The 105,760-nt window shown below is 37.9% G+C and overlaps 5 protein-coding genes and 1 long non-coding RNA gene across 7 annotated transcripts; 3 read left to right on the top strand and 3 right to left on the bottom strand.

Annotated features, from left to right (window-relative positions):
- Window positions 1-10,970: 10,970 nt before the first annotated feature.
- LOC105441123 lies at window positions 10,971-13,137 on the bottom strand. The gene is made up of 2 exons (XM_011671983.2): window positions 12,802-13,137; window positions 10,971-11,785 (listed from the first exon to the last, which is right to left on the bottom strand). The coding sequence occupies exons 1-2, from the start codon at window positions 13,095-13,097 to the stop codon at window positions 11,116-11,118; spliced, it is 966 nt and encodes a 321-aa protein (XP_011670285.1). The 5' UTR covers window positions 13,098-13,137; the 3' UTR covers window positions 10,971-11,115.
- Window positions 13,138-29,644: 16,507 nt separating this feature from the next.
- On the top strand, window positions 29,645-33,656 carry LOC115928135. Its single transcript, XM_030994914.1, has 2 exons — window positions 29,645-29,901; window positions 30,547-33,656. The coding sequence occupies exon 2, from the start codon at window positions 30,553-30,555 to the stop codon at window positions 32,596-32,598; it is 2,046 nt and encodes a 681-aa protein (XP_030850774.1). The 5' UTR covers window positions 29,645-29,901; window positions 30,547-30,552; the 3' UTR covers window positions 32,599-33,656.
- A 1,116-nt stretch (window positions 33,657-34,772) lies between these two features.
- On the bottom strand, window positions 34,773-56,175 carry LOC115928263 (cysteine and histidine-rich domain-containing protein 1-like). Its single transcript, XM_030995330.1, has 10 exons — window positions 55,964-56,175; window positions 45,327-45,433; window positions 44,565-44,651; window positions 43,906-43,967; window positions 42,273-42,367; window positions 40,340-40,404; window positions 39,824-39,894; window positions 37,968-38,099; window positions 36,842-37,004; window positions 34,773-35,840 (listed from the first exon to the last, which is right to left on the bottom strand). Exons 1-10 carry the CDS (start codon window positions 56,043-56,045, stop codon window positions 35,736-35,738), a joined length of 969 nt encoding a protein of 322 aa, XP_030851190.1. The 5' UTR covers window positions 56,046-56,175; the 3' UTR covers window positions 34,773-35,735.
- Window positions 56,176-56,418: 243 nt separating this feature from the next.
- LOC591918 (chromatin assembly factor 1 subunit B) lies at window positions 56,419-72,731 on the top strand. Of its 2 annotated transcripts, XM_030995328.1 has the most exons (13): window positions 56,419-56,517; window positions 57,934-58,056; window positions 58,687-58,819; window positions 59,497-59,605; window positions 60,544-60,647; window positions 61,144-61,240; window positions 62,351-62,438; window positions 63,105-63,274; window positions 64,499-64,659; window positions 67,958-68,123; window positions 68,553-68,678; window positions 69,562-69,942; window positions 70,850-72,731. In XM_030995328.1, the coding sequence occupies exons 2-13, from the start codon at window positions 57,934-57,936 to the stop codon at window positions 71,328-71,330; spliced, it is 2,139 nt and encodes a 712-aa protein (XP_030851188.1). In that variant the 5' UTR covers window positions 56,419-56,517; the 3' UTR covers window positions 71,331-72,731. The 2 variants fall into 2 exon arrangements, with proteins under 2 accessions (XP_030851188.1, XP_030851189.1); XM_030995329.1 differs by lacking the exons at window positions 56,419-56,517; window positions 57,934-58,056; window positions 58,687-58,819; window positions 59,497-59,605; window positions 60,544-60,647 and adding an exon at window positions 60,666-60,769.
- Window positions 72,732-73,062: 331 nt separating this feature from the next.
- LOC115918946 (spermatogenesis-associated serine-rich protein 1-like) lies at window positions 73,063-79,194 on the bottom strand. The gene is made up of 7 exons (XM_030995327.1): window positions 78,694-79,194; window positions 77,840-77,978; window positions 77,115-77,221; window positions 76,472-76,639; window positions 75,652-75,778; window positions 75,160-75,222; window positions 73,063-74,709 (listed from the first exon to the last, which is right to left on the bottom strand). The coding sequence occupies exons 1-7, from the start codon at window positions 78,737-78,739 to the stop codon at window positions 74,598-74,600; spliced, it is 762 nt and encodes a 253-aa protein (XP_030851187.1). The 5' UTR covers window positions 78,740-79,194; the 3' UTR covers window positions 73,063-74,597.
- Window positions 79,195-84,842: 5,648 nt separating this feature from the next.
- Window positions 84,843-87,288, top strand: LOC115928308. Its single transcript, XR_004066010.1, has 3 exons — window positions 84,843-84,892; window positions 86,336-86,460; window positions 86,978-87,288. It is a non-coding gene; the product is annotated as an uncharacterized LOC115928308 (long non-coding RNA).
- Window positions 87,289-105,760: the final 18,472 nt, after the last annotated feature.

Below are 105,760 nucleotides of genomic sequence, written 5' to 3'. Positions count from 1 at the left end.
TGGCGCTCGCGTAGCAACACACGTTTTCATTTCCACCTCGAAGAATCTTGTATTATTAAGCTGCATTGACGGACTTTCATTAAAAAAAAAGGCAAGACACTCCTAGCAAATTACAAGGAAATCCCAAAAAGAAACTTTATAAGACGGATAAAGCAACAGAAGAAGTTTCGGAGATGGAGAAGATGAACAGTAGTAGCACTAGCAGCGCCATCGAGGGCAACCTGCTAAAATGGCTGTCTGACTTTGAAGATAGAATGCAGACTGTATGGGAGGTACGTGAATCGTTTCAGTTTCATGAGAAAGAATGTGCAGAGAAAGTGCAGAAATTAGAGAACGAACTTGACAAATGTTATGACAAACTTGATGACCTGGAAAACAGGTCTAGGAGGAAGAATTTAATCTTCTTCGGGATTTCAGAAGGAGAAGAGAAAGGAGAGGGCGTCAATAATATGATAAATTTCATGCATCGCTTCCTGTCACAATTCGAGCCCGGCGGGCTTCAGCTCGCAGACATAGAACGTGCCCATCGCACCCCCACCAGCCCTCCACCACAGCCAGTGAATGGGAAGGTGAAAGTGAGACCCATACATGTTGCATTTTGGTCCTATCAAACGAAGGAGGCATCACGCAAGTCATGCATCAAGGAGTTCAAGGCTGGCAGACCAGAAGGGAAAAAATATATGTGGATGAAGATTTGAGCCAGCGTCTTCGGATGCAGAGGAAGAAACTACTCCCACACCTGCATAGCTTGAGGAAGTCTGGGAAAAGGCTTTCTTTGTCTACCCATCTACAATAAAGTACTACGAAGGTGAAAGATTAATCACTTTCAAGTCAAAGGAGTGACCAGATTCAATAGCCCTATCATAATGAAGGATCTTTCTGATATTCCAGTTTTTATCAGTATCCTGTCTTGGGATGTGAGACCAATCTGGAGGATTAACCAACAATTTTGTGACAAACGGTGATTGTGAGGAATTTTGAGATCCATACATATTAATTTCAGTGAGAAAGAAAAAGGAAGAAACAAATCTGAAACGTTGTATTTCATTGTATTCATTTTTCCCCTTTAAGGAATGTCACCTGTTGATCTTACTATGTTGAATGAAAGGAACAATTAGATCAAAACAGTTTTCGTACACCATCAGTGAACTTCTCAATTTATCCAGAAGAGAATAACTATTATGTTCAAAATGGGTTTTTTTTTATTTTTACTTTTAATGTTACATACTTTGAAAATACATGTGGTTAGAAACATTAAGTTTTTCAAACATTTTGATCTTTGTTATTACAACAAAGGGGATGAGGAACCTTGAAAGTAGTTTGGATGTATTACTCATGTTGAAAATTTGTTTTTTATTAGTCTTTAAAATTGGATTTGCATTATGCAATGTTATGCATTAAAGGCCCACTGCACTACTTGTAGCTACTTGCGCCCTCTATATAACAAACAATGCCTAATCGGTGACCATTGGTCCCCCATGATCCTCTTTTTCTTATGTTAACTGAGAGCTGAGTTGATGAGATAACCACCTGTCCAGTGATCTTGCAGGGCGGTCTAATCCCTCCTGTGATTTTGTGATTTGTGATTTGATTATTTTTTTTAGTACATTGATACGGTCCTTAAAGATGCAAAATGAAGGGGTGGGGCATGTTGGTGCCCTTCTGGCCCCTAGAACAGGTATATACTCTTTATCATTTGCCTTGTAAGTATTATGCACCATAGGAATGCCATCATTGCACTATGCAGTAGTAATTGCTTTTTAATTTTTTTAATTTTTTTTTTTTGGGGGGGGGAGGTGGATTTGAGTCTAAAGTTTTAGTTTGACTTCACTTCAAATCGGTACTACGTTTTCTACGTTGTTTGTACTATTGACCAAGGCTGTGATTGATTTAAAGCCTTTGGTTTAGTTTAATCTTTGTGCCTTTGCACATTTTCGTTGTTTTGTTCTCTTTAATGATTTTTTTTTTTCTTCTCTTTTTTGTGACAAGATTAGCTTAGGATTGGATTTGAAAATATTTGTTTGCTTGTTTGTTGATCAAAGCACTATATTCTATGTACATGTACTTGTAGGCTGTTTAGAAAGGTATTTTTGCGTGTAAGTTCTAGAAATACAACAACCATGTTAGTAAAACTGAGCTCTTTTAATTGTCGGGGATTGCATGACTATGTCAAAAGAAGGAAGATTTTCCAATATATGAGAAATATTGAAAATGATATCATATTTTTGCAAGAAACACATTCTGATAAAAAAGACGAGATTTTTTGGAAGTCGCAATGGGGTGAATCTGCCTGATTCGCTAGTTTTTCTTCCAATAGTGGAGGTGTAGCCATACTTATTAGAAACTCAAGGTGATTTCAGCATTTTATGACCCCAATGGTAGATTTTTAATATTAAATTATAAGTTAAACGATGTGCTAGTGACCCTGGTGAATATTTATGCCCCAAATACTGATGACCCTGATTTTCTATTGGAAGTTTTCGCTGAAATAGATAAATTTGACTATTCCTCTCTGATTATTGGTGGAGATTTTAATGCAGTATAAACTGGCCCCTTAGATTATCAAGGTACTACACAACAACATTATAATAGTAAGGTCAGCGACATGCTATCAATCATCATTGATGACTATAATTTAGTCGATGTTTGGAGACACTATCATCCAACATTAAGACAGTATACAAGACATCAAAAAACACCTCGGGTACTATCAAGGTTGGATTACGTTTTGGTTTCGAGTAATTTTGTAAACAATATCAAAAATTCTTCCAGGCATCCAATCAGATCATTTAGTTGTTTTTATCCAGTTCAATGTAATGAACCTTTTAGAGGTAGAAGTTATTGGAAACTTAACTGTTCTTATTTACATCATGACACTGATTTTATTAAAATGATAAAAGATCAAATAAAAGAATTCAAACAAATTCATAAAGATTCAGAATGTAATCCAAACACATTATGGGACTCACTGAAATGTACATGTACCTTAAAGGTAATACAAAGTTTTGGTATGGGGTCATGAATTTGGTTAAAATGAACATATTGGAAGCATATGCGATCCTACAATATTCAGTGATTGTTGTCGCGCTTGAAACCGAAATTGTAAATAATAAACTCTGTATGATATATAGCTCCCTCTCAAGGTCACGATATTAATTAAGCTATAATTAATTAAACTAGGCGTTGTGGCGTGCGCCTGTAATCCAGCTAACAGTGGAAGTTACAAACTGATTCAGCCGAGAACGCAGGTTCGAAACTGAGTCACGTCTTTCGGATGGTGACGTTAAAAGTCGGTCCCCAGACGTAAATAATCATATCTGATTGATACACGTCTGTAAAAACCCAAATACACACACACACACACAATATAAAACGATGTTTCTTGACTAAAATCGACCGGTTGGCTATTCCCGTTTGGAAATTATATATCACAACTACAATTTCTGAGATTTTCATGGTCGCAGCTACCATTGTTCGGCCGAATGCGCTATTTGAAATTTATCACAATTTACCGGGAGCACCGGTAAATTTTTATATTCAATTTTTCTCGAAAACACAAGTGTTTGAGGGGCTAAATTTTCTGGTGCTTATAATACATCCACAGGGGCATCCAAATATATCAAAATTTTAAAGAATCACTATCCACCCAATTTCCAAAATTTCCCAAAACTTTGTATTACCTTTAACTGGAATTAGTTTTGAGTATTCTACAAGGAAGAAAAAGGAGAGAAAGAAAGAAAAAAGATCAGCTCATGTATGATATAGATATAATTAAATCACAGTTAGGTAATAGTACATCCAATGATGATTCTCAATTGTTGAAACTCGAAGAATTGGAAGATTTTATGATTTTGAAACAAAAGGATTAAAAATAAGATCAAGGGTAAGATGGCTAGAAGAAGGATAAAAATGTTCATTTTTTTTTTTGTAATTTAGAAAATAGATCCTGGCAAAAGAAAACCATTAGTAGAGTCCAAGATGTACAAGGCAATATAATTTCAGACCCAGATAAAAAATTTAAAGAAATACAATTATTTTATTCTAACCTATATTCTAATTTTGGTAGAGATATACAAAATGAAGATCTTAATGAAGAACTGTTTGATAATTTAGATATCCCCAAACTATCTGAAGATGAAAAACAAATTCTAGAGGAACCCTTTTGATGGGTTTCCATTTGAATTCTACATAGTATTTTGGCCTGATATTTGCGATATGTTCATTGATTCATTCAATTATTCCTTACAAAACGGTTTGTTGTCTATGTCTCACATGGTGTACGGCATTTAAAAAAGATTCATACTGAAGTACACTGAATATTTCCTTCTAGGTAAAATGTTATAATTTCATTTATCCTTGACTGGTGCTCTGATATTCAATCCGGTCACGGTTGATCCTGGTTTTATGTTATCAAAGATAAAGGGTAAGGGATACGGTAGTCCAGCCTCTGTACCGTTTCCGTTTAGCGCACCCAATCAGCTGATAAAATAACACACCCTCAACGTTGAAAGTGGACCTAGCCATTCCTCTAAATCTGGACCTCGATTGCGCGATCAGTGGAGAAACCGCACTGTGTGTACATAGATGCATGTGATAGAAGAATAAAAATAAAGAACGGCCTGAATCTGAACTAGGGTTACGGTGCAATGGGGTTCAGATTCGGTTCGGGGTGCTGGGTATGGTTTAGGTGATGTTCGGAAATTAGTTGGTGGCAGCGCTCAAAATACAAGGGGGCGGTGGGCGATTCGCCCTCGTGAGCTACATAATCGCCCCCGTCAGGTTGTTCACGCGGGCGATTGCAAAATTAAAAATCGCCCCCGTGGAATTATAGAATAAAGATTATCTTTTCTGTTATAACTTTAACACAATATTTAGTTTCAGTTTTCAAACCTTAAACCAATGAAACGGAACTTAGATTAGCGTGCAAGATTTCCCGTTCTATGAGTAGGCCTATTAATTATTACCGATTCAGCTTGCAGTGCAGTGCCTACTGCGCCGTTAGTAACGGTACGTGTGCCCGCTGCCGCGCCATGTCTGCTGGAGCTGGAGGCGATCGCGCAAGGGCAGAAACATGGTCATGGAGAAGTTTTTCGTTGTGAAAGCGTAAACCCGCTAAAATCTGGTAATTTTAAATGACCAGCAAATAATGAACCACGACCAGTAAATCAATATTAGGGACTTTTAGATTTGCACGATGAGAACGTGGACTGCAACGTGTGACCTCCTTTTAAAGGGACACTGCCATACTTGTAGCTACTTGCTCCCTCTATATAGAAAACTTCCCCAATCGGTGCCTGTTGGTCCCCCATGATCCTCTTTTTCTTGTGTTAAATGAGAGCTGAGTTAATGAGATAGCCACCTGTCACAGTGACCTCGATGGCTCTCTGTGTGGTCTAATCCCTTCTGGCCCAGTAGTGGTGACGGTCTTTAAGGCACTGCCAGTGCTTAAAAGGACGTCACATGTGAGGGGGCTGGATAAATGCACATATATATATATTTTTTTTTTTTTTTGGGGGGGTCCAGTTTTTTTTAATATTAAAGCGGGGAGATGCTGGAGAGGAGGACTACTAATCTATTTTATTTTTTTCAAGGGGGGGGGGGAAGTGAAGCGCCGTTTTAGCATGACTTTCTTTTTAACTCTTACTTTCACCTATACAGATAACCTTAAGTTTTTGGTTGCTGCTTTAGTTGATAATGCATGATTAAAATAAAGAGAGAGAGAGAGAGAGAGGGAGAGAGAGAGAGAGAGAGAGAGAGAGAGGGAACCACCATCATTTTGCAATGGTTCAGGGTTTGTGTAATATACATTTGAAACCATTTCTTAGCGTCTCAACCCTAAAAAAATAGCAAAACTATTTTTGAGGAAAATCATTATACTGAACTGAATAAAGAATAATAGCTTTATATTGGCTCATACTAATACTGATACGAGCTTAAGTATTTGTATAGAGGTATTCCAAAATGACATTCTGATAATCAATATTTTGTTCTGGTATCATATGTATATACGCATAAGACAACTGATCTCTATGATTTCTTAACGTGACATAGCTTCTTCTCCCCCTGCAAACAAAAAAGAAAACAAGGTTATTTAATAAAAGGATCATACGAAAAATAATCATTGTGATTCAAATTGTTGTAAGGATTTTTTTGAATAAGCAATGCTTTTCACCAGAATCTTCTTTGAAAAAACGACTTTTACAAATCACAGCCATGCAAATCTGCCACTGTGTTGTAAGATCACTAGGAGAAATGTATTCTTTAATGAGTATTTTACATTGAATGGAACGTCTCAACTTATTTGTCGCTTAATCTCTTTTAATGACCTTGTTTTCTTTCTCGTTTGAAAGGGGAGAAGAAGATAGGCCACGTTAAAGACATCATAAAGATCAGTGTTGTATGCGTATATATTATATACACAGGCCCCGCGGAACGTTTATCAAAATGGGGGTCTAAAGTATTTACGATCAGGTAGAGGGTAGCGAGCGTAAATTGGTGGGGGGGGGGGGGGGTTCAGAGGTTTTAGGAATTTAATTACGGTCAGAGAAGCACAAATATTTTGATGCCGCATTTGTGTCACTGGCAGGTCAGGGGGGGGGGGGCGTTTTCTATTTTATTTCTTAAGGTAAAATGTACGTTACCATCCTATTGTTTACCGGTTTGTGAGGCTAGTGGGGGGGGGGGGCGGGCCGGTAGAATCGGCCCGTGGATCCGCGCCTGTCCAAAATAGCACACACACAAAATCGCCTCGCCGCTACGCGGCTCAGTAAAGAAAGAATGTAAAGGTTGCTCCGAATAATGAGGAGGGAATAATGTGCAGAACGGGAAAAAACCGAGAGAATGTCACCAGGGGATGAAAGTAAGTAACAGCTATGTAGCTTGTATGGATCTTTGTATAAACAAGAGCCCCCGTCAGTACTAAAAGAGCCCCTGTGAGAAGGCTCACGGGGGCTCTTTTTGGGGGGAAGAGCCCCCGTGGACAAAAAATTAATTTGAGCCCTGATCCACACATTTGAATATGTTGGTAAACTGGTCTATTGTGTAGCTGGAGCATGTCTCGTACAACCCTCCTTAAAAATGAATTCTAAATTCCGTAGGAAACCTTAGTTTAAAAAAGAAATTGGTGCAGTGACTCAACATTATGGATAGCATAATTATTTGTATAGGTCATCTCAAAGGATAGACCCTCGTAAGACATACATTTTGAAAAATTGTTATTTTAGACATTGTTGAGTTGAAACATCCCAGAAGATTGTCTCCTACTACATCTGGGTGACTCTAACGATTCAGCCCATTTAAGGTGCCAATACGTAGAGTGATTTCAACTTTCAGAGATTCATAATTTCCTATTTTTGGTCTGATAAGGTCTGATAACATTCACTAGCCTGCTTCTCTGATTGCTCTTCTTTCTTTTAGAGTATTATTTTGTCTATTAAGGTAGGATTGTCCTTTATCAACGGCCAACGACTGCAAGGATAGCAAAACATACAATATACTAACAAAGGTCGTCTTTCAGATTATCCTTAATTCATCTAGCATTGAAGTCACTACATTAGCACCATTTTCTCTTACCTGAACAATGTTGCCATGTAACAATTACACTTAGTATTTTAAACATCAGAAATTATGAAGAAAAAATACAATTAAGTCAATCACAAGCACCTTATCATAAAAACGAATCATCAGAGGTAGATTGAGTGAACGAGCGAGGGAGAGGGGGGAAAGAGAGGGAGAGAGAGAGAGAGAGAGAGAGAGAAAGAAAGACAATAACAATTAGAATGTATGGGGGCAGTGGCGTAATGAGCAAAAACGTTTGGGGGGGCTGACAAAAAAAAAAATCCGAATCACCCCACTCTAACATGCAGGCCCCGCTGAACGTTTCTCAAAGAGGGGTCTAGGGGCAAAGCCCCCGAAGCTCAAGGGGTATGGGCATCAGTGACGGATCCGGGAATTTCTTACCGGGGGGGGGGGGGCAAAAATGGCAAGGGGTGAAATATATGTAAAACGATGAAGCGACAGAACGAGGCTTCAACGGCGAGGGAGCGGAGCGACCAAGCAGGGGATGGGTCTGGGAGGGGGTTCTGGCCCCCTCCCAGAGTAAGAAGCATTTGTAATTTTAGAACCAAATTAGACGTATTTTCAGGCACTTCCTGGAGTAATATGACGTAAAATTGCTTTTTCCTACCCCTTCCAAGAGTAGGGATCTTTTGCAATTTGAGAACCATATTTGGCCCATTAATGTCCACCGGCACTTCATGGAAAAAAGAGGCCTTCTGATTGGTTAGAAATTAGAGAAAAGTGATTTGTCGCGTCGTGAGACGTTGTATAAATTATGCTTTGATGCTGCACAATGCACAAAGACGGTGGTCCGGTACTTCACCAGTAGTACTTGCAAAAATTATCTCGAGTGTATAAACTGTGTCGTTATTAGGGGCGTCGCTAGATCTTTGTCAATGGGGAGGGGGGGGGGGGTGTGAAGCGGCCGCCGATTACCGACAAAACGAGCCACCAATATTATCACCGACAAATATAAAAATGCCAATGTCCAGATGTCGACAAATTTAACCCTATAATCCCTGGGCCAAGAACTAAGTTATTTTTCAGTTTTTTCCCCTCCCGCGCAAAGCGCAGAAGCTTTGACACTTCATTAAATTAATAGAGAAAGAAGACGATCCGTTGTACTGTTCTCAACTCTTAAAGCTTGTTTCGCCCCTTCCGCGCAAAGCGCGGAAGCTATGACGTTTCATTTAATTATTAGAGAAAGAAGACGATTTATTGTACCGGTCCCGACTCTTAATCCTTATCTGAATTCAGTTTCCCCTCCGCCGCCCGCACGAAATGTGGAAGCTTTTACGTTTCAATAAATTATTACTCTTAAACCTTGTCTAAATTCACTTTCGCCCACCCTGCGCGAAGCGCGGAAGCGTTCACGTTTCATTAAATTTATAGAGAAAGAAGACGATTCATTGTACCGTTGAATCGTTCTTGACTCTTAATCCTTGTCTGGATTCCGTCCTCCCCCCCCCCCCTCCCCCCCCCCCCCCCTGGCGCAAAGCGCGGAAGCGTTGCTTTTCAATAAATTATTACTATTAATCCTTGTCTGAATTCATTTTCGCCCATCCCGCGCGAAAATCGGAAGCTTTCAAGTTTCATTAAATTATTAGAGAAAGAAGACGAATTGTTTTATTGTTTCTTTGTCTGAATTCAGTTCCCCCCCCCTCCCACGCGAAGCGCGGAAGCTTTGTCGTTTCATGTAATTATTACTCTTAATCCTTGTCTGAAATCATTTTCGCGTTTCATTAATTATTAGAGAAAGATTCAGACGATTCGTTGGATCGTTCTCGACTCTTAATCCTAGTCTGAAATTTTTTCTTTCTTTCCCCCCCCCCCCTCCCGCGCGAAGCGCGGAAGCTTTGCCGTTTCATTAGATTATTAGAGAAAGAAGACGATTCGTTGTACCGTTCTCTACTCTTAATCTTTTCTGAATTCAATTCCCCCCACTGGGTGCTTAACGGCAGTGTTACTCCCAGAGTAAGAAGCATTTGTAATTTTAGAACCAAATTAGACGCATTTTCAGGCACTTCCTGGAGTAATATGACGCTTAACGGCAGTGTTACATGATGTAAGTATGGAACGCTCGTTCGCAAATCTGTGCATGCTCAGCCCGAGTGGTGGGTAGCATGTTATCTCCCGGCAGTGCTTTGCACAGTAGCTTCTGGAAAGGAATTAGTGTTACTGTTAGTGGCCACTATAAGGCCCTTAGTGACTATAAAAAAACATATGCTCTTCCTGGCTATTTAGGAATGGGTCAGTTTGCAAACAAAAATGGAGAAACTAGCATTTTGTTGAAAATCATGTGATATCACGAACATTTATACATTACTTGTGAAAATAAGTCATGGTTCAATTTTATTTGGGGAGGCGGCGCCCCCAAGACCCCCCCCCCCTCAACCAGTACGCCAGTGGGGGGGGGGGGGATACCATCGATCGCCTTTACAAAGTTTGAAAGCCGAGTTTCTTTTCTGGTTAACTGAGATAGATGATTGAACAGCCGAGATGCGAAATAAAGAGTAATGCTTCTAAGAAAAATTTGTGTTCGATTTAACTATGCATTATTAAATATGACATTATTCCATTCTATCAGTATCAGGGTGATAATTAATTATTCAAAACTGTCAGAAATTTATCGACAACTTAGATTTTTCATTTTCAGATGTCCATAATGTAAGATTTGAGACTTGTCATCTTTGGCATTAAAGAGCAATGTAAAACATCAAGCACCAGCCGCCGTTTTTACAATGTAAAGTGATTTGACCCCCATAATTTCAAAAGCTTTACCAGAATATTGATTTCTATTTGAAAATTAATCGGCTAACGTAATAATGACTGTAGCCTGTCTAAAAATCTTACGTAAGATAGTTGATAATAGAGCCACTGATGACTATACATGATAAAAGAAATACAATACTGTATAACCCAGGGAAATATTACCCTATTATACAACACCTACGTGGATCCTTGTCATTTGATTGGACGATTGTTGGTCACATGATATTCAATAGATGGTATATTGCACGGTCGTGCATTTTTGGTTATATGCGCCGTGCATTTTTGGTTATATGCAGACTGCGTACCTCTCAGTCGTGCGCGCGCGTATTCCTGCGTGTATCTGACGCGAAGGCAATCTCAATGTAATCGAGAAGGCTTGACTCCAACTTTAATTTATTTTTAATATAAGGAGTAAAGCATAATTTGTTGATTAACGTTCTATTAGATCTTCTTCGATGTTGTATAAAACAAATAATGAATGTTTTTCATTCGTTCAATAGTGCAAATATTTTCATTCGTTGAAAGATTAACGTTAATTCTATTCAACTCGGCTGACGCCTCGTTGAATAGAATGTTAATCTTTCAACTCATGAAAATATTTGCACTATTGAACTCATAACCATTCATTATTTGTATATTACTCTACAAAGTACAAGCTATAATGATGAAAGTTCTCTAGATTTGTTCAAAAGTAAAAAGAAATACAAGCACTATTCGGTCCTTTACACAAAGCCCATTTTTCTCGACACGATCTGAGATTTAGAGTGACATTACTGTAAAGTTTAATCACGGCTTATATCGAAGCTCATACATCTCATCATAATACTCTGTCCCGTCTGCAACTGCTCTCTGTACGTCTTTAGTCGCAGAGGAAAGCGGTGGCTTCTCCTTCTTACTGAAATGAAAGCAAGAGCTATTGATAGCCGTTTGATGGAAATACCCAAGACTATTTGCCAGCATCTTGGGTACCCCTCCAGGATTCTTCCAAGTCTTGATGATATCGGTAGATGCATCCCACTTTAAAAGGCCATCGTGGAACTCCAGCCCTCCAACCTGGCAAATCTTCTGCAGAAATGGCTTCGGGTTGGCCATGAAGTCCTCGCAGTCTACAATCAAGGGATCTGGGTCCAGGTTCTCTCGCACGTGCTTCCACGCCGCGTGTAAGTTGTAGTAGTGGCCTCCCGATGAGTAGTAATATGGATCATCTACTCGGAGATCAAATTCCTCTTCTGGTTTGCCAGTGGTGTACCCGGGCATGGTGAGGGAGGTCTGCAGGGAGGCTCTTCTGTAAGACGACATAGCGAGCTGAGGGTCGCGGATAATAAAGACATACTTGAAGCCGCTGTCACGAGAAGGGAGGTACCGCTTTCGAGGACCACAGAATGAGCTGCCCATGTCCTTCACGGCGACCTGGGGGCTATCAAGATTGTCAATGGATCGTTTGACTTCCGAAAACCTGCCGACAAAGATTATTTGAAAATAATATCAGTTAATTGTATTATACCATTCGATGTTATCCGCTCTAAATCATTTATTTCTAAATCAAGAATACTGAAAAGAATGAGAAACCTATATATTACTTGCTAATTTCTCGAAATATCACAGGCTTAAGAATAAAAATCATGACGCACTTCAAATTTGTACAAAAGTGAAATATTAGGTATTAATTCAAGATTGTTGAGATGCTTTTCTTCTTCCGTTACTGGTTACTATAATTCGATTAGATCAAATACTGTAAACGATTCTCAACTGTCAGGTTTCTATTACCTCGACAATGGAAGCCATAATTTCTTCTTCTTCTTTTCTCTAAATGTTAAATCATTTTTTATTGGGGGTTGGTTGGTTGTATGTTGGGAGAAAACAAGTCAGCAAAGATTTAGCAAATGAATGGAGAGGGTCCGTGCAATTACAACTTAATCGTCCATCTGTTCATAGTGCAAACTCTCTCTCTCTCTCTCTCCCTCTCTCTCTCAATGTGTATAATATTTATATATATTTATATATTTCTCTCTCTCTTTCTTTTCTTGGAAGCTCTTTCAGCAGCATTGATAAAAAAAAAAATGTGGATCTTACTGAATCAAGTTCTGAAAATGCACATGGGCGGATGAGGAATGGAGCTTGGGGGCTTCGACCCCCCCCCCCCCCCCAGAGAATTCAGAAATGACCAATGTTCTGAAGCCCGCCACTTCGTGTTCGGGCATTGAAGTGGTCTGCTTTATAAATGTTATCTTTATCATGTTATTTCATCGCCAGCAGGAAGATGTAAGAGAATCTTCATAAAAGTTGGCCACTTTTTGTAATAACTTCAAAGTGTACAGGTTGTTTCTTTCTATTATAGATTGAATTATTAAAGAATAAACAAAAATCATGGCCATGCAAAAATGTACCTTTGACATCGGACCACAGAATGTTAACACCCCCCCCCCCCCCCCCCCCCCCACAGAAAACAGATTTTTCGGTTGGTCTACTTACGCGAAATTCTTTCCTTCTACCAGAGGTAATTTGTTCATATTATGAATAAGCTGAGCAGCTTTGTCGAACTCTGCACGGTGTTCTTCATTCCAATCTGTCGGCAGGTCCTTCCCAGTGTGTGCCTTATACTCGTGGATGGCGATCTTGGCGATGATGTACGGCTCGAACCAAGCCTCGAGCCCGTCGATGAAGCTAAAACATTTCAGGAGTGACGTCGAACCAGACCTGGGAGTGCAGATGAAGAATAGTCGAGATCGTTTGACACCCGCCATCCCTACCGCCGTTGTATCCGACATTGCGAACTCGACAATGTCCAGTCGTATAGTCAAAGGTGCGATGAGAAAGATAACAAAGACTTGATATAACCTGCCGTCGTCCAGGGAGCTAGCTATATCCACAGCGATTCATGTGACAGGATAGTATTAAATGGTGAGCGAGTTCGTGTATACGTAGTATATATCAGCAAGAATGAATAAATCGTACGCTCTACGTATAAATTTCACTAAATTGTGAAATTATAGTTGTTTGAACGTACTTCGAACGTTTTGTTTGCTTACACGTCTTCCCGTAGTGCTCGCGGTATGTTAGGAATACTGTGGATAGTTTACGCATTAAACTACTACGAAATAGGTCCATGGTTTACGCATAATATACATATGTATTGCAACACTTTTCATCACTGTACTTTACTATCATTGTAATACATGTGTTTGGGTAGCGAACCGTGCCAAGAAATTTGAACTTCGTCCTCTTTTTTAAATAAGAGAGGGAGAGGTAGGGAGGGGAAGAGAGAGAGAGGGAGGGAAAGAAAGAGAGGGGAGAGGAGAGAAAGAGACTGGAGGAGGGAGGGAGGGATATCTAGAGGGAGAGGAAAGGGATTGTTAAAGGGATTTAAGTATATTTATAGAGGGAATGTTTAATTAGGGGATAAACATATTTGTATCCATGCAGAGCAGTTAGAGGGGACATTCTAATTGTAAGATATATATTATATTGAGCTTGCAGACTATAGCCTCATTTCGTTATGGTTTAAATAATGTTGATTTACTTGATGCCAGGCTATCAGTTCATGCATGTATGCCTAGCCAACATGACTTCCTGAAGATCTTTTTTTTTTGTAGTATTGTTTTATTGTATTCATTCAGTACAAAATACAGCTTCATTGATTTACATATATCAAAATATAAAGAAAATTGTACATCTCTCAAAAAATACTTAAGATAGTTTAATACACAGTACATAATGTTTACATTTAATTATACTGAACGAATATTATAAATCAAAGAGTTACCTACAGACAGACAGACACACCACACACGCTCACATACTCAGATACACATACAAACTGACATATCCCCCTCCCCCTTCATTCCAAAGGTCAACGAATCCCCCCTCCCTTCCCGAGCATTCACATCTACATATTTGTTGGAAATCCTGTCTCTTCCTTTTCCTTAAAGGTATTACAAAGTTTTGGTATGGGGTCATGAATTTAGTTCAAATTAACATATTGGAAGCATATGCTTTCCTACAATATTCATTGATCGTTGTCGCGGTTGAAATCGAGTCTAAAGTTATGAAATTATAAATAAAAAACTCTTTATGTTGTATAGCTCCCTCTCAAGGTCAAGATATCAATTTAGCTATGAAACAATGTTTCTTGACTAAAATCGACCGATTAGCTATTCCCGTTTGGAAATTATATATCACAACTACATATTCTGAGATTTTCATGGTCGCAGCTACCATTGTACGGCCATAGACGCTATTTGAAATTTATCAAAATTTACCGGGAGCACCGGTAAATGTTTATATCCAATTTTTCTCGAAAACAGAAGTGTTTTAGGGGCTAATTTTTTTAGTGCTTATTATACATCCACAGGGGAATCCAAATATATCAAAATTGTAAAGATTCACTATCCACCCAATTTTCAAAATTTCCCAAAACTTTGTATTACCTTTAAGACCAAATTATATATTTAAAAAAAAATTCTGAGTCTGAGAAAGAAGTTTTTGCCTCGCCGTCCTTAACTGTGGAAGTTGTCCCATTTTCTGAAGTGAAGTGTTGAAGTGCCTCTCTCCCCCGCTAATTCCTTTTCTTCTTGCCTATTTTCTATAATTCTTTTTTTTTTTTTTTTTCTTGAGGAATTGGGGGTCTATATCTAGTTGAACTATACTTAAAAATCATATGTTTTGTTAAAAGAATAATGTGATTTAACAGTTGTTCTTCTCCCGCTTTTTATCCCGATATGGATTTCTTGCCAATGTAGGTTTTTTAATGCTGATAAAGCAAAAAAGGTCACCGCAGTCTTTCCAAATATTTGCTACCTTTTCACAGGTAAAAACAGATGCTCATAGGTTTTTTCGTGTTTATTGCAAAAGGAGCAAAGATTGCTCACTGCATGTTTGAAAGTGTATAGATGCTTATTTGTATAAATTAAATTATATATGATATGATCAAAAGTAAGAGATCAAAAATCTGATCGGAGTTTTCATCTGGCTTCATACTCACTTTATCTCTTGTAAATATTGATAACGTAACTATAAAAAAAATAAAAATAATAATAACAAAAGAGAGAGGGAGACAGAGAGAGCTAGGGGACAGACCATAGAAACATAAGAGATATTTGCATGTTCCGCTATCGTAGAGAAGCTGGTGTTCAAAGGCCAAGGACTTGTGTTTATCTAACAAACTTTTCACGTAAAAGAGTCGTTCATATATTACAGTATCTCTATCAAATCGAACATGGCTGAAAAGGGTGTTATTTCTGCACGTTCCCGCGTATTTCTAGCTTGTGTGCCGCGCTCGGTTTCCACATCGCTTACGAAGTGTCTCAGCGCACTCGACGATGACCATGTGGTTTGGTTTGAACCTTACATATCGTGCAATTTTGCACTCATCGAGTACGAACTACGGATGGGGAAGAAGCTCCCACTCGACTACGAGGGCAACACGGAAGAATACCTGAAAGCTGCTACCTTCATTGAACACCAAGGAGTTGATATTGATGTCAATGATTTGTCTAATCTCCCCAAACCGTCGAGTGAACCAAGACTGATGTCGTAAGTAATGTTTGACCATTTAGGTAGAGGGGTGTTCAGGGGGGTTACATTGGCCAAGGGGAGCCTGCATTGGAGTGGTTCTTTCACTAAGGGCCCGGGTTACTGAGTGTACAAATGCATGCCCACAAATCCCAAAGACCTCGGGGTCTTTTTCCTCCAACTTCATTGACAAGCGATGGAAAAATGAATTTTTTTTTTCCATTGTTCATCGCACAATTTGGGGTGTCCTAAATATGACATAAAAGGAATTTCCAGCACCCTGCCCCTCCATATATCCTCTATAGCACCACATCACCCCGCTCTGGCCATTGTCCATGTTTAAATGATTTTTCAAGATCTATATTTCTAGATAGTTGGACAGTGTTGGTTTGCGGATTGATATTTATGGCGGCATTTTTAGATACACGTTCAACTACATGTTTTTTAAAGATATATAGACCGGTAGTGGTAAAATTGCGGTTCAATGGTTTTGGGTGCAAAATATCCATTCAATATTGTTCAAATATTGCCTTCAGAGGTCAAAATGGCAATCCTTAACCTAAATTCGCAAAAAAGCAGAAATATATACCCAAATGTTCAATGGTGAAGTGCATTAGCGATCTATTCAGGACGGATATAATATGATAATGTACCAAATATATCAATTAGTAGGCGGTTTCCCGCCAAAATTTGTATCATCACGTATTAGTCAAAACATATTCTTTCACATGATTGTTAATAAGAGCTTCCATTTCATTTTTGAGAGGGGGCGTTTCACAAACTGGAATATACCTTTAATGTGAAAAAAGAAATCCGAATGAATTGCGTGAATTCCTATTTAGCGACAAATCTAAAACGTAGAGATATATGTTAGGCTGATCGGACTTCTCGGGTTACTTGTCGCGGAGTTGTGGAGGGGTATGTGAACAGGTGAAATTGAAATGGGCAATTATGCATTTACCATATCATATGGTTGTGTTTTTAGGGGGTGGGGTATACAGTTTCGCACCCTTGGTGTCACGTGAACTCACCCTTATTAAACTGTTGCCCATAAAGTTGGAATAATGTTTCGTTGCCTCTTTCATGTAATGATTGTGACAATATGATTTATTTTGGACAAAGAACTTTTTTATCTTCCCAGAGCTTTAGTGATCAATCTCCATGACTCGTCAGAATGATCAATAAAGTTCAGAGAAGATATAAAACTATGTCAAGAATATAACATAATTTTTATTGTCTCAATCTTTTAATGACAAGAGGTAAAGCAAATGTTTTCTAACTGTATGGGCAAAAGTGTATAAATCAATTAAGACACAGACACAAATATTTCTGAGTTGTCTTATGATATAAAGTGAAATTCAAATGTTTATTATGGGTTTTTAATCTTTATATGAAGTAACAAGGTAGAACAAATCGTTCACTTTGGCATTAAATGACAATCAAAGTACACCATGACCCTAAGGCTTAAGATAAAATAATAATTGTCCTAATTATGCTAAGACATCCCTTCCGGAAAATAACAAAAACATCCCGCTTTTAAAAAGAGGAAGTAAAACAATGCACTCTAGTCTAGTAGAGTGCATTTATGTCTCACTTCTCTGATTTATGACTTCCTATTTTGACAATCCATGCTAGAACCAAAGAGATACCAGCACGGAGATGTAGAAAGTAGAAAATGGTGAGAATCAATCTCTCGGGGGGGGGGGGGGGGGGTAAATAGGGCCCGAGTATATAGCAAGAGGAAATATACAGTTATTCATTAAGTTCACTAAAATCATGAATATCAAATGTGAACAAATCTGCGAACATTGTATTTTTCAAAATATGTGAAGTAAACGCATTTAAATACATTATTGATATCAATTTTACATAAATATTAATATTTCCATTATTACCATAATTATTATTGTAACAATTTTCACAATATTGTTATTAATATTCTTATTTTTCTTTTCTTTTTATTATTATTTTGATTATTATGATTGTGATTACTATTATCATTATTATAATCATTATTATTAGATAGGGTCCATGAGAAAGATACGGAAGAGAGGGTAAAAAGTAAGACAGAAAACGAGAGAGATAGATCAAGATCAAGAGAGACAGAGAGAGGGGGATGGAGAGACGTACATAGAGACATATAGAAAGAGACAGAGAGAGGCAGAGAGAGCGGGGGAGGGGGGAGGGGGGTAACGGAGAGAGGTCAGTGATCGGGCATGATCCGAATCTCTAAGAACTGTCGTGCTCATGGAAAACCAGTTACCAGGAAATTGATATATTGACAACAATGATTTGTCGAAACTTCCAGGGTCGTCAATTCAGTGACCCAAGACAACTGTCGTAAGCAGGGCTCAAATTAAATTTTTGTCCACGGGGGCTCTTCCAACAAAAAAGAGCCCCGTGAGCCTTCTCACGGGGGCTCTTTTAGTGCTGACGGGGGCTCTTATTTTAATACAAATTTTCATTGGATTGGTACCCATGAAACTCCTAAATTCCTTGGTATTTTATGATCATTATTATAGTCGGCAATTTTCCCATAGCTGTATACTTTTATCCCCATGATTAGTGGCGGATCCAGGGGGGGGGGGGGGGCGGGGGCGGGGGACCGCCCCCCCCCCCCCCTGGGAAAAAGAATGGGGACAAAAGGGGGAAAGATTTTCTTGTTTTTGTTGAAAAAAAGATGTTCCTTTCCTACTTGTATCATAGAGAAACAACAGTTTAAGTTAAGTCTAACGTTAACGTTAATTTGTTATTAAAATGTAGAGCACAGCCCTTGGCCTTAGGCCTAATTTAGGTCGTAACTGTTAGTGTTTAAAAATCTAAAGTAAAATTAGACGGTTTCATGGTTAGACCAAGTAATTGAGAAAAAAAAAATTACCCGTCACTGAGACCAGGTCAATCAATCTTATATCTCCATTATAAGGGTTTAACGTAAGTAGATACAAGGTAGATGCGGGCGCGGATCCAGCGGGGATGAGCGGGCCTTACCCCCCCCCCCCCCCTTCCGCAAAAGGGGGAAGAAGGAGATCGGGGGGGGGGGGCGAAAGGGCCTTACCTCCCAGGTTAATGCCTCCTCACAACAACAAATAATAAGAGAGAAGGAAGGAAGGAAATGGAAAGAAAAAAGGAAAAGAGGAGATATAGAATAAAGAAGCCTGAAATGACCTTCTGTTCGTAACCGACAAGTCACCGCATTAAAATTAAATTGCAAATAGTGTTCAACAACACGATGGTGGATGAAACTTTCTAATATTCAAAGATATATGACCTTCAGACCATATTGTTTCATTATTTTTTATTCAATCAATCAACGTCAAAGAATTGATTAATCATCGCTCTTCAATTTATTATTTCACCTTTTAATGTACTTTCATTCGTATGCATCACGAAAGAACACTGAATTGGATTAGTCAATGTTTGTTTTGATTAATTTCCTCCCCTTTCCTTCTCCCTGTTTAATACTGATAAAATTTTCTATTTTTCTTAATCAAGGCAATATATTATTTTCATATTTTCTTTATGCAAGACAGGGAGGGAGAGAGAGAGAGAGAGAGAGAGAGAGGATATGTTAAGTGAGAATTATCGAGTAAAACTATGAATTGCATCCTTTTCAATATTATTCAATTCGCTGAAAATATTCAGAATATGAATATGATAAATCCACACAATACACCAACGCTGTTCAACACATCCAACGCTCCAACCATAGCCCATATGCCAATGCACCATATTTATCAAATATGAAAAGATTTTTAAATGAAATTTGAAGAAAAATCAAATTTACAATGCACTGACAGGCATTCTGTTGAAATCATGAATTCTCTGTGACTGGCTTAGCACTAGTTTCTGAGGGACCAGTCACTGAAGAGGTGATGAAGGAAGTAAAATTGAGGAAGAAGTAAAGAAAAGAAGGGGGATATCAGTTGCAATTTTCCCGCCAACCAGTTGCGGATCGAGATGGGGTGGGGCAAAAGGTCTTTCCCCCCCCCCCCGCCCCCGCTAAAAAAAAGAGAGAAGGAAGGAAAAGGAAAAAAGGAGAGCTAAAAGGGACCAAAAAAGAGGAAGAAGAAAAAAAAAGGATGAAAAGAAGGGGAGATAGATCAGTTGTGATTAATCCCGCCAGCAACGTGTGGAGAAGGTTGGGGGCCGCCCCCCCCCCCCCCGGGAAAAAAAAGGGTAAAGATTTTCTTGTTTTTGTTGAAAAAAAGGTGTTCCTTTCCTACTTGTATCATAGAGAAACAACAGTTTAAGTTAAGTCTAACGTTAACGTTAATTTGTTATTAAAATGTAGAGCACAGCCCTTGGCCTTAGGCCTAATTTAGGTCGTAACTGTTAGTGTTTAAAAATCTAAAGTAAAATTAGACGGTTTCATGGTTAGACCAAGTAATTGAGAAAAAAAAATTACCCGTCACTGAGACAAGGTCAATCAATCTTCTAGATCCATTATAAGGGTTTAACGTAAGTAGATACAAGGTAGATGCGGGCGCGGATCCAGCGGGGATGAGCGGGCCTTACCCCCACCCCCCCCCCCCCCTTCCGCAAAAGGGGGAAGAAGGAGATCGGGGGGGGGGGGCGAAAGGGCCTTACCTCCCAGGCTAATGCCTCCTCACAACAACAAATAATAAGAGAGAAGGAAGGAAGGAAATGGAAAGAAAAAAGGAAAAGAGGAGATAAAGGGAAGGAAAATTGAGGAAGAAGTAAATAAAAGAAGGGGGATATCAGTTGCAATTTTCCTGCCAACAAGTTGCGGATGGGGGTGGGGCAAAAGGTCTTTGCCTCCCCCGCCCCCGCTAAAAAAAAAAGAGAGAGAAGGAAGGAAAAGGAAAAAAGGAGAGCTAAAAGGGACCAAAAAAGAGGAAGAAGAAAAAAAAGGGTGAAAAGAATTTCGATGCGGTGTTCGAGTAGAATTCTGTGAGATGATGATATGCTTTCTCGTAGCTTGATGTGACGAAGTGTCTCTATCCAGATATCTGTTGATAGTATTATAGAATAAAGAAGCCTGAAATGACCTTCTGTTCGTAACCGACAAGTCACCGCATTAAAATTAAATTGCAAATAGTGTTCAACAACACGATGGTGGATGAAACTTTCTAATATTCAAAGATATATGACCTTCAGACCATATTGTTTCATTATTTTTTATTCAATCAATCAACGTCAAAGAATTGATTAATCATCGCTCTTCAATTTATTATTTCACCTTTTAATGTACTTTCATTCGTATGCATCACGAAAGAACACTGAATTGGATTAGTCAATGTTTGTTTTGATTAATTTCCTCCCCTTTCCTTCTCCCTGTTTAATACTGATAAAATTTTCTATTTTTCTTAATCAAGGCAATATATTATTTTCATATTTTCTTTATGCAAGACAGGGAGAGAGAGAGAGAGAGAGAGAGAGAGGATAATATGTTTAGTGAGAATTATCGAGTAAAACTATGAATTGCATCCTTTTCAATATTATTCAATTCGCTGAAAATATTCAGAATATGAATATGATAAATCCACATAATACACCAACGCTGTTCAACGCATCCAACGCTCCAACCATAGCCCATATGCCAATGCACCATATTTATCAAATATGAAAAGATTTTTAAATGAAATTTGAAGAAAAATCAAATTTACAATGCACTGACAGGCATCAGTTGAAATCATGAATTCTCTGTGACTGGCTTAGCACTAGTTTCTGAGGAACCAGTCACTGAAGAGGTGATAAAGGGAAGTAAAATTGAGGAAGAAGTAAAGAAAAGAAGGGGGATATCTGTTGCAATTTTCCCGCCAACCAGTTGCGGATCGGGATGGGGTGGGGCAAAAGGTCTTTCCCTCCCCCGCCCCCGCTAAAAAAAAGAGAGAAGGAAGGAAAAGGAAAAAAGGAGAGCTAAAAGGGACCAAAAAAGAGGAAGAAGAAAAAAAAAAGGATGAAAAGAAGGGGAGATAGATCAGTTGCGATTAATCCCGCCAGCAACGTGTGGAGAATGCCGGGGCCGCCCCCCCCCCCCCCCCGCCCTGGGAAAAAAGAAGGGGGAGAAAAGGGGGAAAGATTTTCTTGTTTTTGTTGAAAAAAAGGTGTTCCTTTCCCACTTGTATCATAGAAAAACAACAGTTTAAGTTAAGTCTAACGTTAACGTTAATTTGTTATTAAAATGTAGAGTACAACCCTTGGCCTTAGGCCTAATTTAGGTCGTAACTGTTACTGTTTGAAAATCTAAAGTAAAATTAGACCGTTTTCATGGTTAGACCAAGTAATTGAGAAAAAATTACCCGTCACTGAGACCAGGTCAATCAATCTTCTAGATCCATTATAAGGGTTTAATGTTTGTAGATACAAGGTAGATGCGGGCGCGGATCCAGCGGGGGTGAGCGGGCCTTACCCCCCCCCCCCTTCCGCAAAAGGGGGAAGAAGGAGATCGGAGGCGAAAGGGCCTTGCCTCCCAGGCTAATGCCTCCGCACAATAAAAAATAATAAGAGAGAAGGAAGGAAGGAAATGGAAAGAAAAAAGAAGAAGAGGAGATAAAGGGAAGGAAAATTGAGGAAGAAGTAAATTAAAGAAGGGGGATATCAGTTGCAATTTTCCTGCCAACAAGTTGTGGATGGGGGTGGGGCGAAAGGGCTTTGCCTCCCCCGCCCCCGCTAAAAAAAAAGAGAGAGAAGGAAGGAAAAGGAAAAAAGGAGAGCTAAAAGGGACCAAACAAGAGGAAAAAGAAAAAAAAGGGTGAAAAGAAGGGGAGATAGACCAGTTGCGGTTAATCCCGCCAGCAACGTGTGGAGAAGGGTGGGGCCGAAAGGACCTTGTCTCCCACCCCCCCCCCCCCCCCTAGCAAACCTAAAAGAGAGAGAAGGAAGGGAAGGGAAAGGGAAAGAGGAGAGAAAGGGAAAGAAAAAAAGGGAAAGAAAAAAGGTAGGGGAGATCAGTTGCCAACAAAGTGTAAATCAGGGGGGGGGGGGGGGCACTGGCGTACTGATTGGGGAGGGGGCTCGGGGGAAATAAAATTCAAACGTGGTTTATTTCTAATTCCATAACGGTGGTTTACACATAATGCTGAAATGACATAATTTTCCGAGATTTTTAGTAAATTATACTTTTTTATGTGTTTGTTGTAAAATGACAAATTCCTAAATTTACAGCCAGGCAAGAAATATGCTTATTGAGATGCCTAGGGGCCTACACGTCAGGGCCCGAGGAACGGCGGGGATCGGAAGCCTCGAGTTCCCCCCCCCCCCTCCACTTTTTTTTTAAATAGTATATAAAGAGAAGTGGAAAGAAAGAGAACAAGAAAGAAAAAATAGTTAACTGCTAGTGTCACAACAAAATAAGATATTTTCCGTAATTAAACGCCTAAAACCCCTGAGCTTCCGGGACTCCGGCCCTGGACCCAACCGAGGGCCCTAAGGCGGACCCCTTGATACTCATCTGACCGTAATTTAGTGCCTAAAATCCTTGAGCCGAGTCGAGAACGGTACAGCGAATCGTCTTCTTTCTTTAATAATTTTAATGAAACGACAAAGCTTTCGCGCTTCGCGCGGGAGGGGGGGGGGGAAACCGAATTCACACAAGGATTAAGAGTAAAGAATGGTACAACGAACCGTCTTCTTTCTCTGATTTAATGAAACGTCAAAGCTTCCGCGCTTCGCGTGGACGGGGGGGGGGGGGTAAATGAATTCAGACGAGCATTATTTTGGAGAACGGTACAACGAAACGTCTTATTTCTCTAATAATTTAATGGAACGTCAAAGCTTCCGCATATCGCGCTCGAGGGGGAAACTGAATTCAGACAAGGATTAGGAATCGAGAATGGTAATACGAATCGTCTTCTTTCTCTAACACTTTAATGAAACGTCAGAGCTTCCGCGCTTCGTGCTAGAGGGGGGTGAACAGAATTCAGACGAGGATTATTTTCGAGAACGGGCAACGAATCGCCTTCTTTCACTAATGATTTAATGAAACGTCAAAGCTTCGGCGCTTTGCGGAGGAGGGAGTGGGAAAATCGCCCCTCCCTGCAGCCCCCCCCCCCCCATTACGTCAATGCTGGTCACCATTACGTACCAATATTTGGCTCGCATAATTTCAAATTTGCCCCCCCCCCCCCCCTCCCCCCACAAGAAATGCTGGATCCGCGCCTGTCCGTGATGACATTCTCTTCATTTCTACCCGTTCTGCACATAATGTCCTCCTCATTATTCGGAACAACCTTATTTACATGCTTTACCATATCCTTCCAAAACACAGGGGCGGATCTAGCTTTTTGCTAAGGGTGGGGGGGGGGGGGGGTAACCCAAATACGGGCGAGGCGATTTTTGTTGTTGCTATTTTGAACTCCCGTTATTGATGTTTTCCTGGCATCTACTGACATCTACTACTACATGATAGCGTTTTTCTATACACATCACATTTTCACTAGGCAACCCAAGGGGGATCGGGGGTTAAACCCCCTAAACGGCCTAGATCCGCCCCTGCAACATCTTTGGTCTTCTTCTTCTTCTCAATATTGATTTATTGGTCGAGTTACATTATTTGCTGGTCTTTTAGAACAACCAGGTTTCAGAGGATTCACACTTTTCACAACGAAAAACTTCTCCATGATTCAGTCCTTGCGCGATTGTCTACAGCTCCAGCAGATATTGGGCGTTAGCGTGGTACTACCGGCGCAGTATGGCCACTGCTGACGGCCGCATTAGCTGCACTGCGAGCTTCCGTTGTTTGTATCGGTAATACTCATAGAGATGGGAGAGAAAGCGCCATCTATTAAAGTTCCATTTCATTAGTTTAAGGTTTGAAAATTGATACTCAATTTTGTGTTAAAGTTATATAACAAAAGATAATCTTTATTTTATAATTCCACGGGGGCGATTTTTAATTTTGCAATGGCCCGCGTGGACAACCTGACGGGGGCGATTGTGGAGCTCACGGGGGCGAATCGCCCATCGCCCCCGTGTATTTTGAGCGCTGGACTCAACTCGTAAGTCACATGACACATGTATGTCTTTTCATCAGCGTGTGCCTCGTATACATTTATCGAAAGATTTCTCTATTTTTGTTTGTCCTAACGGTCATGTTTATCTAATCTATTCACATCCTTCCAACAACAGATATCCCGAGATCAAGAAATGTCTCGACACTGCATCCAGCCGTCTCGTCATCGTCAAAGACTTCGGCGTCGCTGTCGATGGTTTCTACCAATACCTCCCCTCAGTCGAATCCGGCTACAAGTACATCTTTTTAATCCGCGATCCCCTTCTCGTCGCGATGTCGTATCGTCGATCGGTGGTCGCTTTCAACAAGAAGCACCATGGCCTCGTGGACGACAGCACTTTCGATCTATCAGCGGAAAAGTTCTACCCTGGAGGGGGCGAGGCGTTTCGAAGACTGCACGAGTTTTGGCTCTACGTACGCGCGAACATCGACCCTAATCCACTCATCATAGAAACAGCTGATCTCATTGCGCACCCCGAGGCGTGCGTCAGGAAGATCTGCGAAGCGAGCGGATTGGAATACCGCGACGCGCTTCTTAAATGGGAACCTGCAACATCAAGCAAGGATTGGATGAAGTTTGCCGATACATCGATGGGTGGACTGGTAAGGAGTGGGTTTCTATCTGACTTCCATACAGGGGCGATGAAGAGTACGGGATTTACACCATCTGCATCAAGAAGGAAGCCTGGTGAGTCGGAGATGACACCTGATGTACTGGGAATCGTAGAGAAGGGAATGAAGTACTACAAAGAAATGTATGAACATAGATTTATACCAGATGTGTGAACGGGCGTTTAATTGTAATGCTTTACATGTATTTTATCTGTATTGATATTCATCAGATACCCATCCTATATTATTGTCCTCTCCCAGACACTAATTGGGTTTCTGAATATCTCTCACTCTCAGTCTCTGTCTGTCTGTCTCTCTGTTTTAGTTATACTTGTACTTCTTCTTTATTTCTCTTTTGCCTTTCTCACTGCTTAATTGCATCTCCCCGTGGCTCTTCTCTCTCTCTCTCTCTCTGTGTCTACTTCCATCTCCTCTCTTTTCCTTCTTCCCACCCTCTCCTCCGATCTTTCCACCCTTTCTCCTACCCTCCCTCCATGCCCGACTCTCTCTCTCTCTCTCTCTCTCTCCATCTCTTATTAAACACACCTATTTTCCTTTCTTCATCCTTCACCCACTTGATATCTCTAGCTATTTCTCTGTCGAGTTTCAATGTTGTAAATAAGACCTTCCAAATTTGACGCAAAATTATAATTGTCGAAGGGACCTAAAGAGTATGACTAAATTCAAAGAAATGTCAATCAAACTGAAGCTTTCATTTTTTTGTCCCTCATTGGATGTTAGACTCAAATACCTTGGCAAGTAGCCAATCAGAATCAAGGTTTGTACAATGGTATATCCTGACTTAGTTACTTGCAAATCACAATGAGTTTTAGAGAGCTTTCAATAAAAACGATCAAACAAATGATTTAAAATAGAGCACATTTATTTTAATCCGATAAAATTTATCCTGGTATAATGCTCAACATTTCCTTTGAAGTTCAAAATCTGTACGTGTATTGCAACAATTCCTATTTGCCACTCATTATAAGAAACCTTTCTTTCACAGTTAAATTTTTTTTGTTTTACTCAATCACTATGTTACAAATAAGTTAGTGCATACAGGTGAACATGCCTGTTGATTGTAGTCTTGAATGAAAATAGAAAAAGATTGTAAAAAGAAATAAAAACATAATCATGTTCCTGAACGCTGCAATACCAGTAAAAATGAAAAAACTAAAATAATTAATCAAGGACAATTTGTTGCATATTGAACACATTAAAGACCCTGTCGGAAGTAAAAAATAAAATAGATGAATTATATATCAAAGCCATAGATTGCAATGATACCAATTATATGCTACTTTAGTGTTCATTCAGCTTTCCACTGATATAAAGTTGTATTTTCATCAGATAGGGTCTTTAAGTACATACATGAAAAAGATGTATTGTTAGGTGCAGTAAGAGAGAGACTGGTTTGAATTAAAATTGTATACAGTATTACAATAAAACTGAAAACTGAATGCATATTATCAAATATTAATCTGAATACATGCTACCAACATTTAGATGTTCTTCCAGACATTAACAAATGCATGTTTAATAAATGAATTGGTATTTTATCTATAAACTACCAAATATTTATAAACTTTCAAAACGAATAACTCGCAACACAGATAAGAAGATGTTGCGATTGCCAAAATGTAAAACAGAATTTTATAGGAAGTCATTCATTTATTCAGGGAGTGAAATTTGGAATGAGCTTCCACTTAAACTTAAAGAAGCACAGAGCCTAGCAGTCTTTAAGAGAGCTCTACAACAAATTCTCACATGATACGGTGTTCATTCTGCATGGTTGAATTTTATCATTATCTATAATGATTCAGTTTGTTATCATGTTACTTGACTCCATAACCATACAATGCGTACAATTATCATTACTTAACTGTTGTTCTTTTGTGCAATATTATATTCAGTTAATGTATTCCTATGTTTTGGTTTAATTTATTTTTCATAGTTGATTTTTATCATTATCTATTCAGTTTTCTGTCATGTTACTTGACTCCATTATCATACAATGCTTAATTTATTTTCATAGTTGATTTTATCATTATCTATTCAGTTTTTGTCATGTTACTTGACTCCATTACCATACAATGCTTACAATTATCATTAATGAACTGTTGTTCTTTTGTGTAGTATTATATTCAGTTAATGTATACCCATGTTTTTGTTTAATTTATTTTCAGTTGATTTATCATTATCTATTCAGTTTTAGTCATGTTCCTTGACTCCATTACCATACAATGCTTAATTTATTTTCATAGTTGATTCTATCATTATCTATTTTGATTCAGTTTTGTCATGTTACTTGACTCCATTATCATACAATGCCTACAATTATCATTAATTAACTGTTTTCCTTTTGTGTAGTATTATACTCAGTTAATGTATTCCCATGTTTTTGTTAATGTATTTTTGTAGTTGATTTTATCATTATCTAAACCATACATGCATTGTGTTTTTTCAATTTCGTGAAATATTGCATGCCACCTCATTAAAAACATTGTTTGAAATGATCTAATTGGCTGACCAGCATGTTGAGAAATGCAACATCTTGGAAAACCTTGTATGTGGCAAGGTAGTTACATGATTAGAGATGGGTGGAGATGGGAGTAAAAAGGGATGTGCATAGAGAGGAATGAATGATGAGAGTGGTGGTGTCTAGCTGATATGGGAGTACAATCTCCCACTATAAGTTATAAACACTCCCTATATCCTAGGACATTCCCCAAACTTTTTCCCGACCCATGATAGAAATGCCCCCACCCTTGGAGCCTATAACTTACAAAAGATGAACATGGGCAAAATAATTGCTAGAGCCCATTTTAGAAATTAAGTATACTCGGCTCAGATCAGTCAACTACGCCTGCATGTTACATCCCAGCTGAGGAGTTTATGCAGCAGCCCACCAGAACATGATCCAGAAGTATTCTGTTTACAGGCAATACTGATGTGCCTTCATTGCATCTATCTACTTTAATAAACCTGTTTACTAATACATTTCAGTTTATGTGTGTTTCTCTCTGATCAGAGTTGAATCCACTTTGCATCAGTTGGTGTGATGTCAGGCAATCCTCTGGCAAGCACTGTAGTCGTCAAGGGGAACTTTTGTTTAAAAATTTCATAAAATCAGTAAAACAGGTCTATTGGTACTAATGCACACCAACTATAGTAGAAAGGCATAGCATTATCGTCATCTTGGGACTTAATGCCCACCAAGTTGTATAAACAGTTATCTGACATAGCAACAACTTATGTATGCAAGGTGGAATTCCTTCATAGAACACCACGTCAAAATCGGTTCTGGAATAAATATACATGTACATGTACATTGATTGAAATGGATTTGTAAATTGTTCAAATGAGTTGGGCATCCACTGATAATGTTAACTTACAGACTCCTTGGTAATAATATGATTCTAGAATTGTAAAAGAGGTAACAATCTTGGATAATATGATTCTAGAATTGTAAAAGAGGTAACAATCTTGGATAATATGATTCTTAGAATTGTAAAAGAGGTACCAATCTGCAAAAGGTAAAGCACATTCAATCTCTGTTCATACCTTTGAACAAGTTTACAATGTATATGTGGGCAATTCCATGATTAGGTGGACATGAGTAAAAAATTTAGAATTCAAATTTTCTTTTTTTTTTTTTTTGTATTTGACTAAAGACACCACAAAGTATCTGAAAAAAATATTTTCCACACCATACATTTGGTATAAGTGAGTGAAAATTGCAAATGAACATTGTTCATGTTTTCCTGTGAAATTTGTAATATAAGAGGAAAAAAAGTTATTTAAGTCATTATCAACATAAAAGTAACTATATCCTCACAAACCTATTGAATTTATTGAGGGAGTACAATGCCCTCATGGTTTCATTAAGCAAAATTCAAGTTAAAAAGTGATTTAGTCTACAGTTCACAAAATTCCAAACCCTTGATACGCCATGTAACGTTACCAACCAAAACATGAATTTATTTTTCTGGAGAGAAAATCTGGGGGCTATTAATTGTCATATTTCAAATTTTCCTTTCCTATACAATGCTCTATTGAAGTAAAGGAACCAGAATTACAAATATTCTATGATGTAGAAAATATTAGCAGTCAAAATCTGTAACGTTACCAACCATGTAACGTTACCAACCAGGCTTAAGGATTGTAACGTTACCAACCATGATATTAGTGCCAGGAGATACTAATTTGTAAGCCTTAATCAGAAGAAAGTGAAGTGATTCTTTAACTAAGACAAGAGATGGCAGTATAGAACATTTATTAAAGGCATGTGACAGCCATGTGACAACCATTTAAGCAGCATCATATCTGTGTAGAATCCATGCAGCATCACATTTGGGAAGAGTCAAATCATCTTTACTGTATTAAAACTCTTCTTGAATCTTTCTCCATGAAAGCAGTTCTAATTAGCAAAACTTGTTGAATCTCAATCTACTGTCACCCAGTGTCAGCATCTGGTAAGTTTATTTATTTTCAATTGTAGTAACTGTAATCTTTATTTATGTTTCTTGAAATACTTTAAGATCAGGCTAGGCTACTTTCTACAGTCTTCATTGTATGTACAGTTCACACTACACTTTTTAAAGTCAACATTGGCAATTGATAGTACATAAAATATTTAGTATCAACTACATGTACATGCAAATGTACATGTACATCAACTAGATGGAATAGATGCAAATGAAAAAGTGAAGGTTAATGAACTTTTTTGTATTTGTTTTTATGTGCATTGGCTAATTTGTTGCCGTGGAAACTTTCATCTTAATCCGAATGCAGTTGTTTAACACTTTGAGAAAACATGGCAATTGACCTTTACTCAAATTTCCAAAGGATACATTAAATATTATGGGAAATCATGAATTTTAAGTTATATGATTTCTTGTAAATTAGAAAAAAAAAGTGATTTTATTCATAATTGTTATATTGTATCAATTTTTCTGTATGGTGACTTTCCAACACTTATCCAGATTCGCACTAATAGAAGGATTCTAATACCAATTACGAATCTGGAAATCTTTGTTCATCCTGATTATTTTTTTTTTTTAAAGATTTGGTTTGTACAAAAATATTTTAAAAAATTATAATTATTTTTTGATATATAGGTCATCATGCCCAAGTTTACGAAGAAAGAGAAACAAAGGCACTACATAGAAAAGATGAAGAGGATGGGGAAGTATGAAGAATACTTGAAGAAAAAAGCAGCAGCCATGAAGAGGTGCCGGGAGAAGCAAAAGCTGAGAGAGAGGACCTTGCCAAAATATGCGAGAAAACAACTGGAAAGGGAGACGAAAGAAGCAACAAAGAAACGAGTAGCAAAGCACAGGAAATTGAAGAAAGAAAGAAAGGCAGAAGCAGAAGCAGAAGCAAGTCATGGGCCCTTCAAAAGTGCGATGGCACTCGCAAAAGCCACTGCCAGGGCACATCGGATAATGGATCGAGTACTCCCCGACACTCCTAAACGGCGAATTGTTGTCTCTCGCAAGTTGTATGAGAAAGAAGCTAAGCAAGGACATGAACTACCATCAGCTTCAGCAGAGAAAAGGAAGACGGGTCCTCCTAAAGTCAGTGAAGATACAGTGAAAGTCATCGAAGACTTCTATGAGAGAGATGATGTGAGTCGCCAGGCCCCAGGCAGAAAGGATGTAGTGACTATTTGGAATGCAGACGGAAAGAAGAAAATGCAGGCTAGACACCTCACTGCTTCAATTAAAGAGACATATGCCTTCTTTTGTGAGATTTACCCAGAAGTACATGTGGGAAAGTCCAAGTTTGCAGAGTGTCGCCCAAAGCATGTCCTGCTTAGCCAAAAGTTGCCACATAATGTCTGTCTCTGCAGGTACCACGAGAATGCCATTAATGCTTTTACTGCACTTCACAAGGCTCAACCAGAATTCCCTGCTTACACCCGTGATCTCCCAGCTTTGCTCCTTTGCAAGCAACCATCAAGAGAGTGCTGGATGAATGAATGTGCAGAATGCAAAGATGGAGCAGGATTTAGCAAAGCCTTCTCTTTTGAGGGATCCCTTAACAGCCCTTGCTCATGGCTTCAGTGGGAGACGGATAAAGATGGACGGATGATGAAGATTCAAGAGGAGGGAACTGTAGGAGAGCTAGTACAGCACATCACTGCCATCTTACCTCAGTTCCTGCAGCACTGCTATGTAAAGCGTGAGCAAGCATCAGCATACAATGCTCAGAGGGAAAAAGTTTCTCCTGAATCACATGACACCCACAGTGCCCTCCTCCAGGTGGATTTCTCTGAAAATTTTACATGCGTTGCTCAAGATGAAGTCCAGAGCGCACATTGGAATCAACGTCAAGTATCCCTCTTCACTGCAGCACTCTGGTACTCTGGATCTCTACATTCTCATATCCTGGCATCTGATGACCTCACACACTCCAAGGAAACCATCATAGCCTACCTTGATGTGCTGCTAGGATATCTACCAGATACGGTAACATCTATTTCTATCTGGTCAGATGGCCCAGCTTCGCAATTCAAAAATCGGTTTGTGGCAGCAGCACTCTGCACACTTCAAGAGGCTCACAAGATTCAAATCAAGTGGAACTTCTTTTCGACCTCCCATGGAAAAGGCCCCGTTGATGGGATCGGAGGGTCAGCCAAGCGCTTTGTGATGCAAAGAGTTCTGAGCCGCCAAGACATTGTAGCAGATGCAAGCAGCTTTGTTCTAGCAGCAAGCTTCATGGAGAATGTATGCGTCACAGAGGTCAAGTCAACAGAAATTGCTAAGCGGAATGAGAAGCTCAAATTGAAAGATGTTTTCATTCAGGCCAAGCCAATCACTGGCATCGGAAAGATGCATTTCCTGAAGGTCGTAAAGGATGAAGTGGTATCCCACATTCTCACAAAAGACAATAGGGCAGACAAGGATGATGTAGTGGTTACCCAAAGTGGTAGTAAGGCCATTGTAGTGGGAGATTGGTATGTGGTCGAGTACGAAGGAAAGAAATTTCCTGGTGAAGTTGTTGGGTTCACACGCAAGGGTGAGTTTCAGGTGTCAGTGATGGAGCCAGTGGGAAAGTACTGGAAATGGCCTACAAAAAAGGATGCCATTTTCTACATGGAGAGCAAGATGATTACAAAATTGGCTCCTCCAGAAGTTGTTAACAACCGTGGGCATTTCAAATTTTAGATTTGTATGGTATCAAGTAGGCCCTACATCAAATACATGCATTGGGTTATGGAATACAACCGCACATTTTTATTCTGAACTCTGTTAAACTTATCTCAACAAAAATAGTTACTTTGTGAAACCAAGTTATCATGTATGTTGACATGCATAATCCCATGGCAAATGGTGAACTTCAGAATCTAACATTTGGATAAAAAGTGTTGTAAATATGTTTGGATTGTTTCAAGTTGTGTCTGGGTAAGAGTTATAAATAACACTTACATTGATAACCATGTTAATTTACATGCAATTCCAAAGTGTATCTTTTGATTTTAAGGAAGGAGTACAGGTCTAAATCGACGGCAAATACATTCGTTAAAGAAGTTGTTAATAACCGTGGGCTTTTCAAATTTTAGATTTGTATGGTATCAAGTACATTTGTACATAAAATACATGCATTGGATTATGGAACAAAACAACACATTATCATTCTATTGTGTTATGGACTGAATATCTGCTCAATGTCTCTGTCATGATGTCATGAACTCTGTTAAAATTCTCTCAATAAAATAGTTACTTTGTGAAATCAAGTTATTATGTATGTTGACATGCATAATCCCACGACAAATGGTGAACTTCAGAATGTAACATTTGGATAAAAAGTGTTGTAAATATGTTTGGATTGTTTCAAATTGTGAGTTGGAGTTATAAATAACAGTTACATTGATAACTATGTTAATTTATATGTAATTGCAAAGTGTATCTTTTGATTTTAAGGAAGGAGTAGGTTTAACACTTGCTTTTTACAACGCTTATTTCTGCATGGACAAACTGTAACGTTACCAACCGGTAACGTTACCAACCATGAATTTTGGGTCTAATAAAAAATTGAAGAGTCAAGCTGCTAAAATTATTGGCTGAAATATTTATCATGACACTAGAATTGAAATGAATACGACACTTTGTTTGAGGTATCTCGCGTTTTAGGAAACTTTTGGTCTGAAGACACTGATTTTTTTCGCATGTCCTTTTTTTGTAACGTTACCAACCAACATTAAAAGTTACCATGGCGACTCTAATATTTGTTCAATTGTATTCATTCTTTTTTATATTATAGACCTAGGGTGGGTGAACATATTGTAACATGATTGTGACTTGAAATGAATAGATGGTGATGTAGTAGTAAAATGAAATATGAAAATTTGCTTAAATGTAACGTTACCAATTGTGGAATTGCCCATAACATGATTGATTGCTAAGACTTTCACGAAATGAGAAGCAACTTCAGTGGCTTGACACATTACCTACTGAGTTGTGCAAGATGCAATGACCAGCTGTGGTATGATAAGAACATCGTACTAATGACCAATACAACAGGATACTAATTTCTGAAGAGTGCATTTCTTTAAAGTCTTTGCACACACTCTTAGTGCGGTATATTATGTAATTCCGTAGGATTTTTTTGCTGTTTTGGCTTCAAAAGGGTCCCAATTGGCCAAAAATGATGGGGTTCAAATTTTCAGACCACTCCTTCATTTCCTGGGGGTCCATATTGGGCGCCAAAATGGCTTATATAAAGCGCAATAGGGAAATTTGGTGTCTTCAGGAAAATATGAACCCCATCAATTTCTGATAGCTTGGACCCCAATAAATCCAAAAATGCAAACAAAAATCAACTTTGGCACAAAAGTCCTACGGGAGCTATTTCAGTGACATACTGTACCACACTATCTGTTAGACATTCAATCCTTGAATAAATATTCTTTAAAAAAAACCTACACTAATATGACCAAGTTAACCCCTTCATATAATTCCTATTGCATCAAGATACTATGTTACTTGAAAAAGTATGGAAACCGCCAGGCGCATAGACTGGGAAGTGACATTAGCAAAAGGACACTTAAATGCATTGTATGCCCTATTAAGAATCGTCTAGACATGATGCAAGAAAAAAGGTGTTTTTGGATGAGGTAGAGTGTAATATCTTTCATGTTTCTGTATCTCATAACACAGAGCGCGCTGTATACATGTAAGTCCTTTGAAGTATGCAGTCGCCATTCATTAACATGTTAGAAACCTGCAGCGGCTTTTATGTGGCGGTTTACGGCGCCATATCTGAACAAATCTTTACTGCACAACTAAAGTCAATATTGAGAAGTTGAGATGATTTAGTACCCCCCCCCTCCCCCCCCCCCCCCCCCCCCCCCCCCCCACTTACTTTATGGATGGATAATGATCTTTGACTGATACGTTGGCAATAAAGCAAGCCTCAAAATGACATGTAACTCATTACATCAGAATACAGATGTGCATCTAGGTACTCAATTAAACTTAGGTATAGGTATGCCATCTCCATTAACGTTTCCTGATAAGGGTCTGTATGACACACATGACAAACATACAAGTAGTAAAGGTCACCTCAATAGTAATATGATAACAGAGAATGTCGTGTTCAACTAGTATAATGACATTACAAGACAACACACCATATTTCTCAATGATCTAAGAGTTTCTCAATGCTGATCTCAAAGTAGTCATATTTGATAGAGTGCACATAAGTTCTGCATGTACAATCTGCTTTACATCAACATCTAAAGATTGGTTTCAGACCTGATGAGCTAGCTACACCTACTCTATACACACTCACAACCTGCCCTGCTTGCATCAAATCCTCTTCACATGACAACAACAATTTCATTTAAAAAATAAAAAATAAAACATTAAAAAAAAATGTTTACATATGGCAGGTGGAGGTCAAAAATAAGAAACGTGGTCAACAAAACCCCTGTAGAATACTAACTTATCGGTGTGTATGTATACACAAATGTTAAGCAGGCCTATACTTACGGTGTGTCGTATCATTTTGATGCCATGTATTGTTTTGTTTCGTTTCAGGTTGTGTTGTTTGTTTGTTTCCTATTGTCAGATAGTTCACAGTGTCACATGTAAAGAAGGCTATCTCTGGTGAATTGATCAATATTCATACAAGAATCAGGGTATCCTTCCAACCTATTAAAACCTGTGTATTAAACTAATACGCGTTTCACTAGGATGTTGGTAAACTTGTACATATGACGGTTTCCTGAGAGGACGCCCAGGTTGTGTGCGAGTGTGAATGACGTCTCGAGGTATAGTCCTATGTAGCCGTTGTTCTCTCGTTATTCCAGTTCAAACTTCTTCCATGACATGGACTCTGCTTTAATGAGCTTGATCTCTACCTTGCTGCCGAGCATGTTCACAACACTCGAGCCTGGGTCAATCACCTATACGATACAATCAAGATACACATCATTATATTACAGTTCTCCTACACATCCAAGCACAATTTATTTAGTCTCGATTTGTATTGTTTACATCAATATGTTTGTAAATTTTGTGTTTGTGTTGTAGGGCCTCGACGGAAAACCAGTATTTAACTGCTGCTGATGGAGCCATCCTATTAAAAACAGACTAATAAGTAAATAAAAATAAATAAATAAATTCTATGAAACTTCACATACATGACATTGACGATGAAGATATACTGTACATGTAATCAAATTTTGATTTCACATGAAATAAGGAAATATGGTTTATCAAATACTTTGCAAGTTTGCATCCAAGAAGTTAATACTTTTTGTGGTTTGAAACATAAGCAATCGGATCCTATATTCTTATCCAAGTCATTTCTAAATAATCATTTTCATTCCCATCTTGTAATTATACATTTTAGCACTGTATGGATTTCATGTAAAACACAGCAATTACAAGTACCAGTAACTACAATTGATGAAGTAATCTACAATTACAAACGATAGAATCACTAGCAAGAGCTTTAAAAAAAAAAAATGACTCCAAACTGGTAACGTTTTCAATTTCTTTCCTTCAGTAATTGATAGGTTTTTAAAATCATTGCTGTCCTTAAATCCAACTTTCATATTTTCATCTGAAATTCATTATCACTCTCCATAGTATTTCCTTGCCACTCCGTCTACCTCTTATGTTCATTTTATTCTCCCCCCCCCCCCTCTCCCTCCCCCTCTCTCTCTCTCTCTCTCTCTCCCTTCTTCATCCCCCTTCTCCCTTCTCTCTCTCTCTCTCTCTCTCTCTCTCTCCCTTCTTCATCCCCCTTCTCCCTTCTCCCTTCTCTCTCTCTCTCTCTCTCTCTCTCTCCCTTCTTCATCCTCCTTCTCCCTTCTCTCTCTCTCTCTCTCTCCCTTCTTCATCCCCCTTCTCCCTTCTCCCTTCTCTCTCTCCCCCTCTCTCTCTCTCTGTTGATCCTTACCCCTTCTAGTTTGATTGTTTTCCTGAATTCACTCTTCTGTTGGTTGAATGATATCTGTATATCTAGAGAGACCTGGTTAGCTTGGACCACTGTAGCACTAGGCTCAGACTTCTTACAATACACAGATAAGACCGCCATTTTACCAGTTTGATGCCAGTCATGCCTGCAAAAGAATACATGTTTTTATGATGAAGACAATATTACGGTAGCCAAAATATCATCCCAACAATGGTCACATTGCAAATCAATCCACAAGTCATGTCTTTCATTCTTTATTCCTTTTGGAGTACCATACTTATTGTACAAAATAGAAACAGACATTACAGAAAGATTCAGCAGATAAGATATACTGTAAGAGTGTGCATAGATATTTGAATATAACACTTTTATTTATTCGTATTGTACCAGAAAAAAGCTCTCCCACAACAATCATTCCAGAATAACTGGCACCCTATCCCACTCCAATCCTCCATACAGCTTCATCTCTATAACTCTATTCCACTTGACTACACCCTCATAGAAACAGCCCCCTAGGACACGCTGGACATCCATCCTCTATACAACTACTCCTTTTTATGTTGTCATATCAATAAGGACAAAATTGAATGGGCAGGGTATACTGGGGGATGGGTAATTGTTGATGAAGAATTTTGTTTAAAGGGATTGGGTAACTTTGTCTCAGATTCTAAAAAGAAATCCTGGATTTAGCTCATGCTGCAATGATGATTATAAACCTTTAGATCAGTCAGGAATCCCATTACTTTGACAAGCCGATCACCTGTCTGATTATCAAGATATTTATGATTGGAAATCAAATTTTTCATTTTTCTTTTTCCTAACATTTTTGTTATAACACTACAGTCTATTGGGGAAAATGAGTATGGTAAAACCGGTCACTCAAAGATTTTCACTTTTTTGAGGCACTTCATAATCATTTTGAAGCGCAATTTTTTTTAGAGCTTCAATATTACATCATATCACAGACACTGATAACACGTAGGGCCATGCATCTCAGATTTAACATTGTTAAACGATCCCTTTAAGGGTAAGCTGTCCTACAGAAATTGTTGTCTGGAGGAAGAGGGTGTTTGGGTAGTAGGTGAGGGAAGGTCCCTCTGTCCCTTACCTGCATGCAACCAGCTGCTTCTCCTCGCTCTCTGTGCTCTTAAAAACATGGCTGCCTGTGGTACAGCCTTCCTGATTTAGAAAGTTATTGAAGTCAGACGTCTTCCTATTGCAACACGACCAGTACTTCATTCTGTGATGAAAAGAAAGAGGGACAGTGTTAGAGAGTTGGAAAGGAAAATAGATGATAATAAAACAGTGCTTAAAAGCGCTTTCCACCAAAGTCTCTAAGCCGAAGACAGTAGCAAGGGAACAGGGGCAGAACAAATTAAGAAAGGTGATAAAGTGGAAAGTGAAAGAATAGAAAATAATAAAGTTGGTAAATGATAATCAAATCTGTCCATTTTGTATACCTTTACCACAGAAGTTTTCATAACATTGCTTTAAAGGCCCCCAAAATAGGAATGGTTAGCGGCTATCAGTGAAAAAAAATACATGGGGGCTCGGGGCGTATTTGCCCCCGAAATGCCCAAAAGAGCCCCCGAAAATCAGAAAAGAGCAAAACAAATTTTAGAGTGCTATTTTCATGCAGGCAAGCTTGAAAAGTAGCCAAAAAAAAAATATTAATTTTTTTCCCTGGAAATGCATAACAGCAACTAAACAAAATGGCCCATATTCTGAAGTCGTGTCTAACTTAGCCACGTCTAAAGTTAATCAACTGTTTAGTTAGACACGACTTAGACAGGACTTAGACGCGAGGTCGTGTCTAAGTCCTGTTTAACTAAATTTCGTATTCTGAAGTCGTGTCTAAGTCTCGTCTAACTAAACAACTGTTTAAGTCCTGTCTAAGTGGTGTTTAACTAAACAACTGTTTAAGTTCTGCGCAAGTCGTGTTTAACTCTTAGTCACGACTTCTGGGCATGCCCAGTAGGCGTTAATTCTGACGAAAGACCCAATGCGCATGCGTGCGCGCACCGGATAAATAAATTAACGCGCACAGCTAGCTGTGCGCGTGCTGGTACCATGGTGATGTGATCGTGACGTAATGACCAGACTGCATGTACTTTGTGCACGTACGTACGTAGTACACGTACTGTACACTGAGATTGACAAACACACTACTTATCGGTGCCTCAGTGCTCGGAAGAACCACAAAAGAAACTTCTCCAACAGAATGGTTAGTTTATTATAGATTATGGAATTTCCAAGATGTCACCAGTAGATAAGAATAGTTAATATTATCGAGAAAAAAAATTAGGCTACACGAGAAAAAATCCTGCAAAACGTATTTGAAATTTTGGAGAATGCACGTACCATCGTTGTCCCCCGCAAGTTCGGGGTCAGCAAGTACAGTGTACCGTCGACGTTGAAAAGCAGCAGAATCGCGCCCTTAAACAGGACTTAAACAACCCCTCGTAGTTGTCTAAAGTTAAACAGGACTTAGACAGGACTTCGTGTTTAACTTTATTTAAACACGACTTCAGAATACCAAAAAAGTTAGACACGACTTCATGTTTAAAGTTAGACGGGACTTAGACAAGACTTAGACAACTGTTTAGTTAAACAGGAGTTAGACACGACTTCAGAATACGGGCCAATGATGTAACAGAAGAAAATAGATATATACATATAAACACAAATTATTTGGTATCGTAACAAATGTGTATTTTTTAAAGAAAATACAGTACATAATTTGCAATAACTTCTTACATTTATGGACAGTTATTAGTTTCTAAATAAATTGAAATGTTATCATAAATGTTATGACATTTTTTTTTGAATAGCCTTGTATACCTGAAGTTTTAGAAAATCATAAACAAAAGTATTCAACCCTTTTGGTGACTGCTCTCCTAGAAGCCAAGCCAATCTACCTCAAAAATCGTTAGACGAGAACAGAATAATGGCCGGAGTGCTTACCCTTCATGGAATATAGCAGCCCCAGGATGATGCTTGCATCGCTCTGTCAAACTCATCTCACCTTCATAAGGCTGTCATCAAACAAACAGGTGGTAAGAGAAGAGTAATAAATGATAAAGTTGAGTTCAGGGGGGCGTTTCACTAAGCCTTTTTTCAATGACAAATGACAAAAACCAGTGACAAATCTGCTGATAACCAATCGAAAGCAAGGATTTTAGTAGCTTATATCAAAAACTGTCATTTGTCACTGATGACAAGTTTTGTAAAACGTCCTCTGGTCATGCGATTGCATTGTGAAAGAAATGGTGTAGAATCGATCAGAAAAAGTTGATAATGTTGCATGTATGAACACTCTTCATTTTGTTGTTGTGAGCTAAACAAAAGAAGCTATATGTAAATTTCAACAAGTGATGAGAAAATGCACAACATATAATTTGGGTGTTCATGACTGCATTTATACAATATTTTCACATCCTTTACAGACCTTTCTTCCAATTTTTGCCCATGAGCACTTACCATCCGACAGCCCTTGTTCTTGCATATTGTTCCTTTCTTAATATCTTCATCACCCTCAGTCGTACCTGAAGGAGTAAATAGAACAACATTGTGAAATATTACAGGTTTAAAAATCATGCAAAGGAGATGAAAATAGTAACTGATATCAGAGATGGGAAGATTGTAAAAAAGATGTAATGACCCTGATGAGTATTTTCTGTTTTAAAACTATACTACACTAGGCTAAAGTGTAAATAAATTAATGCTTCACTATGAGTGACTGGCTCATCATGAATCTTAACTCCACTCCCTCCCTTTCTTCATTGTCTTTTCCTCCCTAATCCTAACCTCCCCCCCCCCCCCCCCGCCACCTCTCACTCCCTCCCTTCATCCCAAAATATTTTGTAATACCCTTAAACTTTCACATGATCAAGGGCTTGTACGACAAACTGTTCAACATCAATTTCTATCTAAATCCTGCAATTTCTCACTTCTACCCCAAGTCATTTATTAACTCTGAACCGTACATTTGATGAAATAAGCCTGAAGGAAAATGTCACCATAGCAAATGATGGACCACCATCAGCGCTCAAAATACACGGGGGCGGTGGGCGATTCGCCCCCGTGAGCTCCATAATCGCCCCCGTCAGGTTGCTCACGGGGGCGATTGCAAAATTAAAAATCGTCCCCGTGGAATTATAAAATTAAGTTTATCTTTTCTGATAAAACTTTAACACAATATTGAGTATTCATTTTCAAACCTTAAACCAATGCAATGGAACTTAGATGGCGCTTTCTCTACCATCTCTACGAGTATTCCCGATACAAACAACGGAAGCTCGCGGTGCGGCCGTCAGCACAGTGGCTATACTGCGCTGGTAGTACCGGTGTGCACGCTGACGCCCAATATCTGCTGGAGCTGGAGATCGACAATCGCGGAAGGACTGAAACATGGAGAATTTTTTTCGTTGTGAAAGTTTGAATCCTCTGAAACCTGGTGATTCTTAAAGACCAGCAAATAATGTAACCCGACCAGTAAATCAATATTGAGAAGAAGAAGAACGCATAAGATGTTGCAGGGGCGGATCTATATGTTTAGGGGGTTTAACCCCCCCCCCCCCCCCTCCCCCTTGGGCTGCCAAGGAAAAATGTGATGTGCACAGAAAAATGCTATCATGTGTCCAGACCTAAACAGTATTAGAAGATGTCAGTAGATGCCAGGAAAACATCACTAACGGGGGTTCAAAAAAGCACCAAAAAATCGCCTCGCCGCTTTGCGGCTCGTGGACGATGATCCGCATGTTAGTAGATGCCAGGAAAACACCACTTACGGGGGTTCAAAATAGCAACAACAAAAATCGCCTCGCCGCTATGCGGCTCGGGGACGATGCTCCACATCGTATTTGGGGTACCCCTCCTCCCTTAGCAAAAAGCTTGATCCGCCCCTGTGTTTTGGAAGGATATGGTAAAGACTAAAAGTAAAGAAAGAATGTAAATAAGGTTGCTCCGAATAATGAGGAGGAAATTATGTGCAGAACGGGAAGAAATGGAGAAAATGTCCTCACGGGGATAAAAGTCAATAACAGCTATGTAACAAGTAAATTTCTAAGAGGAAAAATACCGACTTAGATAAATGATAATGATAAACCAAGGAGTTTCCCGGGTACCAATTCAATGGAAATTTGTATTAAAATAAGAGCCACCGTCAGCACTAAAAGCGCCCCCGTGAGAAGGCTCACGGGGGCTCTTTTTTTTTTTGGAAGAGCCCCCGTGGGCAAAAAATTAATTTGAGCCCTGACCACCATATTTCAGCTCTGACAAAGATTGACTACTATAGATATCAATGAACGGTTCTCAACTTCTCAGTTGGCTCATCTTAGATTAAGCACCATCAGACAGATCAGCTATTACATATTTACTACATATGATGCACATTGCTTCACAGAACACCAACCTTGCTGTGTTTGTGCATTTAATGACATTCGTTCCAGAGCAGCTTTTAATGATGGATCGACGCATAGAGGTAGCTTAATCATTGGTTCATCTAAGCTGTATGAAAAGATAAGAACAAAGAAATAAAAGGTCATATATGAAATATGCATAATGAATATCAGGTGTTATTTTATCATTACTTAATTACTTATCATGCTGGCTTTGCGATCAGCCACTGATCCTCTCCGTCTCACATATTCAGTTACTGGCACATAAGCAGGTGATAAAACATTTACTGTATCTGCTTCAAAATATCAGTTATTATATCTCTTATTGTAAGATTGTTTCATTAGGAAAAGAAAAAGAATAGTTTTACTATAAAAGACGTTTTCTGCCGACTACATCGGAATAGTTCATTGTTTATTGGTGACGTCACGCATAGTTCCCTTTTTCCCTAGGGAAAAAGAGAACTATGCGTTTACCCAGCGAGCGTACAGGATTTCAAATGCCTCAGGAACATTGTTGGTACATTTCTCCCTCGGGCCGATGGCCCTCGTGAGAATAGTACAGGTTGAGGATCCTTTGATGCGAATAGTTTCAGCTAGATCCTCGAGTGTCATTGTATATATGTATATTACCTTCAGAAAAACCTTGAAAAACATCTTTTTTGCAGTTTGAAGATGTGAGATTGTTTTTCTCATTACATGTATTTATATAGTTGTCATTTACTGTAAAAATGCTGTCGCATGATATTTTTGCATATCAGGCAAGCAGTAAGTTTCTTAATATTTATTATTGATAGCGAAGATGTGGGCTTTTCCATAATAATGATGTATTCTCATCTCACTTCACTATTTGAAAAAAAAAATCTGCTGAAAAAGCACAGACATTAATGTATAATGGTGAACAAAATACTCTTTATATCCTGATGTTGTGACCCTAAAATAGTTAATATGTTTTATTTACCAAGCGTAGCTTATCAGTATTTAAACAATGTTCTCTCAATCATATTATTACGCAGCTTTAGAATTTCTACCATATGAGGCATAAACATTCCAGGAATTTCTTCCTAACAAGAACCTCTCCTTCACCTGGGTGGAGAGTGGGAAATGTGGATAAATGTCTCCCCAAAGGACATTAGTAGAATGTGGAAAGGAAAAGCACTAAACACATTTCAAAATGAAAATAACAAAACACACATAACATTTAAAAGATAAAAACAATTTTGACAGGCAACTTCATCTTTAGAAAACAAGATGTGTTGTTTAAATCTTATGGGGTGTTGCAAGGAAGTTGCAATCGATTACCAATCCCCCAAATCAAGCGCAAGTCTTGCGATTAATTGCGAATTTGCAATAATTGCTATTGATCGCAACTCAATTTTCTTGCAATGCCCCATTAGTAAGAGAAAGAGAGGGATAGAGGAGAATAAAAGCTAGATCTAGTAAAATCAATTTAATTGTTAAAACTTAAACCCTAACAAAATCCTAGGAAATTTAGGAGACTAGTGGAGCGTTGCAAGAAAGTTGAGTTGCAATCGAGTGCAAATGTCAGTTGCAAATTTTGCAACTTGCAATCAATCGCAACTTTCTTGCGACTCCCTATTAGAATCTTTATCTGTATTCATATGAAAAGGTTGATAACATTTGAAATACCTTGGTCTTTCTTCAGGATCAGCATTTTGAATTGGCTGGCGAGGTGGAGGTACTACTGCTTTCTATAATCAAGAAAACAAACAAAAGTACTCTTATTGAAAAACAATCACAATTGGAAATCCTGATGACTTTCACACCATCAAACATATATTGAATAAACAAAACAAGATTAAGAGTAAAGACTGATGATTAAGATACATATTATTCTTCAAAAAATATGGTGTGATGAACTACTGAACAGCACATAAAGGGGGATATTATTCACTTCTTGCATTCAGAAAGTAAAGTGATAAACTTGTGTTGATTAATGCACTTCAAATGTGCTTTCGATGACAATAAAAAGGTTTGATAAACACAATCGTGTTATTTCAATATTCTTCGCTTTCAAATTCAAACATTTTCTCACTTTCTGTTTACTCTTTCCTGTCTACTAAAACATGTGAATTTTAAATACACTTAAAAATGATGTGAATTGAATTGTTTACTGAATCATTAACCAGAATGCCAACCCATAGAAGGAAGTTGTTATTTTATGTAGGTCATACATACAAATGTTCATTTCAAAATGGCAGTGAAAATGACATTCTTATCTTAAGAAAAATTGTACCCACTACCCACTCCATCCCCTGAGAGGAATATGACATGCCTCTAAATCTTACCTCAGGCACAATATCATCTGTGTTTGTTGATTGTGGTTTAGGTTCTTCCACAGGTTTCACTGGATTGTGTTTAGACCTTCCACACCCCTGTATAAAAAAAGAAACAAGGGAAATGACTCAACAGCACAAACAAGAAGGAATGCCTTCAACTGATCATGAGAATACCAGATGCACATTGTGTTATTACCAAGAGTTAGTTAGCTTATGAAGGCGAATAGTGCATGCACATGTATCTTAATGAAATACTTGCACTGTTCATTGTCCATTTATTTTTTGTACTGTGTCTTCTCACATTTAATAAAAAGACCAAGTCAGACGCCGGCAAATGAAGCAGAAGAAGATGGCTGCTCCCTCCCGTGCCAAGGGCATTATACACCTTCTTTTATGAAAATGAATAATTCAAATGTAGCTTGGATAGAGAGAATGTCATTCCATAGATAAAATCTATGAAAATCTTAAAGATACACAAAATACAATTTTCTTTGAAAGGAACAAATAAAAGGTTAATATTGCATCTTGTTTGGTGAGAGAGAGAGAGAAGGGCTTTCACTCACACAGAGGATTGAAGTGTCCTTCTAGCTCTTATAGTCACAGCAATCACAAAGACTGATAAAAACACAGAAAAGCAATACTATCACAATATCCTCATATCCAACTTGAAGTTGAATACTTATTTGAACTGGTGAATGCTAATTTGAACTGGTGAATGCTAATTAATTACTATGAGTGCAATGCCCACAGTTAAAAACATTATTGACATACCGGTATATTGAGGAATTCAGTGAAATCGGTAGTTCTCTTCTTGCAACATGTCCAACCCTTCAACGCATCATGGAAAACAGGAGCTCCAGGGTGATGAATGCAGCAATCTGTACAAGCAAGATTGAATAATTTTGAATTCCATGTAAATGTTATGTTATATTAACTATAATACTAATAGCAAGTAAATCTGTTCTTTTTCTTGATGCACCTTGTAGTCCTGACTTGTTTGATACTATTAGGCCGTCTAGGACCTCTAGTCAAACATGGGTATTAATAGGAAGAATTATACAATTCATTTTTCAAAAATCACTTTTATACATTTGAATAAAGTCAATATAAAGGCAAAATCATGACTTTTTATAAATAGTGTCATTCTAATTATATGTGGCATACACCCCTAGTTATGAGATTGAAGAATTGAAGTCGATTCTCAAATATATATTAAATGCCAAGTAAAACTATTTTAGCGAATGACAAAATAAAAAGTTCGGAAATCTTCTGATTAATTCCACAATAAAGAATTTCACTGACAAGTCAGTGGAATAGCCATGTTTTTTTGTTTTTTTCATTGTCTACCTGTCTGGTAATTTCGAACTTGTCTTTCACTCTGGGGAAATTTTCCCATCCTAGGCCTATATTTTAGAGAGAAAAAAGATTTATGATTCTCCTCTTCTTCTCCTGCTTCCCAACTTTGTCCTTGAGCCGGTGTTAAAGGTAATACAAAGTATTGGGAAATTTCGAAAATTGGGTGGATAGGGAATCTTTACAATTTTGATATATTTGGATGCCCCTGTGGATGTATTATAAGCACTAAAAAAATTAACTCCTAAAACACTTCTGTTTTCGAGAAAAATTGAAAATAAAAATTTACCGGTGCTCCCGGTAAATTTTGATAAATTTCAAATAGCGCCTACGGCCGTACAATGGTCGCTGCGACCATGAAAATCTCAGAATATGTAGTTGTGATATATAATTTCCAAACGGGAATAGCTAATCGGTCGATTTTAGTCAAGAAACGTTGTTTCATAGCTAAATTAATATCTTGACCTTGAGAGGGAGCTATACAACATAAAGAGTTTATTATTTATAATTTCATAACTTTAGACTCGAATTCAACCGGGACAACGATCAATGAATATTGTAGGAACGCATATGCTTCCAATATGTTAATTTGAGCCAAATTCATGACCCCATACCAAAACTTTGTAATACCTTTAAGAAGACTTCAGTCTCTTATCAAGACATTCTTCATTTCTTCTCATGTTGTCCAATGTCCATCCTCATCATCTATTTGAATTTGAATTTCTTCCTCTACTAAATTCTTTCACATATTGTACCTGCATACTCCTTTTCTCATTAGGATTTCCTATTCTCTTTTCTTCTTCTCTTCATCTTCTTTATTTTCTCTTCATCTTACCGGTACTCTTATTCTTCTTCTCCTCCTTAGGTTGCAGAGGTTTGTCCAACTTTGTCTTCAACTTAGTACTTCATAAAATCATGCATCACATCACTAACACCATCAACCAAGTATCAGTATCAGTCTGTGTTGTTGTTAGTGTTTCTAAGTATCAAGTATTATGTTGTCTACCGTTTGTTTTCTACTTTGTCTTCTTCAATCTTTCTTAGATCTAGACTATGTATATTCTTTCTTTCTTTCCCTCTTTTGTTTAGTTCTCTCTTTTGTTTAGTTCTCTCTCTTTTCCCCCTTTTGTTTTGTTCTCTGTCTCTCTCTTTCTCTCCTACTCCTAGTTTCTTTCTTTGATCTTTCTCTTTCTGTACTTCATTGTTGTAATGCTACATGTATAAATATTGGTATTTACTGCTAATCTGCTTTTATTTATTAGGGTCGATTATTTTAGATTTACAAGTACATGTGATTGATGATGAAAAGCTACACTGTAGTTACCTACATGTAGGTCTATCAAACATACTGTATATCTAAGACTAAGTACACAACTTTTGCACTAGTCATGCATGCTGGTATGTACACATTAAATGCTAGACCGAATTTTCCGTCTCTTCTTCTTCTTCTTCTTCAAAATAATCTGCCTCCTTCACTGCTGAAGATTCTTGCAGATGTGTGCGAGTGCATGTGTGTTGCGACATGGGGATGTCCAGGTGTGCCGGTGAGAGGTGTATATATACATAGTGCCAGTAAAAAAAAACATTGCCGGAATTTACTTCCCCCCGGTCTTTAGTTGTCGCTGGAAGGCTTCCACTGATGGAGCCAGGACAACCTCAAGAGGGAGAGCGTTCCACTGTCGAACAGTGCGAGGAAAGAAGGAGTGAATATGTTGCTCTGTTCGTGACTGCATGACACGATAACAGTAAGGACGAGACGATCTTGTAGTTCTTACGACTGTTGCCGGTTGGATGTAGTGGTGGATGTCAAAGTCAACCAAAGAGTAGTGCATCTTGTACAGTAAAGTGAGACGTTGATGCTCTCTTCTCTTCTGGAGGGAGGTCCATCCAAGTTGACTCAGCATATCAGAGACGCTAGATGTATGATGATAGCGGTTGAGAACATATCTCGCTGCTCGTCTCTGGACCATCTCCAACTGGTTTACACATCTGATGGTGTGTGGATCCCAAACAGCACTCCCGTACTCAAGAAGAGGGCGAACGAGAGCCTGGTATGCAGTAGTCTTAAGCCGAGTGGAGTTGACACGCAGGTTCCTTCTAAGAAAGGCTAGGGTGTTGTTTGCCTTCTTGCAAGTGGCAGATACATGCTGTGTCCAGTTGAGGTCAGCAGTGAGAGTAATGCCAAGGTATTTGGCAGCTGACACAGACTCCAAGATTTCTCCGTTGAGTGAATAACGATGGACATACTTGGTCTTCTTCCTGGAGACAGTTATGACCTGGCATTTCTTTGGATTTAGTGCCATCATCCACTTGCTTGACCACCTACAAAGTTGATCAAGATCCTGCTGTAGCAAGTCTGCATCCTCAGGTGTCTGGATGGTATGGTACAGAACCGTGTCATCGGCGAAGAGTCTGACTTTCGTTGAAAGTTGGTTTGGCAGGTCATTTATGTAGAAAAGGAAGAGGCAGGGTCCGAGTACTGACCCTTGAGGCACACCTGACTGGACCTCTACCGTTGATGACGTATGACCATCTAGAACAACTTGCTGCTTACGGTTGGAGAGAAAACTGGATATCCAGTCAATGTTGTGGCCTCTCACACCATAGTATTCCATCTTCTTCAGAAGCCTCTGGTGACCAACCTTGTCGAAGGCTTTACTGAAGTCTGTGATTACTATGTCCGTCTGATTGTTGTCCTCCATGTTGTTCAAGAGGTCGGTGACAAAGCCAGTCAGTTGGAGTTCACACGACTTCTTAGCTTGGAAACCATGTTGAAGTGGGCAGAGGATACTGTTTCTGCGCGCATGACCCATGATGTTACTTGCAAATATGTGCTCCATCATTTTGCAGATGATACTTGTGAGAGAGATTGGGCGGTAATTCTCAGGATCTGTTTTAACTCCCTTCTTGTAGATGGGGACCACGTTCGCAAGGCGCCAATCATCTGGAACTTCACTGGTCCTGTATGAGACATCAAAGATGGCACGCAGAGATGGAGCTACCACTCTTGAAAGCTTGCGGAGTACCAATGCTGGTATTCCATCTGGTCCCGGGGCTTTCCGGACTTTCAACTTCTTTAACATCTTAACAATGCCTTCGGTTGAGATGTGGATGTCTGGCATGGAGTCATACGGAGATGTTTCAGGAAGGAGATCAGCGGGAACATCAGTTTCATTGGTGAAAGCCATCTTGAATTGTTTGTTCAGTGCTTCAGCCTTGTCCTGGGGGCTAGTGATAGTATGCTCATCAGTTTTCAGAGTATGTATCCCACAGCGGTCAGTACGATTGTTCTTCACAAACTTCCAGAACCTCTTCATTCCCTCGTACTCATTGGGTCCATCAGCAGTGAAGATTGACTCAAGATGGCTCCAATATGCCTTTCTTGATTCTGCTTGGATGAGGCGTTTCAAATGCTGCAATTCTGTCTCAAGCGGGAAAGGGACCAGCATGTTCTGTTTCCTGAGCCTGGTCACTTGCTTGTGTAACCTATCTCTCTTATAGATGAGTTTACGGATACCGCTAGTAATCCACGGCAAGTCTTGTTTCTGTTTGAGCATCTTGTGGGGGACGAATGATTGAATACCCCCTTCAATTCCACTCTTGAAGAGTTGCCACAGGTCATGGACTGATGCACTGGATGACTTGCTACATATGTAGTCTGCCACATGTTGCATGAGTTCTGCGAAGCCCTCCCAGTCTGCTTTCTTGTACATAGGAACTTTCCTCTTTGGCTGGTATCTTCGTGGGGGTGACATGTCTATATCAGCAACTGGACAGTTGTGGTCCGAGATACCAGGCACTACCTTCACAGAGTTGACCAAGGTTGGATTGCTGATAAGTATCAAGTCAAGAGTGTTCGCTTGTCGAGTAGGCTCTTTGACAAGTTGGGTAAGACCGTGATCGTTTATAATTTCCCCAAACTGATGATGAAGGGCAGGGTAAGCACAGGGACCAACATAAGGGCCATCCCACTTCCATCCAGGTAGGTTGAAATCTCCTGCGAGTACAACCAGGTGTCTTCTATCTAACCTGGAAAGAGACCGTTGCAGCTCAGCGAGGCTGACTTCATCATCTTCTTTTGGTCGATAGTAAGCTGCAACATGAAGTGTTTTGCTCCCTGCCATTTCAATACGACACCACAGTATCTCACAGTCAGTCTCCAGTTCTTCCTCTCTTGTAACGATCAAATCAGTCTTGGTGGCAATAAACACCCCTCCATGTGGGTCATTTGAACGGTCCCTACGTAGGATGCTGTATTGCTCATCAAGGAATACTTCATTGCTGTTGATGCCATCAGACAACCAGGACTCTGTACCAATGACTATGTCAGGGTTGTGTTGATGAACCAAGATGGAAAATGGTTGCATCTTAGCACGTATACTCTGGCAGTTCACATTGAGAAATCTTAGCACTCTAGGTCGAGGTTTGTGCTTAGACCGCCTTTGCTTGATGTTTTGGGGCGACGATGAGTAGGCGGGTGAACCAGGAGATGATGGGTTTGATGAGTCACATGTAGGCCTACATGAATTTGAGTTTTCCTCGCTGATGACATTTTGGCCATCAGGATCAAGCACTCCAAACCTGTTGGTGTCTGGACTGAGTTGCAAGCTTGAGAGACAGGAATGAGCCAAATTTTGAGCCCCACAGTGGTTGCAGATCCATACGATAGAGCTAGAATCAAATGCTACATACTCGGTAGATGTTAAGCCAATGCATTCGGCGTGAAACCATTTCAGACAGGTTCCTTCACACTGCACTCCTGTAGTCCTTGTAGTAACTGCCCTGGAGCATACTCCACAAGGATATTTAGGCTTTCTACCCATTACACAATATCTAATTATGAAGAACTACTACTAATAATACATACATTACTTGCTGGCAGGAACAGATCAGTAGTGTCAGTACACATGTAGACTACTACAGCTATCAGAGAAAATGCACACAAGCTTAAAAAAAGCAGTTAAAATTCCACATCAGAGGCTAAGCAGTCAAGTATCGTGTCATGCATTGATTAGAAGTAAATAGATCCTTGCATGAATGATGACTAGAGAAATCTTGAACTTTGAAGGAAATCCAAAGTAGACCCTGGTGCAAGTTAAAACAAAATTCATGGAGATCCACCATGAAGTGCTATGAGTGGGACTGCCCTGAGAATATACACAAAGCTCCAGATGAACAATGAAGATCAATTTCCCCAAATTCAGGTTTATTTCCACACAAAATCCAAGAATATCACATCCAGGGAGCTGTTAGATGTAAGTACACCTATAGCTGGCATCCATGAATACAAAAAGTGGTATTTTGTTGGTAGATTAAGTGGATTTTTTGGCAGCTGCCAACACAACAACACATCCCCATATGCACACACACACACACCTCTGCACACACACACACACCTCTTTCGTCTCTTTCGTTCGTTAAGCCTCTTATTTGGGTAGGGTCGGCTCTCTCTTTAGAGACGTAAACCGTTTATACGCATTCCCTTGCTAACGCCATGGCTGTTTATGGCCATATTTTTATGTCCCGAAAATCCCCCAAAATGTCATTTTACCTCGTGCATATTATATTGTAAATTAGGCCTAGGCTATAATAAATGGGTTCCACTCACCAACTTGACTGAAATAATCTGTTTAATGGTCCCTTTTAAGGAAATTATGGGTCAAAATCGAAATCCATGTTAAAAATCTTGCTAGACGTATTTTAACTCTCGCTGCGCATGACGTCATCTAGAGTAGAGTCTCCGGTTTGCGGCATCGCCCGGTTTGCGGCCAGGGGTATTTGTTTTAAAAATAAAATGAATATGACTCGATAATAATCATTGAAACCTACCGTGGATTCCACGGTAAGTTCTGCTTTGCCGAAAACGTCCGTAGCAGGTGCTCCTGTCGGTACGGAGTATCCGTCAGCGATGTCGGAAATCTACGGCACCAGTCGCCGATGAAAATTCCAGCAGGTGCTAACTTTTAAGTTAAGAGATCGAGGCATGACTAGATCAATATTGTAGCTCTATTTGTCCGATATTTGTCCGATTGGAGGTGAAATTTGATGTTTTTGTGGAAGTATGATGGCTGTGGTCTGTCTCCTATCGCAGATATTTTGATTGTGCCACCGCATGGCCAGTTGCATGGGGTGGCCGCAAACCGGCACGTAATTACGTGTTTTTTCTGGTTTGCGGCGGGGGGTGTTAATACACACATAACATGCGGGATCGTGTATGATGGTATGTGTGCTGATGTGTGTACCCGCTATGACCCGATAGTTTCTAGTAGTACTTACCCCCGGATGGGATGATCCATTCGAGGAAAAGGTGAAATTGTTTAAAACTTGACAAATTTACCGTAGCAACAGATAAACATGAGAATTTGGGTTACCCGTAGTAATTTGGTACATGCTTTCATCGTGACGTAGCGCATAAAGCTTTGTGACGTACGCGTGCCGCAAACCGGTAATGCGTGCCCGCAAACCGGGGAACTCGAAGCATTTCGAAACGTGGTCAATGCTGACCACGCTGTGGGTCAGTTAGGTTATTTGTGACTTCTATTTAATAAGTAAGTATATGGACTCTTTATTGAGGGTATTGAAGTATTCTGTGAGTATTCCAATAAAAATAGAATCGGCAGTTCCCGCCGATCGGCCGCAGACCAGAGCCACTACTCTATATGTAAATCTCATCTCTTCTAGTAGGGAGGCCAATGCCCGGGCGTAAGGCTTCTACGCCTACGATTTGTGCGCTCGTCGTCCAAGTCAGAAAATTACCAGAAGAAAAAAAAAGGGGAAAAAAAAGAAAACAAATATCTATGGAATAAAATGTATAACAAATACACAATTACACACTCCACAACATACCTATAATCACGGATCTGTAACAGTCTTTCACCCTTTGTTGACGATCTTGCAGATTTTGACGTATTTTGATCCAATAATTGCGCTAGCAGACGAAAATAACGGACGCACAAGAGAAACTAGAAGGGTCCTAGAGGGCGATGAGGTTAGCTCACTAAAATCCTTCTCAATGACTGAAGGTAGAGCCTAAAAATATGGAACCAATTTAATATCAAAGAACTTTTGATAGAGATTAACATATCAGTTGTGCACAAATGTCACTTTTAACAACTAGAAAATATAACGAAAAACGATCATATCTTTTTAATTGCAGATTTTTACAAACTGCACATACGAAGGTAGATAGAGTACGATGTTTTTGTCAATCTTGCGTTGGTTTGAGCCCCATAGCTAGAGCCATCTCAAATTGGGGTGGAAAACTGTGAACAGAGACATGATTGTTCGAGCCCCAAATTGAAGTCTTGCGACATCATTATATGAATATGTATGAGCTCCGGTCTCATCGCGCGCAAAAAAAATTTGACGTAGTCTCACACATAGTACCTTATTCTCAGCACTAGGTCAGTGTCGTGCAGTAATGTATGAGAAGTGTAAAAAAAGACATTTCAGTAAAAAAAAAAAGTCTACGTGAGCAGTCTATACTCCAATTGAGAAGTGTAATGAATGCCATGATTTGAACGTGTGTGTTTTAGTGTATGATATCATCATATGGTTAGTGAGAGAGAGAGAGAGAGAGAGAGAGAGAGAGGGAGAGAAATATCTCGGTCAGTACACGTCTATCAATGCGTGCAGTCCTATTGACTATGTTTGATTCTGTATTGTGTTCGCTGCAACTGTTGGATTTATCGATCGTATTGTGTTCGCTGCAACTGTTGGATTTTGCAGTGTCAGATTGATCTTTACTCATGAGGAAATAATTGGAATACATATCAAAACTAAGGTAGGCCTATTTATTTATTTCAATAATTTTCTTAATTTACAATGAGTGGTTTTCGAGCTTTCTCTTTTGACCCTCCATGCCGTGCATGGCATGGCTAGCATGGCTCGATTGCGGCTTGCATGCAATTACCGTACCTGGACGGCCTGCAGTACTGTGTCGGTGTGTGCGACTAATTCAAGGCTAGCCGATGATGATGAATGTACTTTCGCGCGAAGTTTTGAACTTGTTGTCCGGGCAATGACCATGATGACACGCCCATTCCCTCGGGCCTGTCTAATTCTCGACGTAATTTTTGGGACCATGAAATTGATTGTTTCAAGGCTCTTACGTACGGCCAGGCGTAGAAGGAAGCTCATAGGAACTAGCTGGATATCTCCTATTTTATGGAACTTCTGGAGCCAGCAGATGGGTGAGTTTTCTTAGTGAAAGAAAATGCTTTCTTTTAATGTTTGTTTTATTATAAACAAATCAGTAATTAAAAAGTTAGATTTGGGCATTGGCCTCCCTACTTCTAGTCTACGCCAAAGGCAAAATGATTATGAAGGAAAAACTGTGCGCGAGCTACACGTTCGTAATGGCGTTCAGGGCTCAAATTAATTTTTGTCCACGGGGGCTCTTCCCCCCCCCCCCAAAAAAAAGAGCCCCCGTGAGCCTTCTCACGGGGGCTCTTTTAGTGCTGACGGGGGCTCTTCTTTTAATACAAATTTCCATTGAATTGGTACCCATGAAACTCCTAAATTCCTTGTTTTTTATTATTATCATTTATCGTCCACGAACCGCGTAGCGGCGAGGCGATTTTTATTCTTGCTATTTTTAACCCCCGTAAGACAGTGATGTTTTCTTGACATCTACTAACATGCGGAGCATCGTCCACGAGCCGTGAGGCGATTTTTTGGTGCTATTTTGAACCCCCGTAAATGATATTTTCCTGGCATCTACTAACGTGCGGAGCCTTTTTTTGGTGCTATTTTGAACCCCCCGTAAGTAATGCTTTCCTGGCATCTACTGCCATCTATACTGTGTAGGTCTGGACACATGATGGCATTTTTCTATGCACATCACATTTTCACTTGGCAACCCAAGGGGGAGGGGGTAGGAGGGTTAAACCCCCTAAACCGCCTAGATCCGCCCCTGCAACATTTTTGGTCTTGTTTTCTTCTCGATATTGATTTACTGGTCGAGGTACATAATTTGCTGGTCTTTTAGAAGCACCAGATTTCAGAGGATTCACACTTTTCACAACGAAAAACTTCTGCATATTTCAGTCTTTGCGTGATCGTCTCCAGCTCCAGCAGATATTGGGCGTCAGCGTGCAAACCTGTACTACCGGCGCAGTATAGCCCCTGCTGACGGCCGCACAATAATAGTGCAAGCTTCCGTTTTTTGTATCGGTAATACTCATAGAGATGGGAGAGATAGCGCCATCTAAGTTCCATTTCATTGGTTGAAGGTTGAAAATTGACACTCAATATTGTGTTAAAGTTATATCAGAAAAGATAATCTTTATTCCATAATTACACGGGGGCGATTTTAAATTTTGGAATCGCCCCCGTGAGCAACCTGACGGGGGCGATTATGGAGCTCACGGGGGCGAATCGCCCACCGCCCCCGTGTATTTTGAGCGTTGATGGCGTTATCACAGTTTTTCTTCATAATCATTCTGCCTTCGGCGTAGACTAGAATAGATGAGATTTAGATGACGTCATGCGCAGCGAGAGTTAAAATACGTCTCTTAGTCTTACAAGATTTTCAACATGGACTTCGATTTTGACCCATAATTTCCTAAAAAGGGACCATTAAACACATTATTTCAGTCAAGTTGGTAAGTGGAACCCATTTATTATAGCCTAGGCCTAATTTACAATATAATATGCACAAGGTAAAATGACATTTTGGGGGATTTTCGGGACATAAAAATATGGCCATAAATGGGCATGGCGTTAGCAAGGGAATTCGTATAGGACTCTAGATCTAGGGTAGGGCTAAACGGTTTCCGTCTCTAAAGAGAGAGCCGACCCTACCCAAATAAGAGGCTTAACGAACAAAAGAGACGGAAAATTCGGTCTAATTAAATGCATGCCCGTCAAGTAATGACTCACTAAAAAGTCATAGCCAGACGGCCTGAGCTGCGCCTGGCACTGTGGCAGTACAGTAAAGCCCACAGCATCATACCACAACTCATAACCACGCCACCCCGCTAGGGCAGGCAGAACGGCGCGGTTAATACCGAACACATCAACTCGCTTATTTATAGGATTATTTTCAATCTCACCTGGACCGTCTTCCTCGGGCGAATAAACGCTTCCACATCCCTTGTTGTAACACTGAAGTTTCTCTGGGTTTTCAGCAGACATTAGGCTTGTTTTTTTTTAAAGGTTTATCGAGAAAAAGTACAAAATGTTTCCGTAATCTTCACAGGAAGAAAAGTTTTGTGAGGAAAATTCTAGTACGACAGTTCATTCATTCATTTACCGGAAGTTGCGTGCTTTGAAGGCCTGTGTATTATAGTCTCAGAAATTTAGACACATAAGCAATTTTGTACAATCTTGAGCATTTCATTGATATTATTGTAGTCCTGTACTTAGCGCAGTCATATATAATATAAATACATTTGAATGTTATCTTCATTTCCCCCTGATAATATATTTGTGACAGAAAAAGAGAATATCTAAGCATTTTTTTTTTGATCATTTATGTCTTAATGTGCCTAATATTTAAGACTACTCAATTCTTTTACTGCCCTCTCTTGTTATAATTATTTTATTTCGCGGGAACTTTTGAGAAATTTTCAATAACATTTTTACCCACTACCTCGATCAAAACACGGTAAGTATTTACTATATGTGTATGATTTCTGTTTTGAGGGTGATGAATAGTAAGTATTAGTTAATAATGTATATGTTTAAACACTTGTAGGAATTGAATACACATTCTAACTATGATTTTTAAGTGACTTTGACTGAGTGATAGTTTCGATGTTTTTTTCGGCCTCGGCCAGTAGAGTACACGTACAGTGCAGTACCGGTACAGTCCTGGCATGACAGGCCGGGTCAGGTACGTGCAGGCGGGAGTGCAGTCCAACTCCAAGTGTAGGTCTATACAGAGTACAGACAAAGTCAACTATCGAAAGGCAGTCCTTTCATATGGCTATGAATAATCAGTGGCAGTTCCAGGGGATGGGGGTGGGGGGTGGCCGTGCCCCTAGCTACCCCCGGCAAACAAAAAGATGGTAGGGGTCTAACCACAAATGCCTTACTTTACGGGTGTCTGAACTCTGATCGCGCACCCAATGTTGTGTGCTAATCTTTCCCATAGTCATAGAGATTGCACGCATCCCTACTACGTGGTCTACGTGCATTGCGCGACCAAGCAAAATTGGTCAATGATTTTATGAAAAATTTGAAATTCAAACCTTTACTTTATAACAAATGATCCTCAACTTGAAGGTGAAACTCAATATTAAATGTGGCGTCGTACATGTAGGTCTATGAGTATGAAAGAGCAGGTTTTTCTCCATATTCCCCATAGCCTAGCCCTAGGGGGCCACCCTCGGACTTCTAAAAATACCTTGCTCAAAACAGCGATTTAAACATCGTTTCCATGGTAACTCGGAGATTTACCAATTTCACGAACTGCTCCCCCGAGGAATAAGTTGGGCCAGCTGTAAAGAATATATCATCCATGCACTTATTTTTTCTCTAGTCCCAAGGGATCATTTGGCACAACAGTTTGAAAATACCCTTGCTCCACGCTTTGCATATCGTGCTGTGCATTACATGTAGCTGTGCAGCTTTTGAGCAGAAATTATAACTCTGCGTGAACCACTTTTCTGTCCATTCTGACCAAAATGCTATGAATATTGCACAGTTTTTGAGGGGCTGTATCTTTTGATAGAAACATCGGTGAGTCTTGAAATTTGAAAGGTATTATTCTGATTACATTTTTATTCCAATATCCAACAAAAATGGTGAAAAACGATCCCAAATTGAAAATTGAAAAATCGTTTAAACACCCTATTAGTGTTACAGCTTACTATTTTTTGTTTGCAGGGGGGGGGGGGGGGTGTCGAGTGTATTTTATTATTAGTGCTCACTAAGAAGAAATACAAACAGAAAACAAAATGAGATGGAGAAGAAAAGGAGAGTACGAGAAGGAGAAGTAGAGTGAAATTTTATTGTATAATTCTTAAAATTTCCCACCTTTTTTTCTTTGTTATTTTTTCTAAATTTCTTGGACATGCAGATGAAGGTAGAGACTCCTGAGATTTCATGGCATGGACGCGATCCTGTCTACAGTGCTGACTTTCAACCTGGGAAACGTTCATTATGCAGGATAGCAACTGCCAGTACAGACACAAATGTTCTGGTAAATATAGATTTGAAACTCCTTTCAAGAATAGATGGATGGAAGACAGATGTAGGAAACTACAAATTGTTTGTTGTCTAGCCTTGTCTAGGGCTAGGCTATTTCTCTGTTTCCAATGAGACATTGGCCTGGATCTGATTCCTTTCATAATTTTAATTGTAACACTTTATAGACATTACAGTGTAAAGAGTGAAGGCAAGTTTGTGGTGCATAAAGGCCATAACGAGATGCAAAGTTGTTGCTTTCCCTATTCAGAATTTTTGTCATTACAAAAAGTGTTTTGATTCATGTTCATCCAATCCTTATATATTTCAAATGAAGCATGAATTGCAACTTGCATAAAAATGCAGGGTTTTTAAAGACCGTCACCACTACTGGGCAAGAAGGGATTAGACCACACAGCGAGCCATCGAGGTCACTGCGACAGGTGGCTATCTCATTAACTCGGCTCTCATTTAACATAGGAAAAAGAGGATCATGGGGGACCAACAGGCACCGATTGGGGAAGTTTTCTATATAGAGGGAGCAAGTAGCTACAAGTATGGCAGTGTGCCTTTAATACTTTTCTTAAACTTTCGTATATAAAAAATGTATTTTATTGCCATAATCTCTGTATTTTCCCATTGATAGGTATGGTATGTGAGTGTTGATAATGATGGCAAGGCACAACCCACCTTCGCTGCTAGTCTCTCCCGCCATACCAAAGCAGTTAATGTAGTCAGGTTCTCACCAGATGGAGAAACCTTAGCATCGGGGGCAGACGGTAAGATGTTCAAGAAGTTTCATGTCCTCCTTAGAATTTGTTAAGTCATTAACAATTCACACCAGTTTCCTCCTTTTATCTCCTTTGTAGTTTCCTTCTTGTGCTTACGTTCCTTCTCTGTCTCCTTTCTTCATTCCCCTCATCATCGTATTCCACTATTCTGTTTATCTAGGTCTATAGTTTCTCTCTCTCTCTCTCTCTCTCTCTCTCTCTCTCTTTCTCTATCTCTTTCTATCTCCCTTCCTTTTCCTCTCCCTTCCTTTCCCTGACTCTCTCTTCCTCATTGTCAATCACCTTCTATTCTTCTGAAAATAAGAGAAACAGACATTTGAGAGCTTTCAAAGTTAACTGCTTAGTTTCAAACTAGACCCTACTTTTAATTAGTCAGATACATACTCTTCTTTTTTCCCCTCAATGAGACACTTTAAAATGAATTATGAAAGTAATGTTTATTATATTTATTCATGGGAACCCACAAAAACAAGCTATGCTTTCCAATAGGTTCCTGTTTCATTTCATAATTTTGAACTTACTTTGTCAACTATGTTCTTTATTGTGCAAACAATTGATATATGAAATGGAATAAATTTGAATCGATCAATCAATGTAGCGAATGAGATTTAATATGAGAGAAACATTTGAGTAAAATTTTGTTTTTGCCATGTTGTGTTTACTAGATGGGTTGGTAATCCTGTGGAAGCTGCAGGAGATTGGTTATGTAGCAGCAGTCTTTGGCAAAGAAGATGAAGATTGTAAGGAGACCTGGGCTACACTCAAGACTCTCAGGTGAGACTTGAATGCTTTTTAACACTATTTTCATAGATAGATTGATATGGGATTGTGTTTCCATGGAACCCTTGATAATTAAGACTAGGGTTTGCCAGTTCAGAATTAATTTCCATTTCACAGCAGTGTTCTGAGTTAAAAGATAAATATCAGTTCCTAGGTGAGCTTTCAATTTCAAAGAGACTTACTTGTCCATTTTAAGAGAATTCTAAAGACTTTCTGAGAGTTATTTACTGGCATTGCTTGCCTATTTGGATATCCCTAACTCTAATTCTTGGCTGACATAACAGGCATCAGGGACAAATGGGCCACAAAACCCAAGTCTGGACTCCTAAAATTTAGATATTTTTGTAAAGGATTCATGCATATAGACTGTAAAAGGTTCAATCTGACTCCCTTCTTCGTTAGTGTGGAAGCCCTGCCTAATCATATACAAAACATTATACCGGATTGCAACCAAAGCCATAACCTTACATCTTTGACAACTTAAAGAGAAAGTTGAGTTCTGGTCATGGGATTGCATTGTCAAAGAGACGTATGGAATCGATCAGAAAAGGTTGATCATCTATCATATATATATATTTGTGTGTACTGCAAGGTTCTGGAATCATCAAAATGATAAGAAATTTTTGCCCAGTCTTGGTAAAGTTACAAGCACTGTAGGTCTACAGAGAAAGATGTATATGGGACTACAGGAACATGTGGCTTAAAAATCCATCCCGACTGTTATCCTGTTACATGCAGTATCCAAATATTAAGGATTTGAAGAGCCATGCTTTTTAGGGAAAATTTCTAATCTGATATTCTTCCACACTTGCATAATAACAATGATAAAGCTCACAAATTATTTTTCGCCCCTTCCCAGAACTCAACCTTCTCTTTAAAGTTCAGAGCAAATGTTGAATCAAAGATTGTAAGCTATTATCTGTCTTTTACAGGGGTCATCTTGAGGATGTTTATGATATATCCTGGTCATCTGATGGATCTAGAATGATCTCAGGTTCGGTGGATAACAGTGCTATCATCTGGGATACACAGAAAGGTAAGAAGTACACGGAATCCTCCCATCTTCTGATTGTTAGAACAGGCTTACATTGTCTGATGGATCTAGAATGATCTCAGGTTCGGTGGATAACAGTGCTATCATCTGGGATACACAGAAAGGTAAGAAGTACACAGAATCCTCCCACCTTCTGATTGTAAGAACAGACTTACATTGCTCTGTCCTGATGTCCTTGCTTTTGACAAGAACATCTTTGAAATGTCTTTTTGAGATCTTGTTATTTTGCCAATTTTTGAAAGCCACATGGGGTGGAGGGGGGAGGGAGATTGGAGAGTAAACATATACTTGCGAGTCTTTGACAAAATACTCCTTTATTCTTGTAGCATATAAAACACCGCTAAACTATAGTACTACCTCGTTCTACAGTACATTGATTTCTATGTTGACTGCTTGGATAAGTTATTTATAAACAGGAAAAAATGATATGCAAAGGACAGTCATTCTTATTATTGAATTCTTTTTGTCTATCTTTCAGGAGAGAAGCTGTTTCTTCTGAAGGATCATAGGAGTTTTGTTCAAGGAGTAGCTTGGGATCCCAAGGACAGATTCTGTGCCACAATCAGCTGTGATAGGTAGAAATGCAGCAGTATTTTATCTTTATGTTTATGTCGGGCTGAGGACAGATAGGGGTTTCTACATTAATTTAGATACAGTATATGTTGTTTATAAAGGTTATTTAGCCTAGGTATAAATGTTGTTAGTATGATTTTGAGATTAAAGGTATAGACCAGTTCTGGTCATGCGATTGCATTGTGAAAGAAACGTTGTGGAAACGAATCAGAAAAGGTTGATCATCTAGCATATAAGTATTGGTATGTACTGCAAAGTTCTGAAATCATCAAAATTATAAGAAATTTGGCCCAGTCTTGGTAAAGTTACAAGTACTATACACAGAAAGATGTATGGGACTACCCTATACCTATCCAGGCCGGATAGATATGGCAATTTACCAAATATATGAATTAGTAGGCGATTTCCCAGCAAAATTTGTATCATCACCCGTTGGTCAAAGCATATTCTTTCACATGATTGGTAATGAGAGCTTCCATTTCATTTTTTGAAATTGGGGGCATTTCCAAAACTGGTCTATACCTTTAAAGCCAGCATGTACATTGCACTGAATATGATTACCAATTAATGTTCAATAACACAGGTCTAATGAGCCTGTCATAGAGCAACTGTCGCCTGCCAATGAAATGCAGGAGAAGCATGTAATATCATACACTTAATTTAGGAATATGCTAAACACAATTTTGGCGTGGGTTCGATCCCACCGCTGCCACCAGGCAATTAGAAGACGAGATGTCAGTCAGTCAAGCAAACTGTAAAGCATTGTGTTAAACACACATCAAAGAACGTGAGAGGTCAAGCGCTACCCAAGACAGAGCTGAACATAGCCGCACAATTAATAGTAAACGACAATTAACAAGTAGATGCCATGAGGTGATGCTAAACCAAGCAACTACAAATAACATAATGGTGAAGCAAGGTTCTCTTAGATTTTAGGAAGTGTCACCTGCACCAATAATTTGGTATTATGATATTGATCATTTAGATAATCTACCCATGCATTAAAACACAGATCAGTATCTATGCATTTATTGTTTGGAACAATGTTTATAAATATGTGGCTGATTGGTAATACTGATATTGTTTACTTGAATTCCTTTCTGAAACCACAGATCAATGAGAGTGTATAATCTGAGCAACAATCGATGCATTCATCATGTCAACAAGCTGACCCTGGCAGCAGCCGGTAATAATGGAGAGGTTAGTAGCCAGAGAGAACAAAATCTTTCTACAAGAAAATAATCCTATTGTCTTTTGTTTTTTAAACTTGTTCAGTTTTGTTACTTGCACTTGTACTTGTAATGAATCTATGCCCAAGGGCCCTGGATCTAAGTGTAGTTTGGGACAACATATACATTTGCAGCGTATATGATTAGAAATGGCACAGGAAACCTTTAAATATGATAGAATTAAGGCCTTATTTTCTTTAGACCAGAAAGAAGTTAATCGAGCACCACGACTGAAGGAGGAAAAAATGGGTGTATTCTTGGTATGCTTGGCATGATAGATTGAATGACATCTTAACCTATTTCCTATTGGAATGGGAGGATTCAGTATAGTCAACAATTTAACTGGAAAAGGAACCAAAGATGTCTTTGAAGATGAAAGAAAATATTTTAAAGCCCATCTGTACTCGTTTGGCTATGAGGGATTAGACCACCCACGAAGGTCACTGACGGGTGGCTATCTCATCAACTCAGCTCTCAACTAACATGAGAAAAAGAGGATCATGAGGGACCAATGGTCACCGATTAGGCATTGTTTTCTATATAGAGGGAGCAAGTAGCTACAGGTAGTACAGTGGGCCTTTAAAGGTAATTAGGAATCATACATTTTTTTTTCTTCCTTCACTTGATTTGTTGTTAGGGTGTGACGAAGCAGTATCGTATGTTCCATGATGACACGATGAAGTCCTTCTTCAGACGGCTCGCGTTTAGTCCTGATGGTGAGCTGCTCATCGTCCCTGCTGGTATCCTGGAGATAGGAGACAGTGTACTCAACACAACATATGTATTCTCTACTTCATCCTTCTCAAAGTAAGGCCGTGTTTTGTTCTTTTGTTACTGCTTTGATGTTTTGATGTAACATTAATTTATTTTGATATATTTTTTCCCATTTGCTATGTTTTTCTTTATATATATTTATGCTTTTGAATGCTCTTTTATATTATTATATGTTTGATGTAAACTCGCATTTTTAGGCTTAGTAATTTTTGACGAGATTGAATAAAACTTAAATTGAATTGAAAATTCATTAGCGAATAACAAAGACTAGGGCTAAATGATATTCGCCTACAAATGTATTTTAAAAGTTCCTATGTGAACGAATCCATTTTTCATTGGACATGACAGCAAAGTCCGGTTTACTGTTAAAAAGCCTACCTTGACAATGATATTTTGTTTCTCTCTTGTACTCTCAGATGTGAATTTTGATAAATAAATAATAATAATAATATGGTTATTTATATAGCGCCGGTACCCGCCAGGTTCTGACGCTCATGGCGCTTTACACATATATGATGTGAATCTAATTGGTGAAATTCATTGTTTCTAAAGTGAAATGCTTTTTGCTGAGGAGTCACCATCTTATTTCTAAAGGATAGTTGATTTCTATGAGTTCTAGTCTATAGATTTACAATGGTCTGAAATGCCATGTAGATGCTCTACCAACCCCTTGTAAATATAATCCATCCCCCTTCTGCTGGACAATTAGCATCCAGACATCACAATTACCAGTGCACAATGACAATTATCACTTGGCAACATCCATACAACTTCCCCAGAACAATTAATCTGTAGGACAGCCACCACTCAGTTCTCGACTAGACAATGTCCACTTGAATGATTACCCTTTGAACAACCTCTCAATTTGAAAAATGACCATGATCCTAGACAGGCCCTTGGGAGTTATCACAGAATGGTATCATCCTGGTGTGTAGGCTCGGTCAGTAGAGCATCCGCCTCGCAACCGGGAGGTCGTGGGTTCGAACCCCGGCCGCGTCATACCAAAAGACATTAAAAGACTGGAGTTGCTGCTACCTTGTTTGGCGTTCAACAATAAGGGATAGAGCAACGTCGATCTGGTGCTGCTCAGTGGCTGCCGGGCTCACGATCAATTGGGCAAAAAGAATTTCCATTTTCGGTTTAATAAAATTTGGAGTGGACTTTAAAAGATTATTATTATTATTATTAGTTGTAGCTATGGAGATGCATAATTCTGGTGTTCAAATATTAATTAGCGAAATCTTTCCATTTCTCTAGGCCTGTACTACACTTGCCATGTCCCACCAAGGCCACCATAGCTGTTAGGTGTTGCCCAGTGTTGTTTGAGTTCAGACAGGAATCAAGCGACGCGGATTCTACCACAGCAACGCCGGAAAAGAAATCAGAGAGTACACAGCAGAAAGCTGAGCAAAAAGATGGTAAGATTTGACAAAAAGTGGATCATTTCATTAAGATTCAAGATTCAAGATATTTTATTTAACCATAAAGCATACACAAAATAATACAAAATACAGTATGGAATATGGAAAGGACTGAAAGAAAAGCACATTTTGTGAGGAGGAATGGCCCTGAAAGAGAGAGAGAAAAACAACAAAACAAAACAAAATGTATTGCACTTCTCTGGCCTTGTGTATGTGTGATTACAACATGCATATTATAACAATTATTATTATTATTATTATTTATTTGGCATTTCAAACGTACAATACAAGGTAAAATAGAATGGCACATAGGATACAAGCTATGAAAGAATAAAATTGGCTTCCCCTGCTGCACCTCCCGAAGTTGCCGGGAAGAAAAAAAGGAATGTAAATTCCTATAACCTGTAAGTCTTTTCTTCCGACTCCAGGAGATGCATCAGGTGATGCCTAAAATATTATACATAATTATAATTTTTAAAAAATATAATATAATATAAAAAAAACTTATTGATGACAATGCTAAAGCTTAAGCTCGATAAATTGCAATATGTTATTTCAGGTGTCACTGGCATGTCTGTTAAGTGAAGCAAAAAAGAAAAGTAAATAGCAGAAATCGGAATGGAATTATAGTTATTATGTTGCACTTAAGAAAGATTTTGGAGAATAAAATTAAGCGGTCTAATTGAAATGTGCGATAGAATCAATTATAATGAGGGAAATACAAATCAATCTCCTAATATTCAAACTATATATTCAATCAAAATTATATCCAAACATCAACTGTTGATGTTTGTAACATGTGTTCATAGTTTATTCAAAGTAAGATTTTAATTGATTAAGAAAAGAGGGTAGTGAGACAAGGACAGCCGCATCCCTGAGTGAGAAGGGTAGGTTATTCCAAATTCTTGAGAATCTTCGGGTTGAGAACAGGAATAAGACCTGGGTTCTTGATGGGAGATGAACGAATGTAAGGTGATCAAGGCGCCTACTGTTTATTTGCAGATTATCCAAAATTGATTCACATCTGATGTTTTCAGATAAGCACTTCATTATGTATGCACATAGAGCATAATCCCTTCGGGACTGGAGTGAGGTCCAGTGGAGCCGAGAGAGGCGCTCCTCATACGGTATATCGCATCTCCTTTGGTGGAGTGCAACTCTTGTAGCAGTTCGCTGCATCTGTTCGAGTTTGTGTTCTTGTGCAGCAGTATGCGGATGCCACGCAGGAATACTGTATTCCAAAATGGGGAGTACCAATGATATGTACAAGCAAAATATTGCCTCCGTTGAGGCCCCACAGGCAATGGTGCGAATGAACCCAAGAAGTCGATTGGCACGAGATACGATTGAGTCAACGTGTAGATTCCATCGAAGATTAGATGATATGGTCACCCCAAGGTACTTGTATGATGATGTCGGTGCCAAAGGTGCATCAATCATTTAGAGTGTAGTCTGGGTATTGGTCAGATTTTCTCTTCCGAGTAATGTGCATCACCTTTGTCTTGGTTGCATTCAGTGTCATTTGATTTGATGAGCACCAGTCATGAACTCGGTCTAGGTCTGTCTGTAGAACTGCCTCCTCACAGGATGAGTGTATTGTTCTGTACCGAAGGATGTTATCTGCAAAGATGACCACGTTGGATTGTGGTAGCACCAGAGGTTGACTGTATAGGGATCTCCTCACTCTGCTTATTTCACTAACCAGAAGCCTCTCGATGGTTGACTGGTGGATATAAGTCATAGATAGTTGACTGGTGGATATAATATTACTAGTATTACTGTACAGAGATCTCCTCACTCTGCTTATCTCATTAACCAGAAGCCTCTCGATGTGATTAGATCTAGGCCTACTTGAAGCTACTATTTAAATTCAATTCAATTCAAATGTACATTTATTTTCTTCCAAACAATACAATTTATAAGTAGGAACATAAATATAATTAAAGAACTTGTATTACAAGGAAGAAGGCGCGAAACCCGAAAAGCATAGCTTGTAGTGGGTACGCCCGAATACATAAATACAATTATCCATTATAAATGGGAGAAAGGAAGAAAGGAAGAAAGGGATAGGCAAAGAGGAGAGGAGGATAGAGAGCTTGGAGAAAGAGAAAAGAAGAGAGGAAAAGAAGAGGACTGCAACATAGTGTCAATGGAGTGTATGGCATGCATAAACAACATAATGGCAAGATATAGGTGAAGAGTGTAGTGTTGAAATATTTGACATTATATACATATATATTTACTTTGTTACAAGTACATGCATTTATACAACATAGGCCTATACATAAACATTTCATTTATTTTCCATTAAAATTCAAAATAATATACATAACAAATTACCAGCAAAATCGGGAGGACCCCATACATACATGTATGTTTACATAATTATACACATGAATACAACACATATAATATACTTATATATCCATATACATCCCTTATACAATATTAATATACACTCGTCAACCTAATTGGGTAAAGGGATAATACTTATGCATTGTAATTTAAAATGATACATTTTTTAAGCTTCCAAGAGAAGCTTAACAGAGATACAGATTTCCTCATAGGTTCAGGTAAATCGTTCCAAAGCTTCGGACCCGTGAAACGGATATTATTTTGAAAAATACGTTTATGGCGTTTAGGAATTTAGATTTCTTCAGATGATCTGGTACCATACTTATGAAACACATTGGAATTGGCCGCAGAAATGAGAAGGTAGTTGTGAGTTTAGACATTTATATAATAATGTACATTGTTGAAGTTTATTTATATCTTCAAAACGAAGCAACTTAAGAGATTTAAATAAAGGATCGCTACTGGATCGTGGGTGAGAAACTGATATGATACGTAAAACTTTATTTTGCTGTGCACAGAGCTTTTTTAGACTCGTTCGATATGTATTTGCCGATATAATATTACAATAGGATAGGGATGGGAGAATCAATGAACAATATAAAGTAGGTAATATCGTTTTCCGTATAAACATACTTAGGCGGTAAATAACACCTGGGATAGGCTTAATGGCAATGCTTCTGCCTTATTAACAAGTTCAGCCAAATATGCGCTTGTTGGCCTCTCTGCCATTAGGGGAGATTCAATCCAGTGGAACATTTTGTTCTAGTTTGCTGTCAGTGTCAGTCAGGTCTGGATACGTACTGTGATTTTATTACATAATTATTTCCTTTTTTAAGATGAACATGAACATTCAAGTTACTTGATTAAAGAATATGAAGAAGAAACTAATCTTTCCTCATGATACCATAAACAAGAATATATTTTTTATTTTCCCCTGTAGAACCAATGGAAACCGATGCTGCTGCTCCCAACACATCTCCTGAGTCTAAGGAAGAAGGGCAAGAGAAATCAGATTCTAGTAAAGAGGTCCAAGATAAATCAGCTAGCTCCCCCTCAAAGCCTGAGACCAAGCCTGAGACCAAGGACCAAGCTACACAGCTATTTGAGTAAGAACCATTATATATTTCATCCTCTAAAAATGTACTCAAATATAAATATTTAGTATGTTATAAGTTTTTAAAATATCTTTGATCAGATTTGCAGTTTGTATAATTTGATCTCAAAGGCATATGTTAGATATCTGCTTTCATGCAATTTCAAATTATAACACTAACTTATCAGTATCTTTTAATTGGACTACTTGCTTTCATCTTTTTAATCAGTGGAAAATTGCATAGTGCAATAGTTGTCTGCATTAGTGCTATTTTGCTCTATTCATCTGTGTTAGATCTATTGATATGTGTTACAATTTGTTAACTTTTATCTCATTGTACAGGAGCTGATGTTACAAATCTTGTACAAACTTCCAAAGTATATAATTCAATCCATAATGATACAAAGAATGTTTAATCTATTTGCTTGTCTATTCTCATCAGCTTACCTTACCGTATGGTGTTTGCCGTAGCAACTGAAGACTCTCTGCTCCTGTATGACACCCAGCAGAGCATTCCATTTGGTCTCATCTCAAACATCCACTACCATCAGCTTAGTGATGTCACATGGTAAGTGATACGTAGGACTGTCCATATTATCAAGAAAGGGCACAACTGTAAAGCCTTAAAAAAAAAAAAGTTGTATTGCCCTTTAGGTGCCAAAACATGGATCGGTCGGTCAGAATCTTTCTTCTTCTTTTTTTACTTTTCTTTTTTCTCCCTCTTTGGGCTGATATTTATTTATCTAAAAAACAGAAAAATAAACAAACTTTTTTAAAAGCTGATCGTATATTTCAAGATTTTTGGGTCGGTCGCAAAGGGCAATACATCTTCTTTTTATTTTGAGGCCTAACTTGGAAATATTTCAATTTTTAGGGGGAAATGCCTGAAATTGGCAAAATTATGGACAGGAATGTCTCGTTTAAAGTTATTCTGAAAGGCATGTTGTTGCCTAATATTGAAAGATAGCATCAGTGGTTAGGACATCCTTCAGTGTGCATGTACTTGTTTCCTGCTACAAGGTGGAAACCATTTGCTTTTATTTAGCCATTCTAGGGCAGAGTGTACAGTGTATTTGAATTCATTTCTCAGGACAGCCGAAGAATCATAATGTTCCTTCAGGGGGTGTTTCACAAAGATCCTAAGTTGAATTTATCTCTAAGTTGGACTTAACAATTATGGAAAGTTGTAAAATTTATTTTTAAAGGCATAAAATGTTGATTCAAATTATTCATATTGCGTATTATCAAGGGGATTTCATGTTCTTGATGTGGAATTTATGAAAAGACTAAAATACTTAATTTTTGCTTTTGAACATATTTTATTTTAAGGTTACAAATGGCTCTCCATAATATTTAAGTCCAACTTAAAGTTAAGTTTGACTTGGGATCTTTGTGAAAGACCCCCCTGGAATGAAGCTGTCATGTTCTGTGTTTGATCATATACTTGACAGGTCATCTGATGGCAGGATATTGGCCGTCTCATCGACGGATGGCTACTGCTCCTTTGTGACTTTTGAAGCTGGTGAACTGGGTGTTCCCTACGTCTCTCAACCTGTCCCTACCACTGCACCTAACCCTGCTCCACCTAGCGCTACCAAGTCTTCCCCCTCACCCACTCCTGCAGTGTCTATTCAGACATTGGCCAATCAGAATGCAGGGATTTCAAAATCACCGAATCAAAATACAGGAATTTCAAAATCGCCCAATCAGCAGTCTGTATCTACTGGTGTAGCAGCAGGTGGTCCAGCCTCTATAACTGTCAAGCCTGTTGGAGGAAATAGAGTGAAGGAAGCTAAGAGGATCACCCCTGTCATGATATCAGGACCACCAGGGTAAGTTGAAAACAAAAAGCAAGACTTTGGCTCTGAGATGCCCCCCCCCCCCAAAAAAACAAAAAAAAACAACAACAACAACAACAACAGCAGCCATGCTGTTTAAGCCTCGGTCACAAATGCCATTACGAACTGCTATGAACGCCGTACCAACGATTTTCAGACAATGGAAATTTGGGAAGACAATGGAAAACGGAGAATAGTACGAAATTATCACTCGTACGAACCTTTGTGACCGTAGCATTAGATAATGATAAAGAGGATTGATTTCAATTAAATAGAGTGTATCTACTAGTATGTCATTCTGTGATGATCTAGAATTAACTCATATGAAGCCAAGGATATTGCTACATTATTATTAAGATTCCCAAGGTGTGAGACTATAAAGGATTCATAATGCTGTTGCCTTGTAAAGGACTGTAGCACATTTTGTTTACCATCGGTATTATGAGGCTTCCAAGACCACTCACCTATACATGTAGTCCCTCACACATCAAAGAGAGTAAGCTCCCTCCCCCGCATCCACATGGGTAATTCCATAAATTAGGGACCCACTTTGTGGCATGTGTGGTGTCCCTGTTACATAAGGAACCCACACGTATTTGTGGCTCTGAGTAAAGACTTAAATAGTTGTGAGATTAAATAGAGTGAGATTGTAAAGTGATTTCCAAGCATAATATTGCATCCTCATACCTAGAATCACTTAATAATCATATTCAATTTATGGAATTACCCACATCCTCATGACATATAATCATTATTCAATGGATTTATATCAGAAAATCACCCTCCTATGCTTCTAGCCCCTTCATAAGCCCTCAACAAGAAATCCTTGACATTCAAGTAGTCAGTAATCGTTGCAATCAGTATTTTAAAATTTTGATATTTTGTAAATTTGATAATTCAGATCAGGGCCAGCACCAAGGAGAATCCAACTGACTACATTGTCCTCACCACCGTCCAATCAACCCACAAACTCTTCATCCTCACCACCATCCTCCTCCTCCTCTACACATCAACCATCCAAAGAAGATCATCCATCATCATCATCATCTAGTAGCAACCAGACCACAGACACACCTAGTAACCAGCGTCCATCTCAGAACGGTGGTTCACCTGTAACCGCCAAAGACACCGTACCCGGTGGTTCTCATGTAACCGTCAAAGACACCATACCCGATGAAGCCATCCCGGATGAAGAGGAAGATGATAATGAGAATGAAGACGTGATTGACTTGACAGCTGAGAGTGATAGCGATGAAGCTGATGAGATGGAGGTCAAGGAGGAGGACATTCCGGTGGTTCCTATGAAGAAGGTTCAGATGCCTCAAAAGCCTGTGGCTCCTGCTCCTAGGAGGATGACGACCATCAAGCTTCTCAGTGATTGATATACCGGGAGGAATGACGACGTTGAGAATGAGTTCCAGTGAACTCTGATCCCTGTAATGAAGTGACTTTATATACAGTCAAACCTGCTTCGGTGACCACCTGTCTACAAGGACCACATTTTTTGTTTCCCTTGAAAATGGTTTCTTGAAACATGTACTGAAGGAACCTGTCTACAAAGACCACTTTTTGTGTTTCTTGTAGGCCGTCGCTATAGACAGCTTTGACTGTACAAGACTTTTTGTAGACCTACTAGAGAGAACCATAAGGCCAGAACTCCTTCTTGGATCGCAGTAGTTCTGTACCAGAACAGTCTCGAGTCTGTATTTATAAGGTGGATTGAAGGATCACTGTGCCATTGATGTACATCATGTTAATTGTAACATCTGTCAAACTTCTTAGAAGAATTTAAAGATCTAATTCACAAACTTTGAGGTCCATCGAACCATATTTATAAATCACTGTCGTAATTTTTTTTTACAACAGTTGCTATATGATATCAATGAACACAAACTGAAATCTCTTCATGTGAAGTTGGTTGGTTAACGAGTGTTTTATATGCAATGAAGCCAGAGGGATATCATTCAGTTTGTGTAAGAAATGTGATTCTGTGAAACTACACGTTATTCTCTCAAACTTGGGTAAAGATCTTTAGTACTTAGCATCTCATTCAAAGACAGAGTAAGTGCTTCATGTGTATAAGGATATTAGAAGATACAAGTATGACAACCACACACCAAAAAGCATGTTCAGATATGACACGGTGAACTATCAGAAAAAAGCCACTCTTTTCTTCTTCTTCTTCAGTTGCAGTACAGGCCACCGTCGGGTGTATTGTCGCACTGTTGATGAATGGCAATTGCACACGTCAAAGGTCTTGCGCATATTCACTAAGCTCTGTGTGATAATATACAGAAGTATGAAGCATATGATAGTTTATGTCATCAACAGAAAACAATGTCGCTGTTATGCCGCGTCATATCTGATCGAGACCTAAGGAAGGCCTTTTTTTACTGTATATATGTGTATAATTCTAGTCAAAATGCCTGTTATAATTTCATGTATCTATGAAATGAATGGTCCATCTAGTTTATACCTTGTTGGATTATGTGGGACTTCTACATCCTTACCTTTAAGTTTCTAGATCAAAAAAGTGCTTCTGTTTCTGCAAATAATCTTGATCTGTTTCAGAATTGTGTGTCCAAAACATGGGTTTTGGGATTTTGTGTGCACGGAAAGCGATCCAAGAGAATAGATATTTAGAGGTGGAGGATGCATCAATTGAACATTTTGAGGGGTCATTGACACAAAGACGTAACTCCATTTTGAGAAAAAGTGGTTTATGTGTCACTGAGCACTTGGGCCTTACGGAGTTAAGTCTATGTTTCACTAGCCATCAACTTTAATGGGGTGTTGGGTGGAGTCAAATCTTTGTGTTTCCTGGAAAGCCCACATTTTTCTGAAGGTTTTTATATCAAATACTCATTTTGGCAAAATATGGAGTTACGTCTTTATGTCACTGAACCCTCGATTTAAAAATGAACTCTTTGCAAGTCTTGCTGTTTGGGCTATTGTGTAGAGATGCTTGGTCAAGTAAAAACTATTCATGTCTTCATGTTTGTCGCCTCCCATTTGCTGTTTTGTACAGAGAAAACAGCATTGTTTAAAGGTCAAACTCGTAGAGAGAAAAGAGGAGATATTAGCCATATTGAAGAAAACACAATGTACATAGAGTTTTATACATTTCAAACATATTTATTGTAATAAACAAAAGAATGTTTTGTCCAGTAAAGAATATTTACAAGTAAAAAGTGACACTGACGTGTTATTGTAGCATAACTTATAATACCTACATGGTGTATATGTACAAGGTATAAAAAAGAAGTTATAGTGATGTGAAATCATGACAGATGTATAAAATAAGAGTTGATTGGTAAGGCAGAGTTAGTACTATTGAAATATTAAGTCTAATCTAAAAACATATTACATTTCAGTGTAAAAATATAAAAATAGAAAATACAAGATGACTTATTGTAACCTACAAAACTAAATCTCTGATAGTTATTGTCTAATCAATCAGTACATGTATAAGTTACATGTATTGAACAATGTAAATCAAAAAAGCATTTATATTTCATACTCAAAATAAAAATGGATTTCATTTAATACAAAAATACAATGACGGAAATTTATTGGACATGATGTATAAGGATATGCCTTGTTTACAACTTATGTAAATATCAGTGTTTAATAGAGGAAATTAGAATAGCAATAAATATGACAAGTCTTTTCTAAATATTACTGATTGTCATTTGTAATTATTTCAGCTCACTGCCTATTATCAGTTTGTAATAATGAGGCTTCTAATTTGTAATGAAATATTTCAGAGTAATGAAATTTAAAAAATGAGTGTCTGTAATTCTGTATTGACCTACATGTAGGCATTTTAAATGTGTGAGCAAGAGTCTCTTGCATTTGTATTTGTGATTAAACACTAACCCTAAAGCCATATGTTTTGTAACATTTTAGAGCAAAAGGCCACATGGAAAGGTAGGATAAATACAATGCACAGGAAAAATATCTGCACCACAGTGTATAAGATCATGTAGGGAAATGCAGCTTTTTTAAAATGCAAGATATCAAAAATGAAAAACTTTGAGGGCCAAGCTGCTAACATGGTAAAAACAGCAATTTTGCATTTTCATAGCAGTTAAAAGAACAGATAGTGTAATCGTCTTTCTGACTCCTTCATTTACAACATTCCACAAAACATTGGGATATTAGTGTAACATGAAAGGATTTAATTTGATAACAGACTTTACACACATCTAATTGCCCGTGAATAGTACAATTGAATAGTACAGAAGGCCAATTCAGATGGTGCACAACTTAGACAAATGAGCACAGCACAATGAAATGAGAAGGGGTAGGATATTCTTATTTTCTAAATCATAAGCGATTGTCTTTTAAGGCTATTTACCACACCTTTTCTGAATGGCACACATAATAATACTAGAAAATCTCTGCATTTTATGATAAATTTTCTTACAAGAAGAATGTCAGATATACTTTGGTGTTCATCCCTAGCATAATATGCTTTGTTACGTACAACACACACTTGTTAAAATCACAACAATAAGCAACACTGTTGCCAAGTTATGAACTTTTTACACATCACACATGATATTAACATTAACAAGACAGGGGGACTCTCTGGATTGGTACAGCCATTCATCATTGTAACGGTCCAATGATTTCCTTCCTTCAATTCAGAAGGAAAGTGCAACGAGTTGTGGTGCAGGTTTCCAGTTGTTAAGATTCATCACAGAATCTACTTCAGTTGTGTATTTCCTTCTCCTCTCCTTCGAATTAAAAGGTTCACTGTGCAAAGAAATAAACAGATGAATAATAAATTTTAAATATAAAATCCTGGAGAAATTTTTTTTTCTGTATCTTTGAATTTTCTATCCTTAATCATTGCTGCTGTACATACATGTACATGTACTTCTGAACCGTTGCCTTTTTTTTTCAACAATTTTCCCCCTCCTATTTACTTTTTGAGATCACAAAACCCCAGCTCTTCTTTCATATTTCCTTTTCATCATCTCAGCTCTACAATCCCTCTTGAACTGTAGATCCTATTCCAGTTTGTCTCACATTAGTCATACCACAAACTGTCAAAAATGCAATTTGGATTAAGATCCAATTTCCAGCTACTAATTCCATAATTTCTATTTCTCTTGAAGAGAAAATTAGAGAATCAAATTATTTCCTCATAGTAAATGTTGCACAATATTTTACATATCACCAGAGAAAAAGAATATTACTCACCAGTATTCTGTTGGGAGCTCCTGGAGTGGAACAAACGTGTCCGGTCTTAATTTGATTGTGCCACTGTAAAGTATTAAGAATTGTTGATACAAGATGTTAGCATACTATGTTGGATATCACTCTAATACTCTAAAATGCTTGTTAACCCTGACTTTCCCTATCACCACTCACCACCAACCCCCCCCCCCCCTTCTCAAAAGGTCAAATTAAAGCTTATTCTCCATCTTACACAATGTCATTTATGTATTTTTTCAAAGATATTTTACTATAGAATGATACAATCCTGTACATTGAAAGAATTTAAAGATTCTAGTACTAGTGTTTGGAATTATTAAGATTATACTTTCATAATTCATATCAGTTGTAATTTCAATGACACAACTACAAAAGCATTATCAATATACATGTACATTCTGACATTTACATATTCATACATTCACAACATGGCATGAGTAGACAATGGTATCAATGCTACATGTAATTGAAACTTACCCAAAAGTTACAACTGGCCTTGTGGAACCAAAATGGTGGAAGTTTGAGGAATACTCTGGGGCTTGGTAGCTCTTATCTCCCCCTGAGGCAGCAGGAAATTCACCCCTTCTCTCCCATACAGAGGTCACTGTAACAAAGGGTTCATGAAGAATAAGATTGTCAATATGATTGACAATATGTCCCTACAGCATCATCATACACTGTAGTATATTTCAAAACATATTTTTATCACAATATATTTTAACATTTCTATAGGTAGCAATTTATGCAAAAGGATCTATTTCTTGCATTGTATATTGTTTCATCTGCAAATGTTGGAATACATCCACTATGAACATGATGGACAAAGAAAGCAGACAAAATATACAGTTTCTCATTCTACCCTCAACAATTGCTATGGTAGACAAAGGAACATCCCTTCACTGCTATTATATAAAAATCTGTAGAACAGGTGTCACATGCATATTCACCTATTCTACACATTTTTACATAATAGCAGTGAAGGGATGTAATTCCTTTGTCTACCATAACAATTGTTGAGGGAAGAATGAGGAACTGTATATTTTGTCCCCTTTCTTTGTCCGTCATGTTCATAGTGATTATGACATGCTTCAAACAGATTTTTTCCTTTTTTTTTCTTCAGAAAGTTTGTTTACCAACACATCTGTGCAATGTTATTTTTCAGTACTTCATTTCTATTTCACTTGTTCCATTGAAGGAACTTTAAACAAGAAAACAAAATGGTGGGTAGTATTAAGTTATCACTTTGCTTTTGAACTGGAAACAAAATTCATAAAAATATAATTGATGAACATCTTACATTTTCTATTCTTGCCCAGCATCATAGAATGTGTGATTTCTGCTTTTGATGTAGTACTTGCTATGTGCTTTAGTTCCTCTTTCTTCACAAACTTGGATCTCCTTCCGATATGAAAACCCTCGGGGTACGCTGTCCATTCTGCTCTTGACGTCACAGAGGAATTTTTATCTGAAGAAAAAGAAAGGGAAATAATGTTATTTTTGATAAACCCAAGACATAGATTACTACAAGGACTGAGGATTAAAAGAGTTCTTAGAAACCCAACCCATTCACATTCACGATAGATCTATTTGATAAACATAAACTGAATTCAAACATGACCCAAATAATTAGCAAAAGCTGTCATCCAAACACTTTCTTGGTACAAATATAAATTGTACTGTAACCCTAACCAACTCGCTGTGCGTAATGACGAAGAACTCACAAACTTTCAAGATACAACTATAAGCATTTAAAAAGCAAACTCATATCATATATATAATTTTGTGATTTTTACATTTTTAGCTATCATCACAAACAAATAATCAGCAAAAGTTAACAGCACTATGCTTATCAAAGACTGAAGTGACAGTAAATGTAAGATTCACTATCAAAAATATAAGTAAGTGCATGAAAATGGAAAGCTAGCTAGCTAGATTCTTACGTGGAAAGCAACGTAGCTTTGGTAGTGTAACCTCCTCTGGATACTCTCCTGTGTAGGCCTTTGGAGGAGGGATGAACCTTGCTCTTGAGCTCCAGTCAAGACCATGGCTGTTGGTCAAGCAATCAAAGCAATTATAAAACCTGACCGGTCAGTATACTTTCTTGTATAAACGAGCCATCAAAAGGCAAGAATAACCTCAAAGCTTTAACAAATATTCAATTAGGAGACATAGTATTTACCCATTGTGTTTAGCTAGGGGTTCAGCAATGAAAGAGATATTGAGCTCAATTATTTTTCCCCAAAGTTAATAATTTCTTTGCTACATATTTTGATTTTTCATTGATTTTCTAAGTATACTTTGTTCAAGATATATTGTAAAACAGCATCTGAGGAACTAATACTTCAACAAGCTCTGCTTCTAGTTAGTTTCTCTTTTCTGGTGCTATTACTATTATATTTGTTGTTTCACTGTTATTCATTGTTTTATGTTTTGCATGAGAAATTAAAAAAAAAATCATTTGAATCTTGAAAAGGAAAGAGGAATGGATTATATCCTCCACATACTTTGTAAATAAGAGTTCATGCTGAAAGACTCAAAGGAAATTCATTTCAAAATTTGTGATAATCACTACCGGTAATACAACTAAAGTGTAGAAATACTCAATCATAAACATGTCAGTAACAAATTGTAAAGTTACCACAAAAGATATCTGTTTTCTACTTACTCTGTATATTTGACATCTTTTCTTGTTGCATGTGGATTCCATTCAGGTTGGTCTCCATACCCGGGGTCTAGGTATCTTCTGCCTCTTGCTTCTTCCTCTTCATAACCTCTACGCTCATTGTAATGTCTCCTCTCCCTTTCTGCATAGAGAAAAGATGATACATAATTGCATGAACTAACAGTTTCATCAACAATTTTCAGGAACCTGAGTAACTACTTGATGGAAACCAGGCACATTTTGGTTACAATATTTGACTGCTAATGAAATATCTTGCAAATCAAATGATCAAATGATCTTAAAATACAATGTACACTGTAATATTAATAATTAAAACAAAATAAAACAGGTTCCTGTGAATCGATGCACTTGCATGGGCTACTGTGCCTGGATTACGCGACAAACAACATGCAAACAACGGTAAAAAAGTGATGATTGAGTTATGTAATAATTACTATAGCACAAATTATGCAAACTTCAGCAATCTGACTTTTCTAACTCTAAGCTATAACTTTGCAGTTTCAAAGTTTAATGTCTACTTCTTCTACTTCTACTTCTATGATGATACTCAGCAGGATCGATCCATAAGTCAGGATGTAGTGCTGAGGAATAAACTATCTAGTTCTTGGTCTAGATGCTTGGTCTACACCACAGTGTACTTGTTTGGCAGACTGGAACTTAACTTACATGTAAGTATCAAAAGGTTTAAGCTTTGAAAAAACAAAAGTATGTTACAGGACTCTGCAAGTGTAAGTTACTTAACCTAAGATTCAAATTCAATCTCTCACTTTAGATTTTTTTGTTAATAAAGAAATCAGTATGGTATAGAAATTAGACTTTTTAGAGGTTTAGTTTACCTTTGCGTCCAACTCTTCCAATTTCTGTTGTGACATGAACTGCCATATCCAAGCTTTCTTGTTGTTTCCTTCACTGGAAGTCGGCCTTTAGATTAGAACTTAACCTCTGATTTCTTGAATGATGTTAATTAGTCCGGTCAATGCTTTTGCGTTATGTGGGCGTTGAATTTGACCTTGCCTTGCGCCGTCTCCAGGGCCCATGCGAACCTGTACCTAGGCCCACAGCCCCGGCTAAAACTCTGATCGCGAACCGCCCGAAGTAAATCACTTCCGGGCGTCTTTAGAGTATGATGAAGGTAATTCCAGGAGTTCTTAGACAAAAACAACCGATCCCGGTACGAGGTCCAATGTAATCCAACAAATTGAAGAATTTCTGGATGATTCCTAAGATAATGAACGTGATATTTCTACTGATTTATTTAAGGTTTCAATATTGTTTACTTCAGCAAGCACAGAGAGCTGCGGTCAGTATACACGAAAGCAATGAGCGTTTACTGTTGCTATGCACTATGCGTAAACAATAGAGGGTAAATCCACCTGTTGCCCGGGAGCGAGTGTGGGGATGTAGACCGGGGGAGTAGATCATTGGTATCGACCCTTTCAAGGTCTCTTCACATCGATTCTCCTAATTATTTAGAGGGAAGGGTGGGTAGAGGGGTAGGGACAGGCGGGACGTCTTAATTCATGGTTAAAATGTCATGCAAACAAAATCGACGAAAGGACTATTCTAGAAAAATAAAAATCTTGAGAAATGTTATAGTAAATAATGGATGTTATTGAGAAATTAAAGCAATTTTAAAATGCTATTTTATATATGAAAATGTATTTCACGTTATGTGATTGTATGCATCTTTAAAAATTTGAATGTTGTAAACTTATCAGTAGATTAAAACGATTGTTTTGAAATTATTACGCTATGTAAGATAAGGAATATGAGCTTTTAGAAATACATGACATGTGTAAATGTTAAAAGAAAATCCCCAATAAAAATCTACGACTAAACTCACCATACAAAAATGATTAGGAAGAAGGACTGTATTGAAAGGTTTGAAAGGTTTGTTATCTTTCTTAAACAGCCTCACCTGGGTCATGGAAGAAATACAGATAAATGGTACAAAGATATTTTACAACAAAAACATTGAAAGAAAGAAAAACATACATGTATCTTACTAAAGAAAGGTTCTTTGGCAGCAAACAACACACGATAAATTGAAAGCAAGATTTCAACAAAAACTGAACAACAACAACAAAAAACTTAAGTAAAACTATAAACTCTATACATGTATAAGATATTGTCAGTGCTAGCAGCACTTTTAACTACGCCAAAAAAATGTATACAACATATTATTTATATAAATATATAAATTTACATGTAGATATACCAAGGGTCTAATGATTTGTATGATTTTCCCATGATAATTTAGTTCACAATTTTCCTCAAAGTCCAGGCACCTCAGTGCTAAAATAGGATTAGATTAGTTGGACACCTCACACAAGCATTGCCCTTTATTGGCCCATATACATGATACGTAGCGTTTTCAAAATGCTCCACGATGGCTGCAGCCCCCCCCCCCCCCCCCCTCCCCCATCCCGCTATGAATTGGAAATTTTAGATGTATGGAAAACTGGAAAGACACAGCCTAAAGTATTTATTTATCGGGATTTTATTTTTTTGGACATAGAACATTATAAATGATTCAAATGATTTTATTTCTCATACAAAACATAATACAAGAATGATTATATCACAAAAATATGCAATGAAACGATAAACATAATGTAAAGAGCACGAGAAAAGAGGAACTAACTTGAACCAGAGCTCATTTAAGTGTTAGTTCATGTGAGGTGATTACTTTCGTGGAAATTTTCATATCAAATCATGACTTTAAAAGATTAACGATCTGTGGTATAGGCCTACATAATATAGTTATGTTCCGCTCAAAGAAAACATTGTTGGCCAACCCTTATGGCATATAAGTATACATGTGAGCGGTGGGGGGGGGGGGGGCATGCAGAAAGATCAACAAGAAAGAGAGAGATAGAGAGAGAGAGAGAGAGAGAGAGAGAGAGAGAGAGCTAGGGGCCCAGAGGGTGCGTCACGGTTGAAAAGAGACTGAGAAGGGGGGGGGGGGGTATGGTTGAAGATGGGGAGAAAGAGGGAGAGAGAGGGGGGGGGGATAGTGGTATGGTTTAAGAGGGCCCGCGACAAAGTGAGAGAGAGCTATATAGGGCCCAGAGGGGGCGTCACGGTTGAAAAGAGACTGAGAGGGGGGGGGGGTATGGTTGAAGATGGGGAGAAAGAGATAGAGAGAGAGAGAGAGAGAGAGAGAGAGAGAGAGAGAGGAGGGGTATGGTTTAAGATGGCCCGCGACGCCGTGAGAGAGAGAGAGAGAGAGAGCTAGGGCCCAGAGGGGCTGAGAGGGGGTATGGTTGAAGATAAAGTAGAAAGAGAGAGAGAGAGAGAGAGAGAGGGGGGGGGGGGGGGGGTAGGGAGATAGGTTTTCATCACGGTTAGGACATGAAGCAAGCTATATGGGCAGCGACTCAAAAACGGGGAACGGGCGAGGGGGTCTCAATGGACGTGACATTTTACGAAGGCAACCGAGCTAATAAACGAAAAAGAATGGTTATAACGATAATGCATATTTGCAATATAAAAATACAATTTTAGCGACATCCCTCAATGGCTGCGAGGACCCTAGACCGAAAACTTCAGTCTCTCTAATCGTCGGTCGTTCCATTGAGACTACGTCTGGCTCCACTAGACCTCCGATTATAGGAATGTCAACAAATGTCAATTTTATTAAAGAAATGACCCAATCAGACGGTTATTTCTGTCTACTCTCTAAAAAAATCGAGTGATCACGGACGTCACTCCTCTGGAGAGTGAAAATGTGGTGAAAATAGAGTGAACATTCACTCTTTTCTTCCTAGAGAGCACTCTAAAATCAATCGATTTTCACTCCTAAACAAGACTGATCACGGACGTCACTCCCAAGAAAGTGAAAATAGAGTGAAAATTCACTCTCTTTTTTTTAAAGAGAGTACGAGGACCCATGCACGCCACGCCACGATTACTTTGGAATCTGAATTATTTGCAATGTAAAAATCATATAGGATTGGTGTAGTATAAAAACAAAATTAGATTCCTCAAGGTTTTAATGTTAATATTCATTAGCTTTGAACTTATTTGTTTTAAATTTCTTGAATTTAATTGGTACAGAAAAAAAAATGCTTTAGACACAAGCTAAAGCAAAATGATGTGGGAATGGCTAAATCTTGGTAAGCGGCATAAACATTGAGATAGGAACTATATAGATATTGAGAGCAGGGGTGGATCCAGCCGTCGGCTAGGGAGGGGGCCCAATTCATGAGATGACAGCCGACCGGCAGAATAAGCGGAGGGGGGAGAGGAGGCGGGGAGCTCTATTCATAACAACACCCCCCCCCCCCCCATTTGAGTAACAACAATTAATTACCATCTTATTTTTTAAAACTTTTTTTTTTGCCAGGGGAGGGGGCCCCTCCCGGCCCCTTCCCCCCCCCCCCCCTAGATCCGCCCCTGATTGAGAGTTATAGATCAGAAGAAAAATCAATTTCTTTAGTTCTGGAATTGGACCAACAAATGGTATATTGTCTTAGAAAGAATTATAGGCTATGCTAGTGAGATGAAAGAAAGCAGGTTTTAAAAAAGAGAAAAAAAGAGAAAATAAGAGAAAATATGTAATGGTGGTGACTGTTGTCGGTGTGGTGGTGATTGTTGTGGTGGTGGTGGTGGTGGTGACAACGGTGGTGATATTGGTGGTGATGGTCGTGGTTTTCGTCGTGTAAGTAGTGGCTGTGGAAGTAGTAGTGGTAGGATTCCAGAACTTGACTGATTTTAGATTTTATTGTATGAGTATCTACTAACTTTGCGACCTCTACTTCCCTATCCTGAGCTGAAGATGGCGCTATCCTGGTTTTGTAGTTGAGTACAATCGAGTGCAAACTCTCAGAAGGAAAAGGGCGGTCGTAGAGCTACGAAATTCCTGTTCGAAGAACAATATAGAGCATTGATGTACAGATTTAATAAAAGGCTTTGTATCTCCCACCAACAATAACTCCTGCAAATCAAACGCTTGTCCTAAGACTAACCGACATGTATTGAAACAACCATTCAACTGAATGGATTCAGTTGTCACACTCAAACTTACAAATGTGTACATATATTATGTAAAATATAATATCGTACTTTCTAAGCTAGCATAGTTATTGATCATTATTCATATATCTGATTCGGTCCTTTTTCCGTCTTCTTCTTTTCACTCATTTTCCCTTTTCGTCAGGTTATTAATATAAGCTTTCCCTTTTTGCCTTTCCTTCTCCCTTCTTGTACTTTTTTATTAATTGTTCTTTGACCATGTTAGCTCCTTCCCTCCCTCATGTAGTTCGTCTGATTCCCCTGTTCGTGCACCCCTCATTCTTCTTCTTCTTCTTCTTCTTCTTCTTCTTCTTCTTCTTCTTCTTCTTCTTTTTCTTCTTCTTCTGCTTCTTCTTCACCATCTTGCTCTTCCTTCTCAGTCCGTTCCTCACTGACCTAGAGCACATATTTATTTATTTTTTTTATTCATCATTATTTTTTTTTAAATTTATTTATTTATTTATTTATTATTATTATTTATTTATTTATTTTTTTATTTTATTTTTATTTTATTTTTTTTTTTGGGGGGGGGGGGGTGTCCCCGAAACTGGAAAATTATGCCAACCGATTTTTCGTTCAGTAGGGGGGGGGGGGGGTCACTTTTTAGTTGTCACCCTTTAGCACACACACAAAAAGGGGGGTTCCTCCAAAACACACACCTAAAAAAGGGGGATTAATACCCCCCCCCCCCCCCCCCCCCCCAGCCCCCTGCGTACGCGCCTGATATTGACACACAACATACACATTGAAGAAACCTGCTACAGGTTAGCGAGTTAGCAGTCATGAAAATCATTAAAGCTTTTACCAGGTAGATGAACATTTCGAGATATTGAGGGTCAGCTATGTAAGCGAGCATGAAAATATTTCACAGTTGACAAAGAGCTATCTATATTCTACCCATAAAACGGCAATGGAGCAAACAATAAAACTGAGTCTTTGATCTCAGACTACGAATCTCCTCATCCCCCAGCACAGGCGCGGATCTAGGATTTCTTAGGGGTGGGGGTCCAATTTTTTGTCTTGATGCTCCCGAAAATTTGAAAATCGCGCCGGCCGAAAATGCGCTGAGTGGGCGGGGGGGGGGGGGGGGGGGGTGGGGGGGTGAGGGGGACCAACTCCCCAAAAAGGTAAAATTAACGTGTTTTTACACGTTTTTTTTTTCTCAGGGGCCCGGCAGCCCTCCCCTCCCCCTCCCCCCTGGATTCGCCACTGCCCCAGCATGTTATAGATGTCATTTATTCAATTGTTTTTGCTAATCTATGCTCGAGGGACTTCAGTCCCAGTGGATCTACAAAAGCGAACCATTAAATGCCAGATAGTTTATTTTGTATGAAGTGTAATCTTTAGCTTATTACTGGTAAAAACCTGTGGTTAAAACAATTTTTGGTTGTATAGTTTTAGAGCAAGTCAGATTTTTAAAGGTAATACAAAATGTTGGTATGGGGTCATAAATTTGGTTCAAATGAACATATTGGAAGCATATGCGATCCTACAATATTCAGTAATCGTTGTCGCGGTTGAAATCGAGTCTAAAGAGATGAAATTGAAAATAATAAACTCTTTATCAAGAGATTCGATCATACACAGTATGTCCTCCGTAGGAGGACTAGAGGCCAACTAAAATCGTGACCTTTGACATTTTCATAGGTTTTGCATTGGATGCATTATGGGGGTTTTTGTCCGATTTGAACGACGGTTTTGGAGGGTCAATGAATATTCATGAGCAATGACGTAAAAAATACGCCAACTACTGTTTGTTGATTGGCCATCGACAAAATGTTTTATGTATTAGGTCATGCATAAAACATTTTTTGCATTCCCAGAATTCCCTACGATTTGAGCACGAAAATGGCGGTTGTATGAACTGCAACTTTCAAGTTATTCAATTACGAACAATGAAACATTTTTCTTTTAAGTGAATTTCTATTATAATAGAAGTTTGTCAATTACATCTCAGTGAAGCAGAAAATCTTCAGGCGAACATTGGCATCGAAGTGATACCCTATGATATCAAGAAAAGTAAGTAAAGATCCATTTTGTGTGACGGTCTCTGAAATGATTGTTTGTGTTCGTCATTGCAGTGAGCGGCTCTCCGCATTGTCACAACGTATTACCCGGTTAACCCCCTACCCCATCCTCTTTTCTTTCTTCTGACCAAAGAATATTAACTGATTAAATGAACTCTAATTTAAGTCATCGACGGTAGTATTTTCAGAAACAATCAGGATTTTACCGTAGGTTATTTCATTAGAGCACATCTCATAATTTTAAGTTCAGTTCATAGCTTGATTTCCGATAGTAATCGGTCGTAGATGTGGACCTGTTGGAGACTGCGCAAATGGCTCATTGCTAGACCAAGCCGATGAGATCTCGTCGAGCGGTTTATGATCTTCAATCCGCCGGTTCTAGCCGCTGTAACACTCCACCAAGAAGCGACTGCGTTTCCTGAGCTGGCGCGGCTATAACTTACAGTGTATTACTGTAAAGCCTAGGGCTAGGCTAGTATTCATAGCATAGTCTGGCCTGAATTTTCTCTCTCTTTTGTTCGTTAGCCCTGATTTGGGTAGGGTCGGCTCCTCTCTTTAGCCGACCCTACCCAAATCAGAGGCTAGCGAACGAAAGAGAAGCCTAAGCAGAGCCTACCTGTAGGCTAGGCCTAGATCTACATCTAGTCTAGATCTACTAGATCTAGCACTTAAATATAGATCTAAACAGCATTTAACCCCGCATCTAGTATAGGCCTAGATCTAGGGCTAGATTCTAGGCCTAATGCATTCTAATAATGAAAGACTAAATAAATGCCTGGTGTAGGTGGATTAAATAAATGATGTGGAAGTTATGGAGGGGGGGGGGGGGGGGGGGTGGCACAATCATTCTGTGCCCTTTTTCAGATGTTGCGTACATGTAGGTCTAGGTCTAGGGACGGGTCTAGATCTAGGTCTAGAGCCACCTACTAATAATACTAAAAATAGGCAATAGATCTAGATCTATAGCTTGTGTTATGCCATAGCAAAGAATTCCATAGCCATGGGTCTAGTGTCGTTTTTTGCTCCACTAGACCAGACTAGTCGTGCACATGTGTCATTATTGTGATCCAGGTCCAGATTCAGCTTAGTTTGAATGTAGATCTAGATCTACTACTAGGCTAGATCTACCATCAACAACAAAAACAAAAGAAAAAAGGTGTCTCCTCCCCCCCCCCCCCCCCCCCCCCCCCCTCTTTCCCAGATTTTGCTCTTACTCATGTCATTGTGCCTTGTTTGAAATAATTAGTTTATTTTCAGGATTTTATGCCACCCCTTTTAGTTTTATGTTGGTGAGAATTCTGGATCCAACCCTACATATGATATGGATATTTCTTTCTTTATTAAAGGACATGAACAAAGTTATAAACTGATAACTAATGCATGCATTTGATATTAGCATGAACCTTACTAAGTTTATGTTTTCTTTAAATTGTAGATCCTATGGAACAAAGAAGCAGATAATGATCACAGAAGTGCAACAAAGAGCACCAGGACCTGATCATCAAATGTTATGGTGTAGATCTAATCAAGAACAGGACACCTAAGTTGAACTCTGGCAAGGTATGTTTGTATGAAGTTCGAAAATATTCAGGCTGTATAATCTAAGCCCATGCGAACACCGCACTCGACTTGGACTATATACAAAGATTTGGGGAACTGTCATCTTGTGTTACATTATATCTTGTTATTCTCATTTATTCTCTAGCTTTTTATTTAGGTGACAAACTATGGTGTTGCTACAGTTTATTCTCTCAGCATATTAAAAGACGTACTCAAAGGCATTTTTTCCTAAATATTACATTATATCTAACAAACTTTTGTTCACAAAAGTCTAGCAAATAATAACTTAAAATAAATGGAAATTACTTTTAAAATAATTGGAAATACATCTAAACCTTTACTCTTCTTTTCAAAAAAGGCCCTATCAGATAGACATAAGTTTATCATTTTTTAATAAAATTAAAATGCAAGACCTAAACAAAGTCGGAAGGTACTAGATCTATTTTTGAAAATCCAATGTAATGCAGCAGTTTTAATCTTATTTGATTTCTCCTCTGTTTTTGTTTTTATTATGCAGGTTGTCCCTTGCAGAAGGTTGGATACCCAGGCTTCTTTTGTAAAAGTCCCTAGTCCACCCTCATCTTGAGAACTGTTCCTGTGTCTGGGATCCCTACAACATCTCAGATGTCCAGGACGCTACTTCACAATGGGGACCACAAGTGAACCAGCAGTTTGACTGAGATGATCAGCACCTTTAGTTGCCTACTATATCTACAACTACAAGGCACTCTGCAAGAAGACTGGGAATGGTGCACAAGATAGTCGATGGTCTCTCCGCTCTCCCTTGAAAATTTTCCCACTGCACTACTTATAGCTACTTGCGCCCTCTATATAGCAAACAATGCCTAATCGGTGCCTGTTGGTCCCCCATGATCCTCTTTTTCTTATATTAATTGAGAGCTGATTTGATGGGATAACCACCTGTAAGTGACCTTGCAGGGTGGTCTAATCCCCCAGACCAAACTAGTACAGACGGGCTTTAACAAATCACGAGCAGGAAGTACCATGACATGACCCTCCAGTTGCACCAAGCCAGAAGCGACATAGACAAGTTTGTATTTGCCCAACACTCTGTCCCAAAGTTAATGGAACTTACTTCCAGCAAATATAGTGCATGCTGACAGTCCAGAGAACTGCCAGGGACTACTTCTGAGGCATCTACTCTCCTTATCCCACTTAGAAACAATCTATCTTCCTCACACCACTTGTAATCTTTAGTATTAATTCATCTTCATGATAGGCTACAACGCCTTTTGAAGATTACCAGAAGAAGAAGAAGAAGATATATCGAGGATCATGAAAGTAATCATTTGTTCTTTTAAATGCGTGTACATGAAACATAGTTTTTTTATATTTAATCTTAAGTCAAGTTCTGACAAATATATTAGGGATGCTGAACTGGATAGTAAATTGAAGGGGGGGGGGGATAAAATGATGTAGTTCGATAGTAATACTGTAGTAATATAATTAATAACATAATAATAACAATATTACAAATAGTAACAATAATGACAATGATCATGATAATAGCAGTAATAATAATGATAATACAGGTAGTAGTAAAAGCAACAATAATGTCCAATGTAAGATAAAGTACTCAAAAAACTCAGTATATACCTGTGCTTTACATGATAAAATAGCATGTTGATATTATTGATTTTTTTTCCTCAAAATCTACAGTAAACTTTTACAACTGAAAAATTTGAATTCAAGAGACAGCACCCCCCCCCCCCTCCCCCATCCTTTTGTCATCCTTTTGTTGATGTCATTTTGGATTTAAAAAGATCTTTATAGAAACAAAATATGTTGATAAATGAGTTCATAGATGTTAATAAATTAGTTAATACTGCTTAATTCTGTTCTTTTCATTTTCTTATTTTGTGAAATATATGTGATGATGCTGGTGATTATGATGATGTAGGCACTCTGTAATGATAATGCTCTATGACTGAGGTGAGATGGGGGCTGATGCAGTCTTGTGTAGAATTGAGTATGGTGTTCGACCATTTGATGTTTGTTTATATCTGGCATCAGCGAGATAGATTTAACCATCTTTCCCAATGAGAGAGAAAGCGGAAATGTAACAAGAGAGTGGACAAGACTAATGTATAAATATAATATAAAAATGGTTTACAATAAAGATGAGGGGGGGGGGGTTAAATAAAGAATAAGTCAATGCCAAAATGATGGAAGCATAGGTAATTGGGGTGTGGATGGGGGAGGGAGGGTAATAGAGGCTATGGAAATGTCAATATTGGAAGGGGTCCCTGTATTGAAAATGTTACTGATGGGGGGGGGGGGGCAAATTAAAAAAAATATCAGTGGCGACGAATGCAAGAATGAAAAGAACGAGACAAAATAGAAATTTCATTTGGGATGGGGCACAATATGAAGATCATTGAAGTCGAGGTGAGAATGATTCATTATTTGGACACTAAAAATATGAATATATCACTTGTTGAGTGGGCTAAAGGATCAGTGCAATTTTTCTGATTAAAAAAAATATTTAAGTTAATAAACGAACAAAACGAAAAAGGTAAACAATGAATTGAGGTACCACAGTGAAATGGGGTCATTATTTTTGCCTTTTAACTGAACTGAATTAAAAAAAAATGTACTTTCCGTCCTGGTGACAGTGAAGTTTGTGGCCCCAACTAAGTCAACCATTTAAAAGTTTATTACCCCCCCCCCCCCCCCCCCCCCAACACACACACCTCCCCAACTCTGACCTTTGTTCTACATTATTAGGCCCAAGGATTATGCCGAGAGTAACGCATGCGCATTGTCTTTTTTTCATTACGATAATATGCTAATAAGTGGAAATGAGCTCATGAATATTCCAAATTTTAATTTACATATTTTACGCGCTGCGCGCAGTCCAAAATCCCCAATTCGCTGGTGCACTAAAAATTTGTCGTCTTCATAGGCTAATACACGATAAGTGGAAGCAGTGTGCACTTTTGACCCTCCAAAATTTCCCCTATGGCTAGACGGATGCAGAAGCGGAGTTGAACCCCCCTGCTCTTTATGTTGTATAGCGCCCTCTCAAGGTCAATATATTAATTTAGCTCCACTCTTCAACGTATGTGGATTCGAGTAAGTCGGACTTTGAAGATTTCGTTAGAAAGGGGATAACTGACATCAAGGCCACTCTAGGAGGATTTGAAGAAGCCCTGGAATTCCAGGGAAAGCGTACTGCTGATTTGGAGAAACGAATGGACCCACTTGAGAAGAAAGTTGCAATGTTGGAGTCCAAAATTGAGCAGCATGATCAACGTTTGATGCAAGCTGTTGTTGCTGAAAACAGGTTAGAGCGGTTTTCGCGCAGAAACAACTTTCGTATAGTTGGGCTACACCAAAATGCAAATGAAAATCCAATGGAGGTTACTAGAAACTTCCTTAAGCTTCACTTTGGTCTGGAAGGAGGGATAGAGAGGGCTCATCGAGATGGTCCTAAGATAAGAGATTTTCCTCGACATATGCTGGTGAAAATGCTGTCATACCAGGATAAGCGATACGTCCTTTCTCAACAAAGGTTGAAGTTACAGAAGGTTAGCATGTTTGTGATTGATGATCTTACCAAGTCAGATCGAGATGAGAAAAAGAAATGGAAGGATACAGTACAAAGAGCATTTCTCAACAAAGTGCGTTACCATTTTTCTGCTGGTAAATGGAGAGATAGCCGTGGAATGCTTGCCCCTTTCTATACCGGATCCCCAACCCCGGCCCCAGTTGCAACACCCTTCCATGAAGGCACGTCTACACAACACGCATCTCCTCTTCACGACCGAAGTCTAGCTACCGACACCACGCAGAGCCCACCCGCTGACCTGGATTTGAGCAGCAACCTGGCCCAGGCCCTTGCAGCTACCGACGATATTGTGAGCCAACAAACGTTTGTCCAAGATCACTCTCCAAGAAGTTCGACTCGCGTAGTTACTGCTCAAGTCCACTCAGAAGATCATGCGAACACCAATGATGGTCCCTAACTTGCTAGCATATTTCTTATCACAACACTTTGGGTCTAATTATAGCGCAGTTCAAGGATTGAGCTCCCACAGATGATCTGAGAAATCGCTCAGCACCATGTTCTTTTGCTTCGCTTTGTTTATTTTTGAATTATATGTGATTTTGTTGCAGCAATGTGTACGAAACAACAAGAATTTTTTCATTTTGAAGCATATATCATCAAGTTATCAAGTGATATGCCTATATATATTTTATTTTCATGATTTATTACAGATTGAAGTTATTGAACCAATGTTCAAGTATTTTGACCATATGGAGGAAAAATGTTTCATAGAAGCTCTTACAGGACTTTTTATTTTGCATACATGTGTTGCAAGTTGGATGGTTTTTATACAATTTTTCGTCAACATGATGTTTATCTCTTGTAAGATAATATTTTGCTTAATGATGAGTAAACATTTATTTTGTGTATTTAAGAGAGTGTTATTACATAGTTCAAATAACGAGTTGTTATGTGTCTTGTCTTTATGCATAGGAGTTATACATCTAATTTCATTAATGCAAGAATTCATTTGTTCAAATATAAAGCAATTTTCGTCTTCTTTCATGATGCATACAGGTTTTAGCACCAGAGCACAGATTGGCTTAAGATTCAATCTACTTGAAAAATTTTATAAAGGCAAGAGACAAAATGAAAAGGATAGATTCCAAAGGTATACACTATGCATGTTCTTATATTTCCAACTACTTGACACAAATTTTATCAAGTATATTGACCATATTCGATGTTTCAGAAGAGTTCTTAAAGGACTTGTTTTGCAAGCATGTGTTGCAGGATGGATGATTTTGATACAATCTTTTTTCAGCATAATGTCTGTCTCTCGTAGGATATTTTATAACTTTTTTTTGTATGGCTTTATGATGGATATAAATTATTCTTGTCAGAATATTAATAGGAGAGCTCTATCTGAACGCAATTTATATAAACATTTCTTATGTGTCTTTAGTTTTTACATAGGTATTAAACACCTAATCATATTAATACAAGAAAGCATTTGTTCGAATGACAGGTCATTGTCCTCTTTTGCCATGATGCATATTGTGTTTTGCACTAGACTACATTTCAGTTCAAGATTTAACTTATTTGAATATCTATGTAAGGTCACTATACAGTACGCTAATGACAAGGAGCAGACATTGTTTGCCTCTTGGCCAGGAATTAAGAATGTAAGCCAGCTTTGTAATATACAATTACACTGTAAGTTACGAGAAAGGAATGTATACATCTTACAATTTCGTTTAGTTAAGTTAGTATGTGTGTTGTGTGAGCTGTATGTGAGTGTTAATTGCATTGCCTACGTAGTTGGGGATCTCGACCAGTATGCTGATTTTGTTAGTAATTATATATTATTGAGCCTGCTTCTGCCATCCTGTGTATTAGAACCTTATATAGGGAGGAAAGAATACATGTTCATATTCATATATAGCTATGGAAGGTAAAGATATTTTTATCAAATGTAATCTTCTTTCTTTAAATGTCAAAGGAATTCGAGAAAAGTCAAAGAGGGCAAAAATTTGTACGTGGTGTAAAGATAAAGGTGCTGATATTGTTTTTTTACAAGAAACATATAGTACAATTGAAGTGGAGGAGACTTGGAAATTGCTTTGGAATGGGAGTTCATATTTTAGTCATGGGACAAACCATAGTAAAGGGGTGCTTATTTTAATAGATAATAAATTAGATATTCAGATGTTAAATGTTATTTCAGATAATAATGGTAGATATGTTATAATGGAATGTATTATTCAGGGGATGAAATTGATAATGGCTAATGTTTATTTGCCAGTAAGAGGAAGGGAATCAGAAAGGATTGATTTTTTGGTCAATTTTGAAAAAATAGTAAAAGAAATTAATAAAGAAAATAATGCAATCATTATTGGGGGAGATTTTAATATTATTTTAAACAATGATTTAGATTATTTTGGAAGTAGTAAACACCATGTTCAGTCTCGATTTCATATTTTATTTGAACAATTTTTAGATAGATTTGAGTTGCTGGATGTTTGGAGGGTAAGGAATGGATTGAAGAAACAGTTTACGTATAGGCAAGTAAATTCATGTATACAAAGTAGATTAGATTATTGGTTTGTTTCTAAGCAAATAGAACATGTAGTATTAAAATGTGATATAATACCTTCTACTGCTCCGGATCATTCAGCCATTCAATTGCAATTTTACGATAAGTTAATGTATTCATTTAAGTTTCAGGGATCCTATTGGAAATTAAATAATAGTTTATGTCAAGATAATGAATACATCAATTGTATTAAAGAGGAAATTATTAAATTAAAAGAAGAATTTCGAATAGAGATAGAAGATAAAAGAGTTTTATGGGATTTTTTGAAAATGAAAATTAGGAATGTTAGTAGAAAATATTCAAAAGAAAAGGCGAAACAACGAAAACAAAGAATTGAAAATTTGGAAGAAGATATTTTGAAGCTGGAAAATGAATTGCTGAATGGAATAGACCAGCAAAAAGTTGATGACTTAGAACGAAACAAAAAAGACTTACAGGATTGTTATAATTATATAAATGAAGGTATTAAAATTCGTTCTAGAGCATCACACTATGAATGCGGAGAAAGAGACACTGGGTATTTTACCCAATTAATGAAGTCTAATAAAAAGAAAACATTGATAAATAAACTTTATATTGATGAAGATATAAGTTTTGATCAAAAAAATATTATGCAAGAAATATATACATTTTATAGTAAGCTTTATGCTCAATCAGAAGAGGAAATTGATTTTGTGGATGATTTTTTTCAGGACTTACCAAAATTAAATTCAGATTCGCGTGCATTATGTGAAGGTAAAATAACAAACGGTGAATGTATTGCAGCCATGAAAGAAATGGCATTAAATAAATCCCCGGGGAATGATGGATTAAGTGTTGAATTTTATATACTCTTTTGGCCATTGATAGGAAATTTAGTTGTAGATTCTGTAAATTCAGCTTTTGGAAAGAAGGAACTTTCCTCATCACAAAAGCAGGCGGTCATTAGTTTGATTCATAAAGAAGGAAAAGATCCCTTATTTATAAAAAATTATAGACCAATATCTTTATTGAATGTAGACTACAAAATTTTGACTAAAGTGCTTTCTATAAGGATTAAAAAAGTTTTAAATGATTTAATTTCTGTCGACCAGGTGGGTTATCTAAAGGATCGAAATATAGGTGAAGCAATTAGAATGATAGATGATATAATTCATCATACATCAGTCAATGAAATACCTGGATATATGATGATAATTGATTTTGAAAAGGCTTTCGATTCAGTTTCACATACTTTTTTGCAGAAGGTTTTGTTTACATTTGGTTTTGGACCATCATTTTGTAGATGGGTGGAGACTATATATAATAATGCTCAAAGTTGTGTCTTTAATGGGGGCTCATCTACTGGGTACTTTGATATTAAGAGAGGTGTTAGACAGGGGGACCCCCTGTCCGCATATTTGTTTATACTTTGTATTGAAATTTTAGCTCGTTCAATATATAAAGACCCTGAAATTCAAGGATTTACTTTTAATAACGTACATGTAAAACAAATTCTTTATGCAGATGATATGACTCTCTTTATTCGGGACTCAAATTCATTTAAAAAGGTGGGGGAACTGTTTGAAAATTTTGCTAGAAATTCTGGATTAAAAATTAATAAAGAAAAAACTTTTATATTATTGTTAAGCCCTTCTCAAAATGAAAATATTGCTCTTCCATTTGGTAAAGTAGTACAAATGGTCAAGATTTTGGGTATATATTTTTCTTTAGATGTTGAAATTCAGGAAAGGACAAATTATAAGGAAATTTTGAGTAAAATAAAAAAGTTGTTGTCTTGGTGGAAACAAAGAGATTTAACTTTAATGGGGAAAATTCAATTGATAAAAACATTTATTTTGTCAAAATTGATTTATGTATCGGCGCTGACACCAGTACCAAATTGGGTATTTACAGATTTGGATAAACTGGTTTTTGACTTTTTGTGGAAAGGAAATGATAAGATAAAGCGAAATGTAATGTTCTTGGATTATTGTAGAGGTGGACTAAGATTAACGGACTTTCATTTATTTATTTTAGTGCAGAGGATTATGTGGGTAAAGAGACTTTTAACGGGGGATGCAAACATGGGATGGAAACAATATTTTAATTATTTAACTAAAGATGCTGGAGGAATTTTGATATTTTATAATAATGCAACCGTAGGTATATCTGAATTAGTATTACCAGCATTTTATAGAGACATGTTGGATGTTTGGATGGCTACGAGAATATTTTTGTTAAAGGAAAGTGTTTCTAGGAGGAATGAGATTATCTATAGTAATAGATTTGTTTTTATCGATGGTCATGTTCCTTTTGATGAGGGATTATTTAACAAAAATGTGTATAAGTTGCATCATATTGTTGATAAGGAAGGTAATATAAAATCTAATGAGGAATTTCAAAGAAAAGGTTTAAATAGTTTAGAAATTAGTAAAATACAACATATTTTTCTTGGCATCCCGTCTTCATGGAAACAATTTTTAAATAAAAATACTCACTCAAATATAGATAGGGAATTAGATATGGAAATTATTATGTTTGAAAAGGTATATATGTTAGATCAAATAACCTCAAAAATTATATACGCTTTTTTATTAAATAAGAGAGTAGAAAAATCGTATGCAGAACGACATTTAGAACAGACTTATAATATTCATGGAAAAGATATACAACTAATATTTTTAAGACTTAGAAAGTGCACATTGAATAGTAAGCTTAGAGAATTTCAATTTAAAATGCTTTATAATATTATATATACTAAATTACATTTATATACATTTAAAATGGTTGATAGTAATTTATGTTCTTTTTGTGGTAAATATGAAGAAACTTATGAGCATTTATTTTGTCTTTGTGAGAAAGTAAAACCAATTTGGGAAGAGTGTGGGAATTTATTTAATTTAGTAGAGATTACAAATATAAATTGGAAAGGTATCCATGTAGGGGTAGTTGAGTTTAACATAGGGAAGGAACAGTTATTAAATCATATCATAATTTTGATAAAATATATGATATTTATAGATAGTAAAAATAGACAAAAACCACCAACTTATTTGGAGATTAAGAAAAGATTATTAGAAAATAGAAAGGAGGAGAAGAAATTAGCTGGGGACCGAGGTACACTCACATATCATTTTAGAAAGTGGGACAATTTAGAATAGCTTCGTGCAGAATAGATAAAATAAGGAAAGCGAATAGAAGCAATGGAATGGACATGGCTGATATAATGTCGAGATTCCCACAAAATGTAGGCATGTTTTAAGTGGGTGTCTGTGCACGTGTGTGTATGTGTGTATGTAAGTATTTTTCATTTTTTCATTTTTTTTCTTCTCTTAGATGTCTTTTTATGTTCATGCCTTTTTCATGCATGCATGTTTCATCCTTTATTTGATGTAAATAGCAAAAGTTCATTTGTATTATTTAGATGTGAATGTAAAATCATATTCTATATAATAATATTAACATGCAGATTTTTTTATGTATTGATTTTGTTATTGTTTGTGAAAGGCAATGGAGAAAATGAAATATTATTGGGGAAAGGAAGAAAAGGAAAAAAACTTGTCAAATGCGGTCTAGCGCCATCTTTTGTTTAAAACATTATAGGAGTGTCTTGAACATTGGTGTAAGTATCGATGTTAATAGTAAAAGTTCTTTTGTATTATTTAGCTGTGAATGTAAAATCATATTCTATGGAATAATATGAACATGCAGATTATTTTATGTATTGATTTTGTTATTGTTTGTTATTATAAATTTTGTTCTTGTTTGTGAAAAGCAGAAAATAAAATATCATTGAAAACAAAAAAAAATTTAGCACAACTAGGCGTTGTGGCGTGCGCCTGTAATCCAGCTAACAGTGGAAGTTACAAACTGATTCAGCCGAGGACGCAGGTTCGAAACTGAGTCACGTCTTTCGGATGGTGACGTTAAAGGTCGGTCCCCAGACGTAAATAATCATATCTGATTGATACACGTCTGTAAAAAACCAAATACACACACACACACTCCACAACTAGGCGTTGTGGCGTGCGCCTGTAATCCAGCTAAAAAGTGGAAGTTACAAACTGATTCAGCCGAGGACGCAGGTTCGAAACTGAGTCACGTCTTTCGGATGGTGACGTTAAAAGGTCGGTCCCAGACGTAAATAATCATATCTGATTGATACACGTCTGTAAAAACCCAATACACACACACACACACACACACACTCTAAAACATTGTTCTTTGAATAAAATTCCAAAGAATCACTATCCAGCCATTTTTCAAAATTTACCCAAACTTTGTAATACCTTTAAGTTTAATTTATCAAACAGTGAAATTGAAAGAAGACATTTTTTATAAGATAGTTGTTATAGGCGAGCAGAAATATACAAATTAGGTGCCTGTCAAAGTCAGTGGAAGGTCATACAATACATTTAAAGTGACAATTCAATATTGAGGTTTTTAGAACGAATTTATGCTATATGCAGATAGATGTGAATAATCAAGCTTGTGTATGGATGCAAGATAGAGAAATTTACAGTTATTTTGGTTCATGCAAATTGGCAATAATCTGTTTAAAGGAAAGTCAGGTCAGTTTGAGAAACTCTGAAAATATGAGTTTATCAAAGTAGTGCATATTAGGAAATGCAAAAGGTATTGTAGCCATCGGTTACTCTGAAGTTTTGACAGTTCAAGGACGAAGTCAAGATTGACAGTTTATAGTTCAAAAGAAAAATTGGTTTGAATGAATCTTTATAGATACAGCTATTTAGTTTATTCAGATATTTTGTATTGTATCTTGTGTAACATGAATGATTTACTCAATTTGTCATTGTTATTTTTTATTTGTATTTGCAGATCGAATCAAAAAGCTCATAGGCCCATAGTAGGTCGGTGACTACGAGTTCAGAAGCAAAATGAAAACGAAACAGCTCGGATATATTGAAGTCCACTTTATTATTTATAAACTCAGCCGAAGCTCCAATAGTTCAAACGAAGATGATTTATTTAAGGACATTTTAAAATAAATTCTCTCAGAGGCTGGGCCGCCCTATAGATCGAGCGAATTAAGCAGGACATCTCGCACATGGCATTTAAATACTCAGGCGCCCGACGAGGCTTCGAAGTCACATGACCTTATCAGCCAATCAATTACAAGATAGGATATATAAAATGACCCTTAGGTCACCCAACCTCGAGATCAGTTCAATATACCAATCAGAGAGAAGTTATACATTCAATTAAATATAAAATAAATATAAAATCACAAGGCACAATAGATAGAGTGGTTAGGACTATGTACCGAAGAAAATAGGAGGAGCCTACAGCCCCGCGAATACAGAGTACTTTTCAAGTACCCAAAAAGTGCCCCTTTTTCCATGGGAAAAGTGCCCCTTTAATTTTGTAAGAAGCGCCCCTTTTTACATAAAAAGTGCCCATATTACTTTGATTCGTGCCCCTGTTAATTTTTAAAAGTGCCCCCTCTCCTTTCCACCTCTGATATGTGCCCCTTTTATTTTTACACGTACCTCTTTTCCCAGACAAGTTCCCAGTTTCCTTTGCAATAAGTGTCTATTTTCCATTCTCATAAGTGCCCTTTTTAATCTCTAGTAAGTGCCTCTTTTCGGATACGAGAAGCGCCCCTTTTCACTTTTGTTAAGCGCCTCCTTCACATCTGATAATTGCCCTATTCAAATCTTAGAGGTGCCCCTTTTACTTTGACAATTGCCCCTTTTCCTTTGTAAGAAGTGCCCCTTTCCCTTTTAATATCTACATCTTTTTAACTCGGATAAGCGCACCTTATATTTTCACATGTGCCCCCTTTCCTTTCTAATAAGTGCCCCTTTTCATTATGATAAGTGCCCCCATTTAAGAAAGAGCCCTTCGCCTTTTCATAAATGCCCCTTTTCACCTATGAAAATAGTCCTTTTTCATTCTCCTACTAGTGCTCCTTTTCATGTCTGGTAAATGACCCTATTCAATTCTGAGAGACAAATCGTTTTATTTTGACAAGTGCCCCCTTTTCCTCCTGATAAGTGCTCTTTTCATCTCTAATAACACCCCCTTTTATTTAGACACGTACCCCTTTTCCTTCCTAATAAATGCTCTTTTTCCTTCATAATTTCCGCTTTTCATAAAAGCCACCTTTCACCTCCAATAAATGCCCCTATCAAAATCTGATCGGTGATCCTTTTCTTTCAACAAATGCACATTTCCCTTTATTATAAGTGCCCCCTTTTCATTCTCATAATTAACCTTTTTTAACAATGATACGTGCCCCTTTTCCTTTCTTATGAGGAACCTATCCCTTTTTCATAAATGCCCCTGTCAAAATCTGAGGGTTGCCTTTTTTTCCGTCGACAAATGCCCAATTTCCATTCTCATAAGTGCCTTTTCATCCCTGGTGAGTGCCCCGTTTTCACCTCTGATAATAACCCTTTGTACTTTGACACGTGCTCCTTTGATTTTCTAATAAGTGTCTTATCCCTTCGATAAGTGTCCCCTTTCCTCTCATCATTAAACGTGCCCCTAATTTCAAGCGACTAACATCAATATCTCCCAAAGCTCGCTCGCTACACTCGCTCACATTTATAGATGTTATAATTATGTTACTTATCAAAGAATTTTTCAGTTTGCTGTTATGAAAATGTGCTTATTTATAACCCGATGAAGATTGGTTTTTCCTCTTTATAAGATGTAGTTTTCGCACTGTGACCTCACAAATCTTATATTTTTCCTCGCTCGCAATGATTTTTTCGACCATCACACCCAACTGCAAGGTATAATGCTTTAAAAAGCAATATTTTATACGATGTATAAAGAGAAACAAATATTGAAATCATCCCTGATAATGTAATCAAAAGTTTAGGGGTATATACCAATGTCTAAAAATTGTTTATTTTCGCTTTGAGATATCCCTTTGTATGTGCCTTTTTTTCCTCTTTATAAGATGTAGTTTTCGCACTGTGACCTCACAAATCTTATATTTTTCCTCGCTCGCAAATGATTTTTTCGACCATCACACCCAACTGCAAGATATGATGCTTTAAAAAGCAATATTTTATACGATGTATAAAGAGAAACAAATATTGAAATCATCCCTGATAATGTAATCAAAATTTTAGGGGTATATACCAATGTCTAAAAATTGTTTATTTTCGCTTTGAGATATCCCTTTGTATGTGCCTTTTTCCCAGAAAGTGCCCTTTTTTATTGGTGCCCCCCCCCCCCCACTTTGGAAGTCGCTCCGCCGCCTCTGAGGCAGAATGTCAGATCCCCGGAGAACAGTCTATTGTGCATGAATTCAAGTCCAACGTGTTTATCGGAAATGAACACCTGTAAATCTAATGTAGAAATTCAAGTCCAGGGGTTGTTTACCAGTTCCTGTCATACTATCGGGAACATAATTAATGCTGTTCAACTTTTAGATGTATACAAAGTCAAACTAATAACTGTACAAATGGTCAACTTAACCCAACTCCTCTATTGCTATAGCGCCCCCTTAGGTCAATGTTTTGCCCAAATCAGCGTATATCACCATTTACGGCTGGACTCCCAAACTTCTATTTTTCCTTTTCTTCAACTATTCATACAGGATACCCTTTTATAGCCTGGGTAGAGAGAAGCAATAGAAGCAACAATGCCGGCGAACCCGGCACGTTATATATGGATTATCTATGGTAGATTGTAGATCTACGGTAATTTTGAACTATTTTGTATCTTAATTGTGTTAATGTATTCGATTTTGTTCGTTGAGAAAAAAGAATAAAATAACATTCCAAATCTATAACTACAACAAAATCAATCCCCCCAATTCAAAAACACACCAGCCACTATGAAATGGACAACTCCCATGTACCATGCACACTGTTCGAGGCACCTGTAAAATTATGGATCTTCAGTGATAGGTCCCTCAGAAACTAGTGCTAAGGTCATCACAGAGAATTTATGATTTCAACTGAAGCCTCTCAGTGCATAGTGCATTAATTTTTGTTCAAATTTCATTCCCCCCCCCCCTTTCATTGTGTTGTTGGTACTTGAGCTATCGTTGGATCAATGGATGCGGTTAACAGCGTTGGTGTATTATGTGGATTTATCATAATTATTTAGATTCTGAGTATTGGCAGCGAATTATATCATATTGAAAAGGATGCAATTCATAGTTGTACACAATAATTGTCAGTTAATATATTCTCTATTTCTCCATATCTCTCTCTCCCTCTCTCTCTCTCTCGGGCATAAAGAAAATATGAATATAATATAGGGCTTTGATTAAGACAACTTGAACATTTTATCAGTATTGAACAGGGGGAAAGAAATGGGTACGAAAATAATCAAAACGAACATCTAAGATACCTACTAAATGTTCATTCGTGATGGAAACGAACGCAGGTATGTTAAAATGTGAAATAATTATTTATAGAGGGATGATGAATCAATTATTTGACGTTGATTGATTCGTTGAATATTACACGAATATGGTGACGTGTCGATTATGAACGGCGGGCTTCGACATCTACTCAATCCATCAAAAAATAAGAAATCTAGCTGTAATAAATGCACAGACAAGAAAGTTTTTAAAAAAAAGAAAAGAAGATAGATGCCAGAATGATGACATTGACGAGGATTCAAATTTTGATTAAAAAATAATCAAACTGTGTTCGGAGGTCATATGTATTACAATTTTTAGAAAGGTTTATCCACCAGCATGTTGTTGAACACTTTTTTCAATTTCAGTCGGTTATGAGCATATGGTCATGGCAGGTTTCGTCCTTGTAGAACCTTTACACACTCTTGCAAATGCAGCAGCAGTAAAACTACAAACTATATTTCATAACGACCACCCCACCGAAAAATCCTTTCACATCTTAGGAACCTCCTAAGATACAAGAATTCGACATAGCAAAATACAAAGAAATCTTATAACCTTTGCTTTTGGCTAATCCCTTTTCGCTACCAATGTGCCCTCCCCGGCCTCTCCGTGAGGTTAACAGAAAAACAAAGGTAGAGAGATAAACCCTACTGTTCCTAGAAGTCGCCCCAGTATTTCTTCCATGCATGATTCCGGTCTCATGTTGAGGTTTCGGAATAAATATTAAATACTCTATCCCGGCTAAGTCCAACAGTAATTCCAGCCAAATCCCAGTTACGTACCTGAAATTTCAGTATAAAACAATACAATTTTGACCTGTTACACATGCTTGTATCAAATATACAGTTGTTATAAGCTATTACTTTCATATATTGTATTGACGAGGTTAGAAGTAAAGGCTAGTTGTATTAAGTTTCCTCTAATAAAATGTTGCACTATCTTGTAAGTTGTATCTTAATTATGCAATTAATGTTTTTGATTTTGTTTGTTGAGGGAAAAAGTATTTTAAAAAAAACAACACATTTCGAATCAATCATAACGTCAACAAAATCACCCCCCCCCCCCCAATAAAAAAAACGCACAGCCACTGTGGAATGGATAACTCTCTTTGCAGGCACAGCGTGTGTGTATGTGGAGGGGGGGGGGAGGGGGTGGGTGGGAGGGGAATTGTGTGTATTTTGGACAAAGGTGTGAATTGATCATTGGTTTCCGATTTATTTCTTTATAGTTTACATTCTTAGTTTTTCATTTCTTGATGAAAGATATAAATCAAATGTACCATGCAATTATAGTGTTCGAGGCACCTGTAAAATTTTGGATCTTCAGTGATAAGTCCATCAGAAACTAGTGCTAAGCTCGTCACAGAGAATTTATGATTTCAACTGAAGCCTCTCAGTGCATAGTGCATTAATTTTTGTTCAAATTTCATTTTTACTCTCCATGTTTGATCATCATGGTGTTTTTTGCACTTGAGCTATCGTTGGATTGATGGATGCGATCAACAGCGTTGGTGTATCATGTGGATTTATCATAATTATTTAGATTCTGAGTATTGGCAGCGAATTATATCATATTGAAAAGGATGCAATTCATAGTTGTACACAATAATTGTCAGTTAATATATTCTCTATTTCTCCATCTCTCTCTCTCCCTCTCTCTCTCTCTCTCTCTCTCTCTCGGGCATAAAGAAAATATGAATATAATATAGGGCTTTGATTAAGACAACTTGAACATTTTATCAGTATTGAACAGGGGGAAAGAAATGGGTACGAAAATAATCAAAACGAACATCTAAGATACCTACTAAATGTTTATTCGTGATGGAAACGAACGCAGGTATGTTAAATGTGAAATAATTATTTATAGAGGGATGATGAATCAATTATTTGACGTTGATTGATTCGTTGAATATTACACGAATATGGTGACGTGTCGATTATGAACGGCGGGCTTCGACATCTACTCAATCCATCAAAAAATAAGAAATCTAGCTGTAATAAATGCACAGACAAGAAAGTTTTAAAAAAAATTAAAACAAAGAAGATAGATGCCAGAATGATGACATTGACGAGGATTCAAATTTTGATTAAAAAATAATCAAACTGTGTTCGGAGGTCATAATATGTATTACAATTTTTTAGAAAGGTTTATCCACCAGCATGTTGTTGAACACTATTTTCAATTTCAGTCGGTTATGAGCATATGGTCATGGCAGGTTTCGTCCTTGTAGAACCTTTACACACTCTTGCAAATGCAGCAGCAGTAAAACTACAAACTATATTTCATAACGACCACCCCACCGAAAAATCCTTTCACATCTTAGGAACCTCCTAAGATACAAGAATTCGACATAGCAAAATACAAAGAAATCTTATAACCTTTGCTTTTGGCTAATCCCTTTTCGCTACCAATGTGCCCTCCCCGGCCTCTCCGTGAGGTTAACAGAAAAACAAAGGTAGAGAGATAAACCCTACTGTTCCTAGAAGTCGCCCCAGTATTTCTTCCATGCATGATTCCGGTCTCATGTTGAGGTTTCGGAATAAATATTAAATACTCTATCCCGGCTAGGTCCAACAGTAATTCCAGCCAAATCCCAGTTACGTACCTGAAATTTCAGTATAAAACAATACAATTTTGACCTGTTACACATGTATCAAATATACAGTTGTTATAAGCTATTACTTTCATATACTGTATTGGCGAGGTTAGAAGTAAAGGCTAATTGTATTAAGTTTCATTTAATATAATGTTGCACTATCTTGTAAGTTGTATCTTAATTATGTTTTCGATTTTGTTTGTTGAGGGAAAAAGTATTTAAAAAAAAACACATTGCAAATCAATCATAACGTCAACAAAATCCCCCCCCCCCCCCAAATAAAAAAACACACAGCCACTGTGGAATGGATAACTCTCTTTATGTGGAGGGGGAAGGGGTGGGTGGGAGGGGGAATTGTGTGTATTTTGGACAAAAGTGTGAATTGATAATTGGTTTCCGATTTATTTCTTTATAGTTTACATTCTTAGTTTTTCATTTCTTGATCAAGGATATTAATCAAATGTACCATGCAATCATAGTGTTCGAGGCACCTGTAAAATTATGGATCTTCGGTGATAGGTCCCTCAGAAACTAGTGCTAAGCTCGTCACAGAGAATTTATGATTTCAACTGAAGCCTCTCAGTGCATAGTGCATTAATTTTTGTTCAAATGTCATTTTTACTCTCCATATTTGATCATCATGGTGTTTTTGGCACTTGAGTTATCGTTGGATTGATGGATGCGGTTAACAGCGTTGGTGTATTATGTGGATTTATCACATTTAGATTCTGAATATTGGCAGCAAATTATATCATATTGAAAAGGATGCAATTCATAGTTGTACACAATAATTGTCAGTTATTATAATCTCTCTTTCTCCCTCTCCCTCCCCCTCTCTCTCCCTCCCCCTCTCTCTCCTCCTCTCTTTCTCTCTCTCTCTCTCTCTCTCTCCCCCTCTCTCTCTCTTTCGCTCTCGTGCATAAAGAAAATATGAATATAATATTCGGCTTTGATTATTAAGGACAAATTGAACATTTTATCAGTATTAAACAGAGAGAAAGAAATGGGGAGGAAATGAATCAAAACGAACATTTAAGATACATGAACATGGTGACTTGTCGGTTACCAACGGCAGGATTTGACATCTACTCAATCCATCAACAAATAAGAAATCTAGCTGTAGTACATACACAGACAAGAAGGTGTTAAAAAGAGAGATGCCAGAATGATGACATTGACGATGATTAAAATTTTGATTAAAAAATAATCAAACTGCGTTCCGAGGTCATATTTAATAACATTTTAGAAAGTTTTATCCACCAGCATGTTGTTGAGCACTATTCGCAATTTAATTTGAATGCGGTGACTTGTCGGTTACGAGCTGAAGGTCATTGCAGGCTTCGATTTTCTATAATACTAGAAGCTATCTAGACAGTACTTCAACAGAAAGCTGGATAGAGACACTTCGTCACATCAAGCTACCTGAGAGTATATCATCATCTCACCGAATTCTACTCAAACACCGCATCGAAATCAGGTAGGCCCAAATGCCCTTACGTTATTCCTGTTGCACATGAGACGTCTTTCTGACTGAGTCAGTTTGTAATTGTATTGAAAATGATATCGATTAATTTGTAGCGCTAAAAAAAAATAGATGCTGCTTATAAGTATTGGCTTGCATGGTGATGTAGATATACAGTAGGCTTACACACTCAAGAAAGAAAGATTACCGACAGTCATTTTCAGGACTCCCCAGTCCTCCCCTTCTCACATGGTGCAACCGTAAGTCTTCTCTATACAAAGTAACAGAATGAGAAGAGAAAAAACATAAAACTCTTAAATAGGTAAATTATACTTTATTATTAAGGGAAGAAGTACATTTTAAAGGTATTATGTCCCTTTTGCAGCCAACCTCAAATTCTGTAGAACTTTGCAGGATTTATGAATATGTCATGTATGTCCTATCTGTGAAATTCGAACGTTAGCTGTGTCCTAATATTCAAATTATGCAAGAAAACCTGTTTACTTGCTAGACTTCACTGTCAGACACTATTGAGTGACTGACTGGCTTTTTTTCTTCTTTGGTAATATAATAACATACATACAATGAGCTGTGAAGGGTACATGAGCATTTTGTCTACATCAATAACCCACTTCTTGTGATGGCCAAAATTAAACTGATTGAATCTTTGCGCAGCATAAAACGTATGACCATTCGGTACAATGGTCTGAAAATCAAGACTATTACTTATTGGCTCTATAGTTCCTAAGTCGATTATTAATAGTCGTTATTTTCCAACTAGAAGACATTTTCAAGCACCACCTTTTTTAGAGAAGTTCTAA

The sequence above is a fragment of the Strongylocentrotus purpuratus genome, unplaced genomic scaffold (genome assembly GCF_000002235.5).
Source record: "Strongylocentrotus purpuratus isolate Spur 01 unplaced genomic scaffold, Spur_5.0 spur5_scaffold_21, whole genome shotgun sequence".
In the NCBI taxonomy this organism is placed as follows: Eukaryota; Metazoa; Echinodermata; class Echinoidea; order Camarodonta; family Strongylocentrotidae; genus Strongylocentrotus; species Strongylocentrotus purpuratus.
The sequence above is the reverse complement of the archived record's forward strand: the minus strand, read 5'-3'. Positions and strand labels throughout refer to the sequence as shown.

Bases quoted from the DNA above. Each gene is read 5' to 3' on its own strand.
- LOC105441123 (XM_011671983.2), bottom strand. From the start codon at position 13,097: ATGTCGGATACAACGGCGGTAGGGATGGCGGGTGTCAAACGATCTCGA. The intron at 11,786-12,801 runs GTAAGTAGACCA...CTTTGTCGGCAG, and splicing joins GTAGAAGGAAAGAATTTCGC to GTTTTCGGAAGTCAAACGAT.
- LOC115928135 (XM_030994914.1), top strand. From the start codon at position 30,553: ATGCCCAAGTTTACGAAGAAAGAGAAACAAAGGCACTACATAGAAAAG.
- LOC115928263 (XM_030995330.1), bottom strand. From the start codon at position 56,045: ATGTCTGCTGAAAACCCAGAGAAACTTCAGTGTTACAACAAGGGATGT. The intron at 39,895-40,339 runs GTAAGTGCTCAT...GTTTGATGACAG, and splicing joins AGAACAAGGGCTGTCGGATG to CCTTATGAAGGTGAGATGAG. The intron at 38,100-39,823 runs GTAAGCACTCCG...TTTTCATCACAG, and splicing joins GCTGCTATATTCCATGAAGG to AATGAAGTACTGGTCGTGTT.
- LOC591918 (XM_030995328.1), top strand. From the start codon at position 57,934: ATGAAGGTAGAGACTCCTGAGATTTCATGGCATGGACGCGATCCTGTC. The intron at 60,648-61,143 runs GTAAGAAGTACA...TCTATCTTTCAG, and splicing joins CATCTGGGATACACAGAAAG to GAGAGAAGCTGTTTCTTCTG. The intron at 68,124-68,552 runs GTAAGAACCATT...TATTCTCATCAG, and splicing joins CAAGCTACACAGCTATTTGA to CTTACCTTACCGTATGGTGT.
- LOC115918946 (XM_030995327.1), bottom strand. From the start codon at position 78,739: ATGGCAGTTCATGTCACAACAGAAATTGGAAGAGTTGGACGCAAAG. The intron at 77,222-77,839 runs GTAAGTAGAAAA...CTTGACCAACAG, and splicing joins AAAGATGTCAAATATACAGA to CCATGGTCTTGACTGGAGCT. The intron at 75,779-76,471 runs GTAAGATGTTCA...CCTTTGTTACAG, and splicing joins GCTGGGCAAGAATAGAAAAT to TGACCTCTGTATGGGAGAGA.